General features: G+C 36.5%; 1 protein-coding gene across 1 annotated transcript; it reads right to left on the bottom strand.

Moving 5' to 3' along the window:
• Positions 1–44,002: 44,002 nt before the first annotated feature.
• Positions 44,003–126,831, bottom strand: GNAI1 (G protein subunit alpha i1). The gene is made up of 8 exons (XM_045564395.1): positions 126,402–126,831; positions 72,193–72,235; positions 71,960–72,101; positions 61,580–61,737; positions 57,992–58,120; positions 51,635–51,764; positions 50,293–50,446; positions 44,003–46,079 (listed from the first exon to the last, which is right to left on the bottom strand). The coding sequence occupies exons 1-8, from the start codon at positions 126,517–126,519 to the stop codon at positions 45,889–45,891; spliced, it is 1,065 nt and encodes a 354-aa protein (XP_045420351.1). The 5' UTR covers positions 126,520–126,831; the 3' UTR covers positions 44,003–45,888.
• Between the last annotated feature and the right edge of the window lie 17,348 nt (positions 126,832–144,179).

Below are 144,179 nucleotides of genomic sequence, written 5' to 3'. Positions count from 1 at the left end.
CTTCTCTCTAATCACCCATGACCATAGCAATTTTTTTCTTTCATGTGTTTCCTATATGTATATTATATAGGATTAAATTATACTAAACACTTTCTGTGTCTATTTTGCTCCAGCTGCAAAATAGGAATATCAATACCAACCTCAGAGAGTATTTGTGAACATTAAATGAAATTAACATGAGGAAAAATGTGTCAGTTACTCAACACTACAAAAATATAAATAATACTATTTACATAGCACTAATATTTTATGGTTATATGCATTTAAAGTTGTTTGAATATATTAATAACAGTATAATATGCATATAAGTTTTATGTAATTTTTATCATAATAACACTTTTGATAAACTTAGTAGTAACAAGAATACCCAAAGATAATACATGACCGTCAAGTATATAATCGAAGAGAAAATGAATTGCATACTATCTTCTAAATATAGTTCAGCCAATATCTGTTTCTGGTACCAAGAGTTACTACCTCCTGGCTAGTGTTCAACTATGATCAGCAAATTAGTAGATTATATTCCTGGTGATACTTTTATTTTCTGTCTAATAATGTATTAACTGAGCTGGCATTGGCTGTCCTAATTATAATCAATTATCACATCAGAACATTGTTTATGGAACATAGCAAATGTTCGCCTTAACTGCTTTGCTTTCTTGTCTTAAAAAAAAGTAAAAGAAAGTTGATGTGTTAAGAAGGCCTAATAAGAAGAAAAAAATTAAAGTGTCCCAAGCCCCAATCTCTTTGAGATCATTGGTGGACTTTAATATATGTAAAACTTCTTACTTAAGACACTAAGAGATAGATAACTGTATTTATGTATATATTTTACTTAAATGTATTTATGAATAAATATATATGTATATTTTCTATATTTATATATACATACATATTCTAAATTATAGATGTTGATTATAAATTAGTGAATTTTTTAATCTAGAAATAAAACCATAGTTTGAGGGTTAGATTATACTAACAGGAACGTTGATTTTGGCTAATACAAAAAGTTGGCCCTCAGTTATAAGTTTACAATCAATTAAACACTGCATTGTATACATAAAGAGAGGATGTTGGCAAACTAAAAAGAAAAAATAATTTGATGTGCTGCCTTTTCTCTATCTTTCTTAGAACCTCTGCTCTAAAGTCCTCAATGGATTACATCTTCTGGAATTACTAACTCTCTGGCTAATGATTAGGTCTTGTCAGAGGGAAAAAAAAGGGGGAACCAGCGAGAGATGAGAGAAAGGGAAAAAATAGAGTTCAGAGCATGTATTCCTTCAGTCCCCTCCATTTGGGCAGACTGGTTATGGATGCGCTTTTTGTTATGATCTAATTTCTGTCAGGAAGTTTTATTTGCTTGGCTGTATGTTCTACCAGGTTCTAACAATATCGCGAGACTTCTTTCAATATGATGGACTGAACATTCTCCCCAAAATGTCTGGCTCCTATTTAAAACTGACATTATAGTTTACCAGTTTAAAACTGATATTGTAGAAAGTATATAAAATAAATGTCAGTAGTACATGACTATATTAAGAGGGGAAAATGGGGTAAAAGGTCCTTATACAAGAGGTAAAGCAGTGAACAAATGTTAGCACTAGTGCCAGACCTAACCTAACAACGTCACCAAGAAGGTGACTGCACTAAAAGGTGAGGGTGTCAGCAGTGATCATAATCAAGGACATACAGTGAACACATGGCTAAGAATCATCAGTCAGCTGAAAAAGTCCAGAAAGAGAGGCAACAAATTCATAAATCAAAGAATTTATACCCAATACCATAGAGATAATACAGAATACAAATTGAAGTTGGAGTAAGTACAGTTAGTCTTTTCAAAGAGATAAATAAAAGAAATACACCTGTGGCATAAAAGCAAATAGCTATGAAACAAAAAATGACTGTAGTGAGAAAATAAGAGATCACAGAAATGCCAATTTACTTGAAATTAAAAATGAAAGAAGGGTTACATAGGTTACACAACCAACTGAACCTAGCTGAAAAAATGAAATAATGAGCTGCAATATTGAGGAATTCTCCCTGGTGGCAGTACAAAAAGACACAGTTGATTCTCATTATTCATAGAATCCATATTTGGGGATTAGCCTACTCACTAAAATTTATTTGTAACCCTAAAATCAGTAGCACAGCACTTTTGCTGTCATTCACAGACACGCACAGAGGGGTGAAAAATTTGAGTTGCCAGATGTGCATGTTCCAAGCTAGGTCAAATAAGGTGACGTCCAGCCTTCTTGTTTCAGTCTTCAGAGACGAGGAGAGACTGGAGGAAGTAGGAAGCGATACACTGTACTCAAGAAGCTCTGGCTCTGGTGTAAATTGGACGGAGTTTGATTCTCAACTCTGGTACCTGTTAATTTCTGAATCTTATTCTGTCTTTTGTAAAACAAAGAAAATAAAATCTTCCAGAATGAATTTTTTTTAGAATTTAAGTTTATTATCTAAGTGAGATTATACTCCAGGAGCAATGGCTCAGTATTCACTAATTCAGCATTCCTGAAGACTTTACAGAACACAACTACTGTGGATAATGAGAATCAACTCTAGAAAATATCAAAGAGAAGTTAAGAAGCATGGAAGACAAACCTCAAAGTTCAAAAATGTATTTACATGGAATGCCACATGAGATAATAGAGAAAATAAAGACAATATTTGAAGAAATAATGAAAAAGAATTTCTCAGAACTGTAGAAATATATGATTCCACATATTGCAAAAGTTCACAGAATGCCAAGTAAAATCAAAAAAATTAAACAAACAAGCAACAAATAAAACCCCACACCTGACCACATTGTATTTTCCATACATTAAGGATAAAGAGAAACTTCTAAAGTCAGTAGAGAGGGAAAAGATAACACAATAAAGTGTAAATGACTCACGTGTTATGGACCACATAATGTAATTGTGAATTAAAACTTATCTGGGAAACAAAAAGACATCTCCAGCTTGTATATGGAAAATAGATTAGAGTTAGGCAGGACAAAAGTTGAAATGACTTTATGAGTTTCTCTTTTTTTGGCAGTTTAGGAAATGATTTCAGGGTTGCTAAATTCAGAGTGGGAGGAGATAAAGAGAGATTCCTGCCCTTAAGAAATTGAAAGGCGCCTGTGAGTGAGTCAAAGCAGACCTGTAGTCAGTCACACATTTCTGGATCCTTCTCCAACATCTCCACCCACACTCACAACTCCCTCCTCCAAATTTCTGAACCTATTCTAGATTTCTTCTTCTCATGTATCCCCCACAGTAGCTAGCATCTTGTAGAACTCTCATTAAAAACTCTGTAAAATAAATGTCTCCTAAAAAGAAAAAGGGACAATAAAGATAGAAGATGGAATGTATGAAAAAAGAAAGAAGGAAAGAAGAGAAAAAGTATATAAAGAAATCAATTCAGGTCAACCCATCAGCTATTCTACTTGCTACACAGTTGTGTAGACCTATTATTAATACTTTTTAATTTTTCTAAGTAATAAAAATCTCAATAATTTATGCAATAAAGAGAAAATATATGTTCTTCTGGCAAAGGAGCTCAAATAAATATTAAAATTTATCAAAGTAAGGGCAATTAGCATCTTGGCAGGTATGAAAACATTAATTGCACATCTTGAGTATCCATCTTACTTCTCTTTGTTCCCATATGGAATGAACCCAGTGTATAACTGACAAATTACTCTTTATATATATTGCCATCTTTGGGCCATTTATCTGTAAAAGAACTAGTTAATAAATTTGTCCCCAAGTGTTTCCAGCAGCAAGCCCAATCTCTTATTCCTGGATTTATAATTTATTCTTATTCTAACCATATCTTAATAATCATCTAACCTTACTCCCAAAGACTATTTCTTACAGCTGCCCTAAACAATATCCAGTTTGTTCAGAGTCTTAACTTTGTCCTCTGTTGTATTCATATCTACAGGCTCAAGATAATGTTGCTTTATCCCTCACCCCCTCCAGAGTGCTTTTTTCCTCCACATCACTTAAATCTGAACCACTAATAAGAACTCTCCCTTCTTAGTGACTATAGGCCATTGGGGCCTTGGAGTAAGTGAAGAGAAGGCAGAGCTAGGTCTGGCTTCCAGAATTTCAGTCATTCAATTGATCTCATTTATGGTAACTGTTACCATCAATGGAACAAGCAATGCAATGGCCCGGCTGCAGTTCAAATACACTACTATAAGGCTTATAAGATTAATTTTTTTCTATTGTCATTGAACTCTCCATAATTGCCTCTATAATGCTTCATCTATGACAAAGAGAGTCATAATTAGTAATTTGAAACATTACTTATAGAGTTTCTATATGCCAAGTGATCTTCAAGGCACTGGAGATTCATTGGTGATCAAGACATACCCCAACCCTGCCCCTCTGGAGCTAACATTTTAGTGGAGAAAGAGAATTAATATATAAACAATATAATTTCAAGATGATTGGTGCTATCAAATAAACAAGATGATATAAAAGAGTGTAAACTGGACAAAGGAGAGACAACTATAGATTGAGTCATCAGGGCAGGATTTCTGCAGTTGTGCAATGTGAGTTAAAGCTTGGTAAAAAGACAGCATTTCAAGAGCCTGGAAAAAATATATATTCCCAGCAGTACTACCAAGAAGAACAAACACCCTGAGGTCAGAAGGACATTGGTGTATCTGGGTCATAAGAGAGGGTCTAGTGTGGTTGAAGCATAGTGAAGAAGGAAGAAAATGGCACAAATTGAGGTAGGAGAAAAGACAGGGACAAATCACAGAGGATCTTATGGACCATGATATGGAATTTAGATATTATCCTAAGTAAAATGGGAGGCCACTGAAGGGTTTTAGCAGGGGCTTGACATCTAATTCTCATGTCAAGATTACTCTGTTGAAGGGAGAGGGAGAAGACAGTATACCAATTCCACTTTGCTCCTACTTCAGAGATAGCTTCTTGAAAAACAGTAAGAGTCTTAGAATAAGTAAATTGGCTTAAGTATCTGCCAATGATCTCTAAAATGCTTCCAGGTGGACCCATGTTTTCTTGACATCTTACACTAAGGGCATTGCCTGCAAAGTATCCCACATCCAACATCAGTAGAGCACATGACTGCCCCTCAAAAATTCCATATACAACAAGGGTAGAGCTGAAAGAAAAAATCTTCTAAGATAAGAGGAAATTCAAATTACTATTGGGTGTGCCAGCTTATCAGATAAGGAAGTAATAGGGTTGACACAATGCCTAAATTATTACAAAGGAACTAACCGGGGTAATTTTGCCTTTAAGTAGAGAACTCAGCATCACTTCCCCAATTCTGATACACTCCCTTTCAATTATCTAGATCACCTTTGTTCTTCAAGGTCTCAGTCAGGCTTTACTGCTTGTATGGAGGTTTATCTTGTGTTTTTTACAAAGACTATTATAAAGTGTGGTATTTTATAATTCTTAAAATGTGTCTAGTTTTATTTTTATCTCCCCACTAAATTGGAATTTCATTTAGAATAAGGACTAGAAAAACAATGGACAACAAAGGCAGAATTTGGTAAATATTTGATTGATCCTTCTGATATGAACTGGTTGGATATACATTTTAAACTAATCTGACTCACGCTTAATGAAATATGAAAACATTCTAGTTTCATGTCAGTTATTTTTTGTGTTGAAGTGCTCCTACCATTGCAATAACCCAGCAAGTAAAATTAAAAATTTTGACAATTGATTTTTGGCTTTGGACCATCTCTGTCTTTATAATGTACTGCTTCACAGGTAGTATTTCATAAAAGAAGTGAGCAAGGTTGCATTCCATCTGTTCAAACATGTTAAGAAAATCACTCAATTCTAGTAGATAATAAGTAGGAAATAGTGAATGACTGTATTTGGCAAGATATTGAGCACAAGGAAGGAGAAGGTTCTGATTAGAAAAATACATATGTAATTCCTAATGTGAATGGGAGCAGGGATGAATTAAGGAAGAGCTGAGAAAAGAAGGTTCCACAATCAAGAGTTATTAAACTCAGCTGAATATGATGTAGATAGGCCCAAATGAGCATCCCTGATAGAGCTCATGGTGCATATTTAACATGGTTTTTGGTTGCCTAGCATCCAATGTCCTACTTCTTATTAGCAGCTTATCTGCCTGTTGTCAAAGTCCCATTCTGTGTAGCCTTGACAGAAGGTCATGCCCAGCCCCATAGATACCAAAGGGGGTGATATTTCTCACCCCATACCAGCAGAGCTAGGAGAAAGCACATAATTTGAGATTAGCCAGTTTGACCTTAGGGCTCCTGAGACTATGAATCTTGATGATCTTATTTACTAATTATAGTTTATATTCTCTGAAGTGACATTCAGGGCCAACCTCTTATTGTTGCATAAATCTTGTCATGTTCCCATTAGCTAGCCTTCTAGAGCTCTCTTGGTCTTTGCCCATTTACCAAACCAGATCATTTGTCCTGCCATTAATTTTGTGAGCCTCTAATGTCCTTTCAATAAGAGTTTGGTTGTAATACTTGAAAGCAAGAAATATAATTAATACTGACCTAGGAAATATTTCATCTTTTTGTCCTCCATATCCAATCTCCCTTTAACTGAATCCTCCCAATTTCCCCTTCAGTGGAGTTCTCTTCTGCATTTCCAACCTGTGCTGCTTCCCCACTCCCACACCCAAGCACCAAGATGCCTTATGCTTCTTTTTCTTCCAACTCAGAACCTACCCTTAGAGTACAAAATGGTAAGGAGAAGACTGAAGCCTAAGTTAGAATAGCTATTCTTAAACTTAGTATCCTTAGAGTCCGATACTGTGTATGTTAAAAGTGTGGTTTTGGAGACTTTAAGTAAAGCATGGGGGAAGCCCAAGAATTTGCATTTTTTTTTTTTTTTTTTTTTGCAAGCTAAACACAGTCTTGCTAAATAGAGTCAAGGAACTGCTGTTCTATTTGGTGAACGTATCTGCCTGCATTTGACTTTGAAAGAAAATATCTGACAATCCACATCTGGATGGTTCTTTATTTTATATTTCACTCCGGTTTACCTCACAAACTGATTTCTGGACCATGCGATTTCTTTGGCCTTCAATGTATGGTTTATTCTGATTTGTGTGTGCCTTTGTGTGCATTTCTTGTTACCATTTAAATCCTATTTGTTTATTTCAGTGAAGTCTCTATCTTCTTACAATCAATTTTAGAGCATTTTGCAAAGGTCAGGCTAGTTGCTGCTGTACTGCGACAACATAAATTCTGCTGCTCAAAAGAATCCTTCCTCTAAGCTTGGAAAATAGTAAACATTTGTCATTAGCAACCACTTGCCAAAGAGTCCCATTATAAGCTTAAAAATAAATGTTACTGCTTCAGAAGCTCAGGGAACACATGTGTATTTCCTTTTACTCTATCAAAAATCTTGTCTACTAAGAATGAAGCATTTTCAAAGCAAATTGAAATTAAAATTTTTCTCTTTAAAATGATCTTATATTTGCTGTTCTGAGTAGAATTTCTGTGTAGATGAAAAATTGAAAACATTTTTACTAAGATGCATAGAGTTTTTTAATTATGTAATAAAAATAATCCTGGTTGGAAACTGAAAATACAAGCTTTAATCCTAAGACTAACTTTTTTTAAATCTTAGAATTTATGCTTTTACTTTTTCATCTATTAGATGGATATAAATCTACCTGGCCTATCATATGATCATGTGACAGTGTTAATTTAAGCTTTGTATGCTAAAATAAACTCCACAAACAGAAAATACTTGTAGGTACTATATTAATGTTGTCACAGAAAGAAATATATCATTCAATTTAAATAGTATTAAAGAATAATAAGAATAACAATAATAATAGCTTATATAGTTTTATGTGATTGGCACTATTCAAAGCAGGGGGGAGTAGAGAAAGAGAGAGAGAGAGTGAGGCACTAATTTAGTACTCAAAAACATCCTATGAAATTGATATTATTTTCTCCATTTTTCAGATGAGAAAGCTGAAGCAGAGAAGATAATCTGTCAAAGATCCCACAGATTTTGCATAAATGCAATAAGAACAAAAGATTTTTTAAAATGAACATACCAATATCCACAAATATTTTGGAATTGGCCATGGCATCTTTTTTTTTTTTTTTTTTTGAGACAGAGTCTCACTCTGTTGCCTGGGCTAGAGTGCCGTGGCATCAGCCTAGCTCACAGCAACCTCAAACTCCTGGGCTCAAGCAATCCTCCTGCCTAAGCCTCCCCAGTAGTTGGGACTATACAAGCATGTGCCACCATGCCCGGCTAATTTTTTCTATATATTTTTAGTTGTCCAGCTAATTTCTTTCTATTTTTTTTTAGTAGAGATGGGGTCTCGCCCTTGCTCAGGCTGGTCTCGAACTCCTGAGCTGAGATGATCCACCCACCTCAGCCTCCCAGAGTGCTAGGATTACAGGCATGAGCTACCGCGCCCGGCCAACCATGGCATCTTGATAGTGTCATGAGATAAATTCTTTCTGTTTATGAAGCTCAACAAAATATATGCATTTTTTTTTTAAATAAGAGGCGTTTGCACTATCCTCACTTCCCTTCCACATCTTATGATTCTAAGATGACTGCCTGCCTTTACGCAGATAGCAAAAATAGCCAACTGGAATGCCATGTAATTGCTGGAATTTTAATTGGCTGGGAAAGAGAAGCATAAAATTGTATTATAGTCAGAGCCAGCCTAGATTTTAAAGTTGGTAACTATTTAAGTTTTTAATTTATGAGAATCCTCTGCAATGTGTGCTGTTTCTTCAGAATCCTTCACCAGAGAACTACAGCCCGACACCTTTTCTTACGTAGTCTAAAACTCCCACCACTTCTATGTTATATCATTTTTTATCAGATTTGTTCTGGTAAAAGATATAAAAATCATTAGGCTTGTTGTATAGCACTATGAATTGCTGATTAACATTAACCATGAAATTACAACACCAATAATTTTGTTCCAAATTAGACGCCATTGGTCACTACATGATGACATACATTTAGCAAAGTTTTAAGAAAAATAGTTAAAAGTATAAAATTTGATGTATTAGTATCCTTTTCTTCTTAAAATTAGGTAACAGGCTGCTACTACTGGATGAGTTCCAGGAATGTTCAAGTTCAATGAGGGATCTTTTGAGTTCCAAGGAATGGATGCAGGATATTCAGAATGGGAAGAGAAGAGAGTCCTACCACCTTTTTCTTTGCTGAAAACCCATCTGCAGTGATGTCTTTATATGCTTTCTACGCTTACGCTTGCAGAGCATAGAGACTCTCGCCCCAAGTTCGTGAGACCCCCTAGGCCAATCCCAAAGGGTAACAGAATAGGTGGTAAATGGAGCTGGGGCAGCTATATGAAGGCCTATGAGCAAAAGATGCCAGCCTCCACTGGGCACCAAAATAAAGACCTCTGGGCCTTGACGCAGCACAGGGAGGTCAATGTGAGGAAGTAAGACCAAATTCAGGAGGAGGAGCCACACTGGAATGGAATGTGTCACAGACCCAGGAAAGCTGACAGTGCTAGGAAAGCCAAATCATTGCCACTTTGGAGCAACTATATATGAGGCATTTAATTCGTGCCAGGTTCTTTGTCAATGACCTTATTCTCATGGATTATCTTTCCCCGTGGAAGCATTTTAATTGCAATAGCTCTCCCAATCTCTCTGTGCACCCATTGGACAAGTAAGACTTACCTGGTGAGTGAGTTTGTGAAGAGGAGATAATCATGCTCAGCCCAAGCATCTGGGTCTATCTCTCTTTCATATCTGCCTCCTTTTGGAGATGGCTGCTATCTAGTCTCTTCTCAGCCATGTAGTAAATAGTCGACCTCTACAGAGGAGGCCTGAGGTCATTTGATCATGACTAGAAGCACGAATTTATTTCCAGAGTAAAATATTAGAAAGCTCATAGTGGCCACACATCAAGATCAGATCATCCAATTCAGTCTTTATCACTAATAACACTAGTATTATATTTTCCATTTGTCCATTGTGCCTTCTTTCTCACTTGGTCCTTTATTTGAGAGATGAAGGGACGTGATTTATTTACTCCCTAAAGACCAACACGTGTCAATTCCTTAATTCTTGCAATATTATTAACATTAGTAGTTTTCTACAGCTCCCATAACAAATTAACACAAACTCAGCACCTTTAAACAATGCAAATTTTTTATCTTATAGTATCTACAGCTCAGAAGCCTAGCACAGCCTAGCTGGACCCTTTGCTCAGCATCTAAGCAGGTTAAAATCAAAGTGTCGACTGGGGCTGCAGTTCTCAACTGAGGCCACTGTCCTCTGCCAAGATAACTGATTATTGCCAGATTTTATTCCTTCTCTTAATGTCCATGTGGCCCCCTCCACCTTCAAGCCAGCAACAGCACATGGAACACTTCTCATGGTTTGAATCTCTCTGGCTTGCTCTCCTGCCTTCCTCTCCTGCTTTGAAGGTCTCATGCGAGTAAATTGGGAGAATCTAGATAATTAAGGATAATTTTCCAGTCTTAAACTCAGCATATTAGTAATCTTGATTACATCCCCAAAGTCCCTTTGGCATGTAAAATAATATATATTCATCAGGCAGCAATGATCATGGGGGCCAAATTTCTGCTTGCTGCAGTTAGAGAATAGCATTTTCATTTTAGAAATAAGAAAGCTGAGATTCTAAAAGGATAAAGAACTTGCCAGAAGTCACACAGATATTAAATGGCAAAGCCAGGATTAAAGGCCGAGTGCATTTGAGTTCAGGCTCAGTGTTTCCCGTGACTCTGAATTTCTCCATCCCTGCCCATTGTTCACCTTGGACAGCTGATACAAATTATGTCTAATCAAACACAGCTTGGCGGCGACATTTTTCTATATAACAGGGAAGAAAAAGACACGCTCATTGTACTTCAGAACCCCTGCCTTTCTTTCATGTTGATTATTCTGTTGTAACTGCCATCTCACAAACCTTCCCCCTTCCTCACAAAGGAGAAATTGTTATGGAGAGAATAAAACGTAGATAAAAAACAAGGAGAAAAGGGGAAAGAAAAAGCCAAGAGAAAGAAAGGGAGGGAACAGGCAGAAATGATACTAAAATACTCAGAATTAAATACTCACTGTAATCTAGGAGAATGCTTTATACACTGAGGGATTAGCTAGACACTTACCCTAGTACTGACTGTTCTATCATGACTTCGTGACTTGGATTAACCACACCATTTCCTTTGTTGATTCTGACCATGCAAAAAACAACTTCCCACTGATATCCTACTGGTGTTCCTAAGGAGAGCCTGTACATTATTGACTAGGCCCTAAATAAAACACACAATCTAGCATTGAACCTCAAAAGAGTCTTTAACTACTTTAATATGGAAACAACTTGGGGCCAGAATTTCAGCTTGAGGTCAGTTCATCTCACGTTGCTTCTCACCCTCCTCCAATTTAACAATGGGCCTCAGTGCAAACCCCTCTGTGCCCATCATCATTGCAACTTTGCTCTGTTCTCTTTCTTTCTCTACCTAGACCCCAAAACTTATTTCCTTATTACACCTTTCCATTGTGTCTCCTGAAACCCTTATTTTATTGGAAATATCCCTCAACCTTTTTTTTCACAGAGTGCTCCCTTTGCAGGCAGATCCCTGTCAGTTCCCTTCAGCACTAACCATGTGGATATAAAACTAGTTCTAGTGTTAGGGATAGAAAAATATATTTTTTTAAGATGGTCATTGTCATAAATAAATAATGCCAGTGTAATATGGTTAAAGGTGACAAGAGATGACAGTTTGATTTTTTTTGCTTCCATTGCTATTTCAGACCATCAGTCCTCCATCCTCAGTAAAACCCCTTTCTTCAAGATGCAGTCTATACCCTTATATGGGGTCTACCCTCGCTTCCTCCTGGATATAATTCTAAATGCACCCTGTACACTCATTTCCCTTTTCTTCTCAGGGGATTTTCTAAGTATCTTGGTCTGTTCAGGCTGCTACAAAATACTATAAATTCACTGGGTGGCTTATACACAAAAATTTATTCCTCACAGTTCTAGAAGCTGGGAACCCCAAGATCTAGGTGCTGGCAAATTTGGAGTGTGGTGAGGGCCCTCTTCCTGGTTCACATTGGTGCCTTCCCGCTGAATCTTCACAGGGTGGAAGGGGCAAGGCAGCTCTTTGGGGCCTCTTTTACAAGAGCTCTAACCCAATCATGAGGGCACCACCCTTATGACCCAATCGCCTCCCAAAAGTCCCCACCCCTTAACACCATCACCTTGAGGGTTAAAATCTTGACATACAAATTTTGAGAACACAGACATTTGGAGCATAGCACAAGTTTCTGTCTTCTTCATGAGTACACTCACTCCACCACTGTCTACTTCATTCTCCCTGATAATTAAACTTCCTCTTCTCCACATAGAAATAACTAATTTAATTTGTACCCTTCCTTCTCTGCTTCCCTCTTGCCTTAGGAAGAAGTATCCTTCAGTTTTAGGCTAATTCTTCCTCCTGTTCTTTAGATTTTATTAAATTTTGCTCCTCAGAAACCGGTTCATCATCAACCTATGGTTTCCCTTTTGTACAACATTCAAACACTTTCAAGACCTGCCCATCTTAAACAGACAGCTTGCCCCTGACTCCATGTTACATCTTAGTTAACCTTTTCTCTCTCTCCTATATTTATTATACATCTTCTTGATGAAGTAGTATTCACTGTTATCATAACTGCCTCAGCTCAAATTCAATCTAAAACCCAAGGCAGTGCAGCTAGTAATATTTCATCGAAACTCTACAGCAGGTGTCGCTCCATACCTAAAGACACACACACAGAGAAAATAAGTAGCATTTCTTCATTTCTTTCAAACACATTTAACAGAATTCTAAGTCTCTATGCAGCCAGGATGTTGAGAAAGCCCATCTTTGCTTTCCTAAAGACCCTCCATTTCCCAGGTTCACAGCAAATTGGTGAGGTTTTTGGGATGCCTGGGAAACAAGGCCTGTGTGTGTAATTATATGTTCCCTACCTGTCTCTGGCTTCATCTCCCATGCTCCCTGCCTGCCCTTTGCAGCAGTCTTGTCAACTACTTGCTATACTATGATTTAGTGTGTCTAAGCCTTCAGGGATCCTGTCTTCTCTCCCAGGATTGCCCTTTTCTCTCTTCCTTGCTGAGACCTATCCTATTTATCATTCAGAATTGAGCTCAAGTGTTCATTCCTTCCTCAAACACTCCCTAATCCCTCAGAATGATTTAGACAGCCCCATATCCCTGCCGTTGCATTCTGCACACACCTGGTATAATTATTACTGGATTCTCTGATTAGAACAGATATTAATGTATTAGGTTCCCAAAGAACTTTATGGAAGAATTTAAGGGAAAAAAATAGGCAATTGCAATAACGGATATGCGGAAAGAATAACAACAGAACTTAACAGGAAATTTTTAAAAATAGTTAACATTTGTTTAGTGCAATATGTGTCTCATAGAATGTCCTAAATATTTTATATGTTATTCCATTTAATTTTCACCACAAAACTAAGAGGAAGAAAATGTATACCCATTTTACAGAGGAAAAAAGTCAGGCACAAGGAGATTTCATAACTTGTCAAAGAACTCATAGCTAACAAGCAGTGAAGCCTTTGCCCTAAGGGAGTCTGACTCAGAACATACTCTATTAACGAATACACCATACTGTTTTATATACTATTTATACAGTACCAACTAAGATCTCAGACGACAGAAGGGATTATCTGGTCAATGGCTGGGGTTAAATAGAGTAGAAATTGAGGAGTGGTGAGAAATAAGGCTGTAAAGAGCAAGGCATGGTCAAATAATAAAGAAGTTAGAAAATTCCACAAGAAGTTTGGATTTCAGCATGATAGCCATGCACAATTAGGAGGCTGTTGATTAGTCTTGTCATAGAGGGAGCACATGAGGTAAAGGAAGGTAAATGGATTTGAGGTAAAATCAACTGCACTTGGCAACACAGAATATTGAATGTGAGAAAGAGAGGAAACAAAGGAGTCTCCCAGGTTTGTTTTTTAAAAAATATTTTTAATTGAGAAATTTTCTGGTCTCTGTTCATATTTAACACTAAATTCCTTACTTTCTAACACTCGCTTCTATATGGCACTGTATTAATAAGCTTTATTTTCTGAATGCTGAAATACAAGATTGAAGGCAGAAAAAAAGATTACTTGAACTTGGATTTACTAAGACAAGAAAGTAAATTCAGGCATTTTAGAGAGATTTTTCAATTACAGTCGAAGCCTTCATTAGACACAAATTATTCAGAAACTTTCGAAGCTTCTGTCTATTGAGGCTTTGCTGTATTGTCTCCCAGGTTTCTGGTTAAAGTAATCATTGGAAAGTGATGCCTTTCACTGAGATAGGAAACCTTGGAAGAGAAGCCCGTCTTTAAGAAAAGAAGATAGTTTCCATTTTTGACATGTTGAGCTTAGATGTGGCCTTTTCAAATGTCCAAAAAGCAAGATATCTATCATAAAAAAAGTATGAAGATATGACCTATATTCAGGTGTCATTACATGGACTGTAATTGACTGTACACAACAGTGCAGTACTGGCTGGGGATGAGGAGGGCCTTGGACAGAAGGAAAGCCAACATCTAAGGATACAGAGAAAGAGAACTTGCAGTAGAGACTGAAAAGGGGCCAGATAGGGAAACCAAGTGATGATGATTGTGTCATGGGAATTGCCTCAAGAAAGCCAGAGAAAGAGTGTCTCCAGAAGGGAGTGATGAGTACAAAATCTAATGCTGGGATAAAGTTAAGTAAGATAAAATGGAAAAAGAGTTCATTGGATTTGGCAACAAGACAGGCATAGATCTCCTCTGTAGGGCTCAAACAGCCATCCCCAGCTGCTCTGAACATTGTGGTTATTAGCTCTCACCTGCACCCCTCAGTGGGAATTGCCCTCAGCCACAGGGAACTTCCCTGCCCAGAATCATACCTTCCCCCAGTGGCAGACTGTGACCAAGTATTTGCTGATGTTGGGATACAACACCTCTTCTCTCAACCTGGGATAACTCTGAAAGACCATTTCAGTTCCTTAGTTCTCATAGTGTTAGCTGAGATTGCAGTTGTAATTGCATTATGAGTCAGCTTCTCTTCTGCCCAATCCTACCTTCATCTCTTCTTTACAAATGAATCTCTCAAGAATAATTCCCAATAAACTCTCTGCTTGCAAAGCCTCACATCGGAGTCCACTTCAGGGAACCCAATCTGAACTAGCTGGTGCGAGAAAAGGTCCTACAAAGCAGGCTCAAAATTGGATTTTGGAGATGGATCTCTCTGGCAAGCTGGCAATGAGGATCCCATCACTGGCAGTAGCTAGAATATGGATAGCTCCTGGCAGGCTGTGACAGCACAATTGTTAAAACTCTCATTGATGATGAACTGGGAAGGAATGCTAGTAGAAAAGGATGTGCTGACTGATGGAACATCTCTGCACTTGAGGGGAATGAGTTAAAATACGTTCTGAAATTGGGTGGCTATTACTGACCAACATGGAAGAGATAAAGATGGGCTCAAGGTAATAAATCACCAAGACAAAATGTGAGAGTCAGAGGCACTCCTTGGCATCTTTTCTGAAAATCCTAATCTCCTAAAGGCCGAGGAAGGAGAGGATCAGGCTCATGATTTATTTATAAGAGTAGAGGAATTTCAAAGAAGTTAAATTCTCAGATCTGAAATTTCTTCTAAATCCCAATGCAGCACTAATAGGAAAAGAGCGGGACCGGTAAGGTAATGGTCCCCAATCTTTTTGGCACTAGGGACCAGTTTCATGGAAGATAATTTCTTCATGAATGGGAGGAGGGAATGGGGGGATGGTTTGGGGATGAATCAAGTGTGTTACATTTATTGTACACTTTATTTCTATTATTATTACATTGTAATATATAATGAAATAATTATACAGCTCACCGTAATGCAGAATCAGTGGTATCCCTGAGCTTGTTTTCCTGCAACTAGACAGTCCCATCTGGGGGTGATGGGAGACAATGACACCTGAAGTGTGCTGCTTAAATCCAGTCTACTCCGTAATCTCATTTTGGTTGCTGTCACTGCAGAAAACCCTGCTTCACAAAGATAGGATGTTGGAAGTGGAAGCAGGCTCTGCAGGGCTTTTGTGGCAATCTCAGGATATTTTGCTTTGACTTTAATCCAGAATGTATGGAGATGTGAAGTTGTCTCAATTATACTTTTAAGGACACTGTCATTTGCCATCTCAAGCAGTTGATCCTCTTCTAGCATAAGCAAAGTCGATTCACCTGGCTTATTCACAGATGGGTTGCAAATCTATTCATTCCCTGTTCGGGGTCCTTTGTAGTTGGGAAGTAATACTCAAAGTCTTTTGAAAGCTGAGACAGGTGATCATGCACCAGCTGGGAGAAAGAAGGCCCTGGCTCAGTCTCTTTCAAAATCTCCGCTAATGTTTGAACATGTCAAAAATCCCAATGTTTGCTCATTGTCCCCATAATTCCAGTTTGGCTTTGAATGCAGCCACTTTATCTGCCGACTTGAACATAGTTGTTGTTCTCCCCTGAAGTGACAGATTGAGTTTGTTGAGCAGGTTGAATATGTCACACAAGTAAGCAAGTTCTGGACCTCTTTCTGTGTCCCTGAAATGTGCTGCCAGTGGTGACTGTTTTTCTAAAAGAAATCTCTGGAGCAGCTCTCGTAACTCAAAAATTCTGGCCAGTGATCTACCTTTAGAAAGCCATCCCACTTCTGTGTGCTCTGTGTCCACCTCCTCACAGAGCTGTGTGAACAGACATGAGTTAAGGGCATGGACTTTAACGTGGTTGATAATTTTAATCACATCTTGCAAAACGTTGTTTAGTTCAGGTGACATTTTTCGGCTAGCTAACATTTCTCTATGGATGACACTGTGTGTAGACTCACATTCAGAAGCGACTTCCTTGACCCGAGTAGTGAAACCAGAAAGCCATCCAGTCATGACAGCTGCTCCATCCATGCATATATCAATTCAGTTTTCCTGATACGTAATCATTCAAAGACTTGAATAGTTCTGCAGCTGTGGTGTTAGTTAGCAACAAAAGTGCACATAACATATCTTTGAGTACATCCTCCTGAAAAATATACCCCACAAAACAAGCATTGTTGCCTTGTCAACATCAGTAGACTCCTCAACCTGGATTGCATACCACAGTGACTAATTAATCCTCTCTAACAATTGTGCCTCGATATCCTCTGCTATTTCACCAATTCATCTAGTTATCCTGCTGGCCAAAAAAGGAACATGTGCCACCTTTTGAACTGCAGCCTCTCCTAAAAGTTCGCAGCAAATGTTCTTAGCAGCAGGCAGGATCAACTCTTCACTAAGAGTAAAGGGCTTCTCAGCAATGCGGTTAGCCACTAAGAATGATGCTCTCGGTGCAGACACTTTTGATGAAGTGGTGGCTTTCAATAATTGCTTCTGTTCTTTGCATTCACGTTTTGTCTTTTGAAAAACTTCAAAGCCTTGTCTTTTAATGTAGGGTGCTTAGTCTCCCTGTGGTGAAGCAGTTCTGAAGGCTTCATGGCTTCCTTGGATAGCCGGTCACCACATACTCTACAAAGCAGGCTTGGAGAATGTGAATCACCTGTTGCAATGAACCCATAATTTAAGTAGGTCTCTTGGTATTTTCTTTCAAATGCAGCTTTCACTTTGTTGGCAGTCTTAGAATCTTCTTCTGTCTCATCATTGGGTCTTTCCCCCTTTTCAAAAAAGCTGTCCAGTGACATTTGGTTTTTACTCATTTTTGCTAGGGTTAGCTTGTGGGCTTACCAAAACTGTGACTGAGACAAGTATGCAGTATGGGAAAGAGGCATGGATGGAAGTGGTAAATAAAGTCATGGGCGGGCTACACGCAGACTAAAATAAGTGTAAGATTCTGAATTAAAGCCTGCCACCAGACACAGCTGTACCATTCAAGTACATCAACTACTTGCCACTATAAAGCCTGTCACCAGATGTAGCTTTACAATTGAAGTAAGATGTCCACTTGCCACTGTGAAGCCTGCCACCAGATGCAGCTTAATTATCACTTGCCACTTACTGAAAGTTTGATGAGTCTGCAAGCAATTGATTTATTATGGTCTCTGTGCAGTCAAACCTCTCTGCTAATGATAGTATGTATTTGCAGCCATTCCCCAGCGCTAGCATCACCACCTCAGCTCCACCTCAGATCATTAGATATTAGATTCTCATAAGGAGTGTTCAACCTAGATTCCTCATATGCGCACTTTACGGTAGGGTTCATGCTTCTATGAGAATCTAATGCTGTCACTGATCTGACAGGAGGTGGAGCTCAGGCAGTGATGTGAGCAATGGGGAGTGGCTGTAAATACAGATGAAGCTTCCCTGGCTCACCCTCCGCTCACCTCCGTCCATGCAGCCCAGTTTCTAATATATATATAAGGCATGAAAAGTTGTCATCTTTGAGTGGAGACAAGAACAGGAAAGAGCTTTCCAGAAAAGAATAAGTCCATGCTACAGTGTAAATGACACTATCACTCAGGCTGTCCAACCTGGGACTCTCTAATGCTAGAGTTATCTGTAGTGAGAATAAACACTATGGATTACAGCAAACCCAATAGACAGGAGCACCTGACCCTGGGCCATCATGTGACCCCATGGCCAGAGTTTTCCTCCTGAGCTATATTCTATTAAAATCACCAACACATAAGTCAGGAAGGGCCCAGCAGCCATTCATTGTAAGGTGAAATTGCTATATCTGGAATGGGGCATGACAGGACCAGAAAGCACAAGTAAACTGCATGAGCACGTGGCCCAGATCCCCAGTCCCCTGCCAGTTGTACAGCACTTTTCCCTCAGCTCGTTCCTACTGCCGCACAGAAAGCTCTCTACGGCAACTAAGGAGAAGGAAAAAGAACAAACAGGATTAATGGAAGGGTCAGTTAGTATGGCAGGTTCAAGCTAAAAATGGATGCTTCTGCACTATAATCTAACTCAAGGCTGGCCCTGAAAGTCACTGGTGAGAAGAAATCCTCCCAAGGGGCAGAGCCCCTGATGGTGGACCTGGTCAGCCATTTTGTATGGAAAGAGAAATGGCCTGAGGTAAGTGACACACCCTGAGATTGAGTGGCTCCTTAAATGCTGCACCCTGGGTGCCTAATTTGCCTCATACCAGTCCTGGCCCTGTGTGAGACCAAGGGATCCACTGGTGCTATCACTGGTACTGCACAACTCAGAAGCAATCAGCCTGATAGAGATGGATTGGCCTCTATGGCTGAGGTGCCATCTTGGAAAAGATACCTGTGAGAATGGGCGCCACATTCCAGGGTGTCATATACAGCCTAAATCAACAACTATTGCATAGAGCTATGTTCCCCAAAGGTAGAATTCAGAGGCTTGGAACCAAAAGGTTAAAGTTGGTGTGGCCCTGATCACCATCACTCCCAGTGATCCACTTGGAGGAAATTGGTGCTTTTCACCCATATGTTTTAGATTCGACATGTCTAGAGATCCTGCTCCCGGTAACTGTCCCACTGGATTTTAGACTACTGCCACCCAGTCTTCCAGGATCTTCATGCCAAGGGGCCCAACCCCCTCAGGAATGATGGTGTGCATCACCTACGCAGGCAAACTGCCTAGAGCAGCAGAAGTGTCAGCTGAGGGGAGGGAATACAGGGGCTGCAGTTCATTTCATTAACCCTTCTTTCATAATTTCCCAGGGGGGAAAAGAAAAGACCAATCAGAATCCTGGAAAAGATTTTCCCTGGTGGAGAGAAATTATTTAGGAAGCAAGGAGTTGTGAACTTCTTGAGGGGTAGATATAGCAGATACTGTGTTGCTCTACCCAGATCCCCTCTGTAGAGCCAATTACCTCATTCCCTTTTTTGGGAATTGCCATCCACTGTGGGCAGGTGCCCTCAGTTGCAGAGAACTGCCATGTGTGAGACCAAGGCAGCCAAGGCCAGTGACTGCCTGATACAGGGATATAAAGGTCCAACCCCTTTATCTCAACTGGAAGAATCCTGGTGTCCCTCTCAGGATCCACTGAGGCCTCAGTAGGAACCACACTATAGATCTCCCTCCCCTTCTGTTCAGTCCTGCCTAGCTCACTTCCTTACTAGTGCATCTCCTGGGAGCATGTACAAAAAACCCTTTTGGCCCAAATTCTCTGTCTCAGAATCTCTCTCCAGGGACCCAATCTAAGATATGGGGGCAAAAGGCAAGCTACTGTAAGTAGAAGAGTGATTGGAGAAGAACAAGCACAGATAGTAACAACAGGCAGCTCTTTAAACCAAGAGGAGGAAAGAGACATAGTAGAAGCTCCAAGGAGCCAGTGGGATTGAGAGAGGTTCTTTTCCTTATTGTTAGTTAAGACAGGAAAGACTTAAGCATACTTTAATGTGGATAGAATAGAGAGGGAGATGCAGAAGATACAGAAAAGGGTGAGAAAAAATGTATGGAGTGAAGTTACTGAGGTGACAGGAAGTGTGGGAATCAAAGGTTCAAGTGGAAAGGCCTTAGCCTTTATTTTAGTCTACTGTATGATTTAGAAATCTGACTTAATGTCTTGCAAATGGTTAGTCACTCATTTTAACACTATTCTTGACTAGTTCCTTCTTTCCCCACTTATATAAATTGCTACTTTTATCACAATCTAAATCCTCATATATTCATGAGCTTGTTTTTAAATGCTTCTGTTTCATAACCTCTTTATTCCATATTAAATATTAAATTGATAAAATTACTCTATAGTTAGTTTTATATGACATTTTGAGAAATGGTACAGTCAGACTTTCCCCCTGGTCCTCTAAAAAATTTTTTTAAATTTATTTCATATCTATCACATGCTTTACTTTTTAGGTTTGTTCCCACAATGTTTCATCTTTTTGTTGCTATTCAGAATTATTTCATTATATTTTCAGATTTTTTGTTGTTGAGATGGAGGAACTATAGATTGTATTATACTGCTCTTTTACTAATCTGCTTATGGAATTCATATGAGTTTCTACATTTGTTCATTTTCTTTAGGGTTTTATTTTCCAGATAGTAATTTTTCTCTTTTTAATAATTTATATGTAATTTATTTCTTGTTAACCTCTGAGATGGAGATTTGAGGGCAAGATTTTGGGGAGTGCCCTTGGAATTGACACCTGTGGGAAGGAAGAGAAGGAAACAAGATTGGCAGAGAGAAAATATGGTTTGTTAAGTAAACCCAATAAAGTCCTTAGCAACTCACAAAAAGCTCTGATACTTAGTTTTTCATACTTTTGGCAGGGGATTCCAGGTGACCAGTCATTGTATCTCAGCTATCCCTGGAAGGGGCTATGACCTTGGGCCAGGTGATTTACTTCAAATGAGGAAATTCCTGAAGACAGCTGAGAACTGAGGGATGTTGACCAGGTAGCACACCCAGCAACTTCGCAGACAGCTGAGGAAATGTGTGTCACTGGCTAGCACATCACAACATTTACTGCACTTCATATACGAAAGATGAGAACATTTTTGTGATTGTGCTTCCTCCCACCTCAGTTTTATCATTTTGGGGGCACATTGCATAATTTTTATTTTTGTCTTTTTTACAAGAAATTATTATTTTTTGTTATGTAGCTTTTATTTCAAGCATTACAACTTCTATGTTGTTTTCTGTAATGATATTCCATATTATTTTAGCATTAATTCCATGTTCCAATGGATTACATAGTCATAACTGGTCTTTTGCACAGTGATTTCTAATTAATGAATTATGCGTGTGTGTGTGGCTGGCTGGATGTCGTACTTAGCAGTAGATGCATAATATATTTTCTTGAGTACTTGCTCATTGCAAAATGTCTTCCTGAGGCCTTAATTTAAATTACTATCACATTTTTGAGAAAAATTTTTCCCTCACAATTAAGCATATCTCATTCCATTAATTTTTGTTATAAAAGGCTGCTGAAAAAATACCGAAAGCCAGGGGAGTCATAAAAATGTGCAAATAATCAACTTTCCACAATCCAATATATTAATATTTAAGTGACAAATGTTTTATATTTATTAAACAAAAGCCTGTTATAAAATATTTCAGTGGAACCAAAGTGTGTAAAGTAAAAAGCTTGAACTCCCCCTCTCTCTCATTCCTGCCTCACTCCCAGATGTCCCATCTCACCAGTTTATAGCTCTCCAAATCCATGTGGTAATCTTACAAAATGTGATTCCAGTATATATTCTATGCCGCAATTCACTTTGCTCACTCAACACATCTATCATAGGCACCCTTCCCTTCCAATACACATCATCTTTTGTTTCTTGTTTTCAACATTAAAAAGTTTTAAATTTTAATGTGGCCACATCTATGTTTATGATTTTGTGATTTCTTCTACCTAAGCATTTCTAAATGCTTCAGTGGAAGCTAAAATGTGTTTAGATACTGCAGCAATGTAGGGCATGTATTTAACTTACTGAGCAGAGGATATTGCTTTTTTATCTCCCTAAAATAAAAGTAAGATAAGGATTCAAGAGAAAATTAAAGAGAACCTAGTGCTTGAAAGTCTGGCTCTGTGCTAAAGCGATTATCTGGTTACCTTGACCTACCCAAATCAATGACAGCTTCAATGTCCCTGTTTAGTGTCATTTGTAAAACTGAATCTTTTATACTAGGGATAGTCTGTTTCAATACCTGATTTTAAAAATGATGTCTGTACAAAGGCAGACCTGGCAAAAGTCAGCAAACTAACTAGAATCTTCATAATTTGCTTTTTTCCATTCATTAAACTCCAATTTTGAACACTATGCTTTGTGCCATAGCTGTTGCTTTCCCATATGGTTATACCTTGAATATTCACTTATTTCTCTGTCCCTAAATATTTTTCTTATTTTCAGTTCTATCATTGCATATTAGTACATTCATTTGCCCGGTGAATGTGGGACTTACCTCTGTACATTCAGATGAGATTTCAGTCTTCTCTCTTGTATTATCACGTGAAGCGTGCCTTACTCCGTGCAGGCCTTTATTTCCCCCCCAACAGATCTGTGGCCCTTCTCGCCGTCTCTGTTTGTGCTTCCAAAGTCTGCTCTGTACTAATCACTCATACCCACAAGGATAGTTTTCCTGCCTTCCTTCATTAATCAGATTTCTTTTGGGCTTTACTAAACCTCCTGATTGCATCTATATTATTTGCCATATTGAGCAGTCTGGTTTCATCCTGATCAAGCTTAAAATTGCTTTCTTTCTTTTAGGTATCTTGTTTTCTTCCATTTTCCAGTTGCTCAGATCCTACCAACCCTTTCACATTTGGAATATGGTCAAAAATTAACTGACTTCCATCGCTTAGGACAAACTACTACTAAAACCTACCTGCAGATCTGCTACCTTCTGTGTTGGCAAGTGAACACCATTTCCCCCCCTCTAGACCCCACTCCGGCCCCTGCTGCACCCAACCATTGCAACAGCTAGAAGCTTGGGAACTATATAGACTGGAATCTCCACCAGGAGGTTCCACTTTAGGTTCTACTAATCAGAAGCATCTGCTTGAGATCTGGAAGAAAAAAGAAGTAGAGGCCATATTATTGTTCTTACGACAACAGTAGGCAGATTGTGGGTTTTGGCAGAAATATTGCAGCAGCTGTAGGCACTTTCCTATGAATCATCTGCCTCAGCACAGTATCATCTAGCCCAGTGGTTCTCAAACTGTCATCCCTGAAACAGCAGCAGCAGCAGCACCTGGGAATCTGCTAGGAATGTAAATTCTTGGCCTCAGACCCACACATGCAGAAGCTCTGGAGGTGGGGCCTATCGCTCTGGGTTTTACAGAGCCCCCTGGCTAATTCTAGATACCAAAGTTGAAAATTACTGAAACATATTTTAATACAACAGCTCACGGCCGAGCTTTCAAACTAGGTTAACAGAATCACCAGGAGTGATTCTGAAAACTAAAGATTCCCAGATCCCACCACATACCTTCCTATAAATACAACTCTCCAAGAAAACTATCTACGAATCTTTTTATTTATAAGTATCCCAAATGATTCTGATTATTAGTCAAGTGTGGCCAGGTAGTCAAGTGTATTGCTCTGTGATCTTCCCAGCTTCTTGTTTAAACAACAACCACCCCACCCCCCGCCATTTTTTAGAGTTGTAAAGGAAGATAACAGCAATTACATTTGAATGGAAAAACTGTGAGTTTGAAAAAAATGCTCACTTGGCATGAAATCCCTTTTCAGAACTTTTACATTCTGTAGTTCTGTATGTTTCCTAGTACTAAGCAAGGATGACCTGCATCACAATCACCATGAGTGCCTGTTGAAATTGCAGACACCTGACTCCATTCAGACTTATTGGATGGGATCTCTGGGCATTAAGGAACACACCAGCACACAAAAACTTAAGAACCACCAATATACTTTTTCCTAGTTTATCCTATACCATCCCAGAATGTGTCATCATATGTGCTTTCTGTACTTCAAGAGTAAATATAATAAAGGTATACCTACAAACAGTACTGCTATTAGCCCTGGGCTTCAGCTTCTTCATGAGTACAATCAGAATGTGGAACTAGATTATTTCTAATTTGTCTTCCTGTTCTGAAGTGCTGTGATTAAATTGTTTATTTATCAACCTATACACATAGCCACTTCCAAGAACCATAAATTATTTTATATGGTTTTCCTTGGGGCTCCAGCTTGATCAGGTCATTTATTGTATTGGCTAAAAACAAAAATACTTCAAGTTTATCACTCTTGTTGGCACAAACACTTAGAACATCAAGAAGTCAATAATATCCAATAATATCCTATTTTATCTCAATTATCTCAATGTCTTTTTTTTTTTTTTTTTTTTTTTTCGGAGACAGAGTCTCGCTCTGTTGCCCAGGCTAGAGTGCCGTGGCGTCAGCCTAGCTCACAGCAACCTCAAACTCCTGGGCTCAAGCGATCCTACTGCCTCAGCCTCCCAAGTAGCTGGGACTACAGGCATGCGCCACCACGCCCAGCTAATTTTTTCTATATATTTTTAGTTCTTCAGCTAATTTCTTTCTATTTTTAGTAGAGACAGAGTCTCGCTCTTGCTCAGGCTAGTCTCGAACTCCTGAGCTCAAACGATCCACCCGCCTCAGCCTCCCAGAGTGCTAGGATTACAGGCATGAGCCACCACGGCCAGCCTCAATGTCTCATTTTAGTCATAAATATTCTTTATTCTGTATTGTAAAAATGCAATATATGTTAATATATTATATTCTGTTAATGGCTAACTTGATTACATGATTAACCATTCAGGCTATTATTGCTTTGAGTTAAAACATGTCTTCTTAACTTACGAATAAATAATGATAAACAACATATATATGTACAGTGAAGCTAAATCTATGTTGAAAAGCATCTAGCACAATGTCTTGCACTGGTACTTAGTACTATTTCTTGACTGATGATCAAGTATCCACAAATTCTGATACAAATAATGCTTTAAGAAAACATCTTTTGCATGATTTAAATAATCAATAGTAAATCTTTCTAGGAGCTTACAGAGGCTTCAGGAGTTTTTTTCTCTACAATTTTAATGTATCCTAAAATAATTTCCCATTATCCTGAAATGTTGAAATTGCTCTGGATTAATAATTATGAGTTCTTAGGGCATGTTCTTAGGACATGTTCTCAGGACATGTTCTCAGGACATGTTCTCACAATTGTGAGATTGTAGAAATGATATTATTTCTTTCATAATGGAATTTAGGTGGGTACAGAGACCATCTTATGAAAGAAAGGTGTATCAGGGAAAATTTCAATGAAGATGAAATTCAGCAAACATCCAAAATTGATTAAAAGTTCTCATGTTGTTTGGTGACTTAATCTGGAATTATAAGTAAATTAAAAGTACTGGTTTGTTGGCTTTTTCTGTCAGTTTTTAAGATACTTCCAAAGGCTAATTTAATAGTTACCTTATATTTAGAATATTCCAGTTTGTAAAGTACCACGAGTTAATGACAACAAAAGGGCAAAGCCATGGCTAATGGTCACAGTCGAATAAAGCCAAGTCTGTTGGCCTCAGGACTCAGTACAGGATCCATCTGCTTAACCAGATTTTCTTCCTAATTGAGGAGAAATCAACTGGTTCCTTAATTTCAAAATTCCATCATTTCATTTTGATGGTTTTGCTTTTATATTCATAGTTCCTGTAATGTTTCATATTGGTATATTTTTAGAAGTAAAATCTATACTGATTGTTATGTTTTGGGGGCCTTCACTAGATTTGATTTTGTTACAACTAAAAATAATACTGGTGAAAGAAAATGTATGGTATGTAAAAAACATGCCAAACATTTTAAAACATGTTTTTTTTATAAATTGTTCAGGATAAAAATTCCTTGCTACTCATAAGACTTCACTTACCAATAGGCACAAGAAATGTTAATGTTCTCAGTAGAAAGAATAATGCTAAGACCTTTGACACTGTGGCAGTTATATTTTTAAAAGAATTTAAGTTATTTTACAAAAAAATAATTAAATTTCTAATACTATATGTTTTAATACAATCATGCACTGCATAATGATGTTTGGCCAACAATGGACTGCATATATGATGGTGATCCCATAAAATTATAATGGAGCTGAAAAACTCCTATTGCCTAGTAACCTCTTCATGATCCTGATCCTGTAGGCCTAAGCTAATGTGTGTGTTTGTGTCTTAATTTTTAACGAAAAAGTATAAAAAGTAAAAAATAAAAAAATTTTAAAAATAGAAAAAAGCTTATAGAATAAGAATATAAGAAAGAAAACATTTTTGTATAGCTATACAATGTGTTTGTGTTTCTGTTTTAAGCTAAATATGACTACAAAAGAGTTAAAAAGTTAAAGAAAATTAAAAAGTTTATAGAGTAAAAATTTACTGTAAGCTAAGGTTAACTTATTGAAGAAAGAAATATTTTTATAAATTTAGTGTAGCCTAAGTGTACAATGTTTATAAAGTCTACAACTGTGTACAGTAATGTTCTAGGCCTTCACATTCACTCACCACTCACTCACTGACTCACCCAGAGCACCCTTCCAGTTCTGCAAGCTCCATTCATAGTAAATGCTCTATACAGATGCACCATTTTTCATCTTTTATACCATAGTTTCATTGTACCTTTTCTATGTTTAGATACACAAATACTTACCATTGCGTTACAATTGCCTACAGTATTCAATGCAGTAATGCGCTGTACAGGTTTGTCACCTAGGGGCAACAAGCTATACCCGATAGCCTAGGTGTATATTAGGCTACACCATCTAGATTTGTATAAGTACACTCTACGATGTTTGCACAACAACGAAATTGCCTACCAATGCATTTCTCAGAACTTATCCCCATCGTTAAGCAAAGCATGACTGTATATAATTTCTAAATTATATTTGATGTGATTAAATCATGCACAGTTTTTTTTAAAGTAGATTTTATGTTTAACAGAAACTTTGAAATGATTTGTGTGTGTTTGAAAAACATGTCAGCCTTGACTATAAAATCAAATTTTCCTCGGTAATATTTTACTATATAAAAAACGATGGTCTTGTATAAACTAACCAAGGTTCCTAGAAAATCAGAAAAACAATAATGCCACATAAAAAATGAATTAACATAGGCTGGGCGCAGTGGCTCACGCCTGTAATCCTAGCCCCCTGGGAGGCCGAGGCGGATGGATCGCTCGAGGTCAGGAGTTCGAGACCAGCCTGAGCAAGACCTTGTCTCTATTAAAAATAGAAAGAAATTATATGGACAACTAAAAAATATATATATAGAAAAAATCAGCCGGGCATGGTGGCGCATGCTTGTAGTCCCAGCTATTGGGGAGGCTGAGGCAGTAGGATCGCTGAAGCCCAGGAGTTTGAGGTTGCTGTGAGCTAGGCTGATGCCACGGCACTCACTCTAGCCCAGGCAACAAAGTGAGACTCTGTCTCAAAAAAAAAAAAAAAAAAAAAATGAATTAACATGATCAGACAGCAATGATTCTGCCTCTGAGTTATGAGACAAGCAGCCAGCCCCAGGTACTGGGTTTTTGTCATAAGCTGCAGACTCATTTCAGAAAGACACATAATTCAGACATACCATTCTAATAAGTATGGTGGGCAAGCCTTCTCTAAATCATGAACGGTGATGAATCATCAGATTATTTTTTATATTCCTTCATTGTATATGCATCATTCTAAAAACGTGGGTTTCCTGCATTATTTGAATCAGAATAACATTTTTTAAAAAGAAGTTTCAGCATAGAAAGTATTTTGAGAAAATTCTTCAAAGCCCTGTATTTACTTCTCAAGTCTATAATAAAATAAAAGCATATCATAGTTTCTCAATCTTTGTTTCCATTTTGGTGTTTTTGCAGTACACAAGTGTGAAACTAAAAAGACTCCACATACCTAAATAAAAGAATAAAATGAGATGTTAGCTCCTCCAGCAAAAAAAGAAATTGTATTTTAAAGTTCTCATTTCCAAAATGATTGCCTTAGAATAGGGGTTCTGAAAGCTTGTGTCTGCACCAGCAGCAGCAGCTCCTGAGTACTTGTTATAAATAAATGCATATTCTCAGGTCCCACCCGGACCTACTGAATCAAAAACTCTCAGAGTGGGGCCCATCAATCTGAGCTCAACAAGCCTTCCAGGTAATTCTGATACCTACTAAAGTTTGAGAAAAACTACTGTTGGCCATGGAACATAAATTAACAAAGTTAGAACAGATAGGTCTGAATTTCTGTAGACTCATTGGTTCTCATTGGATCTCACTCCTGCCCTCAGGTCACACTTAGGGATGTTTCCAAGACTCCAAACCAGATAAATTGAATCAGAATCTCTGCACTAGCATCAGCCTTTTTAGAAGCTCTCTCTGTTGGTTCTAATGAGCAGGCAGGATAGAGAGCTCACTGGTATGAGCTACACATGCTTGTTCTATAGATCAACCTGCTGCATCTTAAGCTTATACTAATGTGTGGTTATACCTGGTGCTCCTTTTTGTTGGTCCAGCTTCCCAGCTGTTTCTCATTATTCTATTATTGAAGCTACAAAAAGCCAAAGAACATGAAAATTAAAGAAGGCATTTTCATATATGTGTTGTTAATTTTTCATTGCCACATCTAGCTACTAGAGTAGCTTTCACATGAGTTGCTCTATTTTGCAAACTTTTATGTTCAATTTAAAAATCAGCCCACTATCCCTCAGATGAAATAGACCCTTACTACTGATCTCCTGGCTTAGTTTTATCCCTTTTCAACCATTCTTCACATTGTAGTCAGTGTTATCTTTCTAAAATGCAAATCTGATCATGTCCAAACTCTTAAAACTGGCTCGCAAGGCTCTGCATAAGCTCTGTGTAATCCTCCTGCTTCATCCATCCACGATTCCCCTTCCCAAATCCCTTCAGTGGTGTAGCCATACTAAAATGTTTGGTTGCTTGAATCCAGAATGTTTTTTCTCTCCTCCCATCAGGAGAACACATGTTGTTCTTTTTACTTGGAACACTGCCCCTGACAGACGGTCACTTCGCCATTACTCCTTCATCCTGCAAATCTTTGATATAATCTTTTCCAAAAAAAATTACCTGACCATTTCAGCTTGAGATAACACCCGCTTTTTTTTTTTCAGCTGATAGCCAGAACATAGAGATAACACCCTCTGAAAAACCCTACACTCTCCCTTATGACACTTTTCATTATAGCTTGCTTACTTGTCTGAAATCCCCAGTGAATTGGAAAATTAGAGAAGGCATTTTCATATACCTATTGTTAATTTTTCATTCCCACTACTGGCACAGAGCCTATATGTAATATGTTTCCAATAAACTTTTCTTGTGTAAATGAAAGGATGAATTTAAAACAACCTAAAGACATGCAATACAACCAAATAAAAAATTATAAGGAATCAAGAAATGAACCAAAGGAAAAAATCAATAAGGTAATACAGAGTGAGGAGTGAAAACTGTACATTAAATGTGCTATGATAGACACAGAGGCCAGATGACTGTTCTCCCAGATAAATGTCCATTTTCTTACACCATCCCAACACTTATCCTTTTCTTTCCATCTTGCATGAAGTAACTGTTTTCTGGCAAAACATTTGATAAATGCCATTAAAGGAAAGGCCACATCCCTGAATTTGTGAGCATTTCCCAAACTGTGTTTCTCAAGCACTAGATGTACAAGATGTTAATAGACATTTCATGTAGTATCTTTCTCTGGTCAAAATTTGGGAGATGCTGGGTTAAATTAAGTTAAGCAGCCTTCTTTAATGCAGACATATTCAGAATCTTTATTATGCTAATAAGCCTTATAAATCTCCAAAGGGAGAAATGGAAAGCATTTCTTTGGAATTCTTTTGAGAGACATCTTGCAGAATTAATTGTCAGTGAAACAGTCTGAGAAACATTAGCTTAAATGAATCAGTAAATTTCTCACTCCCAGAGAGTTGAGGGAAAAGAGGGACGGTGGGTGGTGTCACAGAGAACTTTCCTCTCTCTCTCAGGAAACAGATAAGAATTGTTTTCTGAATTATGTTAACTTTGTGAGCTTAAAGAAATTTATACATAAAACTAGTGACCAATTTATAGACCTTCAAGACTATTTAAAAGTATGTATTAAATATGTACAATATACAATATATGTAAAAGGTATGGATCTTTCTATAACTATACATTCTTTTCAAACATACAACTGACTGTGGTACATACTATAAATGCGTTAACAGTTCAGGGGAAGAATGTAGCAATGTCAGCTTAAATAAACATGGAAAAGTTAAGGATACAGGAGGGACCTAAATGGACCCTGAGAGAAAATAATATGGGAACTTATCAGAGTCTTGGAACTTGATTATGTTGAACAAGGGAATGAGACAACATTCATTTCAGACCTTGGCACTAAGTGTGGTTCACTGGCCCAGCTTCCCTTTCTGAGGTCAATTCTTTTTAAGAAAATGATACTTTGACCACTGAGGTTTAAATGGGTAAAAGCTTATCTGATTGACCAGAGTGGAACCTACTAAGTGAAGCTGGTGGTTCCTCAATCTTCACTTGCTTAAAAAGAATTCACCTCACAAAGAGAAGCTGGGCCAGTGAACCACACTTAGTGCCAAGGTGTGTGTTATCTGAGGAAAGCTACTTTTCAGGCACATTGCACACTTAATTCCAGAACTTTCTAAGCAGCCATTTTAGCTGAGGGAAAACTTAGGACAGTTTGTCAAGTTTTTACTGTAAGAAAGAGCTTACACCATTAAAAAGTTTTTATACATGGGGCCATGGAACTCTTCAGTGTAGGATCCTAAACTTCTGGGTTTCGTCCAGAAGGCCCTAGTGGGGAGTGTGTGTATGGTATGTATGTGTCTGTCTGTCTGTCTGAGTGTGCATACATGAGTGCATGCTTCACCATTACCATTTCCGAGGGGGAAATGTTCCTCTTCCATCTGAGGTGGTTCTGAGGCAGGCTGCCAATCACAGTTCCACCGTCTTCTAGCCATAGGGCTGAGGCCCAGACCTGGCCTAGCTTATCACAGTAAGCTGAGTGCAGTAGTCCAAGGGGTAGATATGTGACCCAAGCAGGACCTGAGACCTCCCCTTCATATAATTAGATAAACACCAGGAAAGAGAAACGTTCTCTTTCTTTTGGTTAATAAGCTATAGAGAATATTGACTTGAGGCTGACAGGAGCCATCTTTCCTATTATGTGGAAAAAAAGCTTGCATAAGAATAAAGTCATCACACAGAAGCCCAGAGACAGACAGAAACTATGACAGCTTTGTTAGAAACCCTAGATCGAAATGTGGTCGAAGTCTACTCCATACTTAGGTAGATGTGCTAGTTATGACTCAGTATTTACTTACCTGCTTACTTAATCTAAGCCGGCTTGAATTTGCATTTGGTTTCTATTACAAAGAAGGTTTTGATGGGTAGGCCATCCTTCCTTTCACAAGGAGCCAAGAAAGGGATGGAGCCACTGACAGGTTTTCATCAGGATCCTGGGGAGTGTGGGGGACACCAGCGGTACTAGGAATTCAGGAAGAGGTGACTTGTGTTCAGTTGAGCCATAGCCCTGCAGGATTACTAGAGCTTCCAGCAAAGTTACCAGCGATATTTTACATCCAGCTGCACCACTGGGAAGGACAGCAATAAACTGCTGACAATACCACGTGGACTGTGGTCAACTGCAGATGAAAGGGTTCTAGCAATGGAGTTGACCGCTAGGAGCTTTATTTCAGGTATTGCTCCCTTGGAGTCAAGAAGTGTAAGGCCAATGAGAAATATTTCATAACTTACTACAAGCAAATGTTGGATATTTCTAGCAAAGGGAAGTCCTTACATCTATTGGAACTCCTTTAGGCAAGGTTGGGGTAGGCTTGAAGCTGTTATAATTTAAGTTACGGCCGTTAAGTTTAACCTCAGACTACTTACATGAGAGGAAGACTTGAGTAGAGATTATTCCAGAGAAAGGAAAATATTGATGATAAACTTTGGCATATTCACAAGGCTTTGAGAAGATCAAACTGACAAGACAAGATGAAATTCTGGAGGGAGTTGTGAGAAACAACGCTGGCTAGTTCTAAGAGTCTTGGGTTAGGGTGCAGCTTGCCAGAGAAGTTTAAGTTGGATTTAGCATGAATGAAATAGAAAGCAAAAGGAGGATTTTGGTATCACCTAATAATATGGACTTAGCATCACCTGTTTAACCAGCTTGCAGTATAAACATCACACACAAGATTAGTTCTGCTTCCAAACACCAGACAGAAGAGCGTATAAAGTCAAGTTAGTCCACATCCACCACTGATTTGCTCACACACATCTCACAAGTCAAGACAGACGTCTCTGCCCTCTTGTAGGGGCACCTCGCTAGTCCAGATACCTGCACAGGATGGAGTGGTGACCGTCTTCCAGTTTCAAGGATAGATCTTAGGTAAATATTTATTTTCTCAGACATTATTATTTCCTAAAACAGGACACCACATAGCCTGGCTGGTCTGAACTCATGCTGACTCACCAGGAAGCAGCACAGATGTGTTCTTAGAGGGTAAACTCAAAATTCCACAGGCTCTGCCTCCTAGCAGCTGACACTGGAGCGAACTTTGCTACCCTCCTGCAAATTGGTTGTAACTTTAACAATACCAAGTGTTCTTGGGGATGGGAATAAACTGCAAGTTTTATAAAGTGCTGGTAGGTGTATAAATTGCTGTGCCCACCTTTAAAAATAATTTCACATCTAGCAAAGTTCAAGATGTAAATGCATTTGTACCCAATAATTGCACTCCCTAAGTATATGCTCAAGATGAGTATGTTCATGGCAGCACTGGCTGAACAAAGAGAAATGATCAAAATGTCCGGAAATAGAGAATTACTAAATAAATTATGATATGGCCATACAATGGATTAAAATTTAGCAATGAACATAAATGAAGAGCATGCCAACGTGGATAAATCTCACAATGTTGAACAACAACAAAAAAACAAATAATAGAAGAACACCTACTGTTGGAAGCACTATATCTAAAGTTCAAAAAATGTGAAAAACTAAATATATAAAGGATATGTACATATGTGATAATAAAAAATCAGAATCCTGCTTAGCTCTGCAGGGGATGAAGAGAGCTGTGATGAGGGGCAGACACATAGGGGGCTCTAAATATCATAGAGAACACAAGTGTTTTTTTTTGTTGTTGTTTGTTTGTTTTTTTTTTTGAGACAGAGTCTCGCTTTGTTGCCCAGGCTAGAGTGAGTGCCGTGGCATCAGCCTGGCTCACAGCAACCTCAAACTCCTGGGCTTAAGTGATCCTCCTGCCTCAGCCTCCCGAGTAGCTGGGACTACAGGCATGCGCCACCATGCCGGGCTAATTTTTTCTATATAGATTTTTAGCTGTCCAAATCATTTCTTTCTATTTTTGGTAGAGATGGGGTCTCACTCTTGCTCAGGCTGGTCTCGAACTCCTGACCTCGAGCGATTGACCCGCCTCGGCCTCCCAGAGTGCTAGGATTACAGGCGTGAGCCACCGTGCCCGGCCTAGAACACAAGTGTTTGTTTTATTCTTCTTGAAGCCACATATATATTCATTACACATGTGCCATATATCTGTATCTTATACATTATGTGTTGTGCACACCCATTCACAAACATATACATAATTTCACAATTAAAAAATTTTTATAAAGACTCACTTAAGTGTGCTCTTTAGTTATACAAGTGCAAGTCAAGTCCATAAACCTTCATGGCTCTCCCTTGGTTCCCTGGCTCCCAAAACTCTAGGGAGGTGAAACTCTACTTGCATAAGAAGCCCAGGGACTTTCTGAGAGAGAAAGGACCAAAATACCAACTCTTCCCTACCTATTCTCTATGAACAACCAGACATTTGGGACCCTATCTTGAAACCTTGGATAACTTCCTCCTGTAAAATCCTTCCTGTGGGTGATGGCCACCCACGTCTTCTTCCAGGAGTTTTACCAAGTCTCTTCTCTCCTGGCGACCACAGCTCCAGAGTACACCCTCTTGTTCACCCATCTACTCTACATTTGTTGAACAGTTCTATTCTTCCAACTTTTTTTCTCCTTCTCTCTTCCTTTCTTCCCTTACTGCCCTATATTTTTTTCCTTCATTCTCTACTCGCTAAGTTCTTAAATTTCAAAGTAATAGAAACGGGGTGGGAAGAAGGGAAAAAGAAAAGGAAGTACTTCTTTAAAACTATTCTAAGTGCACTCGTGTCCTTGTAGGCATTTAGAGGGGCTAGGGGAGGGACTGGAGGCTTTCATATCAAATTAGTATAGCAAATGAAGAAAACTTTTTTTGCATCAGGACTTACCATAGTCTTTAGAACTCTAAGAGGAGGATAGAATATCCTGTTTGTCTCCAACTTTGTTTAATAAAACAATTTCTCTGTTCTCCAAATACCTATCTTAGATAATACTGTCTTCAATAGAAAAAATATGGGAAATGCTGAGTTTGAATTACCACCAAGAACAAAGTACAAGGAGAAGGGATGGTACTTTTTTTCCTACATTAAATATTACTAATAAACCACTTTTATTGAAATTTTCCAAATGAATTCTGCATTGATAAGGATGTAACACATTCTCTGGTAAATATTAGTTATAAGTGAATGCTCTCTCAACATAATCATCTTTTAAAACATTTTATATCCTGCTTCCTCCCTCAAAACTGAATGAGTTTCTACTCTATAACAGGACCTGTCTTAGTGCTTGGGACACAATCATGAAAATTACAGACATAGTTACTGCCCTTGTGGAACTTATAGATAAGTAAAAGAATCATTAGAAATTAATCACCTGTCTATTTAATGTAGTTAATATAACAGTAAAATAAGGAACATAATTTTAAGATGAATGTAATGTAATTTTAGCACCTCATTTTTTTCCAAATTATTTCAACTCTATTCAAGTGAAAGGCTGGATTGGTTATGTGGGTATTTATTACCAAGTTAGCCATAATAGAAAAGAATTGCATAGAAAAAATCATCATATAATGAAAAATTCATTTAGAACTTTTGATTCACTTAGTCCCTGCTCAAACATTCCTCTCCTGTGAAAAGGAGTTCATAGCCCCACCTAGGACAGCAACATCTTTGCCCGTAGAGCTTTTAATTATTGTAATGTTTGCATTGTATGATCTGATGCTCTATGCAAATAGATTCAAATCAACTATAAAGTAAAATTAGAAATGCTATTGTGAATATAGGATTTAATGCAACTGATGAAAATAATGTTGGAGAAACAGTATAATCAAAGCCCATAAAAAATGAAGATCTGGTAGACTTAGAATTGTCAAAAAATAAACATATTCATAAGAATGATAAAATAGGTCCTTCAGAAGTGATTAAATGCTTGAGAAAAATGGTAAGCCCTCAAATATATGTGCAGAAATAACTCTTTGTAATTATTCTATGAAAGTCAAATATGAAGGCAGTCATGCTATGTCATATTTTTTGAAAAACACTACACCAAAAGAATCAACTTGCTTTACTTTGTTCAACAAATGAGAACTATTGAAATTGTAATCTGAATTTTGTTAAACATAGACAGTATACTTATTTTTACAACATTAAGTTTCATTTGCCAGAAAACAGTCAACCTTGTTCAGCGTTATTTACTATGGATTTTCCTATTTTAAAGGGACTCATTTTAAGATATTTTCTACTACCAATTTCTCTCAGATGAGGATTTTCTGCACTGATATTCTCCTAGTTGAAACATATCTAAAAAGTCACATTGACGTTTTGAGCCCTGTTTTTTCTATAAGTTCCTGATTCTGGTTTTGGAAATTACAGTTAGCCAATTTAACCATGTTAAATCTCATTCCTGAGATTGTTAAAATATTAAACCTTTCATCTTTAATAGGATGGCATTTGGCTCTGAACACTATACTTTTGATAGCAGATCAATGAGAGCAATACCTCTCTCTTGGGTGGGCTGAATAATGGCCCTCCAAAGATGTCCGTATTCCAATTCCTGCAACCTGTGGATATGCTGCCTTACAGGGGAAAAGGGATTTTACAGATGGGATTAAGTTAAGGATCTTGAAATCCAGAGACTACCCTGGATTATCCAGGTGAGTCCAATGTGATCACAAGGATCCTCATAAGGGGTGGGCAGGAGGGTCAGAGCACATACAGTAAATGCTAAGGACAGAAACAGACGCCAGAGGGAAGAGGTTAGTTAGGCTGTGGGCTTTGAAAACAGTGGAAGGGGCCACAAGCCAAGGAATGCAGGCAGCCTCTAGAAGCTGGAAAAGGCAAGGAAACAGATTCTCCCCCCAGAACCTCCAGAGGATGTGCAGTCAGTCCTGTGGAATCATTTTAGACTTCTGACCTCCAGAATCTAAGAGAATAAATTTGTATTGCTTTAAGCCACTAATTTTGTGGTAATTTGTTCCAATGGCAATAGGAAACTAACACAGTCTTGTTCAGATTTTTTCTATTTTCTGCTTTGCTGAAAACTCAAGGAAAACATAGCTTTCACCCATCCAGTTCCCTTTCAGGAGGAGCTTGGCAAGGGACACAGAAATGGTTTTTCCTCTCTACCCCTGTTCCTTTTATGGGTCAGTTCAGAAGTCTTTCTCTCTAGGAGGCCTTAAGCCATCCCCTAGCCTCTTATATCAGGCTGCTTTCATTTATAAGACCGTAGGTCCATTCTCAGAGCGCAAGGGATGAAATTAATAATTATGGTAGGACAACAGGGATAAACTGGAACTGTGCTGGAACAGATGGTCACCCTATTTATATTGTCACTATAGTGCCCATTTTGTTTTGCCTTGAACTACAGTTGCTTACATATCTGCCTCTCTTACCTCTTTCCTCTTCCTCTCTAGCCTTCATAATATCATCATCATCACCACCACCACCACAATTATTAGAGGTAAATTGTCATGTGATGGAAATTTTACTATGTTTTGGGCACATAATGCACCTTATATTACTAACTCATTTAATCCTTGCAACAACTATAGGAGCATGACATTAATGTTATCATTTTACAGAGAAATTATCAAGGCAAGAAAAGATTAGGTAACTTGCTCAAGGTCACACCACAGGAGGTGGCAGGGCCAGGCTTCAGTTTCGGTTGGGCTTCTTTATTACTATTCCTGTTTTGTGTCCCCAAATAGGACAGACAAGGTGCTAAATAGTCATTTGAAAAGTAAGCCGGGCATGGTGGCGCATGCCTGTAGTCCCAGCTACTTGGGAGGCTGAGGCAGGAGGATCGCTTGAGCCCAGGAGTTTGAGGTTGCTGTGAGCGAGGCTGATGCCACGGCACTCACTCTAGCCTGGGCAACAAAGTGAGGCTCTGTCTCAAAAAAAAAAAAAAAAAAAAAAAAACATTAAAAAAAAAAAGAAAGAAAAGTAAATGACACTTAGGTTCAAACACTTACATTCCTATTCCTAAATATTAGTGGAAAAAAAGGTTGGGGATACAAACAACAATGTCAATATTTTAATAATAGTTTGTGTTCTATCCAAACCAGGGGTAATTTCTTTTAAAGAAGCTATACACACAAAATGTTGTTCTTAGTCTGTGCAGACCTAAATTAGAATTATTAGAATTGATTTGGCAAAATAAGTTATTGGAAGGAACATATACATTTTTTAAGTTGCTTTTTGATTACAGTTTAACTACAGTGTCTATAAGTGGAGCTGGCAGCTGTATTTTCCTTAACAGGTCAAGTGTTTCCCAGCTGTCCTTGATAGTAACTAAACAGAATGGCATTTTTTGCCAAAGATTCATGGAAAAGAGGAGTAACATTTAATTAGAAAAGATGAAGCATTTATATGACTTCTTAATGAATTATTTTTGCAAGATTTGAGGTAAGTTATGGTCAAAACAGCCCTGGGCTGGGATTGCCAGCCAAGTGCGTGAAGTCTTCTGCTACTTAGTAAACAGAACCACCATTGATTTTGATTATCCACACCCTTACGGCAAGAAAAATCATAGGCATGAAAGATAAAGTTGGACTCTATAGCTACATATGTTTCTCAGACTGATCCCGTTAAACAAAGCACCTCCAATCTTGAAGGAACTTTGAGAATCTAGTAAGCATGGATCATTCAGATTAGGAAACAGGATTTTACTGACCCTTAAGCAGTAAACCATTTGCAGTTTTCTGTCTTTATCAAAAACCAAAATACGCATCTAAGACCTTAGGATATTTGATACCCTATCCTAAGTCCTGCAGAATATCAAATTCCTGTCCTCCTCCACAGCTCCAGGGAGCTACTCCTTCAAAAGTTAGTACCGAAGCTTTTTTAAAGCATGAGTGTGCTCAGCTCAGTCCTGTGGGAGGTGTGGAGGAAGAAAGGAATTCGTCTGGGGGAATTCAAACATATTAAAAAACAAAACACAACACAATAACATTAAAAAACAACAACTAATCTTGTGATTTGGCTAGAGAACACTCAAGAGATGAGTTTGTAAACCAGGGCTTAGTAATTTTCCAGTACACTGATGGGTTGACTCCTACTCCATGTATTGGAACTAAAAATAATGATATTGATTCCAAAACTCAGTTTTTAGAGTATAGGTGTTAAAATGTGTAATTCTCTCCTCTATTGTAGCTGACATATTTGAAGTGACAATGAGATGGGCTTCTGTCTCCCACAGGAAAGGCTGTATTATATCAAACCCAACCATAGCATTCAGAACTGGAGGAGTTCAGCCTTTCACTGAGGCTCACCATTCTCCAACAGTCACTGAAGTAGTAATGTATTCAAGACAAGAACAGATCTTCCACATGCAAATTTTAGCTTTCTATCCATTGTATCTGCTTCTCTAAAACTTGAAAACTTTTCCATGGAATGCAAATGGAGATGTTGTGGAAGGTGAAAAAAAAGTGTGCCACTTCCCAAATACACGTATAACCCAAAGACACATGAGTAGTTACAATTTTTCAGTAGCCACATTAAAGTGTTTTTAAAAAGTGGTATTTTAAATAATATATAACTTAACCCACTATATCAAAAATATTATCACCTCAACATGAACATTCTTTTCCTGGTATAAGTCTTTGAACTCTTACATATATTTTTATTTTACACTAACAGTACATCTCAATTTGAATTAGCTACATTTTTAAGTGCTCTAAAAAAAAATAGTGCTCTACATCCACGTTTGGGTAGTGGCTACTGTTAGCACAGCTCCAATGTTTGTAAAACACAGTTATTTACTTCTTTACTGCAATGTCTTTTCATAGCCACAGACATGTTAATGTGCATCATACCTGCTTGTTAACATCTGCTCAGGCAACATCACTGGACATGCTGTACTATACCATGCAGTGCCCTTAGGAAAAACTTTATGCCACTGAGATTTTGAAAATATGGCTAACAAGTGGCTTATAGCCCTGGAGTTTACTACCAGCTTTGCCACTTACTAGGTAGTCAACAATGCACAAAATACTAACCTCTCTTAAATATGTCTCCTTATCTGGAAAATGGAAATTTTACCATCATTGCAAGACTGCTCTGATGACTAAATGAGAACATTAGTAAAGCCCCCAGAAAAGTGCCTGACACACAGTAGGCATTCAAAAATGTATTATATATGCATTTTCTTTCTATATTTATGGTATTAGAAGGCACAGAGTATCATATAACATATGTAACACGGTTGAAGCCATGTATGAGTTTAAAGTTTTGAATAAATCCTACAATGTTAGTACATTTTTCCAGGGACTTGATTTAGAACTGTTGTTTCAAATCTGCACCTAGAAACCTTAAGTGTAGATTAGAGGTAGGGCTCTCAGAGAGAAAAAAGGGCACTTTATTCTGGCTCCAAGCTTTCTACTCCCACTTCAGCTACAAAAACTCTTTATTAGACTTTAGATAAGCTTCCTTTTGAAGAAAAAGACTCACAATTAAAATAATCTACCATACATAATAGGGGATTTAAGAATGGAATAAAATGTACACCCAAGTCTGCAAAAAAGTTCTATTTATTAGAGGTAAGTTGCCCTGTGAAGTAGGTTGCTAGGAGAATTGGTCATTTATAATGAAAAGGTAATTCCTTACATTTGTGAATAGGAAAACTTACGTTATATATTATAATGGAGTACTGGAAAGTGAGTCCTATGCAAATCACATTAATGAATTTGCTGCCAAACAGTCCACATTCCACAAGCTACAAAACTGACGATTCACTACTATTTAACAAAAATTAAAGACAGAGTTGTTTGGAAGTAGCTTTGACTTTGCTTTTTTTTGATTTTCAAAAGTGAGAATAGGATCAAAGCTGAAATTCTGTGAAGTTTCCACAGAAAATAATTAAATTTCAAGAGTGTATAATAGAAAATTCTAGGTAATATCCAATCTTCATAGTGATTTATTTTGAAGACTAGCTTTACGCTGAAATTGTACAAACATTTTTCAATTCAGTAAAAAATAACTGCAAAATTGTAGATCTAATTTAGCAAAAACATAAAGTCCTGGTAAAATGGAGAATACATATATAGTGTTTTTGCACAGAAATAAAATTAGTTTTAAGAATCCTTCCAGAAAATGCAGTTGGAAGAGGAATTTCTTTGGCTCTTAGGCTCTCAAGGGTCCTCCTCTATGTACAGATGGTCCCCAACTTATCATGGTCCAACTTGTAATTTTTGAATTTATGATGGTGTGAAAGCAATACACATTCAGTAGAAACCATACCTCAAGTACCCATACAACCATTCTGGTTTTCATTTTCGGTACAGAATTCAACGAATTACATGATATAGTCAACATTTTATTATAAAATAGGCTTTGTGTTATTGTGTCCAACTGTAGACTAATGGAAGTGTTCTGAGCATGTTCAAGGTAGGCTAGGCTAGGCTATAATGTTTTGTAGGTTAGGTGTATTAAATGCATTTCCAACTGACGATTCTTTCAACTTAGGATGGGTTTATCAAGGCGTAATCCCATGGTAAATCAAGGAGCATCTGTACTTTCTTTTAGGTGACGCACTAGGGCATTCAAGAAGAAACATCATTTTCATTTACTGAAAGTGGCATTCTATTATCTGCTATTAAAATAGCCTCTGTCTAGATTGGTCTTCATGCATGTTTTCCTCAACAGCATTTTCTCATTTTTAATTAATTAATTTGTAATTTGAAGAAATAGTTCTTTGAATGGAGACCCAGGAAGATGGGCAGGAAAATCAAAGAGGCTGAAAATAATTGACCTTATAAATGTTGCTCAGGAAGATTTTTTATATGGTGGGACTATTATGGTTCAGGCCTCATCAGCTCTGGCCTGGACAACTGCAGCTGATCTGCGCATATTGGGGTGTTTCTAGACTTGATGAAATGTGAAACTTCCTAACTTTTAAAGTAAATACAAAATCCAAATAAATAATAGAAATCACAACAGACACCAAAGCAAGCAGTTATTGGTTAAGGAAAAAATGCCTGGGAAATAGGCCAGTGGGGTTGTGAAATGAAAACTCTTGATTTAATGCACTTTAACTGTTAAAATAGGGTTTTGAAAAGCAACTAAAAGAGAAAATTTCCCCAACTAATTTTAAAATAAACCTCCCGTATTATTGGTTACATTAAAATAATAGAGAAGTATCCTGAAGTAGAATAAAGAGATTTTTGTCTGATTAATTTTTTCAGTATCGATATCAATGTGACACTCAGTTTTAATTACAAAGAATTATGATTATTATCTTGTTTTTGAGGCATTTCATTCAGAGCTTATATCAACAACTATTTGTTAAGCACTGATTATTTTAAAGGTACCCTAAAATCAAATATTTTTTATAATCAAATAGGAAAATCTGTTGAAGGTTTATCACATGCCACGCTCCCTTCTAAGTGCTTAACATGTTATGTGAACTTATTTCATACTGACAACCATTAAAATTAATGGTCTGATTATTTAATACCTGTTTTTTTCAGATGATTAAAAGGAGGGAGAGAGCAAGATTATGTAAGTTGTGCAAGATTACCGAGTTAGTAAGAGACAGAGCCAGGATTTGAAGCCAGATTGAGTGCCAAAGGGCTTTCACCATCACTTTCTACTTCTGTCTAAAATAACACACTGTATACAATGACAATGCTAACATCTGTAATACTGACTTACATTATTAACTAAATTCATTTACACAAAGGCAATGCAGGTCATTCTGCAAACAAATGATACAAAAATGCACATAACTATTCCTCCACTTAAGTGGCTTTAAATCTAAAGAGTGTTAAGATAACATAAATAGCTTTGATGCAAGACATACTAGGTTGTCATACGGTTTTTTAATCTAAAAAAGAATAATTGTTCAGAGAAACTCAGAAGGGCAGAGTGGGAACAAGAGAAAGACTACTTATAAATTTTCTGAAAATAAGGTAGCATTTTTTGGAGTCCTCTGACATAGAGTCAGAAGTCTTACATTTAAAACCTTGACCTGGTCTTGCTCAAGTCAATTAACCTCTTTGAGCCTTTTTGGATTCACCTCGCAGTTATTGTCAGCATTCAGTAAGAACAAATGCATTTTAGTCAGGACTTTTTCAGTAAGAGATTGAACATGATTGAATTACATCAGGCATCAAAGTACTTTTTCAAAAGGGTACTGAAAATAAATGAAGGAGATTTTAGAAACTACAAGAGCTTTAGGGGGCTTTAGGAATTGGAACTGGGACTCTGACTGGCTCAGTTTGGGTCACTTGTCCAACGAAGGGAGGCTAAGATTGGTCAGAACTGAGCCTATAGCCAGGGAAGTGAAATTAGACCAGTGGCCCTACCAGAATCATGAAGTTCCCAAAAGGGCAGACTGAAGAACAGACGCCAGAGGAATCTGAAAAGGATATCACAAACATAAGTGCTAATAAATACAAATAATGACATTAACAGACACAAATGAACATTTCCCACGTTCTAGGCACTGTTCTAAGTATACCACATGTAGTATGTAGTGAAATGCTTCGCGCAAAGCACAGGCTATGCACAGGGTACTTATTTGAATGAAATGTAGGAGAGGAGTGGGCTAGTAGTGAAAAGGTCTCAGATGATGAAAAGCCTTGAATGGGAGGCTAAAGTTGTATTTAATTTTATTAACAAGTCCGAGCCAACACAGTTTGTCAAGCACAGAAGAGAGAGTGGCACTACAGAACAGTGGAAAGGTGCCGGCATGGGAACCTGGAGATCTGAGTTCAACACACAGAAGGCAACACAGTCACATTTCTACATTAGGATAACTACTGTGGATTAGAGGAAGTAGAAATGGGAAGTGGGGAATTTAATTAACAAGCTATTTCCAGTGAAATTCAGCAAAGATGTAGTAGTAGCAATGGAAACGAAAACAAAAACAAATGGCATTGGAAAAATCAAACTGTCAGTAAACAGAGATGGATATGAGGGATAAGAAGACTTCCAAATGGCTAAAAAGTTCCCCGTTGAAGGATTACATGATGATGGTACTTAGTAGCTAAAATGGCAGAGTTATGTGAGAACTGATTTAAAGGGAATGATGACGAATTTGGCTTATTCATCAACATGCGGAGCCCAGAAAACTCAAACTTCTGGAATAGATGAAATTACGAAAAGACAAGAACACAGAGAAAGAAGAAATGAAGATACAACAGACTGATACTTAAATTCTAATGCAAAATGTGTTTAGCCAACAGGTTTGTAAAATTTTAAAAATGTAAATTTATTAGGATTTATTAGTAACACAATTACACAGAATAAAGTTCAGAAGTTCATCAATGATGGTCACCAGTATGTGCTTCTTTGTGACTTTTAAAACCATTTTTCTCATGATTCAAATTTATTCATATTATAGTTGAATTTCATACATAACTTCACAATGTGGAGAGTACAGGTCTTCCATCGGTAAAATCAATGAAAACATATCTTTCATGAAAGGCACATAAAGAATCTAACACATTTAAGGAACTTTGATAACTCTGAATTCCTTTATGTTACAAAGAAGAAAATCTCCCAAACGAAACAGACATGAATGTAATTTATGGTAAACCCCCCCACACAACAATACTTTAACAAATATACTTTAACAAAATGATGACACATAAACTAAACTTAGAAACTACTTACCAGCGATGCTTACTGAAAGACCAGTATTTTCAAGATGAGTAAAAAAAGGGAGGTAGGATGGGGAGTGCTGTTCATTTTGCTGAAACAAGGTCACAGAGACACATTGTGAAAAAATCAAAAGAAAATTATTCTATCAAAATTCAATATCTACCTGTTATGTAACACTTATCGAGCATACAGTCACTGACTTTATTAAATACTATTACTCATTTTCTAACTGTAATTGTCCATTTTATTCTCAGAAATAATAATTTAAAAAGAAATAATAGAAACTCGAGCAAGTGGAAGAAATTTGAATATCTTGGGAAAAAAGTAATTCTAACATTGTGTGATAATTAAATTTGAAATTAGTTACATATATAAATTTAAAGCTTGCATTACATCAGCAAAAGAATATTCAAAGATCTTTTTTGTTATCTTCCAAACAAGGAACTATCATGTATGCTAGGTACAAGGGACTTCCCAAAGGAAATACACAAATGAATGTCTCAAAATTCATTATGCTGACATTTGTTTTGCCCACAAAAATCCTCTCAATATCCACCTAAACTTAGTTATAAATAAAAATGTAGTTATTTAAAATGTATAAAAATTAATCTGATATCACCTTTAAGGCAATGAATGAATACTAGCCAAATATTAAAATTCAAAGTGAAAAAAAAGTGAATAAAGTGTTTATAAGTCTAGAGAGCATATCCTCAAAAACCTGGAATTTTAGTTTTTCAAACCAAATCTAACGTGGAATCTAATGTAAAATCAAATTGTTATTTTTGTAAAAGAAAAATCAAAATGCATACAATTTAAATAATTGATCCAAAGCCAGGTACAGTCATCCTCTTTAAGAACTTTTCAGTAAACACATTAAATTTAAAGAACAAATCATGTTATTAAAATAGTCTGTGCAATGTGTTTGTACAAATAACATTTTTTATGAATACAAGTATACATATAATCAAGATAAGGGCTGCAATGTTTTCTAATATTAATTATTGTACTTAAAAATTTACAGGACACAAACATAAATAAATCTGTTTAAAACTGGCAAACATAGTAATGGTCTGTCATTCAGTACAAGGTACTTAATATTTATGTTATTTCCAAAGCCATCACGCTAGAATTGTAAGTTGCCACTCTTAAAACCTAAAAGTAATGTGGGAAACTAAAGTCATAAATACATGTATACATACATTTGCATATTTACACTTACACAGAAATCATCAATATACTAGAGCCCAGCTTTAACACTGTCTTTCAGTTTCACACTACAGGACCATCTTTCACATTTAAGAACGGTCCCTCTGTTACTTTCAATTAAAAAAACAAAACAGAACAACTTTGGTCAGATCCCAGATGCATTTCCCGTATACTACATTCTGTGTTGCTGCAAGACTCTAGTCTAGAGAGATCCATATATAAGTACTCATTTGGTTTGAAAATGCATTTTACCATTAACTGCAAAACTTAGAAGAGACCACAATCTTTTAGATTATTTTTTATGATGACATCTGTTACGGCATCAAAAACAAACTGCACATTCTTAGTATCTGTGGCACATGTGAAGTGGGTGTATATTTCCTTTGTGTCCTTTCTTTTATTGAGGTCTTCAAACTGACACTGGATATATGCGGCTGCCTCTTCATATGTGTTTGATCCTGAGATGGGAAAAGGAAAGAAACACAATGCAAAAAGTTAAAATAATAAGTATACTACTACGCAAAATGGACTTTAAAACAGGAAAGCCAGTTTCATACATATAAAAATATGTGAATGCCTTAACTGCATTTTCCCGTCTACAAAGGGAAATACTATTTCTTCTAAATGAAAAACATCCCATGTTAATTACCTTTTAATGACTGTAAGTTATTCCTAAAATTGAAAAAAAAATCTCCTTTGCATAGCATTCCATGCTTGCCACGATCTTTGCTCCTGCCTGGGTCTCCAAATGCCAGATCATCTTTTTTCTCTCATCCCCTGTCCTCTACACACCAACAATGAACTTCCGGTGCCTGACGGTGGCATGTTATTTCAGGTCTTGTCCAGTGGTGGATAAAGAAATGCTAACTGAATGCTAATCAGTATTTTTTATTCCCTTTCTTATATATACATTAACTGGCATTTCTCCCTCATTTTTCTTTATTCAAAAATTTTACAAGGGTCTACAACATAGTTTACAGTGCTATGAGGTTACAAAAAAGTAAACAACACACTCCTGCTTTCAGGTTATTGACTAAAGACTTCCTCTATGTACAAATGCTTCAGAAATTGTTTGGCAGTATCTAAAGATAATCACATGCATACTCTGACCCCACAATTCAGTATCTAGGTGTACACTTGTTAGAACTATATACATGTATATGTTTACCAGAAGACATATAAAGATTGTTAATAGCAGCACTAACTTTTAAGAAACAATCTAAAATTTTACCAATTGTAGCTGGCTAATAAATTCTAATATAGTCATACAATGAGGTGACATACAGTAATACAGAATGAGAATCAAAGTATTACCACTACACATAATAACATGGATGAATATCATGAACATACTGTTGAACAAAAGAAGCCAGGCACAGAAAGAGTATATAGTGTATGATCCAACTAATGTCTGAAAAATAATCAAAATGAATTGATAAGGACAAAAGTCAAGATAACGATTACTTGGTGGCCGGGGGAGGGGGGGCAGTGATTGATTAGTTAAGACTGGGAGGGGGTATGATGGGGCTCCTGGGGTTCTGGAAATGTTCTATTTCTTGACCTGAGTAGTGGATATTGGTATGTTCAGTTTTAAAAATTTAATGAGCTTCACACTTATGCTGAGGCGTGTATATGTGTGTGTGTGTGTGTGTGTGTGTGTGTGTGTATGTATATATGTGTGCACATGTATATACATAATATTGGAATAATATATATTAATGTATATAATGTAATAGTACATATTAATAGTTGAAAAAATGTTCATTTGAAAAAAAATGTTTACAACCGTATTTTGCAGTAATAATCCATTCTGCTAGGCCTTCAAGGCCCTCTACCACCCAGCCTGCTCTATAGTGTCATTCTGAGATCCTCTAGTCCACATGTGGGCCTCACTCCATGTCATGAGGATCCCAAACACAACCCGCCATCTGTGGTATTGCAGGGCGGCCACTTCACTGTACTTCACCAGTTGAGGTCTCTGACTACCTTCACACTTGCTCAAAGCTGGCAGTCCACATAACTTTTCCTAACGAATCAAATCCAGATGGGTTCTCCGTTGCTTAAAAATGTTTTCCCCTCTTCAACACTATAAAAACACTATATTTCAGTTTTTCTTATACTGCTTTACAGAGTTTTAAATTCTTTTTCAGCGTTAAGTCTTCTAAACTAGAAGAATAAACATCACATCCCACAGCCCCCATATTCCTTTTATATCTCATATAATCTTTGTACAATACAATGTGACAAACACCCATAGGGATGTTGTGTTTAAAGTGCTATGAAGCATAAATTATGGAACTCATTATATTAGAGATAAAAAGGTAATAAAACCATAGTCTCTGAATAAGTTTACATTTTTACGCTTTAATGTCACTAGCAAACAACCACATACTCTTAAAAATCAAATTCTATTTTATTCATTCATAGTAAGTTGTTGCTCCAAAATTCTAAAGCAATAAACAATATCTTGTTGGTCCACAGACACTAATGAAACCACGAAATATATGTTTTCAGGATATAGTTTATACTGAGTGAATAGTTCAATTTGCTTTATACTCTGGGTAGCTAAGTAGAGCACTGTACTCCAAAAGCTACAAGATACATGAATGAATGAACATTCCTCAAACTGATTCTAAGTCTTAAAAAAAGGACAGTGAAGTGGGGGCAGGGAAGAGGAAATGTGATATGGAATCTGGTGAAATGGCAATATACTGTAAAAAGAAGAGGAGGAGGGAACAGGAGGACAGAGACAGGAGATAAATCAAGTGAGTAGCAGGGGCAGGCTACACAGTGTTCTTCCATAGGGAGCAACAGCCATAGGAATTGAGGGTTAAGGTTTAAGTAAGAAGCAAATGAATCAATACTGAAGGCATGAAGTAGAGATTTTAAATTATGATCTTAACACTGGAGATGTGAAAGAATTATGTAATATTCTTTTTGTGCAAAGATTCTGAGCTCAGGGATTCTTATTAACTTGGTAGCATAAGCAAAAATTCTTGAACACACTCTATATCTGGCAAGGAAAGAGCTAACGAGTGTATTATTGGCTGCTCTGAAGTCCCTGTGGGTATACAATATTTATGGATTCATTTGGGACCTCTGGTGATATGAATTAGTACAAAATGGCTATCATCATAGGAAATGATAAAAATAAACTGAAAGGGAGGTTCAAGTAAGGGAAAAACCAAGTCACCTTGATTCTCCATAATTTCAATGTTGAAATTACAGTTACAAATAATTTTATTCCCAATAAACACTAAAAATGTTTCCGAATAAGGTGACTTAGGATATTACCACTTTCAAAAAGAAAGCCAAAGTTTTTAAGCGTGAAATCATTTTGAACTGAAGTATAACTTCACGGTATACAAAAATGGCTGTAATAAGTAAGATGATTGTATTTATCAAAGGACCCTCTCCTTTTGGTTCCAGTGAGAATTTAATTAAATGTAGCCTAGCTGTTAGTGGCCTGGGAGCAGATGTGCAATGGACTTGGGTCTGGAACTGGGCTCTGTGCCTTCATCAAACCCCGGTGTTTTCACAGGTGTTCTGCATGAGTGGGGATATTCAAGCACCGACATCACAGGGCTATCTTAACATCGCTTGTGAAATGGCAGTAAATGCTCACAGTCATCATACAATTTACTCAGTACAACACTAAAGTTTTGTTTGTAATGAAACAAGTTCCTGACCTTTTTTTTTGAACAGGAAGGATGGAGTAAGGGTAAGTAAGTAACTAAACTCTGCAGACTACCTAGATTTAGAAATAATATAAACCAGTGATAGTCAAAGACTTTTTTTTTTTTAAGGCATAGAGTTCTCTTTGCTAACATAAAATTTTATTCAGAAGCCCAATATGTAAAACAGATGAAAGCTGAGTTTCTCTGCTTTAATGAGAAAGGAATTGGGAGTGGGGAGGGAGGAGTAGCTATGCCTACCTCCACCACCTTGTTCTACAGCAACCCATGAGGTACTCCAAGGAACTAAACTAAAACTAATGTTGTAGTCCAACTCCTGATTTTACAGATGCAGTACTAAGACCTAGGTAAATTAACTGCCTTGTTCAAGATCAAATAGCTTATTATGAAAAAGCCAGGATTGAGATCTACTTATCTCACTCTAGGGCATTTTCCATGGTAATAAAATTAAAGTACCATTAACAGTCTCATTACTAAAGTTTAGATTTCCTGTGAAACCTTCCCTGACTCTGGAAGAGTTAGCTGCCTCACTGATTTCTTCTTCATTTTTCCTCTTATAATAATAATGCTCATGTTCCTTTTTGGCAGTATGTTCTACTGCTATTGCTTGTGGTTTGTTTTTTAGTATGTCTGTCTTTGGCATTAGACACTGAGCAGATACATGTCTGTCTTATTTTCGTCACAGAATACCTGACATAGGATCTGTTAACTGGATGAGCAAACCAATAGTTCAAATTTATGAAGACTTGGAGTTGTCACTGAAAATTATCTAACAGCTTTTTCATAAAATGAATATTTTCAGTAATCTCATCCACATCTAAAGGAACTGTGCTCAAATACAGCTTGATAAATAATATCCCTTAAAGGCATAAGAATTACTAAATCAAGAGATTCAAATCAACAACTGAAATCTTGCCTTGGGGAAAGTTTCTTAGAAATATGTGACTTAATAAGTTATTTAAAGAAAGTAAAATACCTCCATATTCTGGATAGCATATAGTGAGGGGGCTCTTTTTTATTTTTTCTTCGAAGAGATCCTTCTTGTTTAGAAAAAGTATAATAGACGTATCTGTAAACCACTTATTGTTGCATATGCTGTCGAACAACTTCATGCTTTCATGCATTCGATTCTGTAATAGAAAAAAAATGAGACCAATTTGTTAGTAACAGCAAAGATTTTGAGAAATAATTTTTTAAAATAACAAGAATGATAATTAAGCAGAGGTTGTTGAAGCACTGATAACACAAAAATACAATTTTGCCATTTCAGAACAAGCACACTTTGACTGTAGGCCAGACAAGTGACGAATCATCACTCATCACTTTCATACTCAGCCGTTACTTGCTGAGTGCCCACTGCACATCCTGCTGCAGGATGTTATAATCCAGGCACGTTGGTGTGAACATATGAAAAGAAATGTCATTGTTACAAAGTTCATCTAAGTTTCCATTAAAAGATAAGTAGAGGTTTTTAAAGATTAATAAATTAAATTGAACAAGCTGAAACCCAATTAGCCCCAAACTCTAAATATTAGGGAAGGAGACCTCCAATTCCTGTTTCCTGCCCTTGCAGGATCTGCATTCAAAAAGAGTACTGATACATTGTACAGTGCTGAAATGAGAGAAATGACCATGTAGTCTACCACACTGTGATTGCATATACTTGATTTTAAAAATACAAAATTGGCATTTCTACCTCTTTTTTATCACTTCATACTAAAGTTAATCTGAAATGACAGTTTTAAATTTCTATATTTATAGTTCTGACTTGGGCAGTGCAAAAGCAATATATGTAACCAAAGTGCTTGTACCCCTATAATATTCTGAAATTAAAAAATAAATTAAAAAAATAAAGAAAATAAACTTCTACTTAAAAATATTTCCCTCAGATTAATGGTACATTTAAACACATCTTAAAATTACATGACAGTAGCAAAACATAACATATATCAAAGATTACTAAACTGGTAGAAGTAACAAATGATGTAAAATAAGCCTTAGGCAACTATGTAACTAACTTTATTTTCATTCGGTATGTAGATACCAGATATAGAAAATGCTGCTGCTGCACAGTTAAGCTTATAGGGTTGAGGTGAGATTGACTTTCAATGTTTTCCTTTTTCTCCAGCTCCATCTGTGCTTCTTTAGTAAACTTCCCTTTTCTTATGCAAACAACAGAAAAGTTACAGGGAAGACTGAACTTTCAAATAATTCAGGCATTAGTAAGAATTTCTCAAGACTTTTTCTTAGAAAAAGCATTGGCAACATTGCCAGCTCTTCATATTTTATGCTCAACCCTTGAAAGTTGTTCCACTTGCCATTTCTTCATCTTCAGCCAGAACCAGGTCATAGTCACTCAGAGCCACACAGAAGATGATGGCGGTCACTCCTTCGAAGCAATGAATCCACTTCTTCCGCTCAGATCTCTGACCACCCACATCAAACATTCTGCAGGAGGAAATATAATGAGTTGCCATCACATTAAATGTTCAAAAGCTCTGAGGAGTTCTGTAATGCTAACAGAAAAGCTCCAGATAGCTGGGAGAATACAGGGTGGGAAGAAAGGAGAGAAGGACTTTATGGGAGAAAAACAATGTCACAAATTGGCTTTCTCAAAGGGGAAAAAAGCCTGCTAGGTTTTTTTAAATTTTTGAAGGGAGGGAGGGTATCTCTAAAACAAAGCAAAAACAAAAAATACCCTCAAAAAACAAGACATTCACTAACACACGAGAATACTTAGAACATTAAAGCAAATACAAATGAATAGACTGCGCTATGTGTAAACACTGAGAAGTCACATAAAGCAACTGGGGAGTGCAGAGATCAAAGAGCACATATTCAATCTACCACAGTCACAGAATATTAGAGGCAGAGGACGTGGCCTCTCTTTTCCTACTACAAAACAGTGTTTTCTGTCAGAGCAATAAACAGGACTATGATGTACAACAAAGTAAACAAAAAACAAAAAATCAGAACCTAAAGTGCACTAGGTTTAAAAGTTTAAAGTCTCATTCTATTTTCCAGGTAAGAAAATGCAGGGCCAGCAAATCAAATTCGGATGGGGCAAACAGGTTTCCCTACTTTAACAAATAAAACCATGGTACAGAAAAAAATGAGAGAATTGAAATATGAAATACATGGGTGGCCCAAGTGAACAGCCTTAAAATTTAGAGTGAAAAAATTCAATTTTTACACGACATGAACCTTTATAGGTTAGTGAATGAGGTAGTAACACATCAGTGAATATAAAGACAATGATTTTTCCTCTTTTTTTCTTACAAGAGTTTATAAAGTTAAACAAAAGTTTAAATTTGCACTGACTACATTATGCAACCTAGAAATAACCACTTATATAATGAAAACACTATGTGAACTGGTACATTTTTAAAGGCTCCATTTATCTAGATGGTACACTAATTAAAATAGTCCCTATTTAATTCCCAGGCAAAAAGAATTTTCCCCACAGAGCAGCATTGGCCTATAAACCGAATCTGAGTACATTAGCCAGTATTATTACTTTTATCACCACTTAAGAGGTCTTCATTCTTTTGGCTTAGCTAGTAAATTGTTCATTAAATTTAAGTATGCTATATAACAAAATGCTTCTATCACATAACAAATCAAAATGGTTAAGATACAAAAAGGATAGTTGGCAATAAAGATTAAACAACAAAATAAAAGAAAATAATATGATTTTAATTGGGAAATCATTTGTTAAACTCTCTAGGAATACAATTTGAAAATAAATTTACCCAAAAGATAATCTATCTTAGATAACTGCTCTGATTAAATGTCACATATATCCCCTCCACCCAGTACAGATATAAAATAACAACCCAACCCACTCTATCCTACATTCTCTGTGACCGTTAGTTTTGTACATTGGTCATAAACAAAGAACTTTTAGTCTAAGCCACTGCTTTTCAAACTTTGGTGAAACTCAGAATCACTAGGTGGAAGATACTGATGGTACTTGTCTAGGGACCAATTCTTTTGAGAATTAATCCATAAGCCGGGGAGCAAAAGTGATGAAGAACTGATATTACAAATCATCAGACTATGCTTAGCATTTTATTAGCACTTAGAAAAAACTAGATGAAGATAATATCTAGAAGAAACACTAACTGTTCACTGCTCCACACAGACAGAAGAAAATAGCTTAATTATTTTATATGCTGATCTTTAAATTCTGAACTTTTAAGAAAAACAGAATAAAAAATGTGGTATGTTCTCCTTTATGTGAAAAGATAAGACTTTTGACTAACATCAAATAGGAATTGAATTTGAGTTTTCTTAAGAGATTTTTGGAGGGTGGAGTAGAAGGAGATGCTGCATCCCAAGAGGTGCTGACTTATCTTTAGACTATTGTCTAACAGTACTGTGACCAAAACTGACTAGTACAAAGCTATTCGACCATACATGGATATCAAACTCATAAATACAATGTTGTATTCCCAAATCCACTACACATTTATACTACTATAGAAAAGGAATACAATTTGTCTTATGATAATTTTATAGCAGAAGGGATGCTTTATATCTGACAAACATATTATGGTAAAATAAAACTGTTGATTCTTTGATTAAAGCAAAATACTCCACAGAGACATTGGCCATTAAGTGCCCAGTCACACAGGTGATAATATGAATTCTTAAAATGCCCTGTGGCCTCATTTTGAATTTAATACCAATCATACAAAAAGATAAGTGAAACTAAAATTTTACTTAGCAGTTAAAATCAAACAATTACAACCCAAAACACAAAACTATAAAATCATGACCACATTCAAGAGTTCCCAGAAGAATTTTTCTATAAGAATTTCTGCCCTCATTCATCTGAGATTTATTTAACATAGAAACAGCAAAGGTTGAACCATATGTTAGCAATGGTAGTAATTTAACAGAATTCAAATCCAAACTATGACAAAGTTTATCTGAAGTTCCTAACAAACCTGTATTTAAGTCAGCAAATGAAAATAGTAACTAAATATATCCTTTGAAATTCTATGTCACTCAAGGAGTTTAAATGGAGTAAGACAAATGGACTTCCTGGAAGGATCATGATGAGAGTCAGTTTACTGAATGCTGTTGAAATGACAATTTTGAAAAACCTAGGCTGGATGTGGTAAGTATGTCTGGAAATAAATGTTTAAGAATGTACCTAACCAAGATTAAAAGTGAATTTTATATAGTCAGATTGCCTTAAGTACCAAATAATTGATTTAACATTTCCCATTGCCATTTATTGTCATTTATAGAGTTCTCACCTTTGTAACATTTTTTATAGGCAATAACTCATTTTATCTTTAAGCCTGTGATAAAGGGCAAGATTGCAATAGTCTCTCTGTTAAGAATTTTAACCAAGTTTGCTCAGCTAATTAAAAGGGGAAACTAGGTCCAGAACTCTTACTTGCTAACCCCAACTCCATGAATTTTCTCCTCAGATTATACTGGTTAAAAATACAACAGTCTCTCCCCCTCAACCCCCTCTTCCATGGTTTCACTGTCTGCAGTTTCAGTTTCCTGCAGTCAACCATGACCTGAAAATATTTATAGTATTTTGAGAGACAGAGACCACATTCACATAACTTTTATTACAGTATATTGGTTTAACTGTTCTATTTTGTTAGTAGTAATTGCTGTTAGTCTCTTACTGTGCCTAATTTATAAAGTAAACTTTATCATAGGTATGTATGTATAGGAACAAACATAGTTTGTGTGTGTATATAGGGTTCATTACTATCAGTGATTTCAGAAATCCACACACGTCTTAGAATGTACCTCCCACAGATAAGGTGGTACTACTATAAAGCCATTAACTAAACATAATTTAAGTTTGCTTTAGAACATGGCTATTAAAACAAAGTAAACAAAAAATAAGAATCTAAAGTGCACTAGGTTTAAAAGTTTAAAGTCTCATTCTAATAGTATACTTATCTATGATTAAAATCAATTCACACTTTTAAGATAAATATGACAGTCGTCCTCAGATCAGACATGTTATTTAATATTCTAGATGCAGTAGTAAGCAGACTAAAAGAAGGTTAAGTGATTTTAACAAGAGATAATATCATTAGCAAAAAATGTCCACTGAGAGCTTACAAAAAAATGAAAACAGAAAAAAATTAAAAGCATATGCAAAACCATACCATATACTAAAGCATAATGTTAATGTTGCCAAATAAACTAAATTATAAACTGTATCGTTGTTTATGAAAGCAGGGCAATGTTTGTTTCTTGGGGGGAAGTGGTCACAGAAAATTGAAATTAAACTTTAGTTCTCTAGAAATTCAATTACATAAACCACTGATAAATTAGTGACAAATGACAGTAATAAATACACTATACTTAAAATACTTAGGGAAGCAACCAGAGCTATAGTTGCATACATTTAACTATGCTCACAATTTGTAACAGTTAACTTTCTTTATGAGGTGAACTGATAATTACCTCTGACTAGGAAGCTTTTTTCAAGATGCTTTTAGAAATTCTGCTGTATTTTATCATTACTGTTTCAGAGCATTAGAAGCAAAAATCCATAATTCATAGTAATGGTTTATTTAGAATGATTATCTTGAACCACATAATTTTTAATCAAAGTAAAAGAGGAAAAATAATTTCACTAACAATATGGGATATTTCATTTGCAAACCATATGCAGATAAATTACCTTTTGACAAACTAAGAATGATTTAATAATTTATTGTTTTTGCTTTTTTATCTTCTATTCATTCTACTTTTTTGTTATTGTGAGAATGGAGTAGGATAAAAGCTAAGTGGATATAGTAACACAGACTTGTGAAGCTTGAATTTCTACAAAGAAACCAAAAACCTCCACTAAACAGAATCTGAAAAAAATATATCACAAGCAGATAACAAATGATTTATCGAATCCCTCATAGTATCGCAAATATTAAAACTCAGAAAAATATGGAGTATGAAAATTACAAAAATTTTCATACGAAATAAAACACATGTCTTTACTAATCTGATTTTCTGCAGTGACAACTGGAGAGTGCTCAGTTGGAGTCAACATATCTACAAAGCTCTGCAGAAGTGAGACGACATCTAACTGATGCCCATGACTGCAGCCGTATCTTCCTTTAAATCAATCTCAACCTAACTGGGTTAAAAAAACAAACAAACAAACAAACAAAAAAACCTATCTGTTAAACTAAGAAAAATAATGAGAATAAAAAACCTCCTATATATCTACAACGCATTTAATTCTAATATTTTCATTATTTTTACTTCCAAGAATATTAGTGAAAATTTATATGGTATAAGGAATGTAGGAGATACATGGGTTTTACTATAGTATGAATAATGTGACTCTATCATAGTTATATAAATTAGGCACTGTCAACTCAGAAGGGCCTCCCTCACAAGCTCTTCAGGGGCTCTGCACGTGGTGTCCCTTCTGCTGAGCACTTAACTGGCACTTAGGAAATGTGACATTTAAATGAATTTGAATTATGACAAACTAGCAGATTTTAAAAAGGAACTTCTGCTAGCCCCTTTGTTTAGCTTCAACATACTAAAACAAATAATACTAAGGGAAGAAAAAAAGAAATATATGTAAATTATTTTTAATCAGTATTTTTTAAGATCAAGTAACACGACATTCCTTTGAAATTTCTATGAAAACACAAGTTTTGGTTTAGTAGAAAATCCTGTGATGTTAAATTACCTTGTTCATGTATATATCTTAATACAATATGCAACCACTTTTTTCCATAATTTTATTATTTTAACTAGAATAAGGTGATTAGAAATGATTAATAATAATGCACACTCAATGGCAATTTTGATTGAGTGAACAGTGAAATCAGTAAGTGGGCATTTTGAAGAAGAAAGTCATGATACCTAAAATCAGGTAGCAGATGACCAGGCAGGGTAAAACAGATTAAGTAACTGACTAGGAAGGCTGTATAGATAAAACAAGAATCTGAAAATTAAAACATTACATTTGGTTGTAAGTCTAACAGTTTTCCTCAGACCTTGAAAGCTGTTATTTATGGGAAAAAGAGAAACACGGTTCTGTAAATTGGAATGTAATGTTTCACTGAACTTCCCTGAGCCTGGTTCATTATAAAATGAGGAGACTGGACAAAAGGGACTCCAAGATCCCCTCCATTTCTAACGGCTACAATTCAGTGTGTGTCTACTCAGACCTCAGTAAGTTAATATTCAGTACACTTTCAATTAAATGAACATGAAAAAGTGCAACCATCCACTCCCTATGAATAAAAATTTTCATGAAAAATTTTAAAAAGGTACACCCTTTTTTAACATTTCCATAAATAAGCATATGTTCTATCAGTAAAACTCTTTTTACCTAAATATAGATGGCAACACTTTCCGAAAACACACCATATTAGAGAGCATTTTCTATTTAGAAACTGAAGCCAAAAACTATTTTTGTTTAAATCACTGTAGAAACTATAGCAAAGGAATCTGCTTGGCTATTTTTTCTTAAATAAAAATATTCTTCCTAAAAATGCTTCTTTTTGTCCTCTTTCACTTCAAAATTCTTTTGTCCAATCATCTAAGAAAAGCTTCCTTCTAACTATAATTTCTACCTGTAAAAATGCTGTAAACTGTTATTATACCTTTTATTTCTAAAGCAATGTGTTTTACTTTAAATTTAGAAATCATGTTTCAAAGTTACTCACTTAAAATGGAGATCTTTGAAAGTAAAGTGAGTTTCAACAATTCCTGTAGTTTTCACTCTAGTTCTGAGAACATCTTGTTGAGTTGGGATATAATTTGGTTGTGCTATTCTGTCCAAGTCATTCAAATAGCTGAAAAATATAAGCAAAACAATATGTTAACAATAAATAGAGTCAATAAAGATCTTTTTAAAGAGTAAAACACATTTCAATGCATGTAATACTCTAAAATCACTAAGTTTTTAAATTTCTGTGTAATGATATAAAACAACCAGTTTAAGCTTTTATCTTATTTAACTCCTACCGAAATTAAAATCTTTACTCTCCTCCAGCCACAAAGCTCTTTAGTATTTTTAAAATGTGTACATTGTTTCTTAAGGACAGTGATTAGTAATTCAAAGGAAAGAGAGTAACTTTTTTAAAAAGACACCCAAACTAATGCACAACATGAGTTTGTTTCTAAAAATTCTTTATTATAGTTTTTTTATGTAGCACTGTGTTCCAGACATCACTCTTTTGCTGAAGATTTTCAAAGTCTTAATTCTGGAGCGAGCAGTGAGCAAATCCCTGGCCAAAGGCTGACTGGGGTGTTTCTTTTCAACCAGTGTTAGGTTACATACGGGAAAACACTGCACATGCTCCTTTACTCTGCATTCTACTGCTCTCTAAATAAATACCCATATTAGTCACTCATCTAATACTCTCTGCCAATGATGCTAAAGATACATTGTGATATAAAAATATAATGGTATCATACCATTCAATGTAAACTATTTTGTGTTAAATTATACAGTAGAGTCAATAATTCACAGAAAGTCCAGGCATGGAGAGATTAATGTGGACCCAGATGATTAAAGGAGGATTCAGATAGTGAGGGGTACAAATAGAAACATGAATAATGGAGCAGAAAAAAGGGAATGTTACTGCTACTAGGAGAAGCTGTCAGTATAGAGACAAAAATAGTCACATCTTTCTTAGAGAGTAAGGCCACTAGTAAGCTACATACAATCTTAAATGAGAAGTCTGAAGTCAGTCATAAGGTTAGCTAGATGTGGGAAGCATCACTGCACATTTTGTAATACTGGAGTAGTAACATGACCAATAACTTAGAATATAAATGTAGGTAATAGAGAGGTGCCAACTATTGAAACTTTAAATTGATATTACCCTCTGAAACTGTTGTTTGGCGATTTAGAACCTGGTCTTGCAAACAAAAGGAGCTTGATTTATTTTATTTGTTGGGAATAGAGTTGGAAAACTATCCAAATACTGAATTAGTAACAAAAATGTTTCAGACAGTCAAGTATATGTAGTGGTGTTGATACTAAAATACATAGAAAGATGATAGTTTGAGTTATCTATTATTTCCTGAATTTAACAGAATTTTATTATCACATTGGTGATAATCTCCCCATACTTTATCTGTGCTTTTAATTCTACATACGTAATATTTTACTGTAACAAAATCTGATTTAATAAACAAATAAAACAAGCCATGACAAGATTTTACTGATTATCCCTTAAAAATAGTGAACAACTTATTTAAAATGTGTTCTGGTTATTCACAGATAGATTCTTTTGCTTAAAAACGCCGTAGTTCAAATAGTCTCTAAAAATAATACATACTTATATTTCAACAAGATAAAAAAGAAAAAAAAGTGTACGGTGAAAAATCCAATCATTTTAAATGATCACAGTCCTAATGAGCAACCTGATAGCACCCCACCATCTCAGGAACTCAGAAATCAAGATGCTGTCGGACCACTATGGAGAAGGTTTCTGTTACTTCCTTCATTCTTAAAAAATAGCTGCATTATTCCATCTTAAGGTCAGAATTACTAGAAGTGAAATAATGGGAAGCCAAAGCAACACATTTTTCTCAATGTATTTCCAAGCAGTGTGCGTAGGAGAGAGGGTCTTTGGTCAAGAGACTGAGGCAGTCTAGAAGTCCCCCAAAGTGGTGAGGAGGACTTCAACCTATCATGACCAAGTAGCACCCTTTAATTATTGAAGTAGCTCTTTTTGCCAGGCTCAGCTCAGAATAATCTTCTCACTACAATAGTTATTCTTATTTAAATATGTGTGGTAGATGCTACAGCGGTGCCAAAGCAAATATTATATCTTAAGTGTTGTGTTCTTCCTCCAAGTAATTTTCCTAATTTCTCTCTTAACCTCTGTGAAGTCTTGTTTATTAATTCAGTCATTATTAAACAATATCATATTGAGGGGATGACTATATGGGGATACACCATTAGGCAAAAACACACATTACTGAACTTACAGTGTAGTGGCAGAGACAGAAAATAATCAAAGAGTCAGAACATAAATATGAATCAAATAACCTCAAAACAAATGTAAATCTAAAGGAAAAGTACATCACATTATGAGTACTCAGTGGGTAAAACAACATTTCCTCGTAGAAGTGATAATATCCATTGGAGGGATAGGCTATATATTCAAAGAGAATAGGTTACATATATATAAACCATATATGTAATACCATATATGATTTATGTAAGTGTAAAATGTAGAGTAAGAAATGTATGTTTATAAAGATTGCTGTGGGTAATACAATGATGTGTATTATTATTCACTCACACTAAATCACGCAATACATAGTGCCTACTCTGACATTCAATAAATAATGTGTCTTAAGATTAGGTCCTCAGTAATCATTTGTTTTTTTCCACTGTGGCAAAGTGCATGCATTTACATAGACCTTCTAATACCAGTAGTCTTCTGTCTAATCCTTAATGTGTCCCTAAGAGCCAACAGCTCTGTCAAGAAAATGTAACATTGTTGGAAAATAAAATAAATGCACAGCACGTTTTAAAGACCAAATAATGCTACACATATCTTATCTGACATTTTTGAGTATGTGCACCAAATTATGGAAATAACACTTGATTTTTTAAAATTATATGTAGATCACCCAACAGAAAGCTCCCTGATTAGGTTTTATCATAACTTGTTTTGCAAACTTTCTGGGGCCACTGCTTGGAAATCAAGCCAAATTTTTCTTCAAAACACTGTACTTAAATATCTGTAAACAGTGTCTAATGCAACAGGGCACACATGATTGAGAATTTTCAAGTGCAGAGCTATTTTACTTAGTGAGAAAATATCTTAGGATTACCATGCATCCCTTCAAAAAAATCTCTACTTAAGGTGTCTATCATTGAGCAAGTACCTCTTTTCTCAGGCACCACTAGTATGATGAAAAAAACTCTAATCAGTTATTCTCTCATTTGGCTAGCTCCAAGTAAACTAGAGATACACCTAAATTCAGAGTGAATTTTGGGAAATTCCAATTACTTTCTTGGAAATACACTAGAAACAGTCCCATTCTGCATGTTTCAATTAAAATTACATAAGAATGAGTCTCTTGAGACAACACTGAACACATAAGAAATAACAGCATTGCCATCTACAAACACAAAAAAAGACAAAGTTTTCAAATATTGTCATCCTGAATATCCTAAGTTGTACAAGAATATGTCAGCCAATTCTGCAATAAAATTGACTTGGAGGTATATTTGACTTGCAAGTAATTATTCATGATAGTTTAGTTCTAAAGTTATGATTACTTACTATGCTGCAGAATCATTAAGCTGGTACTCTCGGGATCTGTTGAAACAGGCTTGTACACCACTATCTTTCCACAATCTCTTTATAACACCAGCAAGTTCTGCAGTCATAAAGCCTTCTTCAGCAGCTCCAGCAAGCACAAACAGTTGGCGAGCATCATCCTGAATATTCAAAGAACATTTTTAAAGTAAAAAGGTAGACATTAGAGATAAAAAGTACAAAGGAGATTATAAAGTTTAAAAATTCTATAGTAAATCTCCTTCAGGCTTTTTTATTGAAGTGTCATAACTTCTCTTTCTCTAAAGTACCACTTAAAAATTGGCCAGAAGAGCATAATTATAAACCATAAATCTATGTTTTTTGGTATTGGTAATATCTCTCAAGGCATTAGGAAGCTGAAGAATGACTAAAGTTGTAACTCATGAACGGAACATTAACCAACTATTCACTGACAGCCTGTTGTACTGAAGGTGATCATTTTAGAGAAAACAGAAGAACCTATGTCTTGCTACTCCCTTCCCAAAATGCTTCTAATCTACAAAACACATAACACCTTTAGAGATGAGTTTAAAATATAATTAGGTGTTAGCTTTCTCATATACTTTATATAGATGCAAAATAAGTTCAGAAAAGAGAGAAATCAAAGTGGAGTAAGCAAGAATAGTATCACGGAATGGTCTGAGATTTTCAGGAGACCTTAAAGTATGCACACAGTAAACTCAATGGAGCAGGAGTGGGGAGCACGTGCTTGCTGATCCAGGCACAGAAAACAGCATAGGCACACAGTTGAAGTACAAATACTCATGGGGAACAGAAGAAAGCACACAAAAATTTATAAAATTAAGAAATACTGTATGCAAAGTTAAATTTTGAGGCTAAAATACTGTATATAAAGTTAAATTTTGAGGCTACTAATATTTACAGTTATTCTGATCTACAAGTAATTAATCACTCTGGATCAGTGCTGTCCAAGAGAAATAGAATGTAAGCCACTAATGCAATCTACATTTTCTAATAGTTAAAAAATTAAAGGAAAAAAGCCAAATGAAATGAATTTTAACGACATACTTAACCTATATAAAAATATTTCCACATGCAATCAATATAAAATTATTATGAGATAGTTCATATTCCTTTTTTATACGTATTAAGTCTTTGAAACCTAGCATATATTTTACACATAAAGCACATCTCAATTCAGACTAGACACGTTTTAAGTACTCAGTAGCTACATGTGGGAAGCAGCTACCATACCAGGTAACATAACTCTAGTCTCCAGGTAATAACAATTAATACAAAAAGAGAGAGATATGATGTTGCTAGCTTCAGAGAATTCTCTTTAGCCTGAGAAATGTAGCTTTATGTTAACTGGGTGGATGATGCCTAATTTCTCTCAAGAGACATTCTTCCAAACTGTAGCAGATGCTTATGAAGTGATGGCACATATTATGATAAGGTGTACAGAAGAGAAGCAGCATTTAGTGACACAGGCTAGCAGAGTGTACTAGCTGACAGTATAAATTTATACTGTTGCCAAATTGTGAAAAATTTTCTTTTCAGCTGGAACCCATCATGAAAAATAATTAAGTCTCTCAGCATGGGAACATATTATTCAAGCATATGTTTCCCTTTTTAGTAAATCACAAGAGAAATGCATGCAAGCAAGCAACACGTGCACAATATCCTGAATAAACCCCACATAACATGCTTTCAAGTCATTCTTAGCACCATTAACCTAATTCCAGTAAACAATTATTCAATTTTCCAAACAATTACCTACACGTGAGAAATTTCTGAATTTGACCATTTTTATTTATTAAACTTCATCAAACATAATTTCTCTATTTTAGAAAAGTACCACCTAAGTTTTCAAATGAGTTTTCATTATAATATCTTCATTCAATTTCAGAAAAGTTTTTGACAGAAACAACTAATGCCCTATGGTACAGTTCATAAAATCACATTCTCTTCAAACCTTCAGGAAAAGGCCTGACAAAAAGACATAAACTCTGGAAGCTATATTTATAAATTGCACTCTCTCTGTGGCATTCAAAAATGTCTCCTTTTTTTAAAATTCCACATATAAGTGAGATCATACAATATTTTTCTTTCTGTGTCTGGCTTATTTCACTTATCATAATGTCCTTCAGGTCTAAAAAAAGAAGGGGGAGGCCGGGCGCGGTGGCTCACACCTGTAATCCTAGCACTCTGGGAGGCCGAGGCGGGTGGATCGCTCGAGGTCAGGAATTCGAGACCAGCCTCAGCAAAAGCGAGACCCCGTCTCTACTAAAAATAGAAAGAAATTATCTGGCCAACTAAAAAATCTATATAGAAGAAATTAGCCGGGCATGGTGGCACATGTCTGTAGTCCCAGCTACTGGGGAGGCCGAGGCAGTAGGATCGCTTAAGCCCAGGAGTCTGAGGTTGCTGTGAGCTAGGCTGACGCCACGGCACTCACTCTAGCCCGGGCTACAGAGCGAGACTCTGTCTCAAAAAAAAATAATAAATAAAAAAAAATAAAAAAAGAAGGGGGGAAGTCAGATATCCAAAAACAGAATAAAATAGTGGTTACCACAAGCAGGTGGGAGGAAAAGAAAATGGGGAGGTGTAGTTTGAAGGATAGAAAGTAGCAGATACATAGGATGAACAAATCTAGACAACTAATGTACAACACGAAGGCTACAGTCAATAAAATTATATTAGGTATTTTCATTAGATAAGTAGATTTTAGCTGCTCTTGGCACAAAAAAAGTATGTGAGATGATGGATATGTTCATATGCTTCACCATAGTAACCACTTTGCTATCTGTATGTATCTCATAACATCAAGTTGTAAACCTCAAATAACTTTTTTACAATCTCTCCCTCACAAAATGAATTAATAAAATAGCCTCTTCTCCTTGAAAAATTGGAGTATTCACCTCCATGTCATTAGCAGAACATTCAGATGTCTGTAGATGAGCTTTCAGATAATAAATTTGAGCAGGAAGGCACTGTAGAAATTATTCTACCTGATCTTTTCTTTAGTATTAAAAGATCCCAAGGCACAGAGAGCTTAAGCAACTTATTTAAAGTCCCATGGCTAATTAATCACCTAATCATATAAATTAGTAAGTCAACAATTAGTAATTAGTCATTGTCTAAAACAGGATTAATTTAAAAACTGCAGAACGATGAAAATGATCTTATCTTGGCATGGAATGAGGTCTTTGCAAGATTTATGTGAAATAAAATTACTTAAGAACATTTACAAACATAAACATGAGTACATCAAAACAGTGTGACACAGGGAAGAAAAAGGATAGGGATTACTAAAGAGAAGACTGGAGCTTGGTCAGGAGGGCTACAAGTGAGTAAAGCAGTTTAAAGGAACTCTTTTGTGGTGTTAAAAAGAAAGAAATGTTATTTGCCAGGCAATCTATTTAAGAATAGGAAGGAAAAATCCTTGGATGTGGCTAACGTTAATGTTTTCAAATTACTAATAACTAAAAGAAAATAAGGTGATTTACAGAAAGTAAATTCCAGTTCACATAAGCGAGTGCTTTGAGAACTCAAAAAGGAGCTATGAAATGCCATTTTGTCAAGAGACGAATTAATAGGTCCCCCTTCCCAGTGATGGTCAGGGAACACTTGGCATACTGTACTTATTTAGTGACTGCACATTTTCTTTGAAGTTGTCACTGACATTATAAGAATTCAGAACAGTCTTCCCAGGATGGGGAAGAGAAGACTTCGAGGGACCATAATGGCTGTCATCTGACATATTAATAATCATAAAAGGTAAGAAAGAGTAGAGTTCCTGTTTAGCTACAGAGCAGAAAAAGGAACATTCTTAGAGCAAAATATATCAGATTTCAACTCAATAAGAGGAACACTTTTTAACAATCAAAGCCATCTAAAAAACAAAAAAGGGAAGTGGAGTGAGAGATTGAGGTTTTTAAGCAAAGGCTAGATGACTATTGACATACAGAAGACAGAATTTATGGATGAGAGTAAGACTTTAAATAGAAAATATCAGAAAGTCCTTCTAAATAGAAGCTAAATAATATAATAAAGAAGTGTTAAAAAATAATGATACCTTTGCAACTTTGGCCATCAGGATAATACATTGATATCATGACTGATATATATATATATGGAAATCCTATTTCAATGTAGTATAATCATTTCATTAACAACATTAGCCAATTTACATATTTAACCTACCACATTTTTACAGCATGCATTATCACTCCTATAAGTCTAAGACAGTCTATAGTGTTCTTATACAATTAAGTGTACCCTTAAGGAAATTCCTAAGAACTTTAATGAATTCATCAGCCCATGGCTTATGGTGCCAATATTGGATACTTAAGAGATGCTTTTAAAAAATACGTAAATATAAAACACATTTTCTCTAAAAACACAAATGTAATCAAATTATAAATGACTTGAGGCAAGGAAATAAGAAGTCATTTTAATTTTTTCCGATAAGATTGTTCAAAAGGAGGAAAAAGCTTAAAAATAAAATAATTTATCTAAATTGCAGAGAGCAAAATTTTTGACTCAATTTTAGTGAATTTACGAAGAAGCATGAGCTATGTCAAGAAGGGAAATTACTTATCAATGTATTACATATTTATGCATATATTTATAAATCTTATAAATATACAAATCTGTTTTAAATGTACATTTTTTAAATTAATAAAATGGATAATTATTGATGTTCTTTGTATCAACACCAGAACTTGCTGTCAAAGATATGGAAATATGTGATAAGTGAATTGACCGAAGTAGAAATAAACTGTGCTAGAGGCACACATTAGTTTGGAAATGATAGCTAATATCGTTTTGCCACATACTACGTCAATATTTCTCAGAATCAAAATAATAAAAAACTGGAAGTTTCTTCATCTTAGTTTTCAAACATAAACCAGAATACTACTGTAAATGATTCAAACATTCACCTGGAAGAAACAAGTAAAAATAACTAGCAACATTTTGAAAAAGACTGGGGAAAGAGGGCTGATATTATCAGGTATTAAAAGCCTACAATACGTAGAACTGCAGTACCCAATCCTCGGGCCGCAGACAGGTACCAGTCTGTGGTCTGTCAGGAACCAGGCTGCACATAGCAGGAGGTGAGTAGTGGGCTGGCAAGCAAAGCTTCAACTGTATTTACAGCCGCTCCCCACCACTTGAATCACCGTGTAAGCTCCATCTCCTGTCAGATTGGTGGGCAGCATTAGATTCTCATAGGAGCATGAACCCTACTGTAAACCGTGGACGCGAGAAATGTAGGTTGTGCGCTCTTTATGAGAATCTAATGCCTCATGATCTGAGGTGGAGCTGAGGCAGTGATGTTAGCTGTGGGGAGTGGCTGCAAATACAGATTATCATCAGCAGAGAGGTCTGACTGCACAATACATGCAATGTGCTTCAATCCCAAAACCATCCCCCTCTCCCCCGTCTGTGGAAAAATTGTCTTCCATGAAACTGGTCCCTGGTGCCAAAAAAGTTGGGGACTGACTGATGATGTAGAACAGTTTGGTATTAATGTAGATCAACAGGAGAAAAAAAACCCAAATCTGAACATCTATGATAAATGTGGGCAAGATTAATCAGTAGGGAAGGATACAATAATTTAAAAAACACGATGGATAATTAGATAGCCACCTGAAGAGGAATAAAATAATGTAGATCTTTACTCCATGCATACAACAAAACAAGTTTCAGAGGGATTACAGAGCAAACAGAAACAAATGTTAAAATTCACTCCCCTAAAAAACTTTAAAAACAGCATAAATACTTGGTAAATCTTCAGTTGAGAAAGAATGTTCTATATTTAAACATAATGGAAGAAGAAATAATAGATTTAATAAAAAAATATAATATTACCATAACATTAAAGGCAATAAACAAAATGTGAGAGAACATTTGTATTAGTGGACAAAAGGATAATACATATGTACGTTTAACAAAGAAAACAGATAATCAGATACCAAGACTCCCACTGGTAAATGAATAAAGGAACAAGACACACAGACAGAGAAATAAAATAATAAAGATATGGAAAACTGTACAATTACACTAAAAGTTAAAAATGCAGATTAAATTAACATATAATTTACTAATATTATAACAAGTTAGCAAAGATTTTTTTTAAATCTGAGGCTCCTGAATTTTGGCTGCCTGGAGTGCTAAGAACAGGCACTCATAACTGTTGGCAGGAAGGCAAACTGATACCACCTTTCTCAAAAGCAATCTGACCATGTGGCAGACAGATATAAACTAATGAAAATTAACAACAAAATTACTGGAACAGAAAAGTGGCCATTATACAGGAGCATACTGAGGCTTGGGGGGAAAAGAGGGGTTAGGTCAACTCAAGCCAAGGTTTCCTGTTCCCTCTTGGCCTAACGTATTCCAACTAAGTGCTTCTCAAACTATCTGTGATGAAGAACCAGTGTTTTGTTTTATTTTTATTTTTATTTTTATTTCCCCAATCCATAATTCCCCCCAAATTGAAACAAATCCTGGGGGGAATTGGGATTTGTTTCAATTTGGGGGGAATTATGGATTGGGGGAATTAACTGACTCTCAAGTTCATCTGGAAGAGAAATGCTTGCTAACTCACTCTACCAAATATCAATTAATTCTATGAAGTGATAGAAATTAAAATAATGTGATCCTGACAATAATATAACACAATAACTATAAAATATAACAACAATAATTATAGCAACAACATTTACTGAGCATCTGTTATGACCAAGGCATGTAGTAGTGCTTAATATTCATTATGTCATTATTTCTCATAACCCTACAAGGTAGATGTCATCATTATTTCCATTTTATTATGATGAAACAAGCTTACATGTTAAGTACTTTAATAAGTGACTGATGTGGGAAAAAAACTAATACATCAATTAAAAAAATGGTACCCAGAAACACACCCAATTTAATGCTAAGGGTAGCATTTTCAAGTCACTGAGGAATGGACTGATTATTTAATAAGTGGCTGCACTGCAAGAGATGATCAGATTATAGAATTTATTTAGATCCAACCTAGCAACAAATAGAAATAACATTAACAGGTACATGAAGAGATAAATATAAAAATTAAACTATAAACACTCTAGAACAGTTAGGCAATTCTTAAAAACTTGCAATTCTTAATTGCAAGTTGAAGAACTACCTTTCTAACAAGAAACAAAACACAGAGAAGTCAAAATTGATTATGAAAACCTCAATAGTTCTGCAACAAGAAAAGTACTATTTCAAAAAAGTAAAAGAAATATGCTGGCCAAAAATATCTGCAATATATAATGAAGGGTTAATTATCCCTAATAGCCAAAACGAATCACTGTGAAAAGGATAACCAAATAGAACCGAGTAAAGATTACTAAGAGGAGTTCACAGGAGAAATATTATACAAATAGACAAAATGTTTTAAAGCAATTCTCAACTTCACTAAAAACCAACAATATAAAAATGAAGAAAAAAGAAAGATAGTATTTCTCATTCATCAGATGTTTAAAATTAAAATGTTGATAACATTAATATCTGAGTTGGCTGGACTCTGGGAAAATAGACGTTGATGCATGGTTGTTAGAAAAGATGATTCACATTGCTTTTCTTTGGAAAGTAAATCTGTGGTACCTATCAAAATTAAATATCTGGTTAACCTTCAGCTCAGCGTTAATACTTCCAGTAACTGATATTTCAGAAACAGAAACATACTGACTGCCTTTGAATATACTGTTTCTTCTTCATTCATAGAATGCTTTTTCCCTGTTTTTGTCTAGAAAACTCTTATTCACATTTCAATACTAGGTTCAAATGTCCCTTTCTCATGTCCAGGCCATGATTAACTCATCTTGGTCTTCCTTAGCACAAGTCCAAAGCTGAGTAGTATTTTAAAAGCTTATACAGCCGGGCGTGGTGGCTCACGCCTGTAATCCTAGCACTCTGGGAGGCCGAGGCGGGTGGATCGCTCGAGGTCAGGAGTTCGAGACCAACCTGAGCAAGAGCGAGACCCCGTCTCTACCAAAAATACAAAGAAATGATTTGGACAGCTAAAAATCCATATAGAAAAAAAATTAGCTGGGCATGGTGGCGCATGCCTGTAGTCCCAGCTACTCGGGAGGCTGAGGCAGTAGGGTCGCTAAAGCCCAGGAGATTGAGGTTGCTGTGAGCTAGGCTGACGCCATGGCACTCACTCTAGCCCGGGCAACAAAGGGAGACTGTCTCAAAAAAAAAAAAAAAAAAAAAAAAAACCTTATACACAGGCGAGGCAACACAGAACATGGAGTGGACTGCTCAGAAGCAACGTGAGAAGATAAAGACGTTTGTGTGAATGAGTTAATGATGGCTAAAGCAAACAGAAGTAATAGTCTGAAGGTAGGAAGAAAATAGTTACTGGGGAATAGCCAGAAAGAGTCTAAAAAGAGTGGGACTAAAGATGAGCAAAACAGTCCCACATATAGATTCCTAAGCATCAGAAAACTGGTTTAAAAAAAAAGAAAAGAAAAAAAAAAGCTTATGGTGAGAAAATAGCTATTTCCAGTTCTGAAACTAAGCCCAAGTTAGGTTAAAAAAATGTTTTAAGAAAGGAGGAAAAAACAATATTTCTTGAGAGAAAAATTTGAAAAGGAAAAAGAACTCATAAAAACTGCTTGCATTGACCCTTCATTATCTCCTAAAATGGAGGCTACCAAAATTTTCCCTTATAACCATATATAAAATTTGAATGCAGAATACTGTATATGAGAATTTGATAAAAGGTTTAAATTACCGTAATTGGAACTGCTATAAAGTGCAATTTATATTAATTCTTTCTCGTTAATCTAAGAGTGTTTCCCCTCTGTATGTTTTTTAAGCCAAGATTAAAAAGCTTAGTGTGATTAATGTTTCCAAGTAGATTTCAAGATCATTTTTAATAATTATTCATAACATTCTTCTAAACTGTCTTTTGTGAAAAAAGATTTGATCACATCCAGAACATTTTTTGCCTTATCTACTACTCATTCAATCTGTAATTTAGGCATTTATCATTTATTCATTCAGCAAATGCTTTTGAGCTCAAAAAGCATTTGTTGAATGAATAAATGATATATGCATAAATTATTCAAAATGATCTTGAAGTCTACCTGAAAAATTTTAATGAATCACACTAAGCTTCTAAATCTTTGTTTAAAATAAAAACCTTAGCAAATAAATATGGCCCAGTAACTTATAAGAAAAATTTAAAGTAACTTATTAAAAAATAAGGTTTATTTTACCGATTTCTCCGGTGCATATTCCCTAATGATCCTTTCATTCATTTTTCATTCATATTAAGTATGAATTGGGCTTGTATAAGTAAAAAATCTACCTGACACTAAGACAAAAAGAAAAAGTTATAGTCTCTATACACAAAATCTTCATAGTATTAGTAGGCAAATAGCACATACACATACTGAATGCATAAAAATACAAAGGAACTATAAAAATACATAGTAACAATAACATAATAATACATCTACTTTGTATAAAAAATAATAAAAAATTAAGTTAGGGATTTGGCTAAAGGTTTTTGGTCAAGTTTTATACTATTCATTAAAAAAAGAATCACAGTAAAGCATGAGCTATATACAAATAACAAACTTGAAATAAATAGATTAAGCAATCAAACAGAAGCTGAGGGAAAAGAAAGAAAAAGAAGGTATCCTCTGGATTGATTTAGGGCTGTTTCAAACCAAGTGAAACAACTTACTGGTCCAAATAAGGAAGCACAAGCATAGTGCCTGGGTTACACCACTAGCTGTATGGCAATCTTTCTATCAAATATTCTAGTTTCTCTCTTGGCAAAATAAAGGGATGGAACTAGCTTGTTTCCGATGGTCTCCTTCAGCTCTAAAATTCTGTACGTATTTTTTCATAGCCAGTATTTTCCTATTCTAAAGATAAGCAAACTTTTATATTGTTTTCATTTTTCAAGATTAGATTGCTTTTTAGTTCTTGGCATGAATACAAATAATTAGATCATTTCAGCATTCCAAATTATAGAAACAGATTTTGAAGAGGGCCAATATAAGCTCAGTACTATCTACTAAAAATTGTTATGGGGATACAGGCGTACCTAATGTAACATGCTATAAAGAAAGTATTGCAGTGATTATTCAGTTGATCATCTGATAACGAAAGCATAGTGATAAAGGAAAGATTACATAATCCTATATATTCTTACTTCACTCACACTTCTAATGTACTCAACTCACTTTACTCACTTCTATTCTTTCGACTCCTTTTATAGAACAAACCTCTTAGTTGACATGCCTATTTTATATAGTATGATATTAACATCCAAGTTATTCTGTTTACTCATCAATCTGGCCTGTTCCAACAAACTTAATAACTTACCGCCCGAGCTGAGTCACCAAAGTCTATCTTCAACCTCCCCATGGCCCGAATGATGGCAATAATTGACTGGATGGTGTTACTATAGACTACTGCTTTGTACTGTTTACACTCCTCTTCTGAATAACCAGCTTCATGGATAATTCTAAACAAGACAAAAGGAAAAAAAAGAACCTTAATTTCCTTTGATGGAAAGGTAAACATAGAAAACATATTTAATGTTTAAATCTACTTACTTCATCTGCTTCACAATTGTACTTTTCCCAGATTCACCAGCACCTAAAAAAATAAAAGATTTTTAACTTCATCATTATCACTTAATTATATACAACCTCCAACATACACACACATACACACACACATACACACACACTCTCTCTCTTTCTCTCTCTCTCTCTCTCTCTCTCTCTCTCTCTCTCTCTCTCTCTCTCTCCCTTTACCCATCCTGCTGTGCGAGCGCGGGCTCTCTCACTGTCTCTCAGGGCCATTTTATGTTATATTAAAATGAGAGACAAAGCAGCAAATATTAGAATGAACAAGTCTAAAGGTCAAATGTACAACATAAAGACTACAGTTAATAACAGTGTGTTGTATTCAGGACTTTTGCTAAATTAGTAGATTACAGCCGTTCTTGCCACAGGGGGAAAACGGGCAACTACGAGACATTGCATATGTTCATTTGTTTCACTGTTGTAACCATTTTACTATAAATTGATGTATGCATCTTATAACATGTTTTATACTTAAACATACAAAATTGATTTAAAAATTAAATAAAATGAGCTGTATTAGTTTCTAAGTCCCATCTGCCTATTACTTCATAATAAATTCAAAAAACTCAACTGAAAAAATGCTTTCATTGTTCTTTGTGTATATTCTCTAAAGCATTAAAAAAGTTCCCTCTCCTACAACTTAAATTGACTCACTATAAATTAGTTTTATTTGAGATTTTGCTCCCCATCGGAAGGTGTTTTAACTGCTTGACCAATTATCTTAATTTTAACCTTTGGTTCTTGTGAAGTACAGCAGCAGTGCCAAGAGGCCCCATGAAAAATAATTTTAAAATATCAGATGTTCGAATAGCTATGTCTCATGCAATGTGTGTTAAATCACCATTATTAAACACCGAATACATGGCCAATATGATTTGCTAGCACTGGGGATGCAATGGTGTGCTGGACATTAATGTTTCCTCCTGAGTTGTTTTTTCATTTTTCTTGTCATGCAAGTCATAAAGCCAGGAGCCATTCTCAAAACTCTCCCTCACTCTCTCCATACACAGGGTCTCCTCATGATTGAGTCCCTGCCATTATGTTATTCCAACATGAAAATAGTACTAGTGAAATGGCCACTTATAAAATTAGGGACCTCTTAAGTAGCCTTCCCACTTAACAACAGCCGCTATCCTGATATCAAATTAGATCAATGATTTGTCAGGCTCCTCTTGATTGCTGGATATTGAGAACATCTGAGCACAGGACACAAGCTACGGAAGCTATGACAAAACTATCCTTTGGCTTCACATGTCCTAGAGGAATTTATTACTGTTTGAGAGACAGGGCCCAGGATTTTCCGTACCGAAGCCCATATTCCCATTTTCCCAGGGCCATTCCTACAGCACTTTATGTTCAGCATTACTGAACAACTTATAGTTCCAAGAACACCCACTGCTGATCACGCCACACATCTTCAAACACACTGCTTCCACTGCCAAAATGCAGTCTGCTCTGCTCTTGCCACCTTGGTGATCTTCTACCAACCACCAAACTTACCTCCCTTCATCAACCTCTCCTGACCCACTGTGCGTGTGACTGCTGCCGCTTCTCACTTTGCACATGTTTATACTTGAATTCTCAGCAGCTAGCTTGTGCTAGACATGCAGTCAACCAACCAGAAATGTCCTTGGATTTATATAAGCTATTTGTGACTGATACAGTTAGATGGTGACTACAGCCCAGACTGTAACTTCTGGGCTGCATCTCTCCTTTTGCCCTTTTTGCCCTCCAGCCACACAGACAGACACACACACACACATCCAATCAGAGGCATCTGAAAACAGGTTGTAGTGAAATGGTCTATTTGAAAATCTGGGGATAAAACTGCCTAAATTTTACTTGCGGTTTGATATTCAGGAAATTTTCCCAAAATACCCTCACACAATAGAAAAACAAGGCACTGAACAAACAACAAGGGCATTCTTCATTTACAGACAGCCTTTGAATCTTTCAGGGTATCTGCCAATAAAAACAATTCCGAGATAAACAACCCATTATTTATTAATCAACAACAGTGTACTTGGCTCTGTGAAAAGCACAATTGCAGGCATTATGGCTCATGCATTTCTCTAATCCTGGGGCAGTCCACCCAAGTAACACAACCTACACAGTTTCTAGCATGACTGCCTTTAAGAGACGGTTCTGGGTTTCCAGAGTACTGGAAGTTGAGTTAGCAGCCGCCATGCTGTGATGATTGGACATTCTAGATCCCAATATCCATACACAAGGGTGCTCATTCCACAGGCATAATGAGCTTTGATGAATAGCTGCCCATGGTCCATTTTGTTAGTGAAAAAATTCAAAGGCCCAGAGAAAGGCTCAAGCAATATAACCTAGTGGGGTGCATGAGCCACACAAGGAAGAAAATCAGAAACAGTAAAGAATAAGACAGTTTCCAGTTGAACTACATATGTACAGTTGAGAACTTTTAAATCTTAACGAGAAAAAAACAAATTTTCCTGATTTCCTGACATTATCTTTAAGTTCTAATCATTTTATAGCTCTTAAAATAATTGGTAATGTGAGACGATTAGCTTACTTTGTAATGAGCATCTAGTCAATGGCTTATGGTTCAAAAAAATTCTGAAATCTATTTAACATTAGAGAGTGGAGATGGCAGTCATACTAACTGGATTTCTACTTTCTTTACTAGTCACAAAGCACTCTTTATGGAGTAGAGATCTCGCAGGCAGAAATCCCCCCAAAACCTTTCAAAGCTTAGCAATTTACATGATTAGTTTTCAATTCTCACTTCCAAGCAGTGAGACTCCTAGCAGGAAAATTACAAATGCCACCTGGTTACCGTTTCAACATTCTAAATACTGGCATTCTCTCCATACAATATACAGGAAGGAGTTAATGGTTGTTCTCTAAAAATCTCAGCACAGTCACTTTTGAGAGGCCAGCAGGAAATACTGAAAAAACAAAACAACAACAACAACAACAAAAAAAAAAAACCAACCAACACAGGGGGAGCAGAAGGGCATGAGCTGGGGTAAAAGGTACACTTTCCAGCAGTAGTCAGCCAGCCTGCTCCTACTTTTCACTTAAATCCAGAGTTGGATAAACAGTGCTCCCACCCTACCAAAAGCAACTTCAAGAGAAATAAGGAATATATAACATCTATCAATCAGGAAAGATCAGAGTGTACACTACTTACAGGCACAAGGCATGGCTGGTCAAGGTGACTAAGTGGCCTGCAAAGGAACTGTCAACAAGCTGGTCACTGTGCAGTGAGACTGTAGAGGGGCGGGAAGGGAGAGGTTTGCACTGTGGTTATGGGAGGCCCACGACTATAAAGCAAAGGCGGCACACTGAGAAGGAGCCCTCCCTAAGGTCTCCTGCAAGAAGGAAGTGGTTGGCAGAAGATATTGAACCCAGCAGGTATGGGAAGTGGAGCTTGGCAACTGAGAAGACTGCACCATACAGATGCTTTACGGGCAAAGGAGCACTAACACAGTAACGCAGAGAGGGAACTCATCTGCAGTTTGGGGTCTCAAACATACAGCAGCTTACTCATAGGATCCATGAAAGGAAATGAATCGAGCTGAGCCAGGATAAGCAAAGGAAGGGAGAGGAAGAGGAAAAACTGCAAACCAATCAGGACCTAAGTAAAGTGACTCTTGCTAGACTCTAATTCCTTGAACAGAATTATGTAACTTACTAGTATAAAAATGACAGTCAAACAGCATCTGCCTCTGATTTTGTTGAGGGATAGTACAGAAAATTTTAAAGTTTTCACTGCTGGCAAAGTTTTTTTTTTTTCTTAAAAAAAAAAGCAAAACAAAAACAAAAACATCGCTGATCTCAGAAAAGAAATACTTTTTTTAAAGAAAATTCTTTGTTCAACTTTCTGCTTAGGGTCACATTTATATCATTTATTTCTTAGCTTTGGGGTTCTAAGCTGCCCAATATCAAAGGCTGTTCAGCTATAACATGGTGATTTAGTCATGTTATCTTATGTTGAATTCCTGATACCACCACTCTCCTTTTAAGAAATCCCAATTTTTATGTAGAATTTAATAATTTAAAATGTTAACATTGAATAAGACTAAACTGCAATTTAGTTTTAAATGAAATAAAACTAAATTAAAAGCTCATTTAAAATCACTTTTGTTTATCATAGTGCTATTATAAGATTAACAAGATCCAGACCCTTATATTTAATACAGAAGCAAACAAAGGGGGCATAAGGGCAAATATAAATAAAAAATAAGAGGTTTAGTTCTCCCTATTGAAAGTAAGGGTAACAATTTCCCTCCCTTCCTTTTCCTTACAGCTGCGGTCCCCAAACCCCAGGTTGCGGACTGGTACCCCTTCTGCCTGGTAGGAACTGGGCCGCACAGCGGGAGGTGAACAGCGGGCGAGACAGCAGAAACTTCATCCGTGTTTACAGCCACTCCCCACTGCCGCACCATGGCCTGAGCTCTGCCTCCTGTGAGATCAGCGGTGGCATTAGATTATCATAGAAGTGCAAACCCTACTGTAAACTGCACATGCGAGGGATCTAGGTTGCACATAAATCATCTCAAAACCATCCCCCCAACATGCCCCATGGAAAAACCGTCTTCCATGAAACTGGTCCCTGGTGCCAAAAAGGTTAGGGACCACTGCCTTACAGCACTTACTTTAGAAGAATTATAACTGGAAATATTTTCCCCACTCTTTGAAATGTATATAATATATCGTTTTGAAAACTAAATAGGCCTTTGTCAGCTTCTCTTTGAAATGTAAACATCAAGGGAGACATTAATACTTCCATGGCACCTTGCCCCTAGATGCAAAACCACCTCCAGTCATAAAGACAGAAGATTGTTTCTCCTCAAGATAAGGCCAATTAGCTAACACAGATGGTCATCCCAATTGCCACAGTAAAGTTAGGATGAACTATGTGTGACAAAAGGTGCCATCAAGTCCTCTTGAGGACATAGTCATTGTTTATCTTGTAAACACGTAAGTAATGGGTTGTATTGGCTTGGCTATATGAGGGGGTGAGATTTGTTTATACAATCTTTTAGCAGACTGCCTGTGATGCATATCGGACTCTGGTTTAATGCTTATTTAATAATAAAAATGCTTTATTTCACTACTAGTTCTGTGGAGAGGATTTCTGGGTTGGGAGAAGATTTTGTTTCTAATTTTCATTTCCCAACAGGAATAATAATCTAAAATCTTTCCTATTTCGATATAAGAAGCCCTGAACTTATATTTAAATAAATATTTATGTACATATGGGGTATATCTGACATTCTTGGGTGGAAGAATAATTTGATAATGGCTGTAAACAACAAAATCCAAAATCAAAAGCCTCAAAATAACCCGACTTCCCCCAATCTTAACTCCCCACAAAACTACTCCCGAGCCATTCATTTCTATGATAGGTATCACCACTATTACATTGAGCAAGAATGAATGCACACAAAGGAAATGAAATCAGTATGCTGAAGAGATATCTGCACTCCCATGTTCACTGCAGCATTATTCACAATAGCCAAGATATGGAATCAACCTAAACGTCTGTCAACAGATGAATGGATAAAGGAAATGTGTGTGATACATACACACACACACACACACACACACACACACACACACACACTGGAATACTACTAAGTCTTAAGAAGCAAATCCTGCCATTTGTGACAATATAAATGAACGTGTAGGACATTATGCTAAGTAAGAAGCCAGGCACAGAAAGACAAATACCACATAATTGTACTTATACGGTATGTAGAGTCTAAAAAGGCCAAACTCAGAGCAGAGCTGTGATTAGCAGGGGCTTGGGGCAGAGGTGTTAGGGTGGTGTTAGTCAAAGGGTACAAAGTGTCAGTTAGGATGAATAAGTTCTGGAAATCTGTTATACAGTATGTATACCTGAAGATTGCTAAGAGTATATAGATCTTAAAATGTTCTCACCACAAAGAAACGATAAGTATGTGAGGTAATCAATATGTTAATTAGATTGATTTAATCATATATGTATCCATATTTACACTGTAAATATATATAATTTTTATTTGTCAAAAAAAAAAAAGAAGGAATCAACCCTACAGATACCTTGATTTTGGACGTCTAGCCTGCAGAACTGTGAAAGAATGCATTTATGTAATAATAATTAAAAAAAAAAAATGAATGCACATGCAAGGCTACTCTAGAAAAGTAGGACAAAACAAAGAATTGTGTGGGGCACCTGAAGCTCTTTCCTGCCAGCGCATTCAAATAGATCATTCAGCTAACTGAATTCCTAAATTCGAGTACACAGACCCCCGAGGTGAAGGACCAAAGGCCACAGCATATTCTTGATGGACTATTTGTATAGTGATTAAAAATAACTTAAGAAATTCTGAGTCACTTGCATGCCAACGTACATCTGAACAGAGTCATCCAATTTCAAGGTCTATATTTGAGTGTGTTTTTAAAACTCCCTGAGATACTTAGGCAAGTGTCAAATGTAGTGTCTTGGGGACCTCTCTATCCACCACTCCATCTGGTTAGGCTGTCAATCACCTGATCCCTTACCATTAACGAAGGTGTCAAGTGTTTCCAGCTGGCCCATCAGAGTTGCATCATTGGCAATAAAATTCCTCATTGAATAAAACATTTTACACATATATTTATATATAATATAAAATATATATAAAAACTTACAAAAGAAGCACTTCAGATAAAGTGATTTTTCTCCCCACAAAGGAGTGAGACCTAGACACCAGATTCCTTTCCTGGCCTTTTATGCACCAGCTATAAAGAAAGATCACAACACTGAAAGGATGTGAAACCTGCCCCAAAAAGTTACTTTCCATGATCACAAAATGGAGGACGCCATTAAAGGACGGAGCCAAAACAGAGGGAAACAGCACTGAGACTGAGAGAAGACCAGGACAAGGGGACAGCACTGCTTGAACCTTTAAATGAACCCATAGTCAGAGAGAACATATAATTTTCCCTCCAAATTGGGACCCTTTTGAGAGTTAAAGCAAGCACAGGTTAACCAGGACTGACCTGGCAAAGCAGGAAATATGTCACTCTAGTCATAACTGAAGACAAGCCCACCTTGATTTCCAAGCTGTGAGAGCCAGTTATGAATTTGTTTTCTGTTAGGTGGACCCAGAGTCAGGACTAACCCTATGCCAAGTAGTATTACTTTAATTATCTTGAGCTAATGAGGGAAAAACAAAGGAGGTTAATGATGCATTTGCACCAAGTGAAGGCCAAATGATAAACACTGCATGCTGTCCAAAAGAAACTGAGAGAAGTTTAGGTAGAAAAAGATATGGGAAAATTAAGTCATTGTAGGGCCCACTGTAGAAGAGGTATGTTAAATCAAAAGAATTATACTGCAAGTGCAATTTATTGTGGCTAACATATCATTACTTTACATTTAAAATTTTTATATATATAATTTATGAGAATGTTTTCCTTTATAGTTCATGTAAGATGTATAAACATATGCAATTATACTTCCTATGACAATTACACATATTTATGGAAATAATTTAGAACTGCACAAGGGAGAATGTTTTTCTTCATCAGGAAATCATACATTGCTTTGTCTAAAGCTCAAGTCTAATTGTTCTCATGTTTTTGATAAGCTGTTACTATTAAGGACCAGTAAATGATAACATATACAAATTTTTTCAACTTTTCCTATGTCAAACTACAATTCTCCATAGGCCTCTCTCACATTTGCAAACATCTGTGAGCAGAGGTACCAACTACCTTTGCTCCTAACTACCTTTTCAAGGATGTCTGTATAGAAAACAACCTTGGAAGACACAGATAATAGCTCCCTCTACAGCAGAAGGAGGGTTAGTTTACTATCCAGTATAATAAAGATAATGTATCCTCTGGGACAAAGGTCCGGCAGACTTACTGTCCATTTAAAAAAAAAAAAAATTGGGATCCCTAAGGTTCCTGTACTATAACATAACCCACTGCTTGGGTAGCCATCACCTGGAACTGTTCATGTTCCCCTTACAGAATTGTGGCTTAGAAAATCACCACAAATGCTGATTCTCTAGCATAATTGCTCTAATAAAGTCCTTTTTTGTCTCTGAACCAGCAATCTCATGTCTTTTGTCAGCAACCATGAAACTGTGGTAGGCTAATTTGTTAGCTTATGAGCAGGCGAAAACCTCAGATCCTGAACAGTTCTTGACAAACTATTATGCTTAATTTTAAGTAATTTCCACACTTCTGGTAATTAAGGACACTTCCAAGTCATTGTCTTTATTCCTGAATTACTTATCTTTTAAAAATTCTAATCTTTTTCCATCCCAACAACTTTGCCCAATAAATCTAAAGAAACAGAACTGTCATTTTATCAAAGTATTAATATAATAGCAGTATCTGCATTGCTTTGGAATTTGTTACAAAGGATATTCTCCCACCCAGAGCTTACTGAATTAGAAACTCTAAAAATTGGGTCAAGCAATCTGTGTGTTAACGATCCCTCCAAGTGATTCTGATGCATGTAAAGATTGAGAACCATGCATCTTCTTTGAGGAAGAAAAAGGTCACCTCTTTTTTTCTTGATTAATGATCATAATATAGTCATTAAGTTGCTAAATATCTATTAAAAACAAATACATTGTCTTATGAAATTACATTTTCCCTCCCCCCAAAATAGCAAGACAAGTAGCACTGTTTTACATTTCTGCAAACAGCATAATAAAAGGCAGCTCCATTCTCATATCTACTTTAGCATTTAATGTACTGCAATATACTTTAGTTGAAATATATGAAGAAAATTCATTTTCCAGTAATTATGTAGTTCAAAAAGGGAAGAACATTCAATAGCATTTACATATATTTGTGGATAGTCTTCTCTTATTCTATACCAAAATTCGAAAAGGGGTAACTTCTTCAAAGTTTGATTACAATGTGGAATCTGAAGTCATTTCTATGAACCTTTTATACCTTGGCACAGGCGTACCTCGTAAACATTACAGATTCATTTCCAGACCACTGCAATAAAGCAAATACTGCAATAAGGCAACTCACACAAATTTTTTGGTTTCCCAGTAAATATAAAAAGTCATATTTACACTCTACTGTAGTTTATTAAGTGTACAATAGCATTATATCTAAAAAAAAACAATATACATATCTTAAATTGCTAAAAGATACTAACAATCATCTGAGCCTTCAGCGAGTCATAATCTTTTCACTGGGAGAGGGTCCTGCCTCTACGCTGATGGCTGTTGACTGATCAGAGTGGCGGCTGCTGAAGGTTAGGGTGACTGTGGCAATTTCTTGAAACAATGAAGCTTGCTGCATCAACTGACTCTTTCAGAAAACATTTTTCTGTAGCATGTGATGCCCTTTGATAGCATTTTACCCACAGTACAACTTCTTTCAAAATCAGAGTCAATCCTCTTAAACTCTGAAACTGCTTTATCAACTAAGTTTATGTAATCTTCTAAATCCCTTGCTGTTTTATCAACTATGTTCACAGCATCTGTACCAGGAGTAGATTCCATCTCAAGAAACCACTTTCTTTGCTCATCCATAAGAAGCAACTCCTTCCTTGTTAAAGTTTTATCATGAGATTGTAGAAATTCAGTCACATCTTCAGGCTCCACTTCTAATTCTAGTTCTCTTGCTATTTCCACCACATCCACAGTTACTTCCTCCACTGAAGTCTTGAATCCCTCAAAGTCACCCATGAGGGTTAGAATTAACTTCTTTTAAACTCCTGTTAATGTTGATATTTTGACCTCCTCCCATGAATTGTGAATGTTCTTAACGGCATGTAGAATGGTGAATCCTTTCCAGATGGTTTTCAATTTACTTTGCCCAGATCTATCAGAGTAATCACTGTCTATGGCAGCTATATCCTCACAAAATGTGTTTCTTAAATAGTAATACTTCAAAGTTGAAATTAGTTCCAGGTGATGGCTACCCAAGCAGTGGGTTATGTTATAGTACAGGAACCTTAGGGATCCCAATTTTTTTTTTTTTAAATGGACAGTAAGTCTGCCGGACCTTTGTCCCAGAGGATACATTATCTTTATTATACTGGATAGTAAACTAACCCTCCTTCTGCTGTAGAGGGAGCTATTATCTGTGTCTTCCAAGGTTGTTTTCTATACAGACATCCTTGAAAAGGTAGTTAGGAGCAAAGGTAGTTGGTACCTCTGCTCACAGATGTTTGCAAATGTGAGAGAGGCCTATGGAGAATTGTAGTTTGACATAGGAAAAGTTGAAAAAATTTGTATATGTTATCATTTACTGGTCCTTAATAGTAACAGCTTATCAAAAACATGAGAACAATTAGACTTGAGCTTTAGACAAAGCAATGTATGATTTCCTGATGAAGAAAAACATTCTCCCTTGTGCAGTTCTAAATTATTTCCATAAATATGTGTAACTGTCATAGGAAGTATAATTACATATGTTTATACATCTTACATGAACTATAAAGGAAAACATTCTTATAAATTATATATATAAAAATTTTAAATGTAAAATTAGCATTGATTTAATATGACAAGTAATGCAAAAAGATGGTGTTAGAAGGCATGAAAGCAACATTAATTTCTTTGCACATCACCAACAGAGCTCTTGCGTGATCAGGTATGTTGTCACTAATCAGTAATATTTTAAAGGAAATCTTTTCTTCCGAGCAGTAGGTTTCAACACTGGGCTTAAAATATTCAGTAAACCAAGCTGTAAACAGATGTGCTGTTACACAGGCTCTGTTGTTCCATTTATAAAGCACACGCAGCATAGACTTAGCATCATTCTTAAGGGCCCGAGGATTTTCAGAATGGTAATTGAACACCGGCTTCAACTTAAAAGTCACTACCTACATTAGCCCCTAAAAAGAGAGTAAGCCTGTCCTTTGAAGCTTCGAAGCCAACGCACTGACTTCTCCCATCTATCTATGAGAGTTCTAGATGGCATCTTACAACAGAAGGCTACTGGCAGGTACCTTCTTCGAATATAAGCCTGTTTTTTCTGCACTGAAAATCTGTTATTTACCGTAGTCACCTTAATCAATGATCTCAGCTAGATCTTCTGGAAAACGTGCTGCAGCTTCTACATCAGCACTTGCTCCTTTACCTCGCACTTTTATGTTACAGAGGTGGCTTCTCTCCCTAACCCTCATGAACCAACCTCTGCTACCTTCAAACTTTTCTTCTGTAGCTTCCTCACTTCTCTCAGCTTTCACAGAACTGGAGAGAGTTAGGGACTTGCTCTGGATCAGGCTGTGGCTTAAGGGAATGTTGTGGCTGGTTTGAACTTCTATCCAGATCACTACAACTTCCTCTATATCAGCAATAAGGCTGTTTTACTTTCTTACCATTTGTGTGTTCACCGGAGTATCCCTTTTAATTTTCTTCAAAAACTTCTTTGCATTCACAACTTGGCTGTTTGTCACAAGAGGCCTAGCTTTTGGCCTGTCTTGGCTTTCAACATGCCTTCCTCACTAAGCTAATTATTTCTAGCCTTTGATTTAAAGTGAGAGTCATGTAACTCTGTCTTCCCCCTGAATACTTAGAGGCCACTGTAGGATTATTAATTGGCCTAATTTCAATATTGTTGTGTCTTGGGGAATAGGGAGGCCAAGGAGAGGGAGAGAGATGGGGAACAGCCAGGCAGTGTAGCAATCAGAACACACACGTTTATTAATTTGCTGTCTTATTAAGCATAGGGACATGGTTCGTTAGCGCCTCAAAACAATTACTATGGTAACATCAAAGATCTCAACCCCAGATCACCATAGTAGATATAATAATACTGAAAAAAGTTAGAAATATTGTGAGAATTAGCAAAATGTGACAAAAGACAGTGAAGTGAGCCCACGACGTTGGAAAAATGGTACCCACATACTTGCTTGAAGCAGGATTGCCACAAACCTTCAATTTGTTTAAAGAAAACCCCACAATATCTATGAGATGCAATAAAGAGCAGTTAAATGAGGCATGCCTGTACAGTAAATCCATCAGTCTATCTTGTATTTGGAATGAGTCTTTTACCCATGTTTGATCTGGAAGTAGGTTCACTGAGTTATGCAGAATTGCATATTGACATATTTAATTATTTTTATACCTATATACATATACACACATATATACATATATATTTTTAAAATTCCTTTTTTAATATTACCCTTCTCATCAGAAAAGGCTTTAAGTCTTGGGAAGAAGTCAAGAAGATCCCAATAACAGGGACAAGTTAGTTAGTTAGTTAATTTATTTATTTTTGCTTGAAAGCTCAAATTTTTTTTATTGGCAACAAATAACTGTTAGCTGTTTTCCCTGAAGTGAAAAGTTAACTCTTCCAAATCCTCAAGTTGGACAAACCATAGTTATGGTTTTCCAAGAAAAGAATAACTAGTTCAGTTCACAACTCAGTCAACTGCTTGTCCCCAAGATAACCAACCTTCACACTTTGATATATACCAGAAGGACTTTAGGTGTATTTCCTATTTGGTCACAGGCAATATTAAAGAGGTGGGCATTTATAGTTCAAAGTATAATGAAAATAATAATTATTACTTCTTTAGTTTTTTCTTTTATCCCAAGTGCACAGTAGTGAAAAATGACTAGTAGTACTTGGATCCCCAAACGTCCATGTGAGGCAGAGCACCCCAGTACTACCTAACCTTAGATTAGTGACATGGGAGAACTAAACGTCTATCTTCTGTAAGCCATGGACAAGTTAGGTTTCTTTGATACAAGAGCTTGGCCTTCATGCTGACAAATTTTTTAGAAGTTGGCTACATTTAAATATATAACAAATATACAAATATGTAAACATAATAAACAAAATAAACAAACTAAAAAGCCCCCAAACCTATTTTTTTAAATCACAATAAAATGGATAGGCAAACTACAGAATAAGAAAAAATACCCATAACTAATGAGTATCAAACTATAGATTTCTTTAATACATAATGAACATTAACTGACAAGAAAAATACCAATATTCTAAAAGAACAGCAAAAAGCTGAAAAACAATTCATATAGGAAAAAATAGCATATATAGTATTTTAAAGCTAGATATAAACAGACATACATTCATATAACAAGAAAAGTACATGGGAAGAAATACATTGAAAACATAAATGTTTATATCTGAGGAACATGATTTTTCTTCTCAAACATTTCTTTAAATTCAAATTTTTATACTGAATCAAAATTATGCAATTTATTTAGAAAAATTTGCATCTTTCTTATGATTAAAGTTGAATAAAATCATCTTCTTTAATCTCATTTGCATCTACCCACATTCCCATGTCATAACTCATGCACATAAATCTCACATTCTAGTCACAGCAAATTACTTTTACTCCGTAGAGTTTCAGGATCATCCCTGTCTCCATTCCTTCCTGACACTTTCTCCCACTATCAACATGGGCCCTAAAAAGGACCACACCATGCTTAGGCAGGGGAGCCTCTGGGGTTGAGTTTCCCAACCCTAAGGAACTTCCCATTTTCAGAAAGTGTGGTAACTGAGTTGACAGACGCTGGGCTGTTCCATGGCCCAGTACGGCAGGAGGAGGAATGACCACCAAGACTGTAGCCCTACAGAGACTCAGGCCTGCAGTGGGAGCCCAAGCAGGCAGGCTCTAAGCAAGCCATGCACTACAGTACCAGAGACTTCAACTGTGATGCCAGGAGTCCCTAGGTGATAGCCATCACCTCTGAGACCAGAGGAGGCAGACAGAGCACATCACCTCTATGGGACCAGACTTTCCCTGCTACAATATCAAGCAAGCCACTCTTCCCTTCCTCCCTCCTAGCTACCCACTGTCCCTCACACCAATTAAGGAGAACAGCAGGAGGGGAACTCAGCAAGTGATGAAACATTTTATCTGAATACTACATAAACGGACTGTTTAAATTATCAGAAGACTAAAGCTCAAGCATTTTGCAATTTTTGAACATTTTGTAGTTTTCCCCTACTAATCAGCAGGTAGGGGCTTACAGGAGATAGGCTGATTTTAGGATAATTCAAATAATTTTTTACTTGGTATCTAAGCTATAGTATGAATTAATTCTTATAATCCTCACTATTAACACATAATTAACAGGTTTCTAAGCATATTTACAAAGCATACTCTGTCACCTTCATGACATGGCTTCCATCTCAGATGTAAGATATCTGTTCGTGATCCTACTGGTACATGGACCTTGCAGTCAGTGGGACGAAGAGAACAAGTAGGGGAAATGGAGGGAATGCCCTTTCCCCACAAGGGTACAACCCAAAAGTTGTACCTATCACTTCCACTCACATCCCCATGACCAGAACCTAGTGTTCCGGTCTCAAGTAGCTACAAATAAGGCCGGGAAACAGAGTCATTAGCTGTGTGTCCATGTGCCCAAGAAAACAGATATTGAAAGACACTGGATTCTGTGGGAGAACCAGAAGTCTCTGCCACACTCCATAAGCCTATTCTTTTCTTTCCTTTGCCCTAAGGTAAATTTTTTTTAATTGAAATACTATGCAAATCAACATATGCAAAATGAAAGAGTGGAGGTTTTTTAAAATTTGTTTTTGTTTTCCTCCTGAAAAACTAAGTTGAATGCCTTAGAAAGACAAGAAATAAGGCAAGCTGCTAACAGATACTATTGAATTAGGTAAGGGTGAGACAATTGTTAAATAGGGAGGAAAAAACTTTAAAATCTGGAAGAACTCTTCATTTAGACATTTTGCAAGTATTTTTAAATTCTCTCTTGAAAGGAACAGAAACTGGAAATAAGGGGTCCATTCTGGATATGCAAAAAAAGATAACTATGAAATATAACCAGTGAGTAATACCTCAAAAAAAGAAGGTCATGACCCCACATCAAAAGATTGCTAAATAAAAATATACTTATATTTTTGACTACAATAAAATATTCAAGGTATGTTTCCAATTATTTTATTTTTAGAAGGTCCCCTTAAGCTGTTTTTAAGAGATGAATTCTGATCCCATCAAGACAGAGGAAAAACTTCACCCTGTATAGCAACATATTCAAAACTTAATTACCTCCATTCTCTCAATTTTTATACTCCTCTTAGAACTATTTTTTCAAATGCTTAAATCTGTATCAGGTCTTTAATGCAAACTTCTTAGCATGGCATTCCAAGCATTCCAGGATCAGATCCAAAGGCCTTTCACCCTCACTTTTATACCTCCAACTGTTCTCTAGCCATATATATCTTCAAAATAATCTACCTAATTCATACAGCCAGAACTATGTTAGACAATCAAGTCAAAATTGAATAAGATGTGGACTGATTCTAGAGTTCAATCTGGACTACAAGGAGACAGTCATGCAAATGAATAATCACAATGCCTATTTTTTCATTCAAAATGTATGTATTAAGTACCCACTATATGGCAAGGCATAATGCTGGACACGGAGGACAGAGTCAGCGGGAATAATATTTGCGGCCCTTGCTCACATGATGGGGAGGAACAGGTGGCAGGAAACACTTCAGATGGTGTGATAAGGAAAGCAAGTTATTAATACATGTGGACAGTTTACTTAATATACCAACACCTGCTATCAACATATCTTAACAACAAATTAATTTATCTAGTAACTCACTGTAAGAACTTAATTAATGAAAAAGAAGAAATGACAGTAAAAGATTACAGAAAAGTTGAGACAAAACCTGTACAAGAACCACAGCCCGGCTGGGCATGGTGGCTCACACCTGTAATTCTAGCACTCTGGAAGGCCGAGGCGGGCGAATTGTTTGAGCTCAGGAGTTCGACACCAGCCTGAGCAAGAGTGAGACCCCATCTCTACTAAAAATAGAAAGAAATTATATGGACAGCTAAAAATATATATATAGAAAAAATTAGCCAGGCATGGTGGCACATGCCTGTAGTCCCAGCTACTCGGGAGGCTGAGGCAGAAGGATTGCTTGAGCCCAGGAGTCTGAGGTTGCTGTGAGCTAGGTGATGCCACGGCACTCACTCTAGCCCAGGTAACAGAGTGAGACTCTGTCTCAAAAAAAAAAAAAAAAAAAAAAGAATGACAGCTCTACCATAGTTTTTGCTATTCCACTAACATTTCAAATACCATTTTTAAAATCATTTTTCTAGGAAGTACATTGATCAATAGGATTATGCCCAAAGTGGTGGTAGAGAAAACTATTTCATTTGAAGAAAAGCTGGGGGAGGGAGGAATGTTTAGGGAAGAGAAAGACTAAGGGAAAATAAGATGTCTCATAAACAGCTAAAGAGCCTTTACCTGGAAAGAGAAATTACACTGTTTAACACTGAAGAGACTAAAATTAAGATCAATAACAGAAGTAGTACAGAAGCAAGTTTGGCTCCAGAAAAGAAATAATCTATTAATAATCTTCTGCCAGAATCTATAAAACTACATCATTATCCATAGGACTGTTGCCCTCAACTCCACCTTAGTTCTCTATTGTGGGAAGCAGTTTTTATATATAGTTTCACTGGATGCCATTTCATATCAAGATGTAAATTAAAAAGAAATGAGGCAAAACACTACTGGATTACATTAATGGAAATCATTAAAGATATCTGTACAATCTTGATTCATGCAGTTATATTATTAATAAATGTAGGTTTCATATAAACGTCAATAATAAAAGACCACAGTGAGTGCATACATTTTGACCATTAACCAGTTTCTGCTCAGGGTCAAAGTCCAGTGGAGATCAATAAAAGACAAGCCGTCACTGCTTTCCTTCAACAGTTTTCTCCACCAGTCGAGAGTCTAACAGTGATAAATGATGGTGCAGCTTTAACTAAATTCCTGCACTCCCTTCATGCACACTGACAAGAGACAAGAGTTACAAAGAATATAGCAAAAATTCTTGAGTAAATACCAACTGAATTCATAAGGTTTTTTAATAAGAAAATCCTTATTCTTTTTTTTAAATGAGGATAAATAATGCATCAAATCCCTTATGATTGGCTGTGATATAATAGGTTGCTAAGTATTGGTAAACTAATCAGAAAAGATTTATGTAGGTAAAGAGGTAAGGTAGGTAAGGTTATGTAGGTAAATCAGTGATTTAAAATTTTAATCTGATGATATGTAAGAGAAGGAATTATTTGGTCTTAATTCGAGAACACTTTAGTTTCTAGTTGAACCAGCCGCCCTAGGACTACAGAACCAGAAGAAATAAACCTTTGAATTGTCCACTGAATTTTCTGTTTTCAAACTGTCTTTACTCAAGTCACAAGACGTTCACTGTAAAAGGCACTGACTGCAGTGATGTTAAATGTGAAAAATGTATTTCTTAGAATTAATGAAATATGATATATACCCTTGATCCAATCTCACTAATGGATATAAATGCCAGGTTAGAGCTTCCCATTAGGGATTTGGTATGCTAAAGTTTTAAGAGGTAATAAAAGTTAATAAACATGAAAAGATGCTCAACAACTTAGTTATCAGGGAAATGCAAACTAAAACCACAGTAAAGGTACTACTTCACACCCACTAGGATGGCTAGAATCAAAAAGTTGGACAATAACAAGTGTGGATGAGGATGTGGAGGAACTGGAACCGTCATGCTGGTGGAGACAGATGTAAAATGGTGCAGCCACTTCGTAAAACACTCTGGCAGTTCTTCAAAAAATTAAACACAGAGTTGTATTTGATCCAATATTTCCAATCCTACATATAAGCCCAAGAGAAATGAAACATAAGCCCATGCAAAAAGTTGTTCATGAATATTCACAGCAGCATTATTCATAATAGCCAGAAGGTGGAAACAATCCAAATGTCCATCAATTGATGAATAGGCAAACAAATGTGGCCGATCTGTACAATGAATTTATCTGGCCATAAAAAGGAATGAAGCACATGGATGAACTTTCTGAACATTATCCTAAGTGAAAGAAGCCAAATACAAAGATCGTATTACATGATTCCATTTATATGAAGTGTTCAGAAATGTCAAATCTATAGAGACGGAAAGCAGATTAGTGGTTGTTTAGATTGGAGGTGGGGTTTGGGAGAAATGGGAGGGGACTCCTAGAAGGGTATAGGGTTTCTTGTAAGGGTAATGTAAATATTCTAAAATTGATTATGGTAATGGTTGAACAACATTGAGAATATACTGAAAAACCACTGAATTATACACTTTAAGTAAGTCAATATTTGGTCAATTATATCTTAATAAAGCTGTTTTTTAAAGTTAATAAAAATTTGATAATCAATAATTAGCAAGATAATTTAGGAATGATATTTAAAAACCTAATTATAGACATTTCTCTGATATCCCTCTGATGACATCATCCTGAAACATTCACTAACACGTGGCTCCTTGCTCAAATAAGACCAACCCTTTCCTAAATGAAACCTCCATTCTTCCTCTGCTTCTATTGTTTAGCATTTATGACTACACAGTTTGCTGAAAGACTAGTGATTTTACATGAGGTGTTAAGTCCAAAGATTTTATACATAATATGAGAGAATGATGTATTTCTACTACTTTAGTATAATACTAGTACTAGTAAAATATTCCCTCAGGAGGAAATTTTAGCCCATAAGTCTCCAACTTGCAAAAGTTAAAAGGTTTTAGGCCATATAAAAGTCATGATAGAACTTTATTACAGAGAGACACAAGCTACTGCAGGGGCAAGAGGATGGAACACCATCCCAAATGCCATGTGTAGGATGTGGAATCTACAATTGTCTTTCAAGTCATGGTTCTTGCTCCCTGTTTTAAATCCAAGAACACTTTAAAATGGAAAAGTCATGAAAATGCTTTTGATTTTGGCAAATAAAATCAAAAGAATCAGGGACAGAAGTACAGAAAGAGGGTAATGAGAAAAATATTATTTACATTTAAAGGATAGAACAAGCCAACAATAAAGAAATAGGAAATAAAGAACTGGTAACAGAGGAAATATACAGGCACTATAAATGTAAAAAGCCAATCTCCACACTCACTCATTAAAAATAAAAACTGTAGTAAAATATTTTTAGTCAAACCCTTATGGTAAATTTTTGGAAATGGTGTGGTATGGGGAGTACACTCATAATCTGTTTCTGGGAGTAGAACTGTTAACAACCTTTCAGACAGCAACTGACAATATATTTCAAAGCCTTAAATATCCTAAATCCAAACACTATCATTCTTTTTAGTGGCATGGCCTAAACACATTTATGCATTTTAACAATATGAAAAAAGTATACATAACCTAAATGTCCAGGAATAGGAGGGTTGTTAAATTATGATATAGTTATATGCAATCTATTTTTAAATAAATATTAAAAATGTGATGGCTCTATATGAGTCAACATAGAAAACCATACAGGATACATCATGTGGAAAAAAGGCTATGAAAGCATATGACTAAATATCTATGTATGGATATACACATACACAATTAATCCAGCAGTATCTGAAAGACTATACACCTAACTGTTATTATTCCCTGAGGGTAGGCTTATGATTGTTTTTCATTTTCCAACTTATACATCTTTTCTTGGTAAATCCTTTTCATATTAATCATATATCACTTTACAACAAATAAAAAGTTAGCTTACAATGGAAAAATATTATTCAAAGTCAACATTGTATCTAGTAGGCAAGTGAAAAAAATTTAAGAGATAAGACATATGATGGTTAAAAATAAAGACTGAAGAGGAGGACAAAGCTAAAATAATTGAAGAAATTCATGAAAATAAAATGTTCACATGTCTGAGAATAAAAGTGAATGCATATCATAAATTAGAAAATATGTGGGATGATTTAAAAAATTAAGTAGAAAATAGTTACATGTGACAAGGGGATTAAGAGATTAAAATGAACAACAAAAAAGACATTAAAATGGAAAGACAGGTAAGTCCACAAATGACAATTTTCAAAATCAAAACTTAAAAATCCAGTAGGTTAGATAGCCACATTCTGAAGGAAGTTGGACCCTTACCTATACCATATACAAAAATTAATTCAAAATGGACAGAAGACCTAATCATAAGAGATAAAACTTACAAAACTCTTTGAAGAAAACACAAAGGAAAAGCTTTATGACATTGAACTTGGCAATGATTTCTTACATATGATACCCAAGGCACAGGCAACAAAAAAAATTAGCTAAATTGAACTTCAAATTAAAAACCTGTGCATCAAGAGACACTAAGAAGAAAGTGAAAAGGCAACCTACAGAATGGGTATATCATATACCTGGTAAGGGATTAATATACAGAATATGTATACAGAACTCCCATAGCTCAACAACAAAGACAACCCAGTTTAGAAATGGACAAAGGACTTGAATAGACATTTCTCCAAAGGCTATATATGAGATACTCAACATCATTAATCATTAGGAAAATGCAAATCAAAATCATAATGAGATACTACCTTACATCTATTAGGATGGCTGCCATCAAAAAACAAAACAAAAACAACAGATGCTGGCAAGGATGTGGATAAAATGGAAATCTTGTGCCCTAGTGGTGTAAATGTGAAATGGTACAGTCACTATGGAAAACAGTATAGCAGTTTAAAATTAAAAAATAGAATTTTTTATTCTAAAAAAAAAAATAGAATTACCATATGATCCAATGATTCTACTTCTGAGTATCTACTCAAAAGAATTAAAAGCAGGGTCTCACAGATATTTTGTACAGTCATGTTCATTGCAGCGTTATTCCCAGCAGCCAAACAAAGGGTAGAAACAACCCAAATGGCCACTGATAGATGAATGGATAAACAAATGTGGTGTGGAGATTATATATATACATATGTATATATAATATATATATATATATATATATATATATATATATATATATATATCTTAGGTTATTAAGTATGAAACGTCCAATTTCCTTAAGTACTAAGTTTGATAGTTGATATCTCTGACATTTCACTTTGACATTTCTTGGCTTGTGATTACCTTCAAATATTTTTTAGAGCAATTTTTTTGTGAAACCATGGATAAGTCAAAAATTTGTATTATTTTCGAATATGAGTTCTGTCATGGAACCAGTGCAGACAGGTTGACAGCAACCAATTGGATGAGATGATGAGGGTGCTTGTGATTAAGCAGCCACGACTGGTCAATAGAGACAGGCCAAACCTCTTGCAAGACAATACTCAACCACATGTCACAAAAACAACACTGCTCAAACTACAGAAGCTGGACTTGGAACTCTCTGTCATCTACTGTATTTACCAGACCTTGCACCAACTGACTACCACTTCTTCCAGGCTTTGGACCGCTTCTTGCAAGGAAAAATATTCAATTCGAAAACAGCTTTTGTGATTTCACTGCTACTGGCTCTCTAGACTTCTTTGCTGCTGGCATAAACGAGCTACCATTAAGATGGCAAAACTGTGTCAACAGTTTAGGCTCATACTTTAATTGTACTGCTTCTTAGTGGAGATATAATAAACTACACTTTTGATTCGAAATCAGACATTTCATATTTAGTGACTATATATATATATAAATAAATCCAGTTATTATTCATTCTTAGAAAGAAAGGAAATTCTGATACATGCAACAACTTGGATGAACCTTGAAGACAGTATGCTGAGTGAAATAAGCCAGACACAAAAGTACAGATATTTTTGTAAGATTCCACTCACATGAGGTATACAGAATGGTCAAGTTCATAGAAACAGAGAGTAGAACAGTGGTTGCCCACAGCTGGGAGGAAGAGGCAACCGGTAGTTACTGTTTAATGGGTACAAGTTTCAGTTTGGGATGCTGTAAAAGTTGTGGAGATGGATAGCAGTGCTGGCTGAACAACAATGTGACTATACTTAATGCCACTGAATTACACACTTAATAATTAAAACGATGAATTTTATGTAATACATATTTTGCGAAAATAAAAAAAAAGTCAATCTGATATTTTAATTGTGGTCATTATATTCATGGGGGAAGGATTGTTTCTAATAAATTTCACAGTAATCTTTTTAAAAATCCAGTAAATTAGTGAAAAGAGGGTTTCTAGCCAGGTTCTTGTCAGTTCTCTGGTCTCAAGTAGCTCCTAGGACTTCAAGTCGCAGGTTGAAGTTTCAGTGGAGTCAGTACCAAGCAGTGATTCTCAAAAAGGGTGGTGCCTTCCTGTGGGCAGTGTAATGGAAATTTGTGAGAGCATTTTGGTCACTGCAGTTGTTGGGTATACTACACTGTGATACACAGAACAATCCCATCAATGAAGTACTTTCCCACGCCCTGCACAATTCCTTAATGACCCTCTAGATATCCTGGTGGTTAAAAAAAGTTTGAAATATCTGAGTCTACAACCTAACTCCATTTTCCACATAAACACACAGACTATTTTGTATGGCTTTAATATGTATCAGATTTTCCCAGGAATACAATTACTGTAGAAACAGACAGAAGACTAGATCCCTATCATTTGGAAATTTTAGCAAAGTTGAGCACCATTTCTAATTATCATACTCTCAATGGCACACCTGCTACAGTTTGCATGTATAAAAAACTGTAAATGATTCTACGTATAGAAACAAGTACTTAACTCTAATAACTAATAGTTGCAGTTGAACATCTACATACTGAAAAACATTACTATAAATTACTTTCTTTTATTTCTCTAATACATTAGTGTTGGGCATGTTATGCTGGTTGTTTATTAGTAAATATATAAAGATATCATTAACCAACAAATTTTGCATTGGTATATTATAAAGGGCATTAGAATTATGTTCCATAAGTGGGCACTGGGTCCGATAGGATGGAAGCTACTGCATTTCACAAGTAAAATAAGGACATCTTTTCCTTTGCCACACATCTGACTCCATCTTCACTTCAGTGAGACTGATCACCATCTTAAGTATAGAAAAGTGAAGTAACTCCATATGACTTCTGCTATACATTATAGGCACTATAAATGTCTGTCTTACACAGAATGCTAACCATTTCAAGAAAAAACTTTCTTCTCCTTCCTCCATCCATGTGCAGTGTTCCAGGTCTGGATGTTCATTAGTCAGAGACGTAGAATGGCAAAGGTCATTCTTACATTAGCTTTGAGGCTGGAGGGTTACAACTGCAAGTCTCTTTCCAACTCTAAGAAGTCTATGAAACCACCAATGGTTCAGGGAATAAAACACTACTGGGAAACAACAATCCATTAACCTATTTACTATCTCTGGTTATTATTTATAATGATGTCATCCACTTCAACAGCTCTCACAAGCAACATGACTTCCCAGTTAATATACTCTAATCATGACAAAAAAACATGTCATGACAAAAATATTTTACAGACCATGTCAACTTATAAATCTGAAGACTGAAGAGGAACATGCTTTGGGAACTGAAGCAAATATTAATAACTTTTAAGAACCACAGGTATGTATTAATAATATATTTTATAAAGCATTATGTGTAGAATATTCATTTGTAACATTTTATCCCCAACCTAGGACAGTAGGATTAGTGGGGAGAAAATAAAACTGAAAATAACTTTATAAATACAGATATTACTGTCAAAACTCCTATGTAGTTTGAAAGGACTAAAATTAAATAATAATATGTAGAGTGAAAGAAACAAAATTAGAATAAAAATTCAATATGAATAATCCTAAAGGCAACCAAGAATATTAAATATTGATACGTAAATATTCACAACACAACTGAGACTGTCCACTTCCTCCAATCCTGCTCTACACACAATTATAATCCAGCAAATAAAAATGAAACTGTAGTATTTCTACTACTAACCTTATGATTATTTATAAGAACAATGTATCAATATATTTTGCACAAAGGAAAACAATCTAAAGAAATAATATCCCCTCCTCATTTTTTAAAAACAATCTGGAAGTTCTGTTTTCTCCAATGATCAAGTTAAGATATTGTCCAACCCCACTTTAAAAAAGATTGTATTTCTATGATGACTCATATCACATTACCTGTTTCTACCTATACTTCCCATATAAGCATGAGAGTTCCCTCAAAGCCAGAACTTAATATTTTCACTCTTACATGCTCAGTGCCTAACATAATGCCTAGTGAAGAGCAGTGAGCAAACTGTTTAATACATAAAAATAATTATGTTTATAGCTTACTATGTAACAAGCACTATGCTAAGGATCATGCATTTATTTTTCATCAACCTGAACACATACTGTGTCATTACTATGCTATATGATAAATGGTAAAACTGAGGCTTAACAAAGGTTAAGCAAATTGCCCACAGTCACCATTTGTAAGCAGAGATCCAGGATTCAAAGATTTTATATTAATTTACCTTCTCTGTCTTTAACTGTCAATGAAGTACAAAGTAACAAAGGTCGAATGTGATGATGCTGTCCAAATGGTACAGTAACTGTTGTGGAAATATTTACACATTTACTTTAATACTCTGTTTCTATCTATGATTTATTTTATTTCCCAATCAGAAACTTTCAGGGATGATAGTCCCAAATTGCATATGTTCATTTGGAATAGACAATATGCCTTACTTAGCAGTAATCTAGTTTTTAAAAAGTATTAGGGGGAAAATACCTCCAGTCACAGAATATTTTAGCTAAAAGTACTAAATAGTAATGAAATGTTTCAAGGAAAAAATAAAAATAAATGCATGGCATGCTCAATTTCACAATAGGAAAAAAAAATGCTCTGCCAAAACTCTGAAGGTAAAACTACAGACTGTATTAAAAAATAATTATCTCATGTTGCTTTAAATTACTGAAATATTGCATAAAGTATTTATATGTTATATAAATATATAAAGTACAGTTTTATTTTTACACTGAGAATAGCACACTAAGCTGCATGGCTGCTTTTCCATTAGCAGATTCATGATGGAATGTTAATAGCACTTTAAACGAAAGAGAAAGAATAAAAGTGAGTCTAATGCAACACATCTTTAGATGTGAGATGAGATTTGTGAAAAGAGAAAATCACTGAGCAAGAAAGGACTTGTAAAGGTCACCTAGTATCTCTGCTAGCCTTTGGGAGTACTATAAGACTACAATGTTACTGAGAGATGAAAATTGATGTTATTTTTAGAGACTTTAGATGGGAGAAAAAACTTCTACCAGAAAGTTACTCCAGAGATAAACAATATTCGAATCAAAAAATTTCTATTTATACTCAATATAAATCCTTGAATAACACATCTCAAATTCATTTCCTTCTGTTTGGTCTTTGTGGAATGTACAAAATAGCTGCTCATTACAATACATCCTCACATATAAAGTCTTAGCTTTCTCTTTTGGGGAGACAAATAATGCCATCTTTAGCTCATAGGTTTTATTTTCTAATTTTTTATACGTACTTTTCTCTGACACCTCTCTATTACTGTTAAGAGGCCAAGTACAGAAGTAGGTAGTACTCCAATGTTCTGAAATGTCAACCAGATATTATTAAGTCATCATTTTTCCTTCTCCAATTATTATTATCTTTGTAAACTCATCAAAGGTAATCTGAGAAATCACAGAGAATGTTAGAGAAAACTAGAGATGAACAAATGCCCCACATTATAAGGTGGAGTGGGAAAATCAGGTAAAGCCTAGAGTCAACTTCTGAAGATTTTGAGGACAACTCATTAAAAGGTAAATTGTTAGTACTCAAAAAAGAAACCAATGGTATGAGGAAGTAGTACAGGTTCACTAAAAAAGGTCAGTTCTGTTTGTAGGATTATTACAGGAAAAAGGCATGACTGTATAAAGTAGCCTAATTTCAGCAAGGCTTTAACAATATGTCCCATGAAACTGTGTTCAACACAAGAATATAATGCTAAACTCTAATTCATTTAGGTGAGTTTTTATCTGGTGGGACAACTCTATTTAAGGAATATTGATTAATGTATTAGTATCAACATGTGGATAATGTGCTACAAAATTCATACTTTGACTAAGGTGTGCAGAAAGATAAAAGGAAAACTAGTATCTCTAAATATCTCACAATTCGGTAATAATGAGCTAAAACAAACTATCTTCGCATATGTTAAAATTAATTTAAAACACAGATCTTAGACTCAAAATGTCCAACTTCTCAAATATATGTTACTAGTTTAAGCTAAGTCATTACATAAGTGAATTTCAGTATAATACAATTAACATGCCAATGAGTTTGCTAAACACACAGTAATGGAGAATCTACTATAAACAGCCCATCTAATTAAAAAGACATTTAGAGATTAAGCAAGGTGTGAAATCTCACTATTGTTCAGGATACATCCATGTTTTGCAAATAGGTATGGGCTCACCCACAGAAGGGCTAGCAGGATGCTGCAGTGTCTGGGGGCAATATGATAAAGATGATTAGAAAACTAAAAATATTTAGCTTAAATAAAATTTTGAGGGGTTCAGGGGTAAGGATCATTCTATACTTTAGACATCTAAAACCTTCAAATGCTATATAAAACTGATAGACATACTGTCAGAAAGGCGAATGAAACTTAGATGTGTCAGCCTCCCTTGCTTGGGTGGCCTCAGCTAGTCCTCTAAGTCTCCCCTGAAGCTGTAGTCAGTACTAGGCCACATTCCCTAAAACAAATCCAATCTTACAAATTATTTTTAAAAATAAACATTTAGTAAAGATTTTGTGGGAAGACAAGGAATAAGATTTACATCACACAATGCAGAACAGAAATCAATATTATCCACACACATCTATTCTTCCTTCCCATTTCTCTTCACTGAACACCACCTCAACTCTCTCAAATCTCTTTTCACAGGGTATCTCAGAATCCACCCAACATGCTCAGCCACACCAAATCCTAGTGTGCTGTTGAATAAAGACCATTTATTACATCTCCCATGTAGTATCTTAACCATCTCTCCCCCAACCTTCAGGAGCTTTTCAAAGTATTCATTCAAGCCAAGAAGGGCTTCTTTTTAAGTGAAGAGATTTTCCATTGCTACTGAAGTGGTAGCTCCAAGAACAAAACTTTATCTTTGGAAACATGAAATGGAAAAGAATTCAGCTGATTTTGCCTGTACATTAACAAAGTCAAAACTTGAAGATGTAGTACAGTTATTTTCCTGCCACTTGTATTAACCTTGGCACATAGCTGTGTACCTTCGGTTTAATATTTGTTTCTTCATACATAAAATGAACATCACAATATAAACTTCCTCAGTGATTTGCTGTAGGATTTAATAAAATGTCTTAAAGACATTAGAATCGGGCAAACTACCTGGCACATGAGTAGACTGCCTCAGTCAGTTTGGAATGCTCTAACAGAAAATCACAGATTGGGTGGCTTAAACAAGCACTTATTTCTCATGTTCTAGAGGCTGGAAGTCTGACATTAGAGTGCCAGCCTGGTCAGGTTCTTAGTGAGGGCCCTCTCCCTGGTTTACAGCCAGCCACTTTCTTGCTATATTCTCAAATGACAGAGCTCTAGTCACTTCATCCTCTTAAAAGGTTACCAATCCCATGATTGGGGTTCTATTCCATGACCTCATCCAATTCCAATTACCTCCCAAAGGCCCCATCTCCAAATACCAGCATATTCTGGGTTAGGGCTTCAACACAGAATTTGGACAGACACAAACATTCAGTCCATAGCACACTCAATAACTATTAATTAAATAATCTAGTATTTATAGATCACTTCGGACACTGCCCGGCAAAGAGGAAGCACTATATCAGTATCTGTTAATAAAACAGTTGAACAAACACAGCATTAAAAAACAATGACATTATAGATTAAAATATACTTAAATTTAACTTAATAGAAACTCAGAAAGTTTATACTGTAGAGCCATAAGGCACTTCTAAAAATATATGACATTTAAAGAAATTCTTTGTTGTTGACAAAAACATAACTAAGGAGTGGAAAATTTCACTAGCATGCCCAGTGGTAAATAGCTGACATTTTTAAACTCTCATTCTCTGTATCAACATCTTCTAATGGATTTCTCTGTAATCACCAAAACTGTACTCAATTAGCTTCTCAAATACTTCTCAAAACAACATGCTGTTGCTGACTTAAGATCTAATTTCATTCTCAACACAAACTAATCTCTAAGTAAATAAGTATGTGCCTTCATAATGTAGCAACAGTTTCTCAGATGCTCATGTACCTGACCAGTAAAACAACACTTAACAGGGTTATGAGAATCAAATGAGGTAATAATGCAACAGTACTTTACAAACTACAAAATACTATATAATGAGCTTCTTACAAATTGTATCCTTGGAACCCTAACATTATAAAGAATGCCAACAGGTATTCTGTGGATACCAAGCTACACAGTCTAATAAGATGCATACTGTACTTTTTCTGAAGATCCACAATTCACATTAGCATACTAAAGATTCAAAAGAGTATCACATTTTAAAAATCTGTTAACTTTAATTCAGCACTTCTTAGATAAACTAGGGAGCCACGTTATTTGATTTGTGGAAATTTGTTCTGGAAAAGTCTGTTTACAAGATAGCATACTGCACAATTTCAACTATTACATTTGTTATCAGAATATTGTTTTTTCTAAAAATCAGAATTATTACTAAATGGAAAGTACATAAAAATATATTTCCTGCCTTCCTTAGGAAATACTCAAATCTTTCCAAAATATTCTCAATAAAACAGATTGCATGATGCTCTTAAGAACATAATGTCCTGTAACAATTCAAGGTAATATTTTTCTTCAAAGTTATAACTGATAAAATCACTACAGATAGTACATTGGCAAATAAAATGAAAACTCTGATTTACAAATGGATATCACAAGTATTCATTTTTAAAATGTAATAAAAATCTCTGAATGTTACAACTAAAAGGGGCTGGAACCTGCCTGTCAATTCCCAAACTCTGACTTACACTGAATTTCTCCTGGATGCCTACATAATCCGTGACGGAAATACCAGCATACATCCTGGTTATATTGAAGCCACCTGTCTAAAATACAAAGTTGAGCACAGATCTTTTCTTAGAGAATAATGGACTTGCAACACAGAAATGTTCTTAAAAGATCACCTGGTTCATTACTCCCATTTTTCCTAGTAACCAAACAACGGTCTGGAGAACTTACAGAGAAATTGGACTCTGTGGGATGCTGGATTTTTTTAAATTTTTTTTTAAATCTACACTCTGCTGACTGTTGCATGCTCACATCATATGAGAACAGTTCTGCTTCCCTTTTAATTTTTAAGGGAAAACTGTCTGCAATGACCTAACTAAAAAGAGAGGCTACCTATATAGTATTGAAAAGTCACTTGTGAGGTACTGGTGTGATTATTTAAAAAAGAGCAGTCATCTTACCAGAAGGGCTCAAGGAAATTGATTTGCATTAGAGCTGCCTCTAAGCACAGATCTATGAAACAAAGTAACAGGAGGGATTCATTTATTTACTGATGGTTAATAAGTGATCTGACTAACTCAGAGAGGTCAACATTAGTACCACATAATGAGCATCGAGCACGTGCCCAGCACTTGACACACATCTCTAATCCTCACACAATCCCTATGAGACAGGTGCTTTCTGCCAGTTTCAGATGACGGCCATCACCCCACCAGTGAGAAGCTGAGATTCACAGTGAATTCTGCCTGCTTGAACACCAGACTCAGCACAGAAAAGCGAAATGAAGAAAATCTACCTGGAGATAACCATAATTAAAGATTCTCTACCACCCAAAGAGGAAGCAAGGAATATTTTAAAATGTCAACATTTTGCCTAATGTTCTCAGCACAAAGAAATGATAAATGTTTAGAATAACGGTGTGCTAATTATCCTGATTTGATCATTATACAACATATACATGTATTAAAACATCACGTTGTACCCCATAATTATGTACCATTCTCATGTGTCAGTCATAAATTTTTTGTAAAAAGGTGACAGTAAATAGAAATATCTATCTAAGGTGTCTGCTATGGGCCAACAAGAGTGCTGCTTGAGCTTGAGCTGTGCTCACCTAGAAATTAGGCTCTTCTAGACACGTGTCAAGGTGGAGGTAGGTAGGGATATCAATTCACACAGCCTGGCTTAAAAACAAAGTACCAGCCTCATAGCTATGGTTCTGTCATTCAGACAGCCCATCTGGACTTGGACTAGAATAGGGCACAAGAACATGGAAAATAAACAAGCAAGTAAAACCCAAAAGAACTGTTTCACAAAAGTCTCTGTGGGACTGTGAGAGTGCAAAGCACTAGAACTTATGCCAGCAGCACAAGATTTATTTATTATGTGGCCCTGGATGGTACACTCAGCTTGACATGATAACATATCACAAGGGACTGCATGTGGTCATGAGACAGACACAGCAAACTCAAGCCTGGGCATCAGCTGTCTCAGCATGTCTGCTGTGGGCAGTGGTAGAAGCTATGCCCCCTCTAACCTCAACAGCTATAGAAAACAGCACCACTGTGAGCCACAGCAAGAAAGAAGGAAAATGAAGATGCCCATGTGGAAGCCAAGAGCCCTAGGTCAAAGATTACAGCTGAGAAGTCCTCCCTGACAAATCCCAGGATGAACCAGGAGGAATTTGAAAGGGATGAATTTCCTGCAACTGGCAAGAATAGCTTGGTGTAAATTGAGAAAACAGTATTTCACCATTTGCACTGTGACTTTTTAAAGGTCACCCTTTGGAAAAGAAGAATTTAGTAAATATCTAGAAACACTGCTAAATATTATCTTACTGATTAAGCAAACACCTCATTAAGAGTAATGGAGTTAGCTAGCAAGTGTTATTTTGTGGATATCAACAAACTGATTCTAAAGTTTATATGGAGAAATCCAGAGTTGCCAATACTGAAAGAGAAGGACAAGGTTGGAGGAGGACTGACACTATCTGTCCTCAAGACTTACTATGAAGCTATAGTAATCTAGACAGTGTGGTAGTGGTGAAATAGACTGATTAATGGATCAGAAAAGAGAACCCAGAAATAAACCTAAGTAAATACAGTCAACTGACCTTTGACAGAAGAGCAAAGGCAATGAAATGGAGAAAGGATAGTTTTTTCAATAAATGGTGCTGGAATAAATGGACATCCACATGCAAATAAACAGATCTGGACACAGACCTTTACAAACTTTACTTCAAGATGGGTGGGTCATAGACCTAAATATAAAATACAGAACTATAAAACTCCTAGAAGATAACATAGGAGACAATCGAGATGACCTTGGGTTTGGCAATCACTTTTTAGATACAACACCAAAGGCAGGATCCATGAACGAACTGATAAGCTGGACTTCATTAAAATTTAAAACTTCTGCTCTGTGAAAGATACTGTCAAGAGAATGAAAAGACCAGACTGGGAGAAAATATGTGCAAAAGACATACAGATAAAGGACTGTTATCCAAAATACACAATGTTTTTATTTGTCAAATTAAAAAAATATATATTTTTTAAAACACAAAATATACAAAGAACTCTTAAAACGCAACAACCTAATTTAAAAAATGGGCTAAAGACTTAACAGACACCTCACCAAAGAAGATATACGGATGGCAAAATAAGCATATAAAATGATGCTTCACATCGTATGTCATCAAGAAAATGCATATTAAAACACCAATATACCACTATACACCTATCAGAATGGCCAAAATCCAGAACACCAACACCACCAAATACTGGTGAGAGTGTGGAGTAACAGGAACTCTGACTCCTTGCTGGTAGGAATGCAAATTGGTACAGCCTCTTTGGAAGACAGGCAGCTTCTTACAAAACTAAACTTACTTTTGCCATAAGATCCATCAATCATGCTCAACTAATTACCTAATGGAGTTAAACTTTTATGCACACACAAAAACCTACACATGGATGCTTACAGCAGCTTTATTCATAATTGCCAAAACTTGGAAGCAATTAAGATGTCCTTCAATAGGTGAACAGATTAACTGTGGTACATCCAGGTAATAAATGTACATTCAACACTAAGAAGGAATCATCTATATCAAGCCATGAAAAGACATAAAGGTACCCTAAATGCATATTACTAAGTGAACAAAGCCAATCTGAAAAGAACAAAATACTACATGATTCCAACTATATGACATTCTGGAAAAGGCAAAACTACAGAGAAAGTAAAAAGATCAGTGGTTGCTAGGAGTTAGGTGGGAGGGAGGGATAAACAGGATGAACACAGAGGATTTTTAGGGCAGTGAAATTACTATAATACGTGATTCTACAATGGTGGCTAAATGTCATTACGTACTTATCCAAACCCACAGAATGTACACCACACCAAGGGTGAACTGTAACATAAGATATGGACTTTGAATGGTAATCATATGTCACTGTAGGTTCATTGATTATAACAAATGTACCACTCTGGTGGGGGATGTTGATAATAGGGGAAGCTATACATGCAAGAAGATGGGGGAAGATGGAAATCTCTGTACATTCTGCTCAATATTGCTGCAAACCTACAATTGCTCTAAAAAATAATCTATTAAAGAAAGTTCTGGACTTGAAAAGCAGTGATTTTATTTCAGTACTCAAAAGCCCTCTTTTATAACAAGTATACATATAACATACACTGGGGGTGTTTGTTTTAACTTACAGAAGAAAATCTTAAATCTTTCACTCACTGCTATATCCAGAGTATAAGAATCTTCTCTTTTTTCATTTTCTTTCACTTCTTTTAACAGGACACATGGTACATGATAAGCACACAATAAATGCTTAATGAATACAACATTTTTATAAGACAGGGAAACGTGGGAAGATTATGCAAATGAATATAGTATCCTCAGACAACTAATGCCTGCTCCAGTTCTTCGTTTTCAATGTCACCGGGAAGAGAGGCGGACTTGCTTACTGATATGTACATTAACTTCCTAATAGTCTGCTCAGTAACACACTGAATTTTTTTTCTTAAACATCTACCTGCATAACTCTGCTATCATTCCTCCTGGAATGCCGTTGCTACTTAAAATTTCAAAACCTCAATTATAATCACTGATCTTTAATAATAAAGACACCAGCCTACTCATTGACTTTGACACCTTAATGACTAAGAGTGCAAAGTCTTGAAAACTAGACTACATAAAGTATATTTAAAGGAGGTAAGCACATAGGAGTTTTTGTTTAATTTTGATGAAATCATTTGATTTCAGAATAAATAAAAACAAAACTTCTAACAACCAAACTCTGAAATCACTAAAATCTTTAACTATTATAGACCTTGCACACCCCACATAAAATCATTTTTATGCATGATACATGTATTATCTGATAGAAATAGAGAATTAGAAATTATCTGAAATTGATAATATAACAAGGAAAATTTTGTTTACTTTTTATGTAAGAAGAAACTATTCAATGATGATTAAAATATCCAAAAAACAAAATAATTCCTGTGTTTGATCAATATCAACTCAAAATATTTTGTCCTTCCCGCAAGACATTACAATAAGCATTAAACTTCATTTTACCAAGAAGAGCTCAGTATTTCAAAAGTTGCATAATCCCACATACTGAGTCAGTAATTTTGAAAAATCTCTCCACTTCAGTTAGAAATAAAACATTTATAACATAAACAATACATTTCAAAATGAATTCAAAAGCAGGCTAAAATGGAAAAAAATGTATTATTTCACTTTTTCTGTAATATGTAATAGGGATCTTTCATGAAGTATTTAATAACATATTCCATTAAAGATGAAACTATATTTTATGGAAAAATAACCCACTTTTAAAAATATATCTATAACCTAGTAAATTGTAAATCCAAGTCTTTCACAATTATACCCCTTGTGTAATCCTGGAACACAGCCCAGAAAGCTACTGTTGGGCCTAAAGCTCCATTTACAATAATCGAAACTGAGTTCTTGGAACTCGGGGAAAATACTATTTTCAAGGGATACAGTTTTCTCTTAAATATAAAATGTATGCATCATTTCCTTTAATATAAAGAAAACAAACCCTAAAAAATGATGTAATAACTGAAGTGTGTTATTTGTCAACCATGAACCTAAATCAAGTTACTCTAGCAATGCATATAAATTATGCTAGAGGCTTGTTTATGGAGGAAGCACTCAAATAAAAACTGGAAGCCCCACATAACTTCATTCTAGAAATTAACTCTATAGAGTTTGCAGAATCATGTTGTCACACCATCCCTGCCATTCTTTCCAGGGCAAACCCCCAAGAACTTAGAGAAGGTTAGGGCTTTATTTCTAAAGTTCCTGTGCATTAAGTTCAATTCTAGTTTCCCATAAATTCATCAAGTACAAAATTCACCCCTTTCATGCAGGCTTAAAAATACACCCTTAATAAAATGTACAAACCCAGAACTCAACTAAACACAAGATATTATAACCATAAAAATAATGACTGAGATAAAGGTGTGCCCTTCTATTTCTTTCCTTAAAAATCAGTTCAGTGACTATATAAACCTGATTTCCATAGAAACTTATGTAAATTGGCTGCCTGAAATATTTCTAGGAGTTATACTAAAGGAAACAAAAAAGAAGTCACAGAAGATTAAGATTAGGAAACTAGGCAATCTCCTAAATACAAGAAAAAAAAATATTACTTTCTGTTCTCTTAAGAATTTTTGCCTCTCATTCTTCACCATGGCACAAAGGATAAATTGCTTCTTCATGGCTTCTGGAGAAAAATATTTTAGGGTCATGTTTCAGAATGTTAAGGCCATTAACTAATATGACCCCTCAAAATAAACTGCCCAAAACACTCCCTTGTATATTTACAATATTTCAACATTTTGGATGGAACAAGTATCCTATCCCAGCCACTTCTGTCTTATTAATCATCTCACTCTTTTTCTCCTACCGTATCAAAGAAAAAATACCCCCAACATTACTCCTAGTTTGTACTACTAAAAGTGGTTTTAATTTTGACTTGATAATTAGACAAATCAGTGTTCAAACATACTTTAAAAATTATTAGAAAATTACAAACATTAATAGAGCTTACTAATTTTTAAGATAACACATTTTATAACTAAAACTTTAAACTAGCGATCTAAAACTATATCAAGGCTATGCCAAAACAGAAAAAGAATGCAAAGTTGAATGAATACTCTGATCCTTCTTGAAGACTACCTTAGGCATGACAAGCTTGAAAAATCTGCCCTCTTGGAATCTCCATCACTATCATGCAGGGGCCAGCCTGTCAATTTTTATATTTGGCATAGTGTCACAAATTTAATATTTTAGTTAACTTGGTTAACGGGAAAGTCATTAACGCTAAAAAAAAAAAATCTTTCTAAAATATAACCGTCTACATTCTTCGGTAAATATAATGTATTAAGTATAATTAACTTTCTCTTCAAAGATTCAGGATATTTAACTGCCTCAGGTTTTTTAAAAAATAAATCTAACTTTTCATTTGAAATATTTCAGCCCTAAAATACTGAAGATGTAAGAGATGAGACTGAATCTATCTTAGCCCCAAATTATATCCTTAAGTTTGTTTCTCTAACTCATTGTTTTAAAAAATAAACACTGATACTATTTAATGTATATGATTTACTCTCCCCTTTTAAAAAACCTGGTTAAGACACCTGATTAGGTATATCAGTTAATATTGGTTTTTTAAGTTATACTTACTAATTCTTTCAACATAAGATATAACTGTTACTTAATGTATTCAACAAGTATTTACTTGGTGTCTACTCTTGACCAGGCCCTACCCCCCAATATGGGAAAAATGCTCTTTAATTTCACAACTGCAAATGTCCACATGAAATAACATACAAATAGAAGCACAAAAAAGGACAGAGAGGCAGTATGCTAAGAAGGTTAAGACCTGGAAATCAAACAAAAACAGAGACAACACCCAGCCTGGCCACTTGGTTGTAGTATGTCCTTGGGCAAATGGCTTACCTATATAAGCCTCAATATTCTGCTTTGTAACGTGAGACTAATATTATCTACCTTAGTTCTAGAAAACTGAAGGACATAGGGTCCATGAAAAAGAAATGAGAAGAGATAATGTAAGGAGGGAACATAATTTTTTTTTTTTTTTTGATATGGTGTCTTGCTATGTTGCCCAGACTGGTCCCCAGCTCTTGAGCTCATCAATCCTCCTACCTCAGCCTCTGGAGTATCTGGGATGACCGGCACACCTGGCTAACGTAAATTGGCTAACATAAATATTAACATAGAAAAATCAACTCAAAATAAACATACAAACTTCATATTCTTGCTTGTTTACTTTAGTAACTGAAGAGCTATGTAGTTAACAGCTCCGAACTTGAAATTCAGGTGCCTCCCTGTACAAGTTCAAATCTGACTCCCTCACATTTATCCTTCCCATGATGTTTTGTTTTGTTTTCTTTTTCGTCTAAACTTGAGGGTAGGATCTATGTGTGATACGTTTGGATTCACACAACCCTTGACACAGTCACAGCAGACAGTAGTTAATTTAACATTTATTGAATGATTATTTGTACTTATGCAGTTTAAAGTTAGATCCAGATATATATGTGTGTGTGTGTGTCCATATATATAAAATATATTTTTTAATCCAGATTTACTTTTTTCATGTATGAAAGCAGGCACTTGTGGGAACACTATTGAGCCTTATAATTTACGCTATCACAGATGATGCCTCATTTAGGCATTTATCCCACTGGAAGTGGGAGCACCCCAGGAATGATGACTATTCATCTAGAAAAAGGAGAGGAAAGAGTTAAGACATCTTGTGCCATTTGGTAGTAGGCATGCCAAATTCAAAAGCAGTCTAAATCTCATTGTCATCACAACCAACACAGAGTAAGTCATGAGAATTATATTAGTTTGTAGTTTTATCTGTAATTTTCTTGGCTTTGTGGTTACCTAGGAGTGAGAAACATGATTTTTATACCTAATTATATGTTTTCATAATTGTGTATATTTAAGTGATATTGAAATATATTTAAATCAATATGAGGAATACATAAGAATTATTTTATTAGGTATCCAGATATTATTCAATTTTGAGAAAAATCATCCCAAACTCTGCTCATGAACATACTTGGGCAGGACTGGACACAGATAAGGGTGGAAGGGCATTCCTGGAAAGAGGAACAGCATAAACGAAGACATCAAGATGGGAGAGCATGGGAAGTGCTCAGAGACGAAAGGGACAGCCACGGGAAACACAGAAATGCAGGGTGGAAGCTGAAACCACAGAGGCTCTTACATATCATGCTAATAAACAGGGGGATATTCTGTAAATAACTGGAACTACTGAAGATTTCTGAACAGTTACTGATAAGATCAAAGCTATTATTTTGGAGGGCCGATATACACTGAAGGAAGACCAGGTGGGAGGATACTAGAATAGACTAACTTATGTGAATGAAGAAGATGATGAACAAGGCAATGCAAATGAAGAGTAAACAAGGCTTGGGAAATAACTGGATGTGAAAGCACAGGAAAAGACATGCCAAAATTGACATGAATTAGTCTACAATAACAAATTTCTGTTTATTTATGAAATATTTCAGTCATACAAAAATATCTAGAAAATAAGACAATGAACATCTGTGTGTCTAGCAACCAGCTTAAGAATTACAACACTGCAGCACCCTGGACGCCTCCTCCCCCTCCTTCCTTCTCAGATGTAACCAGTAACCAATATTCTGAATTTGATGTTTATCCTCTCCCTGAATTTCTTCATACTTTTCCTATATATGTTGTACCTATAAACATATGGTACAGTTCTGAGGATCTTTTAACTTTATATGAGTATATCATTTTATAAACTGTACATTCAACTTAACATTGTTATTGAGATTTATCATATATTCCCCTTCTCTGTATAGCATTTCATTTGTACAGTTCTAACGCAATATTTCATTTTCAACACATACTCTCATTTCTTTACTCATTCTAGCTCACAAATTATTCACTCCTGATGATAAATAATTTAGTTATTTTCAAATGTTGCTATTACTAGCAATGTTGCACTAAACATTTCTCTTGGTACATATATAACACTTTCTCTGAAGTCCATAGGTATGTATACCTGAACTAAGTACTGACAAAGCTTTAACGGTTTTAACAACTGATGTTCCAACCAACTGTATTTTAAAGTTGTCCAAGTCAACATTTGGTATCGTCTGATTCTGATGGGTGTAAAATAGCATTTTATACTATTTTAATTTGTACTTTCATAATAGGTGGTATATGGTATGCTCTTTGCCACATTTTTATGGTACATATGTCTTCAACGTTAACATGAATTAACTAATCAATCTTGTCTACTGCACTTTGCATTTTTTCCTTTTTGTTTAAGAAATTCTTCTCTACGACTGATAAAAAACTTCTGAAGGTATATAAAATTAAGTGAATTTAAAAACGCCTTGTTAAAACTACTCAAGGCGTGGTTATATAGGCCAACAACTTAAACAATTCTAAATTTTCTCACTTAACATAAAGTAAAATAAGCTATCTACATCCAAAAGTAACAAAATCAAAAAGTACACAAGTGAGGAAAGATACAAATATATGCCAAGTATTATAGGACAGGTTCCAATGAATCTCAAGATGGACCGCATTAATTTCTTTAGAAGAGAAAGTCCTATCTATTACTCCTCAGCAAATCCAAAATTTCAGATTAAAATAAGAATGTGAAGCCATTTTTACCAATCAGCTTAGTGCAGACAATTACAAGAACACTGGATGCAGGCCGGGCGCGGTGGCTCACGCCTGTAATCCTAGCTCTGGGAGGCCGAGGCGGGTGGATCGCTCGAGGTCAGGAGTTCGAGACCAGCCTGAGCAAGAGTGAGACCCCGTCTCTACTAAAAATAGAAAGAAATTATCTGGCCAACTAAAAATATATATACAAAAAAAATTAGCCGGGCATGGTGGCTCATGCCTGTAGTCCCAGCTACTCGGGAGGCTGAGGCAGTAGGATCGCTTAAGCCCAGGAGTCTGAGGTTGCTGTGAGCTAGGCTGATGCCACGGCACTCACTCTAGCCCGGGCAACAAAGTGAGACTCTGTCTCAAAAAAAAAAAAAAAAAAAAAAAAAAAAAGAACACTGGATGCTGATGAGGGTGAGGTGCAACACAGCAGTCTCATATACCTCCTGGAGGGATAGAAACTGGAACATCTGGGGGAAGCAATCTACATATACATATCATAAGCCTTACAACAGTACAAAACTTTTAATCCAGAAATTTAAGGGCATAATCAGGAAAACAGACAATGATAGATGCATAAAATAGGGTCATCACAGCATAAAACATGAATGTAAAATTAGAAGACCTCAATGTTCAATGTTAGTGTGATTCAATAAATTATGGCAGATCTATAAAACAGATTGTTGCATAGCCACTAAACTTCAGATTTACAGAAAATGCTTAATGATGGGTAAAAATTTAAGCCAAAAAAAGTGCAGTCACATATACAGTACAACATGAGCCATTCAAAATAGATAAAAGAAACTTACTCAAATGTTTATTAACATTTTCCGACATATCCACAGTATACACATAACAATTTACATATAATTAGAGAAAGAGCATTTGAAAATAATTACATACTAGAACAAAAGAGAATAATGCCCATATTTTCTTCCTACAATAATATACTGGTGCTACAAATAACTCAAGATATTCAAATTACATTGAGATATTAGTTAGTATTATGTCTTATCAATCTCAAGACTGAACACCCCAAAACATGAGAGACAATTAACATATAGTCATCATAGGTAGAAGAGCTTAATAAAAAGCTATTTCTTTGTTGTTTAAAAGACAATAAATAAATGATTTTCTGAACCTGGAGATGTACAGGATTTGGAAGCAGTACCGTAACTTTTTCTTTATCAGTCTGATAGCCCTTTCCTTCCTTGGCTTTGCTGAGAAGTGGGCACCATGACACAGCACTATAACCCCCAACCTACAACTGTCTGGACCAGAGATGAATACTTCACCAGAAGTTTGCCCAATCTTAATTAGGACTCCACAGCCTGGGACAAAAGCAGAGACAGTCAAATCAGACTTGTCTATTTGGGGGAAACTAATTAAAAGTTTGAGGCAGTCAGTGGTGTGAACTGAGCTTAGAGATCGTAAGGTAAGGAAATCTGAAGGCTGGATGGAAATGACCTTGGCAGTGCCATGCAGCTCCATAGCCACTGGCATCAGTGCTGGTGCCTGACCAACAAGCTTGAGAGAATTTCAGCCTTGGATTTCCTCTGAGTCTTCTGTGTAATTATGCCCCCTTGCTAGAACTAGCTTGAGGAGTATCTCTTCCTAGCGCATAAAGAGCCCAACCTAAAACCAGAAGTGTTCTTCTCACATGGTGCCAAGTATCTGCCATATCTACCAGCATAGATGCCAATTTGATTCTTATAAGAGAATGACATATAAACATTAAATATAAAATTAGTGGAACAGAGATAGCTAGAAAAGGAAGAACAACACTCTGTAATACTTCATGCCCAAGAAAGTTGCAGAGTATGTCTTTTATAAAGTTTCTAATCTGAAATTCTAACAGTGGTTGTATTACAGTATGAATCAATCTTGGATTTGTATTATATACTTCATTAGTAGTAGAAGAAATGTACTCAAGATTATTAAAATAACAAAAGTGCTCTTTCTGAATGTTTCAATTGAAGACATTCACATATCAAGTTTCAGAAACTTAATTAAACTAAACCTTGAAGATGCCACAAATGTAGACAACATATACATTATCAAAAACCAACCCTTATTTAGTCACAGACTATGCATATGAGAAATATAAGAAAGTTATGCCTCTATATTTTTACTTCAAAGGTTCTATCAAATGAGCTGGCTATATTGGTTGTAAACCTATTCACACAATATTTAATTATTAAAACTATCATACATATAAATACCTAATCCTACTTTCAGAAATACAGATAAATCTTTATGGTAAACCATTTCTGGAATACATCTCTACAATTCTAAAATATTAAAACTAAGTTCTCAACTTATTTCCCCATTCTAAAAATTCCTCAGGTTTTTTTTCTACTTCTATTCAGAAAAAATTAAGTTCCTTATCTTATAGACTTGTTCAGATGCTCAAATTTCCTATGTTCTTTTTGTCTGTTTTTTAATTTTAAAATAACATTTGCTCACTGATGGACACAAACATCCATATACACCCAAATATAACTGAAAATCTACACAAGTCTATGAATTATAAAGCCTAAGTCCTGCTGATTTTCCAAAGGGAGCCACTAATAAGATCTTATTAAGAGTTTTATATTTTTCAGAATCACTCTTTATATACCAGTTACTTTTTAAATTAGAGCTTAAGTTATTTCAGATGTGACTGCGAATTCTACAATAGACTACATCTGTCATTTGCTAACTTTTCAGGAAATTAGTTCTAAAATTTTAAACATCACCATGTGCAGAGTGTAAATTACCATGGAGTTCAGTCCTCAGTCTTAGCTCTGAAAGCTTTGGAATAGTTTTGGGCAACAAGTAATAAAATGCAACCCGTCCTATAAAGCACAATCATCCAAAACAAAGTTAAGATGATCTACTACAAAAGTATACTAAGACAAATGCAGGAACGAATCCACAACCCATTTTTTGTACTTAAACTTATAGCTAAACAAACAAAAATAACCATATTATTTTACCTAGTGGTAAAATGGTTAAAGAGTGTTTTCTCTACTTTAATATCGGCTTCCCCAAAATTGTTCCATTCCTAGATATCCAGAAAATGCCGGCCATAGAGCTATCATTCTATAAATATTATAATATTTGTTGAATACGCACGTGCATGCTTCCTAAGAACCAGATGTCATATCTAACTTCAACTAAACCCAACCAGCAAATGATACCATAATGAAAGCAGAAGTTATGAAACACTCACACACTATGTTTAATCACAAATTATTTCATATTTTTTAATTATATATCACTAAATACTAATGTGAAGGATAGTTTTCTAAGATAAGAATTTCCTTTTAAAAGCAATGGAAATCATGTTGGATGCACCTATAGTTAGGAGAGCTGAAGTTATATAAAAATAGCATGATCAATTATTTCAAGTCCAATGACTATAAACTTTATCAGAATTTGCAACTGTCTCAGTTATAAAAGAATACTACAGACTGAGTAGCTTCAACAACAAACATTTATTTATCACAGTTCTGGAGGCTAGAAATCAAAGGTCAGAGTGCCAGTCTGGTCTGGTTCTTGGTGAGGGCCCTCATCAAGTTATGTCCCCACATGGCCATTCCTTGGTCCACACACACAAAGAGCTCCCATACCTCCTTTTTTTGTTTTTTTAAATATGGACTCTAATCCCATCACGAAGGCCCAACCCTCATGACCTAATCTAACCCTAATTACCTACAAGAAGCTCCATCTCCAAATACTATCACATTGGGGATTAGGGTTTCAACGTATGAATTTTGGGGAAACATAAACACTTAGTCCACAGCAGCAACTATCCTTGATTTACTTCTAACAAATGAATTTCATCATAAACACTTCCAGATGGAAACAGTCAGAAAAACATTATTATGGGTTCACTTGCAACATGACCTGAATAATCATATCATCAAAAGAACTCTACTTTAAAAACTCTTGCCATATACACAGAAGATTCATTATCACTAATTATAGTTTTTGGTCACTCCTCAGGAAGTGCATATTTCCATGAAAGATAATATCAAATGATTTTTCTCAAAATGTACTACTAAAACAGGGTTCCAGGCTAACATTAGAAGATTAATTATAGAACAACAATAATAGTAAATATGATAGGCATTATATATGTGTGTGTAAATATATGTGAATGTATAAAACATAATGTGTGCTTACTTTGCAAGGTACTGATAAAGCAATGGGAGGTTTCATGAAGACTTGAAAAATGCTTATGAAATGAATAAATGGAAAAGAGCCAGGAGGATCCCCTCTTCTAGGGCTTTGCTTCTCAAAGTATGGACTGGAATGTGGATCAGCAGCACAGGCTTCCCGCTGGGAGCTTGTGAGAAATGCAGAATCTCAGCCCCACCCCAGACCCAGTGAATGAGAATCTGCATTTTAAAGATCCCAAATAACTTCAATGCATATTAAAGTTCCAGTTTAAGAATACCATCTTAGCCAGGCGCAGTGGCTCACGCCTAGAATCCTAGCACTCCAGGAAGCCGAGGCAGGCGGATCGTTTGAGCTCAGGAGTTCGAGACCCCGTCTCTACTAAACATAGAAACAAATTATACGGACAGCTAAAAATATATATAGAAAAATTAGCCAGGCATGGTGGCGCATGCCTGTAGTCCCAGGTACTCGGGAGGCTCAGGCAGGAGGATTGCCTGAGCCCAGGAGTCTGAGGTTGCTGTGAGCAAGGCCGATGCCATGGCACTCTAGCCCGGGCAACAGAGTGAGACTCTGTCTCAAAAAAAAAAAAAAAAAAAAAAGAATACCATCTTTAGAAAAATAAGGTCAGCACATGTGGTACAACAAGGACATACAAGAGAAATGATTGTGAGGAGGGAAAAAACCCTAATTTCAGAGCAAGACAACAGAGAATGTAATATGAGAAATATTTTTACAATTATTAATGTGCTTTTTTCTATTTTGCATTTACATGAACAGGAGAAGGGGCAGACATTGGTGTCATCCGGCCAGAAGGAAAGACCACAGTGACTTACTTTCCCAGGTATCCCAGGGAGAGCCTGCAAGCTGGGGTGGCACAGCGCAACCAGTGAGTAGCAACTGCAAAAGGCAGATGGGTCAAAGGGAGGTAGAGAATCAGACCTTTATCTTAAGCTCACCTCGGGGCCAAAGTTTCAGGTGAATTTTATGTCTGAGATGATGAGATTGCTAAAAGCAGAGGGGCTTATTTGGGATAAGAAAGTCTCCTAGGCAGCAACGCATTCAAGTAGCCTGGTTAAAGAAGTGTGACTAAGCAGAGGGAACGCCTGGGCTGCCTCTCCCCAGCACAGTGGCACCTCTGTGGAATGGATACAACATATAATTTTCCTCATGCTTGAGATGACCAGAGAAGGCAGGGCACTCAAGATAGCTAAGAGCCTGGGTACCACGCACTGGCTCTACAGCAAAGGGATGCCTGGGAAAAACAGAGTGGGAGGCCCCAGCATCCCCGAAAGAGATCGAAAGGAAAGCTACAGACAACTCGGATGCATAGGACTCACACAGATAATATACTGCTTAACATATGCTCAAAATGAAAAATTACAAGAGGATACAATCTATACCTCAACCCTAAGAACTTCAAATAATGAATTTTTCAAAGACTGAAATAGGTATGATACAACAAAAGTGACTTTTTAAAAAGCTAGAAAATAAAGGAATTGAATAATAAACAATTTTTAAAAGAGATTAGAAATACTTTTCAGAAATAAAAATGTTACCATTAAAATTAAAAATTCAATATATTACAGGGTAGAGTAGGTTATTACTCACTAGATAAAATGAACTTAGAAGATATGTAAGTGTATACAAGTTAAAGAGATTAAGAACCTGAAAGAGGTTAAATAGAAGTTAGAATGAGAAGCCCAACCTACATATAAAAATAGGAACTCCAAAAGGAAAAGAAAGGAGAGAAAGACACAAGACATTACCTCTTAAAAAAAAAAAAAAACAGACAGGTGTGGTTACATGATTGTCTGTTGTATTTCTCAATACTTGTATATCAATGGAAAAGTCCAAAATTTAAAGTACTTCTATATCAATGAAAAGCTCCACAATTTAAAATACTTCTCTATCAATGAAAAAGTACATAATTTAATGTAAAAACAATTTAAAGAGTGACTGGAAAGTGAAAAAGTAAAATAGGAATGTTGCCTAATATCCTGAAAAATTCAAATGTGTAGAAATAAAATTAAAAATTATTTAAGGGGTGTATAGACAGTTTTGCTTGGATTTTATTACTTCTAATGCTAGGCATGAATGAAGACTGTTTGGGGACCAGGACACAAGAGTCTATAAACCAGTGTGAAAATGCTAGAGAGAATCAGGTGGATGGAAAAAAGTGGTGGCGGCAAGAGAGAATAAACGAGTGAGAACAGGTGCAGAATACTGGCCCCAAATTAGGGAAGCACCACCTCATCACATCAGTTCCAGCAACTTTACTGACTAGGATTACAACTTTTTACAATCACAACACACCCCTTGCATACATTTCTTGATCTGATTGCTGACTGATGTGCTCAGTTTGTGAAAACTCAGTTAGCTACCATACCATGGACCAATTTTTAACTGTATAGAAATAAATGTAATTCTTGAAAGTAGATTAACTTTAGAACCATCAACTCATATAAGAAGGCAGTTTTCTTCTAACTCCCACTATGTGATATCGATCTTAATTGCAGGTTTACTTACAAGTTCCATACATCTTAAATATCCTGAAGAACAAAATTAGTAAGCCTCAAGAAAAGGCTGTCAAATAAGAGGCATTTGCCCAAATAGGAAACATACATATTATAGACTAGATAAATTATTAGGAAAAAATTCTGGACTGTACCTTAGAACGGCAAGGTAAACAGGAGTAGTTCCAGACAATTCAAGGCTAAGTTTTAAGGAATTCCTTTCACAATTTATTAAAAGGCACAAACATTTTCACAGATTCAATGCTTCACTGTTTCTATATCAAGGTTACTACCATTTTCAAGAGATGTTTCTTCTAAAAGTAAATTCATGGTAATCCTGGCGTTGTATCAGAAATCTCTTTGAGTCAACAGAACAGTTTTAGAAAGATTTTAAATTCTGTGGGAAGTAACCATAAACTCCCCTGAGAAATGGACAATCTTTTGTATCACCTCAAATAATATTTCATAATGTACACTAACAGCTTTGTTTTATTTTCAAGAAAAATAAAAAGTTTGCAAGAAACATTGTATTCTATAAATGCATAATAAAATGAAGAGATTAATAAAGATTTATAAATCTTCCAATTACTTAAAAGTCATTTTCTATAGAATTCTTAAAACAGCACAGATCTTTACCTAGTCTAATCCCACTGAAAAGACTGTTAACAGAAATTCAAGTCCCACAAGGAAATTATGGTGGGATCAGAAACTAGTAATTAAAATTGATTTTATACTTCTTGATGTCTTCGCTATATATACACCCTTGCTAAAAAAAATCAACAGAAGGATTTAATGTCTATGACCATAAATGGATAAAACTGCAAGGAAGGCTGATCCCAGAGAGTCTCTAAAGTATTTACAACAGCTTATATTTATTAAGAATCTACGTACCATGTACTATTCTAAGTACTTCAGATGCCTTAGCTTACTTTGTCCCTATCCCTGTAAAATAGATAATTATATGGCATTTATAAAAAAGAAAACTGAAGGTTATAGAATTTAGACAACTTGTCCAAGGTCTCATGGGAAATATTTTACCTCCAGAGTTCTAGGTCAATTGCCTTTTCCTATCTGGAGAGTGTCCCCACAGAGCTAAACAAATCTTGAAGAGATAAAATTCCTTATACATGGAAAATGTGAGAAAATGAATGTAAGAAGACTTTGCATAAATAGCAAAATCTCTTCTAAATTATAAGTTTCTAAACAACACAGAGTTTATAGCCAATCAGTATTAAACAGTAAGCTCAGAAATATACGAAGGAAATGAAAGACTTATAGCCACAGTAATTTCTGAGAGGCATGCTACCTCCACCTCCGCCCCACAAGATCAACACTGAAGTCCCCAATATTGATGCTCACCTCCCCTATCTAGTATCTATTATTATTCTTTTTCTTCCCCATTTGCCATTATGAGGGATTATTTTTATGTATATATTTTATTTCCCTAAGAAGATTGTAAATTATCTTAAGGATTTGGTAAGGCTAAAGCATAACTTGACACCAAAAGCACAGAACTCACGTCACAAACGTCACCAGTGATAATCCTCACCACATAAGGACAGGCAAGACAATAAAGAACAGACTGCTGAAGAGCTTCTGGGCACTCTGCTGGCTCCTGAAAGCCAAGGTTACCCATAAAATCACACCATCCTGTGTGACAATATATGGTTGTGCAAATATATTAAAGGCCTAGTTGTATCACTGAATGCATTTTAAGAAAGCAGTAAAATAACATGTGCAGTAACAATGCAACAATGCTGTTAAAAGCAAGGCACTCAGAATATACAAATACAAAAATCACATTTCACTCTACCACTTAATTTACCAAAAGTCACAATATTTTTCTGATCATACAAGATTTTTGTCCCCCAAATTAATTTAACTTTTAAAATTATGTTACAAATAATATCGTAGGTTTTAGTTACTCTAACCAGCAAGATATAAAAAAAGACAAAATGAGGAAAAATTGAGTGAGAATTCACTCAAATTACCCAAGAAACAAGGAAAATGTATCAATTTTTCCCAGTAAAGGAGTACTAGTCAAATGTTCAATAATTTATCCATTCATTTAACCACCGTTTATGAAAGGGCTACCCAGGCACGTGCCATCCCATCAAGTGAGAAACAAGTCAGACAAGATTCATGCTCTGATGCAGCCAACCCCATAGAGAGGCAACAGACAATAAAAAGGCAAATGCACAAGATGATTTCAATGTGGTGTAATTAAGAAGGGAGAGGAAGGAAGACTAAATTTAGACTGGATGATCAGGAAAATCGTCAATGAAGAGGAGGCAAAGGAAAGTCTTATTCTTTCACATTATGACCAGTAAAATACCATGGGTTCAATAAGAAGGGCCAGAAACCGGTGATTTTAGTGTTACCATGGTAGTTACATAGATCATGAAGGACTGGAGAATATAAAATTACAATCATTATGCGTTCCCTAAAGTCATACATGAAATATCCATGAAGGCACCCAGAAGTGGGGTGCTATTGACAAATACCTAAAAATGTAGAAGTGGCTTTGGTATTGGGCAACAGGCACAGACTGCAAGAATTCTGAAGAGCATGATAGAAAAAGCCTAGATTGCCTTGACACACTGTTAGAAGAAATATGTTAACATCTCTCCTAGTGAGGGCTCAGAAGGAAGTAAGGAGCATGGCAGAGAAAACATGTAGCATCTTAGAAAACACCTAAATTATCATGAACAGACTACTGATAGACACGTGGACTTTAAACGTGCTGCTGGTGAGGACTTGGATGCAAAGGTGGAACATGTTAATAGAAACTAGAGGCAGGGGGATCCTTGTATAGAAGCAGAAAGCTTCTAGCTGAATTATGTCCAACAGTGAGGTGGAAAGTAGACCTTCTAAGCTATGAACTTGAATATTAAAATGAGAAAATTTTCAAGCAAAGTGTTAAAGGTGTGGCCTGTTTCTTTCTTGCTGGTTACAGTAAAATGGGAGAGGAAAAAGGTACATTAAGAGAATACAAAATGAAATAATGCTTTCAGATCACTGTAATTCTACAGGCAAGAAACAGGCTGATGAAACCACACAGATGCAAATGTGTGCTACCTTTCATTAGAAAAGAAGGATGACTCCAAGGGCGGAGTCCAGTGCCCAAAAGGTGGCACAAGGAGTCACAGAGGACTACTCCCAGGCCTTGAAACTTAATGGAGTTTTGAAAGTGCTCGAGACTAATGACTCCTTTATTCCTTCCCATTTAATGATAACCTATGCCTGTCTCACCATTATATTCTGGGAGCAGATAATTTGTTTTGTAGCCTCACAGGTCCACAAATACAGAGGAATTTTGTCCCGGTATGGATTATACTCAGAATCTTACAAACTCCTGAGTCAGATTTGGATGACATTTTGGAATTTGAGTTGTTGCTGTAATGGGTTGAGATTTTTGGAGATTTTAAGAAAGGGTGAATGCATTGTGCATGCAGGACAGACATGAATCTTTGGGACCTAAAAGGCACACTGTTATAGGCAAAATAGAAGCCCCCCTAAAACATTTATGTCCCAACCCCCGGAACCTGCAAATACATAACCTTACGTGGCAAAAAGGGGCTTTGCAAATGTAATTAAGTTAAGGATCTTGAGATGGGGCTGTTATGTGGATTATGTGAGTGGGCCCAATGTAATCACAGAGTCCTTGTAAGTTAAAAAGAGAGGCAGGAAAGCGACGCCATCAGCCATTGCTGGCTTTGAAGATGGAGAAGGTAGCATGAACCAATGAAAGCAGGTGGCCTCTACACAAAGGTGAAAAAGGCAAAGGAATGGATTCTCCCTGAGAATCTTCCCTGACTTTAGACAAGTGGAAGTCTTTTATGGACTTCTGACCTCCAGAACTATATGACAATAAATTGTGCACTGTTTCAAGCCACTAAGTTTATGGTAATAAGCATTCATTTTAAAATTACTTTTGCCCTATTTATGTTAAGATTTTTAATTAGCATTTAAGAAGTTATGACAGAAAGCAGCCTAAGCACCATAAGCTGACCTTAGTTCATAAGGCTCAAATGCCATCTGGGATGTGAACTTCACCAATGTCATACTCTGAGTAGTCACATATTGGGTAACCACATACCAGAACATGTGACCAAGAAATATGTGACCTAGAAATGTAACCAATACACTCAGGTCTTCCCACATAAATGTGCTGTATCTAAAATTTTCCAAGGCAGTGAGAAATGCGTAACAAAACAAAAAACAAGATTGTGGCTAGATACTTAATTTTTGTTTAATTATAGCAATCTTTTTCAGGTATAAATAACATCTGCTAAATTCTATAAGACAGGCATTATATTTCCTATCATTGATAAATTTAACAACACTCATACACTTTATTTATGATAAAAAGAGGCCAGAAATAAAGATAGGGAAATGAGATCTACCTTTACAAAAAAAATGTTTTGAAGAAATAACACCATAACTGTAACATAGCAAACTCTCATCCAACAATTATCCATTGTCATTTTCTCAACTCTAACTTACCAAATAATATAACGACTACGAAAAGCTCTTATAAATATGAAAAAAAATTCTTAAACCAAACAATTTGATTTTAGATGCCATGCGTCTATTTCGGTCATCACACACTTTTACTATTATTTTTGTTGTTGTTGTTTACTCTGTTTGGATGGGTAGTTGTTTACTCCCATTGACACTGACAATGGCAGAGTGTAAGGTTTATATTCTCCCAAGATAGTAATTTTACACATGACAAAGTAGAAGGGCTGTTAGGAATACAAAGATAACTCACAAAGATTCTGCCCCTAAAGTGCTCACAGCTTTAGGAAAACAGGCAGGACATAAGGCTTAACAACAATAGAAACCAAGTACACATATGCTTTAACATATGCTAACTGTTTCTGTTTAGAAGAGAAGGGTGTCCTGAGAAAAGAGTATAAGGTTAGAGGGAAGCCAGGTGTAAAAGAAACATTTTATTCTGTAGGAAACGGAAAAGTCAACAAAGGTTTTTGAGCAAGGAGACAGCATGATACCTATGGTAGAAAGTATAGGCTAGAGGGAAAGACGAGGAGGAAAGCCTACTGGAACTAAACTGCCAGACGCAGAGAAGGATTTGAACTATTCAAAACATACTTTTATACCACCTGTGGCTTCTATTAAGGTAACTGCTAATACAAGGTAGACGAGTGAGGGAGAAGCACCACAATCCCTGTTGAAATACCAGGGCCATTTATCCAAGGAAATAGGCTTTTTGACTTCTAAGATCCTGAGTCAATTCAATAGAAATAGCTAAAGCAATTTAAAATCGAAGGTCCTGCAGTGCCAAAATTTCTCAACTAGGGAAGTCACTGGGCAAGTTCAAATGGAGTAAAGAAGATTAATGACGTAAAATCCCAAATAGCTCTATTGGTGGCAACAATAGAAAAATATCCACCAACCAGAAGAGATTCAATCTCTCACTTCATTTTTACCCAAATCTGTAATATTTAAACCAAGCTAAAAAAGGAGATTAAGGTATGGATTTTTGCTTGTGGGGATGGGTGGAATGGAAGGAAGAATAGTGAGGTGGAGTAAAGGAGAATAAAACTCAAAGCTTTGGAGTGAAATAATTTAGGAACAATTCATGAAAACTTCACTTTTATATAATCTAACCCCTTATATCTTCAAAATACATAATAAAATAATATTGAGCAAATACAAGCAGTACACTATAGTCTTACTAAAATATAACCTAGGCCTAATGATACCGCCCTTAAAAGGGTGATAAATTAAAATATTCTCAAAGATAAAACAATAAAAGATATTTCCCCCTGCAACAATTAAACATATATAATAGAAAGAGAACTTTCATTAATACTTATTTCATTAAAATAAATTTTTCCATTTAGGATTATTATTATTATTATTATTTTTTTTTTTTTCTGAAAGAGTCTCACTCTGTTGCCCGGGCTGGAGTGCCATGGCATCAGCCTAGCTCACAGCAACCTCAAACTCCTGGGCTCAAGCAATCCTCCTGCCTCAGCCTCCAGAGTAGCTGGGACTACAGGCATGTGCCACCACGCACAGCTAATTTTTTCTATATATATTTTTAGTTGTGCAGCTAATTTCTTTCCACTTTTAAAGTAGAGATGGGGTCTCGCTCTTGCTCAGGCTGGTCTCAAACTCTTGAGCTCAAGCAATCCTCCCACCTCAGCTTCCCAGAGTGCTAGAATTACAAGTGTGAGACACCATGCCCGGCACCATTTAAGATTATTATTCTAATATTAAAGCCTGAAAACTAAACCTAAAAGACTTAAAACACCCAAACCTTTATTTAATTTTCTTTGGGTCAATGATTAGACTAGGCCCTTTTAAGGCCTAATTCACTATTCCTAATAAGGATAGTGAAATACCTCTGATTTAAATCATGTAGACACTCAGTACCAAAACCTTTACTAAAAATGGGCAAGTGTTATACCTGAATCTCTCAGCCCAGATGTCTAAACATACGTGTCGTAAGAAAAACAAATGCAATACAATTAAAACTATTTAATAGACTGTCCTAAATGTACTTTAGAGACTTTATGTCTTAAATGGAAAAAAAATTATTAGATGAGAAAAACAAAATAATTAATGAGGAAGAAGACCTGATGTAAATGGACATGACACTCATTATAGGTTACCTAGAAACCATCCTACATTTCTAGTTGATTCAGTTGCTATGTTTTAGATGGAATCACTTCATTGAGCTGTTTACACATATGTTTTAAACATCTAAAAAAGGAATCAAAGGTCACAATTCACTGCTAAAGTCACATTAGGGGAAAAAAATGTTTTCAAACATTCCAAGAATTAAGATTTATGAAATAAGCCAGCATTCTGTTTATAGGAGATAGGGTCCTATGGAAGTCTGGGCAAAAGGGTAACATGGGGAGGAAGACAGATGAAGTGTGCTGGGGCAACAAGACAGAGATGGGACAGGATTCCCACAGAGGGAAAAGAGGTAGGGATAAGCCAAAGACCACAGCTAGAAAAGACAGCTCAAGGAATTTAGTTACCTAAAGATTTTTAAAAATCATTTTGAAATCTTTCTAAGAATTCCATAATTTCTCTGAAAATCAGGACTCCGCTATACCTTTCTTATAACTTAATAGATGGCTATAGAGATTCAACTTTTGGTTCTATATTACACATTTGACTATATTTGTTAATCCAGAACAGTGGTTCTCAAACAAGGTTAAATTTTGCACCCAGAGGACATTGGGCAATATCTAGAGACATTTTTGAGGGTCACAGGTTGGGGGGCTGTTACTAGTATCTAATGGGTGGAGGCCAAAGACACTGCTGGACTTACCACCATGCACAAGACAAGCTGCATAACAAAGAAATATCCAGCCCAAAATGCCAACTGTGCTAAGGTTAAGAAACACTGATCTCTTCTAGATATAAACAAAAGCCTGTTCCGGGGACCTTTTACCCTATTCCATCTCTCTCTAACAGCTATCTAATTAAAAGATAAACCACCACCACAAGAAGATTCATTTTTCAGTTGCTTTAAACATGGTGGATGGCTGGCTCAAACTAAGAGTCACGCAGAAACACATGGAAAAAAACGTATCAGAACAGTAGTGCAAAAACTGCAGGAAAAGAAGTTTTTAATCCTCCTTTTACCTCATTCTCATCTCAGGCACATTCAATACACAAAAGGAGTGGTGTCTACATGGTTTGACATCAAGTTGTGTGTTTCTTCCATGCATGATATGCTAAAAATACACTGAGCTCCTCAAAATACAGTATTTCTTATTAATGTAAAAACTAAGGCAAACAGTATTAACTGAGAAAGATTTATGTTGGGGACAAAAGGGTGAAGAAAGCCACCCAGGTCTTTAAAATGCAAAGTTATTTCACAGTTTACTTGCAAAATGACTCAGATCATTATTACTTTTAGTCATGCCAAGTTTGCTGCTTCTAAGCCTACTAGTAATGGAGAAAAAAAAAACCCACCATTTTTTCTGCAGTCATTAAGCCAATGAAACAGAAGCTTACTGAAAACAGCTTTGTGCAATATATCTCTTTTATTGTAACTGCTATAAAAATAAAAGCGATCGCTGCAAATGCCAATGAAGATTCTGAGAAATCTTTCATCTACCTAAATACCTATAGACTGTGGGAGAAAAAAACATACAAACAAAAGAAAGCCCTAACTCAGGGATCTAAAAATCCTAAACTGTGAATGTTTTCCTAATGTTTCCCTCAGTCAAAATCCTGGTTTACTCTTTTTATTTCCTTCCCCTTCAAACAACTGGAAAAGACCTCCACCACAGCGTTTCATGAGAACAGTACTAAGAACAAATAAAAGCCTAGCGTGTACCTAGCAAATCTCATTCATCAGAAACCGTGGCAGCGGAGGGAGAATCCTGTTGTCTGGCATGACCCTTTCGCTCCTTTCACAGCGGTTTTCACCACTCGAGTATCTGCCTTACCTACTACTGGAGCAAATCTTTCCACCCAACTTGGGTGATTTACATGCCCCCACCATGATAAAATTCAAGCATCCGGAGCAGCCCATTTCCTTGTGCAGGGTAAATATAATTAGTGCTCCTTTTAACACTTAGTGAATCGCCATAGGAAGTTAACAGGAAAAACACTTCAACCCCACAGAGGCCCACAAAAGGTGCACTGGTTTCACCAAACGTGGCCCATCTGAAATTCACCACCTGGTAGGACGGGTTTTCCGGGGGAGGAGAGGACGGGGGTATTTTCTTGTTGCGAATGCCCCCTACATCCTTATAAGGCTGAACTAAACTTCACAGAAAAGGGTTTACACGCGATCCGCCACCTTAAAATTGCTCCCCGGCTCCTCGCAGAGTCACACTAGGGCGCGAGAGTGAAGTGAAGCTCTGCCCCACAGCAGGGAGTTCTCACCGCCGGGGCGGAGGGAGGAAGGGGACCCGGGAGAGGGGACCCGCCTCGGCTCTGCACCGCCCCAGCCGAGCTCTCGCCGCGTCCACACGTTCGCTCCGGCTTTCAAAAGGCCGAGGGCCGCGCCCAGTCCCGCAGCCCGACCCCCGCCCGCCCGGCGTCCGGCCGGCCGCGCTCACCGAGCAGCAGCAGCTTGACCTCGCGCGCCGCCTTCTCGCCATCCTCGCGGAGGTTCCGGTCGATCATCTTACTCCGCTCCACCGCCGCCTTGTCCTCGGCGCTCAGCGTGCAGCCCATGGTGCCTAGAGCGAGAGCCCGCCGCCGCCTGCGCGCCGGAGTGCAGTCTCAAGCGCAGGTGGATTCCTTCTTCCTCCGGGCGGGCGCTCCACTACCTCCCGCCGTCGGCCACAACGGCCCCACCACTTCCTGAACGGAGTGAGGGGAACGCGGTCTGCAAACGAGCGAGCAGCACCGCGCGGCTGTTCCCCACAACGCGGCGCCGCTCAGCGCCCTCGAGTCTCGCGTTCGGGGCTCGGAAGCTCCGGGTACCGCGGCTACCGCCCTCCCGCCGTGGCCGCGCCGCAGCCTCGCGAAGCCCAGCTCGGCCTCCGCGCGCCGCCGCGGCCCCGCCCCTGCCCGCCCCTCCCGCCACCCCGCGACCACTCCCGGGGCGCGCGCCCGCGCACGTGCCCTCGGACAGCGCCCCCTCGGAGGGGCGCGCGCGCCCGCGGCTACCCCGACCCCGGCGCCGCGCAATCACCGAGGGCCGGCGCGCCCCCCTCCCCGCCCGGCAGCGCCCCCGGAGCGCGGAACTGCCCTGCGGGGACGTGGCCGCCCGCCCCTGGCGCTCCCGTACCCCGCTCCCTGCGAGGGAGTGGGGTGATTTCTTTCCGTTTACTCACACCCAGGGATCTGTGCGTACCTGCCCCTTCGGGTGGGGACGGGAGAGCTGCCAAAGTTGGAAGCCGAAAAAAGCCGGTCCTGGGCGTTTGAGCATGCCCAGCGCGCCGGCAGCCACGCAAGGGTTTTCAAAATGTAAACCCCTGTAGGCTGGCGTTCAGGGCCCTGGGAAACAGAGGGAGCTGGGAAGGGAATGGAACTGTGGTGAAACCAGAGACCGGGACAGTGGAGAACGGAAAAGTCAGGGGAGGGGGCTAGGAGGGGGTACCAAGGTCAATTTTCTTCCTTCTCTTTCCCTTTCCTTACTATCTAGCCTTCCCTCCTTCGCATCCATTCTCACGCTTCTTTTGAAGGATTTCCTAATAACCTGAAAAAATATGTGAGACAGACAATCAAGGGGTATATTTTAAAATAACAAGAGCAATAAAACACACCCACACAAACAAATCTCCACACTATAACAGATCCCCTCTGCATGTAAGCTTTCATGCCAAGTTTTGAGCCAGTATTTATGATCATGTTAGTAACTTCTGTGCCACTGAGCATGTCATTCCTTTTTGCAGGCCTTATCTGCTTTGTTCATAAAGATGAGTTGATCAATGGAGCTATGGCTCTATCCTTCCAGCTCTAACTGGTCTGGGGGAAATGAATTCCCAGGGCCTGCAGAAGCATTTCACCCCTCACCGAATGAATGAGCAAGGGCTTAAGGTCTGGTCCAGGGGCGGGGAACATGCAGCCTTGAGTGCAGCCTTTTGATTGGATCCAAATTTTACACAGCAGATCCTTTTAATAAAGGGATTTGTTATGTGAAGACTCTGGTGTCTCCCTGTCAGTTGCACTACACCTTTTCCCTACAGACACCACAGGAAATGTTGACTGATTAGAAGATGGGATGGGGCTAGTAGCACAGAAAACATCTTCCTTGATGATTATAGTTTAGGGTTGCTCTTTAGTTTCTATCTGGAAGTCTTATTTAACTGAGCTTGAGTTTTTTAAGGTGATGCTAGCTGCTGATACAGGCAGAAATGCTTTAGAGTAGGTCACTTAGACCAGGCCTGTGAGCTAGCAAAGATTGGCAATTTCCTCCTTATGTGACACGCCCTTTCCTGTTCTACAAGAGTCAAACTTGCAGGACTCAAGAGATGCAATTTCAAGACCCGACTCAACTTTTCCTATAACCTTTTGTAATACGACAACAAAAAGAAACGATCTTTAAAGGCACTTAATCACCTACCCTCTTTGTAATTCTTGGCCCTCTAAATGTTAATGCATATCAGGAACTCTGGAATTAACAAAATCAAATTTCAACACAGTGTTTGTGTCTTAGCCATTTTGTATTATCTGTTCTTGTGAGTATTTCCTATTAAGTTCAGGCCAGATAGAGTGTGGGACCCACAGCTTCAGCAAAAAAGGAAGCAATCATAGCTGAGTACTGCTGGAAATGACTACAAAACTTTTGTTCTGGCGAAGTGAAGGTGTAACAGAATTATACCCATTATCTCTCTCATTTGAAAGGTTTGTCAAGTAGATGAAGAGTTAAAATGTAATACATACAAAAAATAAGACCTACAAATTAGCTTTGCATGAAGCAAAACTTCTAAGGGGATGCAGAGTAATGAAGTGATCAATATGGGGGAAATTCTAACAGAAGAAAGTTTTGACAAAATGTTTGAAGGAAATGATGACATAGTATTGGTGGAGAGTTTCAAGGAGTATGTATTAGTTAGGTCAGACTGCCATAACAAAATACCACAAACTGAGTGGCTTGAACAGCAGGAATATATTTCTCACAGTTCTGGAGGCTGTTAAGTCTAAGAATAAGGTGCCAGCTGATTCAGTTCCCCAGTGAGGGCTCCCTCCCGGGCTTACTGATGGCCACCTTTTTGTTGTGTCCTTATGTGGCAGAGAGAGAGAGAGAGAGAGTGAGCGAGCGCACTCTGGTCTCTTTTCCTCTCCTTATAAGGTCACTAATCCCATCATAAGGTACCTACTCTCAGGACCTCATCTAAACCTAATTACCTCCCAAAAGCTGTACCTCCAAATATTATCATGTTAGGGGTTAGGGCTTCAACATATAGATTTTGGGGACACACAAACGTTCAGGCCATAATATGGGTATATATATATAATATTTTTTATATATAGGGCATATAGAAAGCAATTATTTTATAATTGAAATGTAGTTTGGCTGTGATGAATGATAGGCTGTGTGGGACAAAGTTGGAAAACTTAAATATTCAGCTTTAAAGCTTTAAAGGTTAAGGTGAAGAGTTGGACTTGATACAATGGGTACAAAGTTTCCTTTTCATTCTCCTGAGTTGGGTAATAGATGTTAAAAAAAAAATCTCTTACCACCATATGTAAAACAATTGAGTTACTAGTAAGTGGATTGTGTTAGTAATCCTGAAATGAGGTGGTAAGAGTCACTCAAACTAATAACTTACATAATTATGATGTTGCAAAATATGATTCAACAACCTTGTCAAGGAGGTGGAGCAGATATTATTAACTCATCTGTTTTATAGAGAGTGAAATGGAAATTACAGTTTGCTAAAGCACTCTACTTCAGAGTACTGTTTTCTTTTCTCAACATCATACGTTTGTTTTTTTGGTTTGTTTTAACAACTTTATTGAGATAAAATCACATACTATCAAATTTACCTACTTAAAGTATACAATTTAATGGCTTTTAGTATATTCACCAAGTTGTGAAACCATGACCACAATCAACTGTAGAACATTTGCATTTCCCCAGAAAGAAACCCTGTATTCCTTAGCCATCCTTCCCAATCCTTCATCTCCCCTACTAGGTCCTAGACAACCACTAATGTAATTTCTGTATCTTTAGATTTGCCTATTCTAGACATTTCATGTAGAAGTAACCATATAGTATGTAGTCTTTTGTGACTAGCTTCTTTCACTTAACATAAAGTTTTCAAGATTCATCCATATTGTAGCATGTACCAGTACTTCCTCTTATTGCTGAATCATACTGAGCATTATATGTTAAGAGAGTTAGAAACATATGTTAAGAGATAAATTAGAACACATTCAGCTGAGAATGTCAGGTTTTAAAGTAGCTCCAAACTATGTCATAAGGAATAATTGAAGAAACTGGGGATATTTAATGTAGGAATGAGAAAATACAAAGTGACGTGATAGCTTTTTCCAAAGGAGTAAAGAGATATCATAAATCAAAGGGAATAGACCTTTTCTGTTTGGCTTCAAGGTGCTATTGAAAGAAAGCTATAGCAAACAAAATTTTACCTTAATCTGAAAAAGAATGGTGCACAATTCCCACAAAAGGAAATAGGCAATCTCAGAAACTCATTCATGTCTAAGATGTAAAAATATAGACTGGATGATCTCATATTGGGCACAATCTAGAGCTAGATGAACTTTTAGGAGCCCTTCTTCTATGGTTTGAATGTGTCCCCCAAGTTTATGTGTTGGAAACTTAATCCTCAAAGTAACAGAATTGAGAGGTAGGACCCTTATGAGCTGATTATGAGGGCTTTGCTCTCATGAATAGAATAATGCATTTATCTTGGGTGGGGAATAAATTACTGATAAAGGGATGAGGTCAGCTCCCTTCCCTCACCCTCCTCCTGCCTTCCACCTTCTACCTTGGATGATGCAGCAGGAAGGCCCTCTCCAGATGCCAACCCCTGGACCCTGGACTTCCCAGCCTCTAGAACTATAAGAAATAAAACTCTGTTCTTTATAAATTACCCAGTCTCAGGTATTCTGGCGTAACAGCACAAAACAGACTAAGACACTTTGAGATCCTACATTTTTCAGCAGTCAAATGGGATTAGTATCAGAACTAAGATTAAAACTTGGATCTCCTTCTTGCCTCCAGCACTTTCCCTACCCATCTTGTCATCAGACAAACAAGAAAAAGTGGGAGAATTTTTCTGAGATATGTTGTTTTGGTGTGTTGATGGATTAGTGTAAAGATAAGGAAGAACCATAGAAGAAGACAGAGTAAGGACAACCTTACGTGTGTGTGTGTGTGTGTGTGTGTGTGTGTGTGTGTGTGTGTGTGTGTGTGTAAAGAGAGAGAGAGAGAGAGACAGGAGAGAGAGAGACAGAGGAGAGAGAGGAGGGAGATATTGGAAGGGTAATATGTATATCGTTGGCTGGCTAAGTTGGGAACAGATATGGCAAGTGGACACCTCTCCATTGTTTGCATTATTTTTGCTTTCTAAATAAGATGGAAAGAGTGAGTTTGGGTAGAGGCTAGGAATATTTAAGAAGACAGAAGGGTTAGCATGGCATCTGTGCTCTTCTATAGTTAGAGATAAAAAGGACCCAAACCAAGACCATTTTCATTAGACATTTTGTGAGATTCTGGGCAAAGGTTAAAAAACAAAAGCCCATTGAATTGTTACTGGGAAATTTAGGAGACAAGCAGCATTCTTTGAGTATGCAGGTTGCAACATTGTGGCACAGAGATAATGCAGTGGCCATTGTCTCTGCATGGAATATACCTCCACTAGGGCACCAGGGCACTGATAGACTAACAATGTCTAAAGACAGCGCTTTGGGTTTGGACATTGTCATTCTCCTGAGGAGCACTTCACCATTAGCAATATTCAGTCTCCCTTGAGTAGCTTCATAGACAGTCGCCATGACAAAAGAGAACTGAAAAAGAAGAGGGAAAACATGGAAGATATTAGGCAGTGAATTGAACCAACAGACTGGTTTGGGAGTGCACATAAATATGATGCCACCATTGTGGACTTTCAGAAATATTTGGGGAACACTTTTAGAGGACTTAACTTTCTGCGAAAGATGAAAGTCATATTGATGAGCCCAGGGAGCATCAAAGAATAACAAGTAAAGGAAGGAGATGTTTAAGAAAAAAGGGCACTGTATAATTCCAAATGCATCCAAAAACAATCCTCAGGGTCAAACATAAAGAAAAATAGGGTTAGCAATAGTGATATGGTCGAAGAAGCTCTAGGCCAGTAATCAGATAACCTTAGAGCAATAAAAATTCTGACTTCACCTGCATATCTGTCTTTGAAAGTCCCCTGACCTCTTTAAATTCTAGTATCACTGTCTATAAAAATGAATGTGTTGAATTAGATTATCTACACAGTCCTGATTATTTTGAATTTCCCTGAGTCTATCATTTCAACAGGAAGAAATGATTGGCAAATATACCAAAGCACTTTGATGTACTGTCAAGAGTGGAAGCCTTACCATGTGGAATTAAGGAGTAAGTGAACTCTGAGAATGCAGAAGCTGAATGAAGAGACTCTTTCAAGAATTTTAATCATAGAGACTGGTAAACACATGGACGGTAGATGGAGGAGTGGGCTTGGAATTTGTTTTATTTTACATGTGACTCTTCTTCTCAAGTATTATTCAGGGGGAGAAAAGGAGACTGTTATGGTATAAAGGAAAAACCCAGGTTACCCCACTTTATGACCTCCCCCTGTGATCTTTCCATCTCACTTTCTCTGTTTCCGCATCACCATCAATTCTTCAATCCCACAGAGACCTTCTGTCTATTGACCACATGCCTTCTCCCTTTCCTTCATGCCCTGTCATGTGCTAATTTCTCTCTTTATGCAACTTATGTCCCATCTTTCATCAGGATAATTATTCCTTCAAATATACGTCACTATTGTATTCAAGAAGAATAACCTCAAATCTGGTTTAATCTACTCTTTGCCTATCTGTGTCTGTATCTGTACAGCTGGGCTTGACCAGAGGAAAACACAGTGATGAACAACTCCACCTTTCCATTTGCTTGGGCCAAAAACTTTGAGTCATCCTGGATTCCTTCCTTTCCCTCAAACCTTATGTATTCAATCTGTTAGGAAATCCTGTTAACTCTGCCTTCAAATATATCCAGAATTTGGCCAAATATCACCATCTCTACTGATATACACTAGTTTGAAATATCTAAGATATTAAGTTGCCTTCTTTTTGGTCCCCCTGTTTCCACTTTATCCCTTATGATTTTCTACCTAGTAGCCAGTGTCATCCTTTTAAAATGTCGGTCAGAACTATCTATTCACTTTCTACCTCACTTAGAGAAAAAGTTCTAAAGTTCTTGTGATGACATACAAGGACTTACCTGATTTATCATGTCCACTCTTCACTCCCCATGGTGTTTTCTGCCATTCTCCTTGCTCTCTATAATTCAGCCTTACTGACCTTCAGGTTGTTCCTTGACCTTGCCAAACACACTCCGTCATTGAGCCTCTGCATTTATGTTTCCCCTGCCTGGAACACTCTCAAGCCAGATATCTGCTTGACTCACTCCCTTACTTCCTTCAAATCTCTGTTCAAATGTCACCTTATCAGAGAGATACATTCCCTAAGCACCCAACAATCACCCTTTATTCCCTTACTATGCACTATAATTTCTTTGCAACTCTTACCATATAGCATATATATATATATTTGTGATTATTTGTATATTACTTGTCATCTCTCACTTGATTATAAGTTCAAAAGGGAAGAGACTTTGTTTCTTTTGTTTACTGTTTTATGCCCAATACCTAGAAGAGTAGTATCCATAGTTAATGAATAAAATGACTTAGAGTATAAATCTAGTCCTCTAAATCCATTAATCAATTCATTCAATAATATTAACTGAAAACCTATTATGAGCCAGGTATACTGTTCTTAGCACTAGGGGGAGTAAGGTGGTGAATAAGACAGATCACACTGATGTGGAGATGGCAGCAGTGGTACAAGAGAGACATTAAATAAATATATAAGTAGACCAATTCAGTGGTGTATAATAAAAATAGTAGTAACTGCTATGAAGATACAAAACAGATTGTTTTACAGGAGAGTACACCACTTCAGGTTTTCTGAGTAGCAGATGTCAAGACAGAATTAAACATGCAAGAGGTTTATTGGAGGAAGTGCCTGTGAATGCTAAAGGAGAAAAGGAGAAGGAGTGGTTGGGGAGAGCCTTTAAATGGGATGCAGCTCTCACACCTGAGGGAACAGAGAAGGAAGGAAGGAGTTTGGGGTCGGAAGAGCCTCAGCCTATGGTGCAGCTCTAAGAAAGTCTTGGCATGGTGGCAAGACCTCTGCCCCCACCCCCATCCCAAGTAAATATTGCTCATTCTAGGAGTCCCACTTTTGGCAGCAATGGCACAATGGCCTGGGTCTGGTGCCCCTACATTGCTAAGTCATGGGCTCGGGGCAGCCCCGGAAGAATGAGGCCTCAGGCCTGGGTGTGAACACTACACTGGATCTGAAGATGGGCAGCTGGAGGCTGTCCACCAACTACACTCCCTTAAGGGGTCACCTGAATGATGCAACCCCATGGCCACAACAGGGAGTTACCCTGAAGGAAGAATTAGGTACTTTCAACTGAGTGTTCAGGGAAGTTACCCTAATGAGGTGACACTTTTGAGCTGAGAACCAGGTGACAAAAAGGCACCGTGGTTGGGGGAAGAGAATTTCAGTCTCTCCTTGGCAAATGCAAGTGCAAAGCCCCTAGGTTAGAACAGAGGTTGGCCTGATTGAGGAACCTAAAGGTTGATCCGACTAAAGTGTGATAGGGGTGATGAGAAAGGTGGGAGATCAGAGAGGTGAGGGCTGCAAGGTAGGCAGGGGCCAGACATCCTGTAGAAGCTGTGCAGGCCATTCTAAGGTGATGGGAATTTATTCTAAGTTCATTCAAAACTGAAATTTATAAGCTTCAGTTTCTTCTTCAAAACTGTTGGTATCAGAATTGTTGTGATGATTAAGTAACATAATGCATGACCCAGTTCCTGGTGCATCATGTGCTTATCATTATAGTACATTTTTCTTTCTGCTTCACAGCAGGCCCTGGTGGCATGCACCTATAGTCCCAGGTACTCAGAAGGTTGAGGCAGGAGGATCTCAAGTTCCAGCCTTCATGGGCAACATACTGTCTCAAATAATAATAATAATAATAATATAAAGGAAAATAAAATCCAAGAGTAAGAACAAAGTAGAGAGAAAGAGATTAAGGTGGTGGGGACAGTTGAGGGCTCTGAGGGTTAAGATAAGAGGTGTGGGTCAGATCCAAAGAGGAGAGATTATAGTCAAAGTCATGATCCAGTATCCAGTTTTATCTTTATGGGCAACAATAAAATTCTGTACATTTTTTTTGTGATTTTTATCTGCCTTGTGTTTTCCTGGTTCTCACACTTTCTACTTTTCTTTTTGAGAATAAGCCTAAGAATGAGGTCATGTCTTCTTTGCCCCAGTGTTTGATTGTCTTGACCAAAATTTCAAAAATACTGTTCTAATAAGGGATCAAGCAAACCTTGGGGCCAACCTAGAAGCATAGACTAGCTTCTCAAGGATAGAGCTACCTGGCTTTATTAAAGCTTGTGTGTTTATTTACTACGTTGGATTAAAAAATAGCTATCTTGACACCTCCCCCTCGTTTATGCTTCCTGCTGGCTCAGCTGTTTTTCTTTCACTGTAGCTCTTTGTTTAAGCTGTGAAGCTGACATGTGTGTCTCCTGTTCAGCTCAGCAGGAACTGCGACAGAAGGGTTGATAGAAGGCTGGGAGTAGGAGCTGGGCCAAAGGGATTCAGGGAAGCATTGAGAGCTTTTCTGTCCTAATTATTGTCAGTGGCAATATTATTCCAAATAACGGTATTAAGGAATTTAACAAACATTTATTGAATATCAATACCTTATTAGGCTGTGCATGGATTAGGGGGCTAAAAGGGACAATGTATTTTAAATTTTTAAGAAATAATCTCTTTGTAACAGTTCAGGGTCATTGAATGGGAGGAAAATCACGTGTGAGGCTTTAAGACCTGAAATTATCCAGATCTTCTATATACTCAACCATATCAGCGTGCAAATGCTGAAAATCAGATCCTAAATCTCCTGTGAGAAAAGTGACTTGGGCAAAATACACGTATTGAAAGAAAATCTTTGTTAGCCTCTCCTGGGCCTGACCTATCCCTGCCTCCTTTATTCCCAGCTCACTAACACCTAACACCCAGGAAGATATTAATACATTAAATAATTCAGTAGGCCAAAGCCTTGGACATGGAATGGGTCCCAAAACATTGACTTCCTCTTAAAAACAGGCTTCCAGACTCCATGATGTGCTTGTATGTCCTGTTTCTAAGCTCCTTTGTAGGAGCTTCTGTTTTCCATTTGGTGCACCTGGGTAGTCCAGTGGGTTCTGTTACACGGTTTTTCACAAGCAAGCCTGAGTCCATTGGCCCACACATTTTTAATTTGTTTTGACTAGGAGGTAATGCCTAGCCCTCAAGCTTCAGCCACAGATTCAACCTCATCCTTTTACCAAGGTTCTACTTAGGATACCTGGGTTGCACAGCTATTGACAGAATGGTGCTTTGATTCACAAAGTGCTTCTGTCCCTTTTCTAAACAGCTCTGTCTTAGCCCACACAGGCTGCTATAACAAAATAACTTCGATTGGATAATTTATAAACAACAGAAATTTGTTGCTTACAGTTTTGGAGGCTGCAAAGTCTAAGATCAAGGTACCAACCAGTCGGTGCCTGGTGAGGACCTGTTCCTCGTGGATGGCACCTCCTACGTGTCCTCATATGGCAGAAGGGGCAAACAACCTTCCTCCCATAAGAAACTAATCCCATTCATGAAGGCTTCCCCTCTTAGTACCATTGAATTGGGGATTAAGTTTCAACATACGAATTTTCGGGAGATACAAACATTCAGACCATAGTATGCTCCTTGGGAACTCCTGGATGAGGAAGAGCATTTAGACTGGCAGTGCACTAAGCATTTCTTGATCCTAGAAAGGAAAATTTAAATTAATTATCCTTGATTCTATGGCAACTCTATGTTTAACTTTTTGAAAAACTGCCAACCTGTTTTCCAAAGTGGCTGCACTATTCCATTCTCACCATCAGTGTATGAGGCTTGATGTGGTTAGTTTTGAATTCTCAGTCACTTCTGCTACTGAAACCAGATCAGACTTTGTGTGTCATTGAAATTTCAAAAAGTACAAAAAGCAACCAACAAGAAGGATGCTGTGAATGGAATGTTCGACCTAGTTTTTTTTTTCTTTCATAATTTTAAGATTCATTTTTGTCAATTGATTCTTATAAGCAAAAGGCTGTCACCTATCATAGTGCTGGTTACAGAGCAGAAATTCAACAAATATATTAAATGAATGGAAGAATGAATAACAGATAAGTGTAGTAGCTTCACTAAAAGCATTTCATTTAAAGAAATGTCTTTTTGATTCTTGCCACTAAGGTATGCTACCACTGTTCTGCCACTCTCATAACCCTTGAAGGAAGAAAGTTCAATGCAGTAACACGAGTCCAGGAGTGAAGAGACATACAGACCTTAGTTCTGCTCTGAGACTAATTTGCTTTAAGACATTGGGTAAATGATTGCTCAGTTTCTGTCAAACGGTAATGATATCTGTTTCAATTACTTGACAAGCTGTTGGTTGGATCATAGGAAATAATGCATTTGTAACCCAGAGTCCACGGTGCCTCCCTGCCCCTGACATCCTGGGGGGCGTATGCTCTGACTCTGCCGTAACACGCATTCCCTCCGGTCCACACTGATGCAGTCTGGACATACTTAAGTTGGAAACACACACTCAGGTGAAGTCCACAGAGTGGGCATATAATTCAAATTTTACAAAAAACAACCAAAAATCACATATTGGATATTTTTCTTCTTAAGCGTTTTTGTGGGAGAAGGTGAAGGTGTGGGAGAGGTGGGGCACTGTACCACAGGGAGATTTTTACAAGCTCTTTGCTCCATGCAGCTTTGATGCACAGCATTTCTTGCACTCTTTGCCTCCTAGTCTCCTCCTTCCTGTCTTTTTCCTCCCGAGTCCTCTTAGGAACGAAATTCAATGCCTTTCATTTTCTAAAGTGAAGCACCCTAAGCACTCTTTTGTTCTTGGGACTCAGCTGGCCTCAGTGCCCTCAAGATCTCACTTCTCTTTCAAATGGCTTACCAAAGTGTCTTTTCTTCCCTCTTAACAAAAATAGTTCCATCCCTCAGAGAAATTCTGTTTCTATCTGTTAAGCTAATACATTTTCTCATTTTATTCACATGTGAAAGTGCTTTGGAATGTTAAAGAGAATAGTGGATACCTAAGGAATTTTATATTCAGCAACCCCTTTTCTGGAGGAAAAAAATGGTCTCTTTCCAGTATATTGGAGAATAGCAGTGTTCACCTAACAGCCATTTTATTTATCTTATTCTTGCTAATTCATCACAATTTATAGGACTATAGGTGGGTACATAATCCACGTATAACCAGATTCCCTGTGAATTAGTAGTTGAAAATTAAAGGGAGATTGGTATCTTTAGGTGGCTGGATCTGTAAAATATATCTGGATCTGCAAGCAGCCACATTTTTATTCAAGGATAAGCAGAAGAAATCTATCTTGAGATATTAAAAATAATGCTTCAGACAAAGAAAGTACAAATAGAAGAGAAGGGAGAAGAATTAACTGGTTCCAGTTCTTTCCTCAGACCTTGATGTACTTCTGGTTTCAGCTACCAGGAGATGCTTTTGTATCCTTACAATACAATCCTCTCTCCACCTTTTGTGCCCCTTAATATAGTTTGAGTTGATTTCTACTAATTGCAATCAAAAGATTCCTCATATAAGAAATAGTTCTAAAATGAGGACTTGTTATTGTTATTACTACTAAAATTGTTCTAGGCTTCCAGGAATGATACCTCTTTCTCTCTCTTTTTTCCAAAATATATGTATATATTTTACCTCATTTGATTCTCATGACAGTCATGTGAAGTAGGTAGCATAGGATTTATTGTCCTCATATTATGGATGAGGAAACTGACTTTCAGAGAGATTAGCTGACATGCCCTTGGTTATATAACCAGTAACTGGCAAAGCTAGAAAAAGAGGACGGAGCTTTTGAGTGCTCCTGTAACACTACAACAATGATGTAGGAAGGAATGTCTTCTAACTGAATTTCCAACTTAATTGTATAAAAGGCATAACTTGGAAACTGAGCAATGTTTGGATACCACTTATTATCCATTTAAATTGAGTGAAATTGTAGTAAAATTCCAATGCAGGACATAGAAGGCAAAACCCTTAAGATGAAACCAACAGACAAACAAATGAAAAAGACTGAAGTGTACTGCTCATAACCAAGAAAGTCATGTGATTTCATTGTTAGGGTAAGTAGCATAACTGGTTCAAGTTCTAAAAGACTTTTTCTAGCATTCCTCAATATAGTGTTTATTTTTTATTTTGATAAAATACTATAAAATATTTCCTTTTTTGTATCTGCAATTTTTTTCTATATTAAACTTGAATTTTTTACTGTCCAGGAACCTAATAGTGAGTGGCTGGGGAACACTGGGAATGTGTAATTCATATAATACTGAAATATTAAGCATATGGTCAATACTCAGGTCAAGTACTCAAAACATTTGGAAAATCAAGACAGTCCTACTCTGTTTATTTCCTCTAATGTGAAGTGTATTATGATTCTCTGGAGACAACATCGTTATAGGTTCTGGCCACATGGAGTAGGTCTAATAGGTTGGCTCTCAGGGGGTAAGGGCCTCTGTGCATCGGCCTAAAAACAATTCCATTCCACTTCTTTGCAAACCCCTCACAGAGCCTAGAAGGGTGACAACAGCATAGAAACAACATGCATTTTCTGAGGAGGGCTGCTCCAGGGTACCTGTATATAAGCTCCTTGTCTTCTGAGGTTATATTCAAGGCATCTTCTCAGAGACAGGCAAAAATGACTAATAGGCTAGAGCTTTCAGTCTCAAGGGCTTATATTCCATTTTTTAAAATGGCAGTATTTCATTTATCAAAAATTGTAAAAACTGTTCTCAGAGGGGTGAAATTATCATCATATTAATATGTATTTTTTCAGAAAATTAGAAATGTCTTAGCATTTAAAAAATTTAATTTTTGTTTACAGAAATCTTTGCAATATATGTTATATGCTTTGTATAATGATTTATATACTTTATAAACTACAGTCATCCCTCTGTATCCATGGGTTCCACATCCAAGGATTCAACAAACTGCGAATCAAAAATATTTAGAAGAAAAAAATCCCTCATAGTTCAAAAAAGCACAACATGGATTTGTCAGGCACTGAGTATTATGTTATATCCACACAAATAAAATGATGTGTAGTCATTGTGTTAGTATTAAGTATTATAAGTAATCTACAGATGATTTAAAGTGTACAGGAGGATGTATGTAGGTTAGATGCAAATACTATACCATTTTCTATCAGGGATCTGAGCATACTTAGATTTTGGTTTCCTTGGGGGTCCTGGAATCAATCCCTGAGGATACTGAGGGACAATTGTATGTAAGTTTATATACTTTATAAAAATCATTCTCTAAAACCTTCCCATGGCCTTCTCCAATTCTTTTAAAATTTACCATAGGAGATACTTGGCCTTTATAACCATCACTCCCCAGTAAAGGTTTCCTTTAATGGGTTTCTCCTAGAATTATATATACAAGAGAAAATTTAAAACCCATCTAAATGCTCACTAATAAAGAATCTCTAACATTTCACATAGTGAAATTCTAAACAATCATTCAATGAGGTTAAATATAGATCTGTATTTACTGACTACAAAGGATGATTTTACTATATTACTAAGTCAAGGAAGTAGTTTATAAAAATGTTTTATAAAAAACATATATGTGTATGTATATGTATAAAAGTGCTATTCAAAAAAATACAATGTCTGCCATAGAACATAATTTAAATTTTCTGGTAGCCACATTAGAAAAAATAAAACTAAATAGGTTAAATTTATTTATTTATTTTATTTTATTTTATTTTATTTTATTTTATTTTATTTTATTTTATTTTATTTTATTTTATTTTTTTTTCTGAGACAGATTCTCACTCTGATGCCTGGGCTAGAGTGCCGTGGTATCAGCCTAGCTCATAGCAACCTCAAACTCCTGGGCTCAAGCGATCCTTCTGCCTCAGCCTCCCGAGTGGCTAGGACTACAAGCATGCGCCACCATGACCGGCTAATTTTTTTCTCTATATATTTTTAGCTGTCCCTATAATTTCTTTCTATTTTTTTAGTAGAGACAGGGTCTCACTCTTGCTGGTCTCGAACTCTGGACCTCGAGCGATCCTCCTGCCTCGGCCTCCCAGAGTGCTAGTATTACAGGCATGAGCCACCGTGCCCAGCCTAAATTTATTTTTAAAATATATTTTATTTAATTTGTTATATCCAAAATATTAATATTATCATTTTAACATGTTATCCATCAAAAAATTATAATTAAAAACTTTGTATTCTTTTTTATATTATGTCTTTAAAATCTGGCATATTACATTTATAGCACATTTCAATTCAGACATTATATTTGCAATAACTAAAGTGAAATGTAGTCATACTAAACAATAAACTGCTATTTATCAGAAAAAATATTTTAGATTGCTTCAGTTTTGATTTTAGTTTTTTAAAAACTAAATAAAATTAAAATTCAGTTCCTCATTTACACAATCCACATTTCAAGTGATCAGTTACTATATATAGGTTCCACGGGGAAAAAAAAATCTGAAAATTATATAATAAAATATTAATCGAGGTTTGTCTTAATTTTTTTGTGTTGCAATAAAGAAATACCTTAGGTTAGGTTGGGTAATTCATAATGAAAAGGGATTTATTTGGCTCATGGTTCTACAGGCTGTACAAGAAGCATGCATCTGCTTCTGGTGAGAGCCTCAGACTGCCTTCTCTTATGGGGAAGGGGAGCTGGTGTGTAGAGCTCACATGGTAAGAGAAGAAGTGAGGAAGAGAAAGTGCTAGGCTTTTTTAAACAATCATTCCCCTTGGGCACTAAGAGTGAAAACTCATACACTCCTGTGAGAATAGCACCAAGGCCATTCATGAAGGATCCAACCCCCACAATCTGAACACCTCCCTTCAGGCCCCACATGCAACACTGGGGATCAGAGTTCAGCGTGAGACTTGGTAGGGCTACACAAACCATATCAAACCATAGAAAGTTTCTAACCAGATGAGGGGATTTCACATACTCTTATTCTTCCTTACATACATATATTCTAAGATTTCTGTAGTTATATATACATTTCTATGTAACTTCTTAGGAAAGGAAAAAATGTGTTCCTCCAAACTTAAAATACTTTATTTTCTTCAGTTGTGCTGTTGCTCCATGTTTCTTTGGATTATTTATATTTTCTGAATTTTCTAGACTATTGAAAGTGTTGGACCAATTAGTTTGCATTAGATTGTGAAATCATCCAGTTTCACAATCCTTGACCTCTTTTGTATAAAAAATATACTGTATAAATAATCCCTTCATTTAGCTCTATATCTATTAAACAATTGCCTATCAAGTGCTATCCAGGGCTAGCACTGGTCCATGTCTAGGAAAATACAAAACTGATCCAAAGAGACAATGTCCCTGTTCTTCTGGAGTTTCCTTCCAGATGGACATTCATATAGATAGATACTAAACAAGAAAACAAGTAAGATGTTTTCAGGTGGTAACAAATGTAGGGCTAAATAAACAGGGTAAGGCCTACTCTTTTTTTATAAGTAGTAGGCAGCAGCCACTTTTAATGGTATTGGGAAGGGGAGAACTCTCCCAGAAGGAGATGTTTGAGCTAAAATCTGAAGGTAAGAATAAGCCAGGTAGGGGTGGGAGGAAGAGCACTTCAAGCAGAAAAAGGGAAGGTAGGTAATGGAGGAACAGAATGGAAGCCAGGGGGCTGAAGCATGGAGTGTGAGCAAGAGTTGATGTGGAGGGCCTGTGTTTGCAGAGGTAAACAGGAACTTGATCATAGAAAAATTCAATGGGAACAATTAAAGGAGAATAAATAGAAAAGAGATATGATCTGACTCATTTTGAAAGATCATTCTTGCCACAGTTTGGAGAATAGATGAATTGGTAATGAAAGATATTGTAATTAAGAAGTTCTTGCAGTATATTAGGAAAGAGAGTATGATAACTTCGGATATGGCAATGGCAGTGCAGAGTTAGACAGCAAGACCTGATGATCAATTGGATTTCAGGGATGGTGGTGTGGAGCAGAGGAATGAAGCATGATTTTTACTTTTTTTTTTTTTTGATGAAGTACCTGGCAAGGCCATTTTGTAAAATAGAAAAACAGGGAGAGGATGGGGTTAGTGGAGAGAACCACCAGCTAACTTTTGAACATTTCAGTCCAAATGGCTAAGTGAAAATGTCAGATAAGCAATTGAACACGAGTCTTTAATTCAGACTGAGCGGATAGGTCTGACCTCAGAAAGAGATTTCGGACATGGGAGCATAGGAATGTTATCTAAAGCTACAGGAAAGAAAGGAATAACCTGGGAAGAAGACATAGGTAACAAAAATAAAGGGGGAAGACTAAATCTTGAGATCAGAAGTAGCAGGAGGACACACGTCACAAACTGAGTTTGAGAAGATAGTGAGGGAGGAGGAAAAGCCCAGAACTGTTAGGTTGAGGAATCCAGGAGGGAAGGTTTCTGGAAGAGCAGCATTCCCGAGTAGGTTAAACATACTGAAATTCCAACTGAAATTGGCAACTCTGAGGTAGTTGGTGCCTTTGAAAAGAATAAAGTCAGTGGAAGGGAGTTTAAAGTCAAAATACGTGTAGTTTGATGATGAACTGGAGAAATAAAGTTACAGAGAGTAAGTAAGGCAACTAAATAGAGAATTTCTGTGCAGAAGGGGAGTAAAAACGTAGATAACTGGAAAAAAATCTGGGTTTGGGGAGGGATTTTAAAAATGAAAACAGTAAAGAATATCTGCATGCTGATGAAAATAAATTTGATAGGACAGTTAGTTCTCTGTACTAGTAGGGGTGGCAGAGGAAATGAATAGATTTGCTGCTGGGAATGTGGGGGAGTTCCCCTGTAGTAGCTTTCCTCAGCGAACAGTGAGGTGGGGTGTGTATCAGCTAAGAGTTAAAGGCAGGGGAGAAAGGAGGCAAGTGTAAGGTAAGAGGAAAACCTGGGTAACAGTTAACTGGGGTTGGGGTGGGGAAAGCATGTTCTCACATGACAGTGTGCTCGTTCTGAGCCTTGGCTTTAAGAGGCCTTTGTTAATTCTGCTT

Source organism: Lemur catta, chromosome 11 (genome assembly GCF_020740605.2).
Source record: "Lemur catta isolate mLemCat1 chromosome 11, mLemCat1.pri, whole genome shotgun sequence".
Classification (NCBI taxonomy): Eukaryota; Metazoa; Chordata; class Mammalia; order Primates; family Lemuridae; genus Lemur; species Lemur catta.
The sequence above is the reverse complement of the archived record's forward strand: the minus strand, read 5'-3'. Positions and strand labels throughout refer to the sequence as shown.

Excerpts from the sequence above, each read along its gene's own strand:
- GNAI1 (XM_045564395.1), bottom strand. The coding sequence starts at position 126,519 with ATGGGCTGCACGCTGAGCGCCGAGGACAAGGCGGCGGTGGAGCGGAGT. Across the intron at positions 72,236-126,401 it reads GGTCAAGCTGCTGCTGCTCG|GTGCTGGTGAATCTGGGAAA; the intron begins GTGAGCGCGGCC and ends TTATTTTTTTAG. Across the intron at positions 50,447-51,634 it reads TGGCTGAAGATGAAGAAATG|AATCGAATGCATGAAAGCAT; the intron begins GCAAGTGGAACA and ends TTTCTATTACAG.